This window comes from Schistocerca nitens, chromosome 1 (assembly GCF_023898315.1).
Source record: "Schistocerca nitens isolate TAMUIC-IGC-003100 chromosome 1, iqSchNite1.1, whole genome shotgun sequence".
NCBI classification, from domain to species: Eukaryota; Metazoa; Arthropoda; class Insecta; order Orthoptera; family Acrididae; genus Schistocerca; species Schistocerca nitens.
Window position 1 is genome coordinate 86,191,502 of NC_064614.1, and position 144,179 is coordinate 86,335,680.

General features: G+C 42.6%; 1 protein-coding gene across 1 annotated transcript; it reads left to right on the plus strand.

Moving 5' to 3' along the window:
- Positions 1–2,482: 2,482 nt before the first annotated feature.
- On the plus strand, positions 2,483–114,642 carry LOC126239043 (protein sax-3-like). Its single transcript, XM_049947869.1, has 15 exons — positions 2,483–2,661; positions 12,278–12,408; positions 33,707–33,979; positions 36,307–36,512; positions 48,857–49,145; positions 50,292–50,542; positions 56,733–57,071; positions 71,544–71,775; positions 72,908–73,023; positions 73,679–73,908; positions 81,889–82,064; positions 89,513–89,937; positions 90,451–90,592; positions 97,204–97,328; positions 109,577–114,642. Exons 1-15 carry the CDS (start codon positions 2,483–2,485, stop codon positions 109,979–109,981), a joined length of 3,519 nt encoding a protein of 1,172 aa, XP_049803826.1. The 3' UTR covers positions 109,982–114,642.
- Positions 114,643–144,179: the final 29,537 nt, after the last annotated feature.

The window sequence follows — 144,179 nt, forward strand, 5'->3', positions numbered from 1 at the left end:
AGAAATTTTGAATATTCTACCTTAGGTACCGGTTTCTGATCGAAGTCTATATTTATTAATGGTGTCATTCTATTTACATTGTGGAACTGTATGTACTGTGTTTTGTCAAAGTTTAATGAGAGCCCATTACCAGAGAACCACTTAATGATTTTCTGAAAAACATCATTTACAATTTCACCAGTTAATTCTTGTCTGTTGGGTGTGATAGCTATACTTGTATCATCGGCAAAAAGTACCAGCTTTGCATCTTCGTGAGTATAGAACGGGAAGTCATTAATATATATTAAGAACAGCAGAGGACCCCAAGAGCGAACCTTGCGGAACCCCATTCTTGATTGCTCCCCAGTTTGAGAAGTCACCAGTTTTTTGCATATTATGTGAACTGCGTATTTCAACTTTCTGCACTATTCCAGTTAGCTATGATTTAAACCATTTGAGTGCTGTCCCATTCATATCACTGTACTTGAGCTTCTCAGGAAGCCACCCTCCAGGATCCAGGAGCTTCAGTATGGCGTCAACGTCTGTAGTATTAATGATACACGATTTAGAAGTTCATAGATCTGAGAAAACCATTGTTAAAAAATTAAATGACTTGATCAGTTAAAGAAAGGAAATAAATTATCGCTTACTACTTTTTCGGTTTTCATGCAGTAAAACTTTAGCACGAGGCACGACGTGTTAATTTATTACCTCTTTGCTACCGACTGCATTCGCAACACATTTTGCAGTCAGCATCCATATATATCCCTAAATATTCCTGCCAAATTATATCATTGCACGGAGGAGACACCATAGACATTAAGATGCGTTAAAAACTAGCATTTGTTTAAAATGGAGTGTAAATTAGCAAGTTTATACTCATCTAGTGCTTAATAGTGAGAGCACTTAGCGACTTTGAGGAAACTTTAAACTCAAACATTTCGTAAACTTTTTCTCTCTTACTTGCGTAAAGACAATTACACTACTGGCCATTAAAATTGCTAAACCACGAAGATGACGTGCTACAGACGCGAAATTTAACCGACAGGAAGAATGCTGTGATATGCAAATTATTAGCTTTTCAGAGCACTCACAAAAGGTTGGCGCCGGTGGCGGAACCTACAACGTGCTGACATGAGGAAAGTTTCCAACCGATTTCTCATACACAAACGGCAGCTGACCGGCATTGCCTGGTGAAACTTTGTTGCGATGCCTCGTGTAAGGAGGAGAAATGCGTACCATCATAATTCCGACTTTGATAAAGGTCAGATTGTAGCCTATCGCGATTGCGGTTTATCGTATCGCGACATTGCTGCGCGCGTTGGTCGAGATTCAATGACTGTTTGCAGAATATGGAATCGTTGGGTTCAGGAGGGTAACATGAAACGCCGTGCTGGATCCCAACGGCCTCGTATCACTAGCAGTCGAGATGACAGGCATCTTATCTGCATGGCTGTAACGGATCGTGCAGCCACGTCTCGATCCCTGAGTCAACAGATGGAGACGTTTGCAAGACAACAACCATCTGCACGAACAGTTCGACGACGTTTGCAGCAGCATTAAATATCATCATGATGGTCGCATCCGTGTTTGGCGACATCGCGGTGAACGCACATTGGAAGCGTGTATTCGTCATCGCCATACTGGCGTTTTACCCGGCGTGATGGTATGGGGTGCCATTGGTTACATGTCTCGGTCACTTCTTGTTCACATTGACAGCACTTTGAACAGTGAAAGATACATTTCAGATGTGTTACGACCTGTGGCTCTACCCTTCATTCGATCCCTGTGAAACCCTACATTTCAGCAGGATAATGCACGACGGCATGTTGCAGGTCCTGTATGGGCCTTTCTGGATACAGAAAATGTACGACTGCTGCCCTGGCCTGCACATTCTCCAGATCTCTCACCAATTGAAAACGTCTGGTCAATGGTGGCCGAGCAACTGGCTCGTCACAATACGCCGGTCACTAGTCTTGATGAACTGTTGTATCGTGTTGAAGCTGCATGGTCAGCTACACCTGTACATGGCATCCAAACTCTGTTTGACTCAATGCTGAGGCGTATCAAGGTTGTTATTACGGCCAGAGGTGGTTGTTCTGGGTACTGATTTCTCAGGATCTATGCACCCAAATTGCGTGAAAATGTAATTACATGTCAGTTCTAGTATAAACATTTGTCCAATGAATACCCGTTTATCATCTGCATTTCTTCTTGGTGTAGAAGTTTTAATGGCCAGTGGTGTATTTAAAAATGTAACTCATGTGTAAAAAAAATCAGACGTTTGGAGTTGTGTTATATATGGGAGTTCGATTTTTTAAAGAATCGGAGTTTGATGGTGTATAAGAACTGACGGAAGCAATGCGACCAGTGTGTTTGTGTGTGTGTGTGTGTGTGTGTGTGTGTGTGTAGTGTACAAAGGTGCAGTGTCAAGTTAATTTTCATTTTGAGGCAATAGAATTTTAGCATCAGAAATGGTACTTTGGCACGACTCTCGTCGCTGATGAGGGCGTACTTGTGTGTTGCAGTGCTGCGCGACGAATTCCGTGCGGAGCCAAAGAACACGCGCGTGGCACAGGGGGACACGGCGCTGCTGGAGTGTGGCCCCCCGAGGGGTCATCCCGAGCCCTCAGTCACGTGGCGCAAGAACGGCCACCCGCTGGACCTCGACTCCAACAAGAGGTAAGCCGCACTCACTGGCGAGGCGCTAATTGTTGGAACTGAAACCCATCCACGTCTCCTTGTGATCACTCCTTTAGCAGTGGCCCCAAGTTCTCGATGAACTGTTAGTTACTAATATAAAAAGCTCTTCCCTTATGACCTAAAAAAAATAAACTTGCACAAACTCTTAGACAGAGCAATTCCGTGGTGATGTTACAAACTTTCAGGTATGATGGGCAATGGTATTCAAACGATGGGGCCCCTCCACGCCCGCAGCAGCGTGGTGACCAAGCCAAAAGTTCTACTGTCACCTCCGTATAACATGTTAGTTTTCGAATCAGGAGTCACAGAATGCTGGCTGTGATGTTATTCATGCGTCTGGGTAAGATTACTCATTAACATGGTCCATCAGGAGATAGAAAGTGGATGAAAGCGATCGAAGGGTAGCGATTGTAAGGGCAGAGGAAAAAAAGTGCCAAGGCAAGAGCCAAGGAAAAAAAAAAACTCTGTGACAGTAGGGCGGGTAGTAAGGGCAGTAGCGGCTTGCTAGCTGCGACAGTGCATGCAATGTGTGGTTATGTTACTGCGAGGTATCGTGCATCGTTACCTTTGTCGTTGCGGAAGCTCGTTGTGGGGCTTGCTGCAGTTGCTGCGATCCTGTAACAGTTCAAGGTCGTCATACATTAGTGGGCGATTGGTCATAGATGGGCTCACAGTGTAGGGGCTGTGTGTGGCTGGTTTGCGCGCTGTGTACAGTACGGTTTCCCTGCGGTTGCCTGTTTTTCGGCGGGTCGAGCATCCGGGGTTACTAGTAGCTGTGTTGCAGGGGCTCGCCAGTGCTGTCGTGTTAGCGTGCTGCCGGCCGAAGTAGCCGTGCGGTTAAAGGCGCTGCAGTCTGGAACGGCAAGACCGCTACGGTCGCAGGTTCGACTCCTGCCTCGGGCATGGATGTTTGTGATGTCCTTAGGTTAGTTAGGTTTAACTAGTTCTAAGTTCTAGGGGACTAATGACCTCAGCAGTTGAGTCCCATAGTGCTCAGAGCCATTTGAACCATTTTTGTTAGCGTGCTATGGACCATAGATGTTTAGTTCCTTGCCAATAGGTTCTTTGGTCTATTATGTTTCCATCTGTGGTTGTGGTCGTAGTTACCCAGAGAAAGGATAAACGGGTTGCGCGAGTGGCTCAAAATGGCTCTGAGCACTATGGGACTTAACATCTGAGGTCATCAGTCCCCTATAACTTAGAACTACTTAAACCTAACTAACCTAAGGACGTCACAGACATCCATGCCCGAGGCAGGATTCGAACCTGCGACCGTAGCGGTCGCGCGGTTCCAGACTGAAGCGCCTAGAACCGCTCGGCCACACCGGCCGGCAGTTGCGCGAGTGTCTCGTGTTATTGTACAGTCGTGTGGAGAGTTTTTGGAATACCTGCAAGATGTTATCTAGCCGATATTCCCGGTGAAGGTCCGCGATGCGTGTGTAGCGCGGTGCGTTGCTAATGATTCTGAGTACTTTGTTCTGTATGAGCTGCAGACGGCGCAGGCGTGTGGGCGCAGCGTATCCCCAGACAGGGGCTGCGTACGTCATCAGGGGGAGAATAAGTGTCATGTACATGGACCTGGACACCCTCCTATTCAGTGCGCTATCCCTCTTAAGCATAGGGTAGAGTTGTTTGAGCCGCGCGTTTGCTTTGTTGGTCACGTGTTGAATGTGGTCCCCCCAGAGTAGTTTCCGGTCCAGCCGGACACCGAGGTATTTGACCTTCTCGCGGAAACGTATTGGGCGTGCATGTAGTGTTATTGGGTTGCAGTGCTGATGTTTGCGCAGTAGTTTCGGTCTTCTAGTGAACAGAACGGCTTCGCACTTGTCGACATTTACTCTACATGGGTAAACGTATTTAAGGTAAGGAACCCTGGTCCGGAAACAACAGAGTCGAACGTTGTGAGCAAACATCGTTCTGATACCTCTGACATCTACATCTACATAGTACCGGTACTATTGTTGCTGCGATTGTAGGATAGGTACTATCAGCTGTGGACCAAAACAAGAAAAAAAAGTCCGATAAAATATTAAAAGGCTGAAAATTATTATTTGTTATTATTTCGACGGACGACTGTAGGACTTTATTTAAAATTCAGAAAGCTGTCTTTTTACTTAAATGTTTATGTTATTAGTTTTGTATTATTAATGAAACCTCTTTTTTATTTTTTATGGACAGTTAATTATTCAATGATGTCCTGAGTTCGAAATATTTTTGAAGAGTTCACAAAATTCCAGAGAACTTTTAGAAGTCCCCTGGTCTCCGAAGATAACGTCGGTCCGCTGCAACTCCGATAAATAACATTCGGTGGTCTGAAAACCTTATCTTGGGTTTACTTTCACATACAGAAGCTTCGGAGACTGTACCAGTGCGACTATAATACTCACCTGACTCATGGATGTCCTTGGTCGATACGTAGATTTTCACAAAGATCATAATGGATTAATAATTCTCCCGATGAACTGACAGTGACAGCAGATTCGCCAACAAAAATTGAGGAGTCAATGACCGACAAGCCTATGGCAATGCTCAGTAGGCACAAACTCATATTGGTGACTTTTGAATAAACAAAAATGCTATATACCTTGACATTAAATTCTGTTCTCTTGGAAATAGTACGCTCAGAAGAAATCGTAATGACACTGATCAGACTCCATTTTTCCCGCACAAATGACTTTAAATTATTATAAACATTGTTGGCGACCAACAATAAAATATGTATTTAACAAAATTGATACAGATCCCTATAGGCGTCCGTACTAAATGAGCCTCCCTTGTTAACGAGATTCGGTGGGTAACGCTCGTTTTACAATTCCTGGTCCCGCACAATATCGACCACCGCATGATCGGCTATCAACATTTGTTAGCATTCGATATGGGCCTTTCACAATATTTCATGCGCGGATACCGGAGATATATAAATGAAATGAAATGAGCGTATGGCATTGTTGGCCGGCAGCGCGGTGGTCTAGCGGTTCTAGGCGCTCAGTCCGGAACCGCGCGACTGCTACGGTCGCAGGTTCGAATCCTGCCTCGGGCATGGATGTGTGTGCTGTCCTTAGGTTAGTTAGGTTTAAGTAGTTCTAAGTCTAGGGGACTGATGATCTCAGATGTTAAGTTCCATAGTGCTCAGAGCCATTTTGTTGGCCGGCAGGCCCCATTTGGAAATGTTCGGCCGCCGAGTGAAAGTCTTATTTCAGTCGACGCCACATTTTGCGACTTGCGTGTCGGTGATGAGGATGAAATGATAATGAGGACAACACAACACCCAGTCCACGAGTGGAGAAAATCTCCAACCCGACCGGGAATCGAACCTCGGCCCGCTGAATGGGAGGGTAGCACTTAACCACCCAGCTAATCAGGCGGACGGAGATATACAAAAACACATAGTTGGAACGGTTTATTATAATTATTTCTGTAATAAAGTGTCACGTAATGATTAATCGACAGTTAATGCCTTCGTGTAAGAGTGCTCTTTACGGAGTGAGTTATTATAGTTAGTAATTTACAAATTAAGAATGAAACACCCTTGTGTTATAATTTGCAGTAGGCCTGTGTCGTTTCAGGGTAACAGAGCAATGAAAGCTTGTCACAGAGACACATCACCATTGTCATTAAATGTCACTTAATAACACATCAACGATAAAAGCCTTTAAGATGAAATATGATAACCGAGAGCGGACTTACACATCGCACAGGTACGTGCTAGCGTAATGAATAACGTCGTCATTTCTAGAATCGAAAGTTGTTGGTTCGCTTCCCATTACATGCAAATTTCTTTTTTACATATTAGCGTTGTTAACGTGTCCTATTACTTTCTTATGAATGTAATATAAGCGTGTTCAGCAATACACTCAGTCCGATCTAAGAACGAAGGATGAAATAAATATATAGCGATTTCCGAGTATGTGGTTAGGCAAGGAACATAAGAGGACCGTTTAAAAATGGTTCAAATGGCTCTGAGCACTATGGGACTTAACTGCTGTGGTCATCAGTCCCCTAGAACTTAGAACTACTTAAACCTAACTAACCTAAGGACAGCACACACATCCATGCCCGAGACAGGATTCGAACCTGCGACCGTAGAGGTCACGCGGTTCCAGACTGTAGCGCCTAGAAACGCACGGCCACTCCGGCCGGCTGAGAGGACCGTTTAATTTGCTGCTGCTGAAGCAAGCAGTAATAAAATTCATATTCTTCCTTCTCATACATATTTGGCTTTTTATATCCGAACTTGTGCCCCCCCTTTCGAGTGCATAGTTAGACAGGAACCGAAGAGGACAGCTTAAATTTCTGGGAGTGAAACGAGGAGCATTAACATTCATATTCTCCTTTGTCAGAAGTATTTCGCTGTTTATTTACGAATGTGTGGAGTTTCCCGAGGATATGGTTAGGCAGGAACCTATGAGACAGCTTTGATTGCTGCGTCGGAAGCGAGCAATAATAAAACTCATATTCTGCCTTTTCACTAATACTTGGCTCTTCATTTCCGAATACGTGGCGATTTCCGATATGTGCGGATTGTTTGGAACTTAGGGAGTACAGCTTTAAATGCTGCGACTAAGACGAGCTGCAATAAAATTTGTATTTTTTTCTTCTCACAAATATTCCGACTGTGTGGTTAGACATGAACGTAAGAGGGCAGCTGAAATTGCAACGAGTGAATCAAAGAACAATTATATTCATGTTTTTTCTTGTCACAAAGTCGATAGCCGATCGTGCAATCGTCGATATTGCACGTGACGTCGAAATGATGTCACGTTTGCGGAAACTGTTGTGAAACGAGCTTTACCCAGATCCAGTCTCCAATGAGAAGCGCTAGTCACAGGCACTCTCGCAGTCAATATACAATTTTGACGGCACATTTTATACAGTCAGTAAGTGGAGGAATACGTTTGTGTGAACACTATATTCTTTAAGGTGAATAAAACGTATTCGTCTGGGACATCCTCAAGAAAGTCTGGTTTTCCTCAGTTAAAGTGGTTTGATTTCTATATCCCGCTTCCCACCAAAGTTTTTGTGAGGAGTTGTCCGTAGTTGCATGGTGTCAGCCGGAACTGGTAAACTCCGTCCCATTTATTCCGAACTGGGATCCCCCATTCGCCCCACTATCAGCTAGTCTAATAATTGGCTGAATAGAACCGGGGCTGTACAATGGGCCGTATGTGGGGAAGTCCACTCCACTCCCTCGGGTTGAGAGCGAAAAGATACAAAAAAAAAAAAAAGAATTAAAAGCGTAATTAACCCCGTTTTAATAAGCAGAAATTTTGAATCATTTTTCTGAATACAGAATTTACACAAATACACACAAAGTATGGACAGAGCATCGAGTGACATTACACTGAGTGCACTATCCGAAAATTATCTCGAGCAATTAAACAGAGAACCGACTCGTCGAAATAACATCTTGGACCTACTGAGAACAAACAGACTCGAACTTTTCGACTCTGTAAGCGCAGAACAGGGAATCAGTGATCGTAAGGCCGTTGCAGCATCCCTGAATATGGAATTAAATAGGAATATAAAAAAGGGAGGAAGTTTATCTGTTTAGCAAGAGTAATATGAGGCAGATATCAGACTGCCTAACAGATCAAAACGAAAATTTCTGTTCCGACACTGACAATGTTGAGTGTTTATGGAAAAAGTTCAAGGCAATTGTAAAATGCGTTTTAGACAGGTACGTGCCGAGTAAAACTGTGACGGACGGGAAAAACCCACCGTGGTTCAATAACAAAGTTAGGAAACTACTGCGAAAGCAAAGAGAGCTTCACTGCAAATTTAAACGCAGCCAAAACCTCTCAGACAAACAAAGCTAAACGATGTCTAAGTTAGCGTAAGGAGGGCTATGCGTGAAGCGTTCAGTGAATTCGAAAGTAAAATTCTATGTACCGACTTGACAGAAAATCCTAGGAAGTTCTGGTCTTACGTTAAATCAGTAAGTGGCTCGAAACAGCATATCCAGACACTCCAGAATGATGATGGCATTGAAACAGAGGATGACACGCGTAAAGCTGAAATACTAAACACCTTTTTCCAAAGCTGTTTTACAGAGGAAGACCGCACTGCAGTTCCTTCTCTAAGTCCTCACACGAACGGAAAAATGGCTGACATCGAAATAGGAATAGAAAAACAACTGAAATCACTCAACAGAGGAAAGTCCACTGGACCTGACGGGATACCAATTCGATTCTACACAGAGTACGCGAAAGAACTTGCCCTCCTTCTGACAGCCGTGTACCGCAAGTCTCTAGAGGAACAGAAGGTTCCAAATGATTGGAAAAGAGCACAGGTAGTTCCAGTTTTCAAGAAGGGTCGTCGATCAGATGCGCAAAACTATAGGCCTATAGCTCTGACATCGATCTATTGTAGAATTTTAGAACTTTTTTTTTTGCTCGCGTATCGTGTCATTTCTGGAAACCCAGAATCTACTCTGTAGGAACCAACATGGATTCCCGAAACAGCGATCGTGTGAGACCTAACTCGCTTTATTCGTTCATGTACCGAGAAAATATTAGATACAGGCTCCCAGGTAGATGCCATTTTCCTTGACTTCGGAAGGCATTCGATACAGTTCCGCACTTTCGCTTGATAAACAAAGTAAGAGCCTACGGAATATCAGACCAGCTGTGTGGCTGGATTGGAGAGTTATTAGCAAACAGAACACAGCATGTTGTTCTCAATGGAGAGATGTCTACAGACGTTAAAGTAACCTCTGTCGTGCCTCAGGGGAGTGTTATGGGACCATTGCTTTTCACAATATATATAAATGACCTAGTAGATAGTGTCGGAAAGTTCCATGCGACTTTTCGCGGATGATGTTGTAGTATACAGAGAAGTTGCAGCATTAGAAAATTGCAGCGAAATGCAGGAAGATTTGGAGCGGATAGGCACTTGGTGCAGGGAGTGGCAACTGACCCTTAACATAGACAAATGTAATGTATTGCGAATACATAGAAAGAAGGATCCTTTATTGTATGATTATATGATAGCGGAACAAACACTGGTAGCAGTTACTTCTATAAAATATCTGGAAGTATCCGTACAGAACGATTTGAAGTGGAATGATCATATAAAATTAATTGTTGGTAAGGCGGGTGCCAGGTTGGTTGGTTCAAATGGCTCTGAGCACTATGGGACTCAACTGCTGAGGTCATAAGTCCCCTAGAACTTAGAACTACTTAAACCTAACTAACCTAAGGACATCACACACATCCATGCCCGAGGCAGGATTCGAACCTGCGACCGTAGCGGTCGCGCGGTTCCAGACTGTAGCGCCAGAACCGCTCGGCCACCAGCGGGGTGCCAGGTTGAGATTCATTGGGAGAGTCCTTAGAAAATGTAGTACATCAACAAAGGAGGTGGCCTACAAAACACTCGTTCGACCTATACTTGAGTATTGCTCATCAGTGTGGGATCTGTACCAAGTCGGGTTGACAGAGGAGATAGAGAAGATCCAAAGAAGAGCGGCGCGTTTCGTCACAGGGTTATTTGGTAAGCGTGATAGCGTTATGGAGATGTTTAGCAAACTCAAGTGGCAAACTATGCAAGAGAAGCGCTCTGCATCGCGGAGTAGATTGCTGTCCAGGTTTCGAGAGGGTGCGTTTCTGGATGAGGTATCGAATATATTGCTTCCCCTTCTTATACCTCCCGAGGAGATCACAATTGTAAAATTGGTGAGATTCGAGCGCGCACGGAAGCTTTCCGGCAGTCGTTCCTGCCGCGAACCATAAGCGACTGGAACAGGAAAGGGAGGTAATGACAGTGACACGTAAAGTGCCCTCCGCCACACGCCGTTGGGTGGCTTGCGGAGCATAAATGTAGATGTAGTTACTATATGTATACCTTATTATTTAGACAACGGACTTCTTTCTTCAGAAACAACCTAGGGTGTTCGACGGCATGAACACTAAGAAACCTATTGCACAGCTAGGAAGCGTTGGCATACCATTTCAGCTCTTTGTAAAGACATAAAATGGAAGTATTCAGACGTCTGGAGACTGTGTTTACTGCAGTAACAACAGAACAGCGCATACAATACCTTTCGCTTCGAAGGAATCAAATAGATGCTCGATCGGTGGACAGGAATCAGGTTGCAGATTGATGCCAATTGGTGGAACGTGTGGGAGGCTCAGCTAGAAGAGCGCTAGTGCAGGTGTGTGGGTCCGCGTTCTGGTCTCGCAGGCGTTTTTACGAGGTGCATTCAAGTCCTAAGGCCTCCGATTTTTTTTCTCCGGACTGGAAAGAAATAGAAACTTGCACATTGTTTTAAAATGAGGCCGCGTTCATTGTCAATACGTCCCAGAGATGGCAGCACCGTACGGCAGATGGAATTTTACCGCCAGTGGCGAGGATGAGAACTGTTTTAAATACTTAAAATGGCGACTTTTCCTTACTTGAACAGCATGCAATCATTCGTTTTCTGAATTTGCGTGGTGTGAAACCAATTGAAATTCATCGACAGTTGAAGGAGACATGTGGTGATGGAGTTATGGATGTGTCGAAAGTGCGTTCGTGGGTGCGACAGTTTAATGAAGGCAGAACATCGTGTGACAACAAACCGAGACAACCTCGGGCTCGCACAAGCCAGTCTGACGACACGATCGGGAAAGTGGAGAGAATTATTTTGGGGGATCGCCGAATGACTGTTGAACAGATCGCCTCCAGAGTTGGCATTTCTGTGGGTTCTGTGCACACAATCCTGCAGGACGACCTGAAAATGCGAAAAGTGTCATCCAGGTGGGTGCCACGAATGCTGACGGACGACCGCACGGCTGCCGGTGTGGCACGTTGCCAAACAATGTTGACGCGCAACGACAGCACGAATGGGACTTTCTTTTCGTCGCTTGTGACAATGGATGAGACGTGGATGCCATTTTTCAATCCAGAAACAAAGCGCCAGTCAGCTCAATGGAAGCACACAGATTCACCGCCACCAAAAAAATTTCGGGTAACCGACAGTGCTGAAAAAATGATGGTGTCCATGTTCTGGGACAGCGACGGCGTAATCCTTACCCATTGCGTTCCAAAGGGCACTACGGTAACAGGTGCATCCTACGAAAATGTTTTGAAGAACAAATTCCTTCCTGCACTGCAACAAAAACGTCCGGGAAGGGCTGCGCGTGTGCTGTTTCACCGAGACAACGCACCCGCACATCGAGCTAAAGTTACGCAACAGTTTCTTCGTGGTAACAACTTTGAAGTGATTCCTCATGCTCCCTACTCACCTGGCCTGGCTCCTAGTGACTTTTGGCTTTTTCCAACAATGAAAGACACTCTCCGTGTCCGCACATTCACCAGCCGTGCTGCTATTGCCTCAGCGATTTTCCAGTGGTCAAAACAGACTCCCAAAGAAGCCTTCGCCCCTGCCATGGAATCATGGCAGCGGCGTTGTGAAAAGTGTGTACGTCTGCAGGGCGATTACGTCGAGAAGTAACACCAGTTTCATCGATTTCGGGTGAGTAGTTAATTAGAAAAAAAATCGGAGGCCTCAGAACTTGAATGCACCTCGTAACTCGCCACACAGTGATTACTCGAGGATGAATGGAAGAGCTTCTTTTCCAGTGAGGTGTAGCGAGGCGCCGGTGCCGTGTTGCAGGCTGCGGCTGGTGGACGGCGGCAACCTGGGCATCATGGACGTGCGTCAGAGCGACGACGGACGCTACCAGTGCGTCGCCAGGAACTCGGCCGGCGTCCGCGAGTCCGCCATAGCACAGCTCCGGGTGCACGGTAAGCTCTCTACTCACCTCTCCTGCTCTCCTCTGCTTTTTCCCGGATATCGTTGAAGGCAGCGGTGTCCAACTGGGGCTAATTACCCCCTGAGGGGTAAAATTAAAATTTTTTGTGGGGGTAAAAATAAAAGAGTTCCATTGTGTTTCTGTCTCAAAACTGACTGATTACATAAGTTACCAATTACTAACGCGAATTCTTTACAGACGAATGGAAAAACTGGTAGAAGCGGACCTCGGGGAAGATCAGTTTGGATTCCGTAGAAATGTTGGAACACGTGAGGCAACACTGACCCTACGACTTATCTTAGAAGAAAGATTAAGGAAAGGCAAACCTACGTTTCTAGCATTTGTAGATGGGAGCGAAAGGCTATTTACAATTTGAACAGGAACCAGATGGCAGTTGTAGGAGTCGAGGGGCATGAAATGGAAGCAGTGGTTGGGAAAGGAGTGAGACAGGGTTGTAGCCTCTCCCCGATGTTATTCAATCTGTATATTGAGCAAGTAGTAAAGGAAACAAAAGAAAAACTCGGAGTAGGTATTAAAATTCATGGAGAAAAAGTAAAAACTTTGAGGTTCGCCGATGACATTGTAATTCTGTCAGAGACAGCAAAGGACTTGGAAGAGCTGTTGAATGGAATGGACAGTGTCTTGAAAGGAGGATATAAGATGAACATCAACAAAAGCAAAACGAGGATAATGGAATGTAGTCAAATTAAATCGGGTGATGCTGAGGGAATTAGATTAGGAAATGAGGCACTTAAAGTAGTAAAGGAGTTTTGCTATTTAGGGAGTAAAATAACTGATGATGGTCGAAGTAGAGAGGATATAAAATGTAGACTGGCAATGGCAAGGAAATCGTTTCTGAAGAAGAAAAATTTGTTAACATCGAGTATAGATTTAAGTGTCAGGAAGTCGTTTTTGAAAGTATTTGTATGGAGTGTAGCCATGTATGGAAGTGAAACATGGACGATAAATAGTTCGGACAGGAGGAGAATAGAAGCTTTCGAAATGTGGTGCTACAGAAGAATGCTGAAGATTAGATGGTTAGATCACATAACTAATGAGGAGGTATTGAATAGAATTGGGGAGAAGAGGAGTTTGTGGCACAACTCGACAAGAAGAAGAAGGGACCGGTTGGTAGGACATGTTCTGAGGCATCAAGGGATCACAAATTTAGCATTGGAGGGCAGCGTGGAGGGTAAAAATCATAGAGGGAGACCAAGAGACGAATACACTAAGCAGATTCAGAAGGATGTAGGTTGCAGTAGGTACTGCGAGATGAAGAAGCTTGCACAGGATAGAGTAGCATGGAGAGCTGCATCAAACCAGTCTCAGGACTGAAGACCACGACAACAACAACAAGTTACCAATAATTAAAATAGCATTAAACTGTGACATTTCCTCGAAGATAGAAAGAATTCTAAAAAGATATCATATCAAAAGTATTTTTCGTCCGCCAGCCAAGCGCTTGTTGGCTCTCTTAAGGATGAGTTGGGTCTGAGGAAGTCCGGTGTGTACAAGATCCCTTGCCACTGTGGGAAGGCTTATATTGGTCACACAATCCGAACCATTCAGGACCGATGTGTTGAGCACCAGCGGCACATACGATTGCTTCAGCCTGAGAAATCTGTCTCACCGAGGGACATAGAATGCTGTATGACGAGACACGATTGGCTGCCCTTGCATCTCGCTATTGGGACTGTGCTTTAAAAGAATCCATAGAGATTCGTTTATCTGAATCTTATTAATAGCGACAAGGGTTACCTTTTAAGTAAGACTTGGAACCCGGTGTTATCAGACATTAAAAAACTACGTTCTGGCCGGCCGGAGTGGCCAAACGGTTCTAGGCGCTACAGTCTGAAACCGCGCGACCGCTACGGACGCAGGTTCGAATCCTGCCTCGGGCATGGATGTGTGTGATGTCCTTAGGTTAGTTAGGTTTAAGTACTTCTAAGTTCTAGGGGACTGATGACCTTTTGATAGCGATATCTCGATTTCGCCTGTTTCCACCACTGGCGGCGCGGTATGTTTACTTGCGCTAGAGGGCAGTTACGGCACCTTCTCGCGCACGCGTGTGGGCCTTCTGCGGCCTATGTAGGGGCGCTGAGAAGTCAGTTCCGGCAAGATCGTGCACCAGCACTCTCACCTGAAGTTGGCGGCCAGTTGGACCGCTGAAATATTGTGTCAAGATGACGTTGTGATCCGGCTGCACACTCGAGAAGAATATTATCAATTATTACGTCGGGAAAGCCTTCGTAATCACAAACTGTGACACATGTAATCTTACCCTTGTATACATCACTATTAAAATTATCTGTCTCTGCACAACTTCTGAAGTCTTCGTGAAGCGTAAGATATACATAAGAAAACCATTTTACTTATCTTCACTTTCTAATCGTGTTGTTGGCTGCAGTTATTGCTTCTAGGGGTACATTCTTGCAGCTGAAATTTTAATTTATAACGTTGTGCGTTCCTGATGACTAAATAACTGATGAAGGTTTGCCTGTATTATTCTTGAATTTTATTCTTTGTCACATTTTTCAATATCACATCGTCTTTACACTTTACACTTCTATCACACCGCATATTATACGTATTATTAGTGACACAGTCAAATGCACGTCTGATTCCATCAGAGGCATGGCCACTACTACTTACATTCCGCGGTACTCACAATATTCCAGAGAGTTAACAAAGCGAAAGAATTTACGTACTTTCTTTACAAAAGAAGAATCAGCGCCAAGTTATAACATTATTTTATAAATGAATCCAGAAATAAATTTAATAATTAGCGTTAGATTGTGCAAATAATAATATGAATTTTAAATATGCCAGATATTTCCTAATTGTAAATATTTCTAAAAGAAGAAGAATTTTAACCGTACATACAGAGTGTAACAAATTAATTTCTTTTTACACAATATAGCCTGAAATATAATACATCGTGTACAAAATCAAATGAAATTCTTTTAGTGAAACAGCTGAGATAAATTTAACCTATACAAGATTCGGAAATACTTCTATGGTATCGCCTATTTCTATAAAGAAAGGTGATGCTAGAAGAGGGTGACCCATTACACACAGGATAGTGGAACGTCGTCTTTCTCTCATAGTGCCCCACTTAGACATTCTCTGTACTTTGTACCATGCATCTATGGCGCTAAAATGTAGAGATATGCATCACATAAGTTCAAACATCTCATGAAAAGCTTTTGATGCTGCTGAGCAACACTCATACAGTAATTTTTCAACGAACACACCGCCATTTGACTGTATTGTTGTCTATTTAATTACAACCTAGGTTCGGCCTTTTATGCCATTTTCAAGTGACTGAGTTAATGTCATTAACATATGTCATGCAATACTTGTTAATGACATAAACTCAATCACTTGAAAATGGCATAAAAGGCCAAAACCTCGGTCGTAATTAAATAAACAACAATACAATCAAATGGCGGTGTGTTCATTTAACAATCATGAAAATGCCTTCTCCGAGTTACTGGTAGTTCCCGCAGTAGATCAGAAATTGCTTCGTTATTCACTTTGGAAGAGACACACGAAGTAATTGGCAGCGGAACACAGCAGTAACTAACCTGTAGTTCCTAGTCATTATTGTTATTATTATTATTATTATTAGTGGTGGTATTGGTCATACACAAAGCATTGGCAGCCTGAAGTATTCCAATTTCTGCCAGTTCAGAAATAAAGATCCCAGCAATCAAGTGGTTTACGAACATTAACTATAATACATACGTTTTAATTTGGTTGATATTAAGCGGGGTTTGCAAAAGTGCCGATAAAGCACGTGTCGCTAGGGAGAGGAATGGTGCAGAAGAAGCCTGTTTTGTAACAAGTGGCTATCCTTAATGTGAGTAGGAGCTGTAGGTAGTACTCGCGGTGCACTGAGAATTGCATCTTCATTCTACAAAAATGCTGTTAGAAACGACTCATTAATTCGTTATTTAATGAAACACTAATATCACTTATCTTTCGTCATTTTAAAAATAAAAGTTTTCAAAGAGAAAATTCTGTTCCATTCCTAAGGTTCAGTTTGGCGCTAATGCTAACGATCTCGTGGGAAGGGGGGGGGGGGGGGCGGGCTACTAGCTAGTATCTAATTGTACTGATGAGAGGTAATAGTCTAAGAAAGGCTGCGAACCACTGATTTAACGCAACTGGCCAGATGGTTTCTTTGAAAGGGCATGTACGGTTTCCGCCCCAATCTCACCTTGTGCTCTGTCGACTATACGTTAAAACCACGTCTCCTTCCTTCATCCACTCGTTCCTGTGCACTGTTGTTCCGCCCATCGCAGTATACTCCGGTCATTTTCTGTAAAAGTGCTCCTCCATAGCTCAGTAAAGTAATACTATTTAATAGCCGACTATCGATTATTTAGCAACAAAACCTTTGGCCGTAACCTATATTGATAGTGCATCATTTCAACAATTTTATACAGAAGATATGCTTATAACAACAACACTAAATTGCTAATCACCTGCTGATCCCACAAATGTGTTTTCAACTTCAAGTAAGAAGTCCACATTTCGAATGTTGCTACCACTTAAATTCAGCGCCCCATATTTTGCTACCGTGAATTTAGTGTCTATAACGACTAAAGACCCCATTAAGATGATAGGATTCATGGGACACTAGTCCGTTGGCTAATCCCAAAATTGTGTCAAGTGGAAGGAGAGGCGTTATGGTGCAATATCACAATACTGTTAAACGACCCTTTTGAATACTAATGCTAGGCAACAAAAGACATGTTTTACACAAACAACTGTAAACTAAATGCATCAGGTCAGTTGTTATTAATAAATTACAGACTGGTTATATACAAACTTTCGCTGCTTGGGAGGACCCCAATGGAAAATGAATGACAATGAAACTTTGTGGAAACATTTCTAAGGACATAAACTAAACTTCTACCAAACAGGCCATGAAGGCCCAACGGTACCGACCGGTCGCCGTGTCATCCTCAGACCATAGGCGTCACTGGTTGAAGATATGGATGGGCATGTGGTGAGCACACCGCTCTCCCGGCCGTATGTTAGTTTCCGAGACCGGAGCCTCTACTTCTCAATCAAGTAGCTCCTCAGTTTGCCGCACAAGGGCTGAGTGCACCCCACTTGCCAACAGCGCTCGGCAGACCGGATGGTCACCCATCCAAGTGCTAGCCCACCCCCACAGCGCTTAACTTCGGTGATCTGAAGCGAACGGATGTTACCACTGCGGCAAGACCTTTGGCATTTCTGAGAACATGCGGAAAAGAAATAAAGATTGAAGCATTGAAAGAAACACATTTTAATTTTCACATGAGAAGGTAAGATTTGTTAATTGCAAACCATGTTCACGTTACACGTTACAAACGTTGCTCAGTGTGACAACCTGGAATCGGACCAGGGATTCCATTTCACAATTCTTCGCAGCACTTTTCGAATGGTGCATCATGGAATATTCAACTGTCGTGACAACCTGCAACACTGTCTCCTCAGAAACTGACGGTCTCCCGCTCCTTTGTTCGTCGTGAATTTTGGTCCGACCAGCTGCATACTCTCTACACCACTTACGAACATTTTTGTCATCCATGCACGACTCACCATACACTTCCGTCAATTGGCGATGGATTTCAATTCGCGCAGTGCCCTTTGCGTTCAAAAACCGAATTACTGCGCACAATTCGCACTTGGAGTTAACATCCAACGGGAGCTCCATTCTCAACGGCTGCCAAGCCAAGACCGAGCGCCTCAGCGCGTCGAGCACATGTTTACACACAGCGCGTGAAGCGCTCTTCATAACAGTGTGACCAACTGCCACACAAACAGAGTTCTGTACTTATAAAAAAAAAAGGAGACCTTACTTTTGGGATTACCTTCGTATTTACGTACCAAACAAACAAAACTTTCACACAATTGTGACACCTCTTACGATTGCAAATACACTCCTGGAAATGGAAAAAAACACATTGACACCGGTGTGTCAGACCCACCATACTTGCTCCGGACACTGCGAGAGGGCTGTACAAGCAATGATCACACGCACGGCACAGCGGACACACCAGGAACCGCGGTGTTGGCCGTCGAATGGCGCTAGCTGCGCAGCATTTGTGCACCGCCGCCGTCAGTGTCAGCCAGTTTGCCGTGGCATACGGAGCTCCATCGCAGTCTTTAACACTGGTAGCATGCCGCGACAGCGTGGACGTGAACCGTATGTGCAGTTGACGGACTTTGAGCGAGGGCGTATAGTGGGCATGCGGGAGGCCGGGTGGACGTACCGCCGAATTGGTCAACACGTGGGGCGTGAGGTCTCCACAGTACATCGATGTTGTCGCCAGTGGTCGGCGGAAGGTGCACGTGCCCGTCGACCTGGGACCGGACCGCAGCGACGCACGGATGCACGCCAAGACCGTAGGATCCTACGCAGTGCCGTAGGGGACCGCACCGCCACTTCCCAGCAAATTAGGGACACTGTTGCTCCTGGGGTATCGGCGAGGACCATTCGCAACCGTCTCCATGAAGCTGGGCTACGGTCCCGCACACCGTTAGGCCGTCTTCCCCTCACGCCCCAACATCGTGCAGCCCGCCTCCAGTGGTGTCGCGACAGGCGTGAATGGAGGGACGAATGGAGACGTGTCGTCTTCAGCGATGAGAGTCGCTTCTGCCTTGGTGCCAATGATGGTCGTATGCGTGTTTGGCGCCGTGCAGGTGAGCGCCACAATCAGGACAGCATACGACCGAGGCACACAGGGCCAACACCCGGCATCATGGTGTGGGGAGCGATCTCCTACACTGGCCGTACACCACTGGTGATCGTCGAGGGGACACTGAATAGTGCACGGTACATCCAAACCGTCATCGAACCCATCGTTCTACCATTCCTACACCGGCAAGGGAACTTGCTGTTCCAACAGGACAATGCACGTCCGCATGTATCCCGTGCCACCCAACGTGCTCTAGAAGGTGTAAGTCAACTACCCTGGCCAGCAAGATCTCCGGATCTGTCCCCCATTGAGCATGTTTGGGACTGGATGAAGCGTCGTCTCACGCGGTCTGCACGTCCAGCACGAACGCTGGTCCAACTGAGGCGCCAGGTGGAAATGGCATGGCAAGCCGTTCCACAGGACTACATCCAGCATCTCTACGATCGTCTCCATGGAAGAATAGCAGCCTGCATTGCTGCGAAAGGTGGATATACACTGTACTTGTGCCGACATTGTGCATGCTCTGTTGCCTGTGTCTATGTGCCTGTGGTTCTGTCAGTGTGATCATGTGATGTATCTGACCCCAGGAATGTGTCAATAAAGTTTCCCCTTCCTGGGACAACGAATTCACGGTGTTCTTATTTCAATTTCCAGGAGTGTAATACAATGAACAGTCACTAAGATCAGGAAAATAAAGGCTTAAATATTGCATATTTTCGTAAATAGTAACAGCTGGATGAGGTAGTAAATTAAATATCTGTATCGCATACGTTACTTAGCTTGTCTCGAGCTGATACTTTACATTATACAGCAAAAAAATGTCCTTTGAGAACTACTCCTTGTTCGGAGCATTGCTTCGACATCTTGAACCTGTTTCATGAAATGTCTGGCGTTGTTGCTTCTCTTGGGAATTACTTTACAGTGCATTTTATGTCGAAATTTCCTGGCAGATTAAAACTGTGTGCCGGGCCGAGACTCGAACTCGCGAACTTTGCCTTTCGCGGGCGATTGCTCTACCGACTTAGCTACCCTAGCATGATTCACGAGACCTCATACAACCGTAATTCTGCCAGTACCTCGTCTTCTACCTTTCGACTCTCGGTCCGTCAGAAAGTTTCGTATCAGCGCACACTCCACCGCAGAGTGAAAATTTCAAATGGCTCTGAGCACTATAGGACTCAACTGCTGATGTCATAAGTCCCCTAGAACTTAGAACTACTTAAACCTAACTAACCTAAGGACATCACACACATCCTTGCCCGAGGCAGGATTCGAACCTGCGACCGTAGCAGTCACGCGGTTCCAGACTGTAGCGCCTAGAACCGCTCGGCCACTCCGGCCGGCCTGAAAATTTCATTCTGCATTTTATTTTATTTCTGTATGTTACTTTTTTTAAGAACTGAAGTGTTGTAGCGTTAGATTATGACGTTTGTTTTGTGTAGACTGGTAGCTTAGGGACACGTAAGTCTCGTAACTGGCGTCAAATTGAAAGACTTTCACTCGGTCATTGAACCACAAGTAATAATTATTATACACTACTGGCCATTAAAATCGCTACACCACGAAGATGACGTGCTACAGACGCGAAATTTAACCGACAGGAAGAAGATGCTGTAATATGCAAATGATTAGTTTTTCAGAGCATTCACACAAGGTTGGCGCCGGTGGCGACACCTACAACGTGCTAACATGAGGAAAGTTTCCAACCGATTTCTCATACACAAACAGCAGTTGACCGCCGTTGCCTGGTGAAACGTTGTTGTGATGCCTCGTGTAAGGAGCAGAAATGCATACCATCATGTTTCCGACTTTGATAAAGGTCGGATTGTAGCCCATCGCGATTGCGGTTTTTTCGTATCGCAACATTGCTACTCGCGTTGATCGAGATCCAATGACTGTTAGCAGAATAGGGATCCAACGTCCTCGTATCACTAGCAGTCGAGATGACAGGTATCTTGTCCGCATGGCTGTAACGGATCGTGCAGCCTCGTCTCGATCACTGAGTCAACAGATGGGGACGTTTGCAGGACAACAACCATCTCGTTTGCACCAGCACGGACGATCAGCTCGGAGACCATGGCTGCGGTTACCCTTGACGCTGCATCACAGACAGGAGCGCCTGCGATGGTGTACTCAGCGACGAACCTGGGTGCACGAATGGCAAAACGTCATTTTTTCTGATGAATTCAGGTTCTGTTTACAGCATCATGATGGTCGCATCCGTGTTTGGCGACATCGCAGTGAACGCACATCGGAAGCGTGTATTCGTCATCTCCATACTGGCTTATCACCCGGCGTGACGGTATGGGGTGCCATTGGTTACACGTCTCGATCACCTGTTGTTCGCACTGACGGCACTTTGAACAGTGGACGTTACATTTCAGATGTGTTACGACCCGTGGCTCTACCCTTCATTCGATCCCTGCGAAACCCTACATTTCAGCAGGATAATACACGACCGCATGTTTGAGGTCTTGTACGGGCCTTTCTGGATACAGAAAATGTTCGAGTGCTGCCCTGGCCAGCACATTCTCCAGATCCCTCACCAACTGAAAACGTGTGGTGAATGGCGGCCGAGCAACTGTCTCGTCACAATACGCCAGTCACTACTCTTAATGAACTGTGGAATCGTGTTGAGGCTGCATGGGCAGCTGTACCTGTACACGCCATCCAAGCTCTGTTTGACTCAATGCCCAGGCGTATCAAGGTTGTTATTACGGCCAGAGGTGGTTGTTCTGGGTACTGATTTCTCAGGATCTATGCACCCAAATTGCGTGAAAATGTAACCACATGTCAGTTCTAGTATAATATATTTGTCCAATGAATACCCGTTTATCATCTGAATTTCTTCTTGGTGTAGCAATTTTAATGGCCAGTAGTGTACGTAGAACGGAAGCTAATACACGCCTGCAGTGTAGTCCCGTAGCGTCAGAAGCCTGGTTTAGGAGGGAGGGTGAACGAGCCTCGCGCGGACTGGGAACGTCCGCATCTGGACGTGCCAATGCAAAAGCCCTGCCGTCATACGTCGTGGCTCCAGCAAGCCGCAAATTCAGTGGAGCCGTCACCACAGGCTGTCTGTCCAGCCGGGCCGTCGAGGACCACGAGTGGAGGGGAGCGCGTGTAAATGACGGCTCTGCAGGTAATTAGAGGAGCGGCGGCGCTTTTAAAAGCCTGCCGCGTGACGCGATTATGCCGGCCCATCGGCCGACAAGCTTTGTCCCTCAGAGGGCGCGGATTAGCAGGGACGAGGGCTGCAGCCGGTACCGCTGTGTGCGGGCCGACGGCACGCCACGTCGCTTCGTCCCTCACAAGTGACCGCATTGCGAGGATGTAACAGATACATCTACGTCTACCATCGTACAGTGAGAGTGTGTGTATGTGTGTGACCACAGTCTGATACATACAGCCGCGACACTCTTCGGTGCAAAAGCTGCTACCATTTGACAGATAGAGCGACACTAGCGCATCTGGCGGTGAGAAAGAAGACATTAAAATCTTTTGTAAGGATAATGCTTGTTTTTAACTACTTAACTCCAATCCCAAAGACAGCAGGTGTTGACAGGTGTGAAAATCACCGAACCATTGTATGATTGTATCATAGCGGAACAAACACTGGTAGCAGTTACTTCTGTAAAATATCTGGGAGTATGCGTACGGAGCGATTTGAAGTGGAATGATCATCTAAAATTAATTGTTGGTAAGGCGGGTGCCAGGTTGAGATTCATTGGGAGAGTCCTTAGAAAATGTAGTCCATCAACAAAGGAGGTGGCTTACAAGACACTCGTTCGACCTATACTTGAGTATTGCTCGTCAGTGTGGTATCTGTACCAGGTCGGGTTAACAGAGGAGATAGAGAAGATCCAAAGAAGAGCGGTGCGTTTCGTCACAGGATTATTTAGTAATCGTGATAGCGTTACGGAGATGTTTAGCAAACTCAAGTGGCAGACTCTGCAAGAGAGGTGCTCTGCATCGCGGTGTAGCTTGCTGTCCAGGTTTCGAGAGGGTGCGTTTCTGGATGAGGTATCGAATATATTGCTTCCCCCTACTTATACCTCCCGAGGAGATCACGAATGTAAAATTAGAGAGATTCGAGCGCGCACGGAGGCTTTCCGGCAGTCGTTCCTGCCGCGAACCATACGCGACTGGAACAGGAAAGGGAGGTAATGACAGTGGCACCAGTGGCACGTAAAGTGCCCTACGCCACACACCGTTGGATAGCTTGCGGAGTGTAAATGTAGATGTATATGTAGGTGAACTATCAGTTTAATAAGTCACAGCTGCAAAATACTAACGCGAATTCTTTACAGAGGAATGGAAAAACTGGTAGAAGCCGACCTCGGTGAAGATCAGTTTGGATTCCGTAGAAATATTGGAACACGTGAGGCAATTCTGACCCCACGACTTATCTTAGAAAATAGATTAAGGAAAGGCAAGCCTACGTTTCTAGCATTTGTAAACTTAGAGAAAGCTTTTGACAATGTTGACTGGAATACTCTTTCAAATTCTGAAGGTGGCAGGGGTAAAATTTATCGTATAGGCCTACCCAAAATTTATCGGATTTCTTTTAGTACCCATGTGGATAACTTTGCACTTTTCTTTATTTAGTGCCAATTGCCACTTTTCACACCATACAGAAGTTCTCTGGAATTGATCATCTGATGATTTTACTAGACGGTGAATTATGACGTCATCTGCAAACAATCTAAGGAGGCCACTCAGATTATCACCTACATCATTTACGTAAATCAGGAACAGCAGAGGGCCTATGACACTACCCTGCTGAACGGCAGATATCACTTCTGTTCTTCTCGATGATTTACCGTCTATCATTACGAGCTGTGACCTCTCTGAGAGGATATTACGAATCCAGTCACACAACTGAGACGCTACTCCATATGCACGCAATTTGATTAATAGTAGCTTGTGAGGAACGATATCAAAAGCTTTCTGGAAATCTAGGAATATGGAATCGATCTGAGATACCTTGTCGAGAGCATTCATCACTTCATGGGAATAAACAGCTAGCTGTGTTGCGTCAATCAATAATCATTTTGTGATTCTTGAGTTTCTCCCGGCGTATTTGATAATCAAAATATCCACGGGTGTACTGCCGGTCTACAGTGTCCAACGGGCACAATATTTCGGCGATCATACATGTCGCCATCATCAGGTGAACTGACGGACTGAGCTCCTGTGAACGTGCCGGCACGGAGATCCGTACACTATGGCTGCTCAGGTGGAGCTGGGTTCGGTCGCGGCGGCGGCGGATTTAAATACCCTCCGCCCGCGGCGCGCTCACTCCGCCATCCGCGCCCCGCGCCGCGGTCGCGCGGTGGAACAGATTGCGACGGCGTCTGAGATGACGTCGGTGTGATGGCTCCGTCCGCCGTGGTCGTCACAACTATACATTTGCTCGATTTACTCTTGATTAACCCAATCGCTGATCTGTATTTGCACCCAGACAGCTGCCACCACCCTTCACAGAGGAATGGGGTACCTAAAACTCTAGTACATAGGGCGCGCACTATCTCTGACGCAGAGAGTCTACCCCAGGAATTGGAACATCTGAGAACTGTATTTCAAAAAAATGGGTACTCAGAGTGGCAGATTCAACGTGCTCTCCGCCCAACCACTACAGCACAACCTGTGGATATGGATGAAATCACGAGGGAGGAGGTAGGCACTGCGTTTATCCCATATACAGGCGCACTCTCTGGAAAGATCGCCCGCATTTTGAAGAAACACCGGGTCGGAACGGTGTTTTGTCCTCCGAATAAAACTCGTGCACTGGTGGGGAGCGCCAAAGATGACCTCGGTTTGAGGAAGGCCGGCGTGTACCAGATTCCGTGTCAATGTGGCAAGTCGTATATTGGTCAGACGATGCGTACCGTCGAGGATCGATGCCGTGAACACCAGAGGCACACTCGACTGATGTATCCGAGCAAGTCGGCGGTCGCTGAACATTGTTTGTCGGAAAATCACGCTATGGAGTATGAACGCACGAGGATTCTGGTACAGACGTCGAGATACTGGGACAGCGTTGTTAGAGAGGCCATCGAAATTCGCACCAATGACGACCTCATAAATCGTGACTGTGGCTATAATCTTAGCAAGGCTTGGGAACCAGCGATTGGGTTAATCAAGAGTAAATCGAGCAAATGTATAGTTGTGACGACCACGGCGGACGGAGCCATCACACCGACTTCATCTCAGACGCCGTCGTAATCTGTTCCACCGCGCGACCGTGGCGCGGGGCGCGGACGGCGGAGTGAGCGCGCCGCGGGCGGAGGGTATTTAAATCCGCCGCCGCCGCGACCGAACCCAGTTCCACCTGAGCAGCCATAGTGTACGGATCTCCGTGCCGGCACGTTCACAGGAGCTCAGTCCGTCAGTTCACCTGATGATGGCGACATGTATGATCGCCGAAATATTGTGCCCGTTGGACACTGTAGACCGGCAGCACACCCGTGGATATTTTGATTAATAATCATTTTCTTCAAGGTGATTCATAATGTTCGAGTACAGTATATGGTCCAAACTCCTACTGCAAATTGAGGTCAGTGATATGGGTCTGTAATTCAATGCGTTACTCCTATTTCCTTTCTTGAATATTGGTGTGACCTGTGCTACTTTCCAGTTTTTAGGAACAGACCTTTCGTCAAGTGAGCGGTTGTATATGATTGCTAAGAAAGGCGCTATTGTGTCTGCATACTCTGAAAGGAACCTGATTGGTATACCATATGGAGCGGAAGATTTGCCTTTCTTAAGTGATATGAGTTGTTTCGCAACACCTAAGATATCTACTTTTATGTCACTCATGCTAACAGCTGTTCTGGTTTCGAATTCTGGAATATTTACTTCGTCTTCTTTCGTGAAGGAATTACAGAAAACTGTATTTAGTAACTCCGCTTTAGTGGCACCATCATGGTAACACTTCCATCGCTATCGTGTAGTGAAGGTATTGACTGTTTTTTGCCACTGGTGTACTTTACATACTACCAGAATCTCTTTGGGTTTTCTATGTCGCGCAGTGTCTCTAGAATACCCTTCTATCGCGTCACGTCCCACTTTTCTCTACTGGGTGCAAAGTGTGCACGTAAGCATACCTAGAAAATAGCGTATTCCGCCAAGTGTGAAGTCCTGTTGAGATATTTCGTCTTATTTCATGCGATCTACTTCACGTAACTGTCATGTGTGTCCTCCTTCACGACAGTACGGGGGAAACGAAGACGCTCCTTCGACGTTTTCGATGGGAAGTTTTTCGTCAGCCACCATATAGCCCGGACTTGGCTCCCTCTGATTTTTATCTCTTCGCTCACATGAACCGCTTGCTACAAGGACAGCATTTCGGCACAGACAGATAGTTGCAGACCAAAGTAGAAAACTGGCAGAACACACAGTCAGCTGCCTACTATGACGTCGGTATTGGAAAACTGGCACCGGTTGGTTATAATTAAAGTGCAACTGCTCACAGAGGTCCAGTGTAATTATAGTGTGGCAGCGACTAGGTAGCTATTCTAATGCGTTAATGCGGAACCGATTTACGATGAAATAAACAGGTTCCACTTTCGGCCAGCAGGCGCAAACCCGGAGCTATGAATGCAAGGAAGAAATACAGATATGTTTTCCAGAAGTAAAGGATTGGAAACGGGACGTGGGCAGAGAAGGTGAAACAACTTAGAATGGCATAATATTAACCGCCGCTTTCACAATGTGTTCAAAGGGTCAAAGGCTCTGAGCACTATGGGACTTAACATCTATGGTCATGAGTCCCCTAGAACTTAGAACTACTTAAACCTAACTAACCTAAGGACATCACACAACACCCAGCCATCACGAGGCAGAGAAAATCCCTGACCCCGCCGGGAATCGAACCCGGGAACCCGGGAACCCCCCTTCCCAGTTCCATTCACGAATTGTGCGTGGGAAGAACGACTGCTTGTAAGTTTCCGTATTTGCTCTAATTTCTCGGATCTTTTCGTTGTGATCATTACGCGAGATATATGTGGGTGGTAGTAATATGTTGCCCATCTCTTCCCGGAATGTGCTCTCTCGTAATTTCGATAATAAACCTCTCCGTATTGCGTAACGCCTTTCTTGAAGTGTCCGCCACTGGAGCTTGTTCAGCATCTCCGTAACGCTCTCGCGCTGACTAAATGTCCCCATGACGAATCGCGCTGCTTTTCGCTGGATCATGTCTATCTCTTCTATTAATCCAACCTGGTAAGGGTCCCATACTGATGAGCAATACTCAAGAATCGGACGAACAAGCGTTTTGTAAGCTACTTCTTTCGTCGATGAGTCACATTTTCTTAGAATTCTTCCTATGAATCTCAACCTGGCGCCTGCTTTTCCCACTATTTGTTTTATGTGATCATTCCACTTCAGATCGCTCCGGATAGTAACTCCTAAGTATTTTACGGTCGTTACCGCTTCCAATGATTTACCACCTATGGCATAATCGTACTGGAATGGATTTCTGCCCCTATGTATGCGCATTATATTACATTTATCTACGTTTAGGGAAAGCTGCCAGCTGTCGCACCATTCATTAATCCTCTGCAGGTCTTCCTGGAGTACGTACGAGTCTTCTGATGTTGCTACTTTCTTGTAGACAACCGTGTCATCTGCAAATAGCCTCACGGAGCTACCGATGTTGTCAACTAAGTCATTTATGTATATTGTAAACAATAAAGGTCCTATCACGCTTCCTTGCGGTACTCCCGAAATTACCTCTACATCTGCAGATTTTGAACCGTTAAGAATGACATGTTGTGTTCTTTCTTCTAGGAAATCCTGAATCCAATCACAAACCTGGTCCGATATTCCGTAAGCTCGTATTTTTTTCACTAAACGTAAGTGCGGAACCGTATCAAATGCCTTCCTGAAGTCCAGGAATACGGCATCAATCTGCTCGCCAGTGTCTACGGCACTGTGAATTTCTTGGACAAATAGGGCCAGCTGAGTTTCACATGATCTCTGTTTGCGGAATCCATGTTGGTTATGATGAAGGAGATTTGTATTATCTAAGAACGTCATAATACGAGAACATAAAACATGTTCCATTATTCTACAACAGATTGACGTAAGCGAAATAGGCCTATAATTATTCGCATCTGATTTATGACCCTTCTTGAAAATGGGAACGACCTGCGCTTTCTTCCAGTCGCTAGGTACTTTACGTTCTTCCAGAGATCTGCGATAAATTGCTGATAGAAAGGGGGCAAGTTCTTTAGCATAATCACTGTAGAATCTTACGGGTATCTCGTCTGGTCCGGATGCTACTAAGTGATAGCAGTTGTTTTTCAATTCCGATATCGTTTATTTCAATATTTTCCATTTTGGCGTCCGTACGACGGCTGAAGTCAGGGACCGTGTTACGATTTTCCGCAGTGAAACAGTTTCGGAACACTGAATTCAGTATTTCTGCCTTTCTTCGGTCGTCCTCTGTTTCGGTGCCATCGTGGTCAACGAGTGACTGAATAGGGGATTTAGATCCGCTTACCGATTTTACATATGACCAAAACTTTTTAGGGTTCTTGTTTAGATTGTTTGCCAATGTTTTATGTTCGAATTCGTTGAATGCTTCTCTCATTGCTCTCTTTACGCTCTTTTTCGCTTCGTTCAGCTTTTCCTTATCAGCTATGATTCGACTACTCTTAAACCTATGATGAAGCTTTCTTTGTTTCCGTAGTACCTTTCGTACATGATTGTTATACCATGGTGGATCTTTCCCCTCGCTTTGGACCTTAGTCGGTACGAACTTATCTAAGGCGTACTGGACGATGTTTCTGAATTTTTTTCCATTTTTGTTCCACATCCTCTTCCTCAGAAATGAACGTTTGATGGTGGTCACTCAGATATTCTGCGATTTGTGCCCTATCACTCTTGTTAAGCAAATATATTTTCCTTCCTTTCTTGGCATTTCTTATTACACTTGTAGTCATTGATGCAACCACTGACTTATGATCACTGATACCCTCTTCTACATTCACGGAGTCGAAAAGTTCCGGTCTATTTGTTGCTATGAGGTCTAAAACGTTAGCTTCACGAGTTGGTTCTCTAACTATCTGCTCGAAGTAATTCTCGGACAAGGCAGTCAGGATAATGTCACAAGAGTCTCTGTCCCTGGCTCCAGTTCTGATTGTGTGACTATCCCATTCTATACCTGGTAGATTGAAGTCTCCCCCTATTACAATAGTATGATCACGAAACTTCTTCACGACGTTCTGCAGGTTCTCTCTGAGGCGCTCAACTACTACGGTTGCTTATGCAGGTGGTCTATAGAAGCATCCGACTATCATATCTGACCCACCTTTGATACTTAACCCAGATTATTTCACATTCGCATTCGCTAATAACTTCACTGGATATTATTGAATTCTTTACTGCTATAAATACTCCTCCACCATTGGCGTTTATCCTATCCTTGCGGTATATATTCCATTCTGTGTCTAGGATTTCGTTACTGTTCACTTCCGGTTTTAACCAACTTTCCGTTCCTAATACTATATGCGCACTATTTCCTTCAATAAGCGATACTAATTCAGGAACCTTGCCCTGGATACTCCTGCAGTTTACCAATATTACGTTAACTTTTCCTGTTTTTGGTCTCTGAGGACGGACGTTCTTTATCAACGATGCTGATGTTCTCTCTGGTAAGCCGTCAGGTATTTTATCGTTTCGCCCAAGGGGGGGTCCCTCTAACCTAAAAAACCCCCGTGTGCACGCCACACGTACTCTGCTACCCTAGTAGCTGCTTCCGGTGTGTAGTGCACGCCTGACCTGTCTAGGGGGGCCCTACAGTTCTCCACCCAATAACGGAGGTCGATGAATTTGCAACCATTATAGTCGCAGAGTCGTCTGAGCCTCTGGTTTAGACCCTCCACACGGCTCCAAACCAGAGGACCGCGATCGACTCTGGGCACTATGCTGCAGATATTAAGCTCAGCTTGCACTCCGCGTGCGATGCTGGTTGTCTTCACCAAATCAGCCAGCCGCCGGAAGGAACCAAGGATGGCCTCAGAACCCAAGCGGCAGGCGTCATTCGTTCCGACATGTGCTACTATCTGCAGCCGGTCACACCCAGTGCGTTCAATAGCTGCCGGAAGGGCCTCCTCCACATTACGGACGAGACCCCCCGGCAAGCACACCGAGTGCACACTGGCATTCTTCCCCGACATACCCGCTATTTTCCTGAGGGGCTCCATAACCCGCCTAACGTTGGAGCTCCCTATAACTAATAGGCCCGCCCTCTGTGACTGTCGGGACCTTGCCGGAGAATCGGCCACTGGCCCAACAGGCGAGGCATCCTGTGGTGGCTCGGAAACGATGTCATCACCACTAGGAAGCACCCCGTACCTGTTGGAAAGGGGTAAGGCAGCTGCCACGCGGCCAGATCCCACCTTCGCCTTTCGGCCAGGCACGCGCGAGCCCACCACTGTCCGCCATTCACCCTGGAGTGATGGCTGACCGGTAAGATGCTCACTGCCGGAAGACGCAGCGACATCAGGGGTTCCATGTGATTCCAAGGCCACCGAAGTAGGCATAGGTCTCACCACAGTTGCCCCAACGCCACTACGAGCCGACGCCTGCGCCTCGAGCTCGATGAGCCTAACAGACAAAGCCTCCACCTGCCCCCGAAGAGTGGCCAATTCTCCTTGCGTCCGCTCACAACAACCACAGTCCCTACACATGACTATGTTTACCCTACTCTATACGGTGACAAATTCCCAAGATAATCTTCTGATGAGCTACTCTGATAATCAAGAAACACTCACTGAAATACGAGACGCGAAAACTACGCTAGGTTTTCCCAGAAAAACTATTTAAAAGCTAAGCGCAGCAAATAAGTACAAAATAAATTTCTCTCCTAACGATCAAGAACTGTTAGTTTCTATGCAGAGCAGATAAACACAAATAGAATCCCTTCCTTAGTGGAAGGTCGTAAACAAAATGCAAAATAAACGCTTTATACAAACAGTACTCGCTGCTGCTGGTGCTCTCGCTCTGGCTGTCACAAGACAACTGCTGATTCAAGTGACTAGTGGCTAACGGCCGCGAAACAAACAAAAGACGGTTTTAGGGCGCTTTCTGTTCTAAACGATCAAGAAAACACTAAGAAATCTAACACGAAAACTACGTAAAGTTTTATCAAGAACTGTTAGTTACTATGCAGAGCAGATAAACACTAATAGAATCCCTTCCTTAGTGGAAGGTCGTAAACAAAATGCAAAATAAACGCTTTATACAAACAGTACTCGCTGCTGCTGGTGCTCTCGCTCTGGCTGTCACAAGACAACGAGGGTCACTCCAAAAGAAATGCACACTATTCTTTTAAATCCATCTTTTATTCTACATGTTTGAAAGTTTTACAGTGTGGAGATACATCCTTTAGGAAGAATTTTTCATTTCTGTACATAATTTCTATCCCTCTCAACTGCCTTACGCCATCTTGGAACCAGCGCCTGAATACCCCCACGGTAAAATTCTGGACTAATCTATTGGAGCCACTGTTTGGCAGCGTGCACAAGGGAGTCATCATCTTCAAACCTTGTTCCAAAAATTTTCAAATGTGTGTGAAATCTTCTGGGACTTAACTGCTAAGTTTCATCAGACCCTAAGCTTAGACACTACTTAATCTAAATTACCCTAAGAACAAACACACACACCCATGTCCGAGGGAGGACTCGTAATTCCGCCCGGACCAGCCACATAGTAAACCTTGTTCCACGAAGGGAGTCTTTCAGTTTCCCAAAGAGATGATAGTCACATGGAGCCAGGTCAGGACTCTCTGGCTCTGAGCACTATGGGACTTAACATCTGTGGTCATCAGTCCCCTAGAACTTAGAACTACTTAAACCTAACTAACCTAAGGACAACACACACATCCATGCCCGAGGCAGGATTCGAACCTGCGACCGTAGCAGTCGCGCGGTTCCGGACTGAGCGCCTAGAACCGCTAGATTACCGCGGCCGGCCCAGGTCAGGACTGTAAGGCGGGTGTTTCAGTGTTGTCCATCCGAGTCTTGTGATCGCTTCCATGGTTTTTTGACTGACATTTGGCCGTGCATTGTCGTGCAACAGCAAAACATCCTGCTTTTGCCGATTTGGTCGATCACGACTCAGTCGAGCTTGAAGTTTCTTCAGTGTCGTCACATATGCCTCAGAATTTATGGTGGTTCCACTTGGCACGATGTCCACAAGCAAGACTCCTCCAGAATCGAAAAACACTGTAGCCATAACTTTTCCAGCAGAAGGTGTGGTCTTGAATTTTTTTTTTTTCTTGGGTGAATTTGCATGATGCCACTCCATTGATTGCCACTTCGTCTCTGGTGAAAAATGATGGAGCCATGTTTAATGACCTGTCACAATTCTTCCAAGAAATTCATCTCCTCCATTCTCGTACTGTTCCAAAAGTTCGCTGCATACTGTTCGTCTTGTTTCTTTGCGAGCCACTGTCAACATCCTGGGAACCAACCTGGCACAAACCTTTCTTAACGCCAACACTTTCAGTATTCTGCAAACACTTCCTTCCCCTATCCCAACGTAGCGTGACAGTTCTTTCAATGTGATGCGTCTGTCAGCAGTCACCAGTTCATTAACCCTCTGCACATTGTCTCGAGTGTGCACAGTACGAGGCCTGCCGCTGCGAGGACAATCCTCAATACTGCCGTGCCCGCTTTTATCACGTAACCTGCTTGCCCACCGACTAACTGCACTGCGATCGACAGCAGCATCTCCATACACCTTTTTCAACCTCTTGTGGATGTTTCCCGCTGTCTCGTTTTCACAGCACAGGAATTCTGTGACAGCACGTTGCTTCTGACGAACGTCAAGTGTAGCAGCCATCTTGAAGACATGCTGTGACGGCGCCACTGACGGGAACAGGTTGAACTAAGTTTTAAAACAAGCGGAAAGGGTTATCTGCACACTGTAAAACTTTCACGCATGCAGAATGAAAACTGTATTTTTACAAAAATAGTGTGCACTTCTTTTGGATTGACCCTCGTAGTTCTCGTGATAAGAGCATCATAACCAGGGTTCCGCGTTTGCGACAGCACAGGAATTCTGTGACAGCACGTTGCTTCTGACGAACGTCAAATGTAGCAGCCATCTTGAAGACATGCTGTGACAGCGCCACTGACGGGAACAGGTTGAACTAAGTTTGAAAACAAGCGGAAAGGGTTATCTACACACGGTAAAACTTTCACGCATGCAGAATGAAAACTGTATTTTTACAAAAATAGTGTGCACTTCTTTTGGATTGACCCTCGTAGTTCTCGTGATAAGAGCATCGTAACCAGGGTTCCGCGTTTGCGACAGCACAGGAATTCTGTGACAGCACGTTGCTTCTGACGAACGTCAAGTGTAGCAGCCATCTTGAAGACATGCTGTGACGGCGCCACTGACGGGAACAGGTTGAACTAAGTTTGAAAACAAGCGGAAAGGGTTATTTACACACTGTAAAACTTTCACGCATGCAGAATGAAAACTGTATTTTTACAAAAATAGTGTGCACTTCTTTTGGATTGACCCTCGTAGTTCTCGTGATAAGGGCATCATAACCAGGGTTCCGCGTTTGCGCGTGCGCAGTGCGGCCGTTCCTGGTGCGCGGCCCGGAGGACGCGGTGTCGCTGGCGGGCGGCGCGGTGCAGTTCACGTGCCGCGTGGGCGGAGACCCGCCCCCGGAGGTGCTGTGGCGGCGCACGGCGGGCGGCGGCTCCATGCCGCTGGGCCGCGTGCACATCCTGGAGGACCGCAGCCTGCGCGTGCAGGACATCACGCCCGAGGACGAGGGCGAGTACAGCTGCGAGGCCGACAACGCCGTCGGCTCAGTCACCGCCTCCGCCACCCTCACCGTGCACTGTGAGTAGCCGACACACTACCTGTCTAGCCCACCCTGTGCTACATCGAAAGTGCAGGGCAAAAGTAGCTAAACAGTTCCAATAAACTTCTTCTTCTTTCTTCTTTCACTTGCGCCTGTGTCCCGCAATGTGCGCAGGGTCGTTGTGGTTACAACTGATTTGGCAAGGTTAATTTAAAGGGGTGGCCGGATGCGCTTCCCGCCGCCACCCCCCAGGGCGGAATCAGTGTTCCCCAACTGCCTGCGTCTAGTGTAAACCGTGAAATAGTGCGGAAGTGTTAAAAATATCTGCGTGTCGTGTAACTGAGGCGGAATGTGGGGACCAGCCCGGTATTCACCTAGTGGGATGTGGAAAACCGCCTAAAAACCACATCCAGGCTGGCCGACACTCCGGCCCACGCCGTTAATCCGCCGGGCGGATTCGATCCGGGGCCGGAGCGCCTACCCGAGTCCAGGAAGCAGCGCATTAGCGCTCTCGGCTAACCTGGGAGGTCTAAAAAGCTCCAATAAACGTGGATCCACAAATTAACCACTGTCGAGATACAACACATTTTCTGTTGCGGTTCATCAGTGTCAAAGTTGAAGCAGGTGTTCGAAAGTTGTGCAAGGGTCTGAATGCGACATTGAACTCGTCTCTGAAATGAGTTGCGAATCCTCTCAGGCAATCCTGGGGAATTCTGTAAATGCTGGAAGGCTGCTTGAATCCGCAAGCGTAATTTGTCATGAGCGTTGACCTCAGCATCGTAGACCAGGCTTTTGACATGACCCTACACACAGAAATTCATGGGATTGAAATACGGAGACCTTGGAGGCCATGGCACAGGCCCTCCCCTACCTATCCAATGTTGACCATAGTTCGAGTTAGTAGCCGGCGCACTCGTAAATGAAAATGTGCTGGAGCACCGTCAAGTATGAACAACATGTTCAAGCGTTGGTTCAGTGGGACATCATCGTGTACATCTGGAAGTACAGTCCACAAAATCGCACGTACTGCTGACGTAGGAAATGTGGTCCAGTTATGCGGTCTCTGAGCAGTCCTGCCCAGACGTTCAACGAATAACGCTGCTGTCGTGATACGTTTGTTGCATTAGAACTGACATCGGCCCAATGTGTCATTGTATGGTAGTTAAAAATACCGTCACGGGTAAATCCAGCCTCAAACGTGAACAGAATACTGCTTACAAACAGAGGATTCAGGGTACACTATTGTTGCACCCATTGGCAGAAATTCTCTCTAGGAGGGAAGTCTGCATTGTTGGAGATGGTATGGATTGAGTACTTGCCGATGTAAAATCCGTCACACACTGCCATGACTCAGGACACGCTCTTGGACCCACGTTTATTGGAGCTTTTCAGCTACTTTTGGCCTGTACTTTCCACGTGTGAATTATTGACAACCACTTCTGAAACACTATATATATGACGGTATTGTATATTGCTTTATTTGTGCTCCTGCGACGAAAAAACATCAGAACCGCAGATTTTGAAATTTGGTACGGTAGAACTTCATTTTTTACCAGTACAAATACTGTATTTGCACTTTTAAAATGCACAGAAAGGCGTTAAAATAATGTTTTAAGAAGTCTCAGTTTCAGAAACAATTCCCCCCTCCCCTAACAGACAAGGTCGCAGTAGCGGAACATCTTATTTTACAAACCAAGCATTATATATGTATGTATGTGTTTTAACAATTTTACCTTTCTTGTAATGGAAAACTGTGTCAGTTTCCAGTGGCTTCTATTTCAAAATGTATTTAACTCGTAATTTGTTTTTGTTAGCAGTTAATGCTAATACTAATAAAATACTTTTAGATAATGCTTAACTTGATTTCACTCACTGATTGTTGGTGTGTAGCAGAGTTAAACCGCAATAGACAGACTACGAAATAGAATACTGCCAAAATTTTCCAGATTGTAACGCTTTTAAACGTGAATGGAATATTTCTTCCTGGGTACATGACCATGTTGGACCTTGGAAGATGTTATTCACGTTCGGAAAAGCCTTAATTTTCCGCAATATTTTTTATAAGTTCAGAAGAAGACTGCAACAGATAAAAAGTCAATGCGAACGTTTAAAAATGGAATACTAGTGGCGGAAGTCTGAAAAGATACAACAGTATCCCCTAACTACCTGTGATGTGGACTTCGTCCAGCTCTCTTGGTCGTGGAGAAGGACACCATTCTTGATCTTTCTTCCATGTTAGGAAGGGGAACCAGTCGGTTCTCCTCCCTGCCCCAGATTTCTTGCCATTCTCCATCAACGCGTGCCTTTACTTGCTTTTTCGATGTGGCTTCCCGAGCACTGAAGGCGTGTGTTATTGTGCCCCCAGCGCCGCCGTCTCTGACGCTGCGGCCCGCTGAGCTGACGGTGGAGCAGCGCCGCGACGCCGTGTTCGAGTGCTCGGCGTCGGGGAATCCCCGGCCGTCCGTCTTCTGGTCCGTGTCCGGAGCCAAGGCGCTGCTCTTCTCCGGAGCGTCCAACGGCCGCTGGGCCGCCTCCACCTCTCCTGAGGGCAGCGCGGTCCTCACCCTCCAGGTGAGTCCACCATTACACTACGAAACTTCACCGCTACTGTGCATGCTACGCTTGCAACTGCCCCCTGCTGCAGCTTGGACCGAAGGGAAGTCAGCAGTGATAACTGGGGGCAGCTAGTATCGCCTCTTGCGGTTTATGTACGAACTAGTGTCTTTCAAATTCTGAAGGTGGGGCAGGAGTAAAACATAGGGAGCGAAAGGCTATTTACAATTTGTACAGAAACCAGATGGCAGTTATAAGAGTCGAGGGGCATGAAAGGGAAGCAGTGGTTGGGAAGGGAGTGCGACAGGGTTGTAGCCTCTCCCCGATGTTGTTCAATCTGTATACTGAGCAAGCAGTAAAGGAAACAAAAGAAAAATTCGGAGTAGGTATTAAAATCCATTGAGAACAAATAAAAACTTTAAGGTTCGCCGATGACATTGTAATTCTGTCAGAGACAGCAAAGGACTTGGAAGAGCAGTTGAACGGAATGGACAGTGTCTTGAAGGGAGGATATAAGATGAACATCAACAAAAGCAAAACGAGAATAATCGAATGTAGTCGAATTAAGTCGGGTGATGCTGAGGGAATTAGGTCGGGAAATGAGACACTTAAAGTAGTAAAGGAGTTTTGCTATTTGGGGAGCAAAATAATTGATGATGGTCGAAATAGAGAGGATATAAAATGTAGACTAGCAATGGCAAGGAAAGCATTTCTGAAGAAGAAAAATTTGTTAACATCGAGTATAGATTTAAATATCAGGAAGTCGTTTCTGAAAGTATTTGTATGGAGTGTGGCCATGTATGGAAGTGAAACGTGGACGATAAATAGTTTAGACAAGAAGAGAATAGAAGCTTTCGAAATGTGGTGCTACAGAAGAATGCTAAACATTAGATGGGTACATCACATAACTAATGAGGAGGTATTGAATAGAATTGTGGAGAAGAGGAGTTTGTGGCACAACTTGACTAGAAGAAAGGATCGGTTGGTAGGACATTTTCTGAGGCATCGAGGGATCACCAATTTAGTATTGGAGGGCAGCGTGAGACCAAGAGATGAATACACTATGCAGATTCAGAAGGATGTAGGCTGCAGTACGTACTGGGAGATGAAGAAGTTTGCACAGGATAGAGTAGCATGGAGAGCTGCATCAAACTAGTCTCAGGACTGAAGACCACAAAACAACAACAGTGCCACAAACCTAAAGAAATGGCGCCTCTTTCGAAAAATGTGTGAAGTAGAAAGCATTGATCTATATACGACAACAAAAGTAGATGTGGGGTGGATTGCCCTGTAGAGATGCTCGAGATCTAGGTTAGGTAGAAGTGTTACAGTCTAGTTGTGAGCTAGCGAAGCCAACGAATGTGAACGGAAGAAAACTCGCTGCGGTGACGGTCTGACAATTACACGGAAGCCGCCGCTATTTAGGCTGACCCCCTGGACGTTCCAAAAGGAGGAACATGTTTCTTAATAGGGTGTGTGATCACCACGAACGGCCGTACTTGCACTCCAACGTGCTCCCCCTACCAAATAGGTAAGGGGTTCTTGTGGTAAGGCGAGCTACTCCACCATCAGCGCGGTTGACAACTGCTGGATGGAAATTGGTCCTTGCCGATATACTACGAAGGTAATCCCAAAAGTGAGGTCTCCTATTTTTGTATAAGTACATAGATCTGTTTATTTCTGCAATGGTTTACATCAGTTTACAACGTGAACATTTAGCTATTTTTCGACATAATGACCATTTCTATCGATGCATTTTTGTAGACGCTGTGGCAGTTTTTGTATGCCCATGTCATACCAGCTCGCCGCCATGCTGTTCAGAAAGTCGTGACATCTTTCACCTCGTCGTCGGAGCTGAATCGCTTTCCTGCCAAGTTTTCTTTTAACTTAGGGAACAGGTGATAGTCACTGGGCACCAAGTCAGGACTATAGAGTGGGTGGGTGACTATGTTCCACTGAAACTGTTGCAGAAGAGCAACGGTTTGCCGAGCGATGTGTGGGCGAGTGTTGTCATGGAGAATGTGTACGCCCTTGCTCAACATTCCTCTTCTCCGGTTCTGAATTGCCCGTTTGAGTTTTTTCAGAGCCTCACAGTACCTGTCAGCGTTAATTGTGCTCCCAGTGGGCTTAAAGTCGATCAACAATACCCCTTTCCGATCCCAAAAAACGGTTGTCATGACTTCACCGGCAGACTGTGTTTGTGTTTCCGCGGCTTTGGCTAAGAAGGATGCCGTCACTGGCGTGATTGTGGCTTGGTCTCAGGTGTAAAGTGGTATGCCCAGGTTTCGTCACCCGTGACAACTGAGTCAAAAATGGTTCAAATGGCTCTGAGCACTATGGGACTTAACATCTATGGTCATCAGTCCCCTAGAACTTAGAACTACTTAAACCTAACTAACCTAAGGACATCACACAACTGAGTCCAGAAAGTTGTCCTGTTCGGCTGCAAGACGGTGAAGAAATGCGCGGGAATCATCAACTCGTTGCCCCATGTAGTCCTCAGTCAGCATCCGTGGCACCCATCTTGCGCACACCTTCCGGTAGTTCAATGTTTCCGTTAAAATTCTGTGAGCGGTGCTTCCTCAGGAACCGACGTGCAGAGATCATCCAGGGTGATCCGCCGATCTTCACGCATGCTTTGCTCACCCTTCAACACTGTCTCCTCAGAAACTGACGGTCTCCCGCTCCTTTGTTCGTCGTTCCAACCAGCTCCAAACTCTCTACAACACTTACGAACATTTGTGACATCCATGCACGACTCACCATACACTTCCGTCAATTGGCGATGGATTTCAATTGGCGCAGTGCCCTTTGCGTTCAAAAACCGAACAAATGCGCGCAATTCGCACTTGGAGGTAACATCTAACTGGAGCTCCATTCTCAACGGCTGCCAAGCCAAGACTGAGCGCCTCAGCGCGGCGTGCGCATGTTTACACACAGCGCGTGAAGCACTCTTCATAACAGTGTGACCAACTGCCACACAAATAGAGTTCTGTACTTATAAAAAAAATAGGAGACCTTGCTTTTGGGATTACCCTCGTACAATGTGTCTCCCCAGGGCTTCCCAAACCTACTCGAGGGGATTTTTTTCGGGAGGAAGAAGAGGCCAGTCCATTCGTCGAAAATCCTCTCGTTCAAGAGCTCCTCCACTTGTACTGTTCAAAGCGGACGCGCGTTGTCATCCATACGAATTAAATCACGGCCCTCGTTCCCCCGAAAAGACTGAAATGGGGAAGAGCACTGTGTCACAATAATGTTGACCTGGTTCCAAGACTTGGAACGCCTGGACCACCAAATCGATCACATTCGGCAATGTGCCAATGGTGCATCACGTTTTCTAGCCTCTCGCCACAAGGGTAATAGATCGAGAATCACTACTCACACTGAACCTGCTCTCTCGAGAAGAGCCCGCGACTCCGTTGGTCCAGCCCCTAAGCTCTGGCCACCTTCGCAGACGGTGTCGCCGATGTGCGGTGCCAACAGAACACTATGTACTGCTCGTCGGGCAGAGAGAGACCTCCACAGTGCAGTCACCACCCCACTGTGGAGCGTCAGATTGTCTGCCTTACACTCTTGTTAAATGCGATTGTAATTCTGACGCAGGTCCCTTCTTGTCTGTTGCACAATATAGCAGTCATTGCTGCTGTAGTTGACCCTGATCGACCACAACCGCTCTTTCGGGCACACTTTGGCTTTCTATCAGCTTCCCGATGATTCATCCCGATGTGAAGCCATCCTGATATTGCCTTTTGGCCATATATTACTGAGAACACGATTTTTTTTCCTTTGTTGTAATTTCATGCCTCAGCAGAAGCGGGCCGGCAGCGGCCTACATACGCCGCTCTTCGGCCAAAAGACACAACATAAATACACGGAAGGCATAGAAAACATAAAAAAAACATGGTAAACACAAGATGGACACAGCACAAGATATCAGAAGTCGTTTGACGGAAGACACTGTAATGAAGGGTGGCACCAGTTGAAAACAGATTAAGACGTCCAGGTGGAGACACGAACGTAGGAGAAAAAACTAATGAAGACACTGTACACAAAAGGAGAGACACTGACGCACGGAAAACCCTGGCGACGATCATCGGCGAAGCATTCACACTGATGAAGGTGGGGGCCTGCCTCCAGGTCAAAGGGAGAGATAGGAGGGTGGGAAGGGGGGGTGTAGCCAGTGGGAGAAAGAAGGGAGAGTGGGGGGCGGAGAGAGGGGGGGGTTGGAAGCCCAAGGAGATGGGTGGAAACGGGAGACGTGCGAGAGAGGAGGGGGGGGGGAAGGAAGGTGAGGAGGGAGAGAGGGAGCCCTGGGGGAAAGGGGGAATGGGAGGGGAGAGTGAGAGCTGGTAGGAGGGGTAGATGGATGGGATAAGGACATCATCTGGGAGGGTGAGTTGGCGGAAGCCATCTTGGGAAAGGGTATGGAGGGTGTGAGATGGAGAGCAGGTGGGATGCAAGAATATAGGCGCGGCAGCAGGTGGGGATGGGCGAAGATGGGAGAGACAAGCAGGTGTGGGGGATCGAGCTTGCGGGAGGTGTAAAGGATCCGTATCCATTCGAGGCAAAGGAGAAGGTGCGGGAAGGGAATCAAGTCATATAGGATCCGTGTGGGGGATGGGAGATGGATGTGATAGGCAAGGCAGAGCGTGTGGTGTTCAAGGATTTGGAGGGACTTATAGTAGGTGGGAGGGGCGGAGATCCAGGCGGGATGGGCATAGCAGAGGACGCGGCAAATGAGGGATTTATAAGTGTGGAGGATGGTGGAGGGGTCCAGACCCCATGTGCGGCCAGAAAGGAGTATGAGGAGGTGGATCCGGAACGTGCCTTGGCTTGGATCGTCCGGAGATGGGGGTTCCAGGAAAGGCGACGGTCAAGAGTAACACCAAGGTACTTGAGGGTTGGGATGAGGTGAATGGGACGGCCATAGATGGTGATATAAAAATCAAGGAGGCGGAAATAAGGGATGGTTTTGCCTACAATGATTGCCTGGGTTTTGGAAGGATTAACCTTCAGCAGCCACTGGTTACACCAGGTGGTGAACATGTCAACATGGGATTGGAGAAGGTGCTGGGAGCATTGCAGGGTGGGGGCGAGGGCAAGGAAGGCAGTGTCATGAGAACACGACCACAGTGCACCGTTATGTGCTGTCTGATTGACACACACACTTTTCATTCCTTCAAGGGCCTCGTGTTGCGTAGCCAGCCCCATGTGGCGCTATAATTAAGCTGACCTCAAGGCATGCGACGTCCATTTTTATATGGACGACAGGGAGACATCTAGTGACAAGTCCCCGCCCTTCCCTTCGTTTCCACCTAGTTGTTAACATGTTTGTTACTGTATCTGTCTCGTCCGTTAAGTTTTGCAGAACAACGTAGTACATCAGACGTCACTAGATCGCGGGGCCAGCGAAATCTCGGAATATTTGACAAAAGCACGATTGCAGTGTTTCATGTGACCTACACCCTTGTAGATATCATAGTCCATATGTCACAGATATTTTCATAATTGAAATCCGTAGTGAATCAACAACGTTGAGACTGGTCGTGGAGATAGTACCATGAAAAGTCGCTAGATCGCTGTGTAATCGCAAGATCGAGCAGAACCCGAAGTTTCTCGACTTGTGACGTGAACAGTTCAAGTAGTTCGAGTCATCTCGAAGTGGGCTACACAGTTAGTTTACGATATCAATTCTCGCGGATAAGTTATTTTCGGTAACAGTCACTTATAACGTTTATAAACAACTGCTCAAAGTAATTATTCGTACTGTCAAATGTACCAACTGTATCCCCACGCATCTGGTGTAAGTTACTGCGGATGCAGTTATTAATCAGTGTAGCAGTCACAGTTACTGCTGTTATTAGTAACTGGCAACAATACCTGCTGAAATATGCCAGAATTTCAACATAATAGACACATTTTAAAATACAACAGAAATCTGTGATGTATGTAATGTTAACATGATATTAAAATTGAACGTGTGCTCTATGTATGTGCAACTACGTGTGTGTAGCGAAGTATATTTTGTTGTAAATGATCAGTGGCGGAAATCAGACTCTTGATTATTGTACATCTGAAAGTTTTGGGGCAGAAAACCGATGAAAATATGCGAGAACCAACTTTCTCGAGTCGTATATCAGGGTAGAATACTCTCATCTCTTATTTTTTTCTCGAAACGAAAAATAATTACACTTGCCTTGAACCAAGTAGGCAACGGCCTTGCCGCAGTGGATACAACGGTTCCCGTGAGATCACCGAAGTTAAGCGCTGTTGGGCATGGCCGGCACTTGGATGGGTGACCATCCAGCCGCCATGCGCTGTTGCCATTTTTCGGGGTGCACTCAGCCTCGTGATGCCAATTGAGGAGCTACTCGACCGAATAGTAGCGGCTTCGGTCAAGAATACCATCATAACGACCGGGAGAGCGGTGTGCTGACCCCACGCCCCTCCTATCCGCATCCTCCTTGGAGGACGACACGGCGGTCGGATGGTCCCAGTAGGCCATTCGTGGCCTGACGACGGAGTGAGAGTGCTTGAACCAAGTCCGTCTTTATACCTATGATTTTTTTCATTACTTTCTTAAATCTGGAGTGCACAGTTCTTGGAGCCGATAAATTCATTGTTACATCCGTATTTTTGAAGCTTTTTTTTAGGTCGTCATGCAGGACTTGTACGATAATTTCTTAGGTGCAAATCACACTTCACAAACTCGTTATCTAAAATAGTAAAGTAGGTCCTTGATTTTATGTCGGTGCACCGTCGGTAGCGAAAGCGAACGGGAAGTATCCTTGTAGCGTCTTCGACAAACGAAACAAAAATGGACTCCAGTTTTCCAGTGTTCCAGTTAGCAGTAATCTCTAGTATTTTTATATCTTCGGAAATAATGGGTTATTCCATTTCCTTGAAAGTACGAATATGATAAGGTCATTGTGATTTATCCATGGTCAGATAGAGCGTGACAGAATTATAGAACCACATTCATCGGTAAAAAGGCATGCAATATTAACAGTTACTCATCAGTTATTTCCATGGTAGTACGAACATCACATGGTCAGTGTATTCATTGTTAGTAGTGAGAGAGAGTGAGACCGAAGGGCCAGTAGTGAAGGGAAACTCGCCATCGCACTCCTGTTATATTCAGTTGTAAGATGTCCCAGTGGACAGCCCATCAAGAACTGAACATGTATCAAGCATTAAAACAGGAAGAATGTGTACTGAACCGTAAAAAAAGAAGCAAAATAGAAACAATGAAAGGTCCAAGCTCAAGATGTACAACAGAGAGGAAAAATGAACAGCAATGGCTTCGTGGTTATGTGATCACGGTGTTGAACTATGAAGGGGAAGATCCGGGTTCAAGTCTGCCTCGAACCCTTTTTTTCACAAATTTATGTCTGTGTTGTGGTGTAACATCTGTTCGCAACAGCGAGATGTAAGGAAAGGACATCCAGACATAAGCATCTCCTATTTTTTCTACACAAGTTCATTTGTTGTTCTCATTTCTGTGAGAGGTCTATGCGGTATCACGCCTGCTCTCACAATTCATCACATTCACTTGCGACGGTAATATATTCTGTAAGGTGGCATGGATTCCTGACCTTCATTTCTTACATACTCCGTAGTCACAATCGTATTCTGCACTTCGAGACGCTTCATTCGAACCCAAACTCGATAAGGTAGAGTCAATTTTGTATGAATTCATGTAAGCAATATGCAAATCTAATAAGTAAATCACAAGTGCGCACCGAGGTGGAAAAAGTCGAGGCTGGTGTACACAACATGACGGCCACAGGAATTTTCGTTCTAGGAAAGCTGCCGGCCCACTGGGTAGCCTGCCCCTTCAGAGGGGTGGGTCGGCGCACACCTACTTTGGTTGGAATGACCGCCCAGGGAGAGGACAGCTTTTGCAGAGCGAAAGGATAACAACCCCCACGTTCGACTTAAAAGTAAATTCCACTACATTGTGTGGGAGCACCGAGAAGACGCATTTTTTGACGGACCAACTGCGTAGTTACAGAGTTCTCACAGGAGGATGGTATATGCCTAACGGAGATGCTACATCTTTATGCACTGGTCGACTTAAATGAAACGTCATTCTCCTATTTAAAAGAGCAACACTGATTGGCGGGATATTTCTGACACAAAGAACCAGAGGAGTGAGGGAAGACAGCAAATGATATACCCTTGCAACTTTTCCAGAAATGGCGCCGTTCCGTTGTCACTCTTGGAGCAGGAACACATAACGAGAGCGATTGCACTCATACGTGTACGCAAAGAGCGAGGAACAAAGTCTCTCCTCAGTACTTCACTGGGAGAGCACCTCTGTTGTTATCGAATCAGGGTGATACTCCATATTGAGTCACTCGCGATTTAACATTGTTCACTGTGTTGGCCACCACACTTATTGTGCAGTAAGAACACAGACAGAGTACTAGTGAAACATCTGCGAGCGAATATTGAGTGGCATTGTGGTGTACTGGTTATCTCACCGGTGTACCACAATAGTTAGCCTAGGGGTGGATAGGAGTCCTTGATTTCATCGAGGCGTAGATTCACAGATAGAAAGAGATAGTTGTGTTATTCGTCAGCAGCGAGCGACGCAGGTAGAAAGAGTACTTGTTGCATCAATTCATTGCGCAACTTGACAAACTAAAACCCGCACACTCACAATTCTTACCATATGACTCATATTCTATAACCAATGTATGTTGTAACACCCAACCAGTCACCTATCTGGTTTTGGTGTGTGTTCACCCCAGGTAATTGACTAACAGATCAACACAGAGTGCAAAACTGCCGCAATGTCCAATAACGCAAAGAAAGTAATAAGGCCCTGTGACTCCTGATTGAACTGCGGTGGCAGTGTTGACATTAATTGATTCAAAATTGATCCCTTTTAATTAAAAAGGGGTGCACATTGATGTTATATTCAGCTATTGAACACCAGATGCAAATGTTGAACATAAAATTAATTAAGAAAGTGACTTGGGATTTCAACTTCTTGATTGAAAACAGGAACAGTCGATTAGCACATATTTATTTTAACTCATGACCTTCACTCATCACATTACATGACTCTCCTAACAGGCAGTGGTAGTAAATTGCATTTGTCTGGAGTAAAGCACGATAAATCAAAAGTAATTCCTATCGACTGACCCAGGCGTAATGCAAAGTGTGAGAAGAATTCTACAATACACGGCCCATGAAACCATCGTGGAAACTTTGCTGACGTGATCCAACAAATTAATCAGTGGCCGGAGCGGGCGCAATATCACCGAATACAGCGTGGCGGAGCGGCGTCATTATGCGAACGTTGGCAGACCTCTTGGTGCTGCAAGGCTGCGCTCGTCTATTCACTTCTAGCTATCTTGCTCAGTACATACCTGAACCAAAACTTTCTATCTCCAAACTCAATCGTTCCGTTTACTAAGTCCTAAAATGCAGAGATGCTCACTCTCTCTCAGGCAAGCTGAGTAAAGAAAGCCACATCCGCACTCTAGGCAAGCTGGGAATGGAAGACTTCTACGGGGACTTCTCCCAGTCCGCTCTTCGCCTTGGTTTCCCCTCCAGCAAAATCTTTTACGCCAAATGCAGCGCAAGCCGCGTTAATTATGCGTCGCTTCCCAGTGCCGACCAATGCCTGCTCTGGGAAGGGAACAAATTCCCACAAAATTTCCCTTCCTCTCAAATTCTGCTATTTAGCTCCTCCCAGGCCACCCACCAAGGTTAGCGTCTGCACAAACACAAATTTTTCCGGAATTCTGACTCCCAGGAGAGTACTTCAAATTCCTCAGTCCTACATTCTCATCGGGGGCCGGCGTATTTCATTCTGTCGCTCTTCACCTGATTTACTTCATACTCTGCATACCGTGAATTCAGAGTGAAGTTGCTATAGTCACGAACACGCATATTTTGACGTCTGTTGACTGCTCCACCGTAGCTTTGCGTTGCTTTCCCGCATGTTTCACTGAAAACGGGATGACAGACATTTATCAACAGGTGTACGAGTTCTCTGTCTGCTTCCCGGTACACCAGCATGGGGTCAACCACCCACTCACCGTCACTCATCTTAAGGCAGCTGGAGGCCGCGCCCCTTTACCACTTTCTCAGAGCTCGAGCCACCCTAAGCCGCCTATTGTCGCTTCCCTTCGCCGCTCCCCCGCCAGCCACGGTCACTCGAATACTTCCCTGGGATAAACTAGCCTCCAGTAAATCGACGCGTTTCCACAAAGTTTTCATGTCATGTGAATTACTTTAAAACCATCACCCGACATTAATTATTCCAATACATCCATACTATACCCTCTACAAGATGCATTGTGCCTTGTCAGTCATTTTTGTTCAGCCCTACTGTTCGCTCAACGTGAGTTAGGTGATTTATAATGACTTCATGTAAGGGGCATAGTTCTTGCCATCTTACAATGTGATATGACAATTGCCAAGACTACAGAAGGAGAGCAGAAAAGTCAATGACTGGATGGACAGTTCATAATTTTATGGGGGAAAAAAATTTGGAACGAGAGTGATTTGAACACAGACCTCCTTCTTTCCGGTCCGACGCTGTGACCACAAAACCGCGAGGCCGCAGTTTCGCCACGTTGCTCGATGTTGCCTATCTTGAGTTTGGATGACTCACCGTTTGTATGGTGCTTCTTTTCTCACAGTTCGGCACACCTTCTTCCTATTTTCATGCTTGATCTTGAAAAGGAACTAAAAAATGTTGTAATTTAATCTCAAAGATACAAGAAGAAAACTTGTTCGACTGTCATACCAGAGGAATACTCTAAAAAACTTTTTTATCATTGAGAGGCAAAGGACTAATTTCGAGATTCTTTTATTACTTCTAGTATTAACTACCTTTTTTGTTCTGATGTGCTGGCGTAAAGACGTACTGTATAGTTTCATATCTGTGTGTGTGTTAAATGAAGGTGTTAAATGATGATGGCCGGCCGCGGTGGTCTCGCGGTTCTAGGCGCGCAGTCCGGAACCGTGCGACTGCTACGGTCGCAGGTTCGAATCCTGCCTCGGGCATGGATGTGTGTGATGTCCTTAGGTTAGTTAGGTTTAAGTAGTTCTAAGTTCTAGGGGACTGATGACCACAGCAGTTGAGTCCCATAGTGCTCAGAGCCATTTGAACCATTTTTTGTTAAATGATGAAAAATGTGTTTTATAATTTCTGTCAAGATGAAGCCTAAATCCCATACCAATGGAGTACAAATTATTCTGTTAATTCGAGAAGGCGAATTTTAGATGGAGGCGACGATCTTTACGACGGCGCTGCTCAACAATAGAGGTACGTGATTGTGCTCACTACTTTCCTTTGGTGGCCGCTAAGATTAATTTCGATGTGTTTTTGCCGAGACATTCAGTACCTGCAATCTTCCTTTTCGTATAAAAATAGGAGTCCGACTGAAAAAGAAATATTCTTAAATTTAAATAATTGCAGTTCTTTTACCCAGGCCACGGGGAATGATAGAAAGTACGTGCCTCTACCCTGATTGTACGTTCGCAATCTCCGAGTGTGTTACGACGTAATTATTTTACACAAAAAAATTAAGATCGCAACCACTCGTACGCGAATGTACGTACCCTCTGAATGTGTCTAGTCAGTCGTGTGCATTGTTCTAAAGCTTTTCTGTTAATATTCTGTGGATTGCATCTCCGCAATTAATTTTTGTTTATGCCGCAAATCGCACTTCACGCGAAGTATTTATTACACAAGTTTCAGGCTCCATTTAATGTCAAAAAATTCCGAAGTACGGCAGACTTAGCAAACCGCTACAATAATTTCATATCTCTACAACTACAATAACAAACAAAAAAACCATAACAAAATACAAAAAACAATAAGAAGAGAGGGTACGTTACAGTGGCGACCGAGTGCCATGACGATTATTTCAGTAAAAATCAGTAGAAATTTTAGTTGAAATATTTAAGCCATTTTTGCCATCCATTATTGCTATTACAACTCATTGTTTCTGTTGCATGTTACGCGAGCTGCGTACCAAAAAGAGAAAAAAAAAAACCATAGAAATTACCAATTTTTGAGAGAAAAGTGTTGGACCTTTTAATGTCAAAAAATTCCGAAGTACAGCTGACTAAGCCAACCGCTACAATATTTTCATATCTCTACAACTACAATAACAAAAAACAATAACAAAAAATAAAAACAATAACAGAAAGGGTACGTTACAATCTGTGTTCAGTTTTCAACGGGTTATCCACTGGGCCGTTTTACCACTAAATCTGAGGCGGGCGCGATGGGTAGTTTCCTTCGCCAGTAGCCGGTAATTTGTCGCAGCTAAGTTACCGTTTGCCAGCTGTACTGCAGCGCTGAGTGGTCTGGTCTGGTGCGCTGCCGGCAGGGCGCGACTCGCAACGACTCCCGCAGCTGGGTGACGTGCTCGGCGGTGAACGCGGCCGGGTCGGCGGTGGCGCGCGCGCGGCTGCGCGTCGTGGCGCCGGAGGACCTGCCGCCGCCGGTGATCGCGCTCGGCCCCGCCAACCAGACGCTGCCCGTGCAGTCGGTGGCGCTGCTGCCGTGCCGCGCCGCGGGCAGCCCGCCGCCCGTCATCACGTGGTACCGCGACGGCGCGCCCGTGCTGCCCGGCCCGCGCGTCAACGTCTCCGCCTCCGGCACGCTCCAGATCAACGGTGCGTAAGCCTCGCCACTGCGCAGACGTATCCCTCCGCGTTTGTTGTCACCTCGCTGCACATTCCTTCACTCCCTAACTTGTCAACTTTTTACTTGCAACTTCTTCCTCTTCTTCTCCTTCTACCTTTACAGATCAGGCCTATCAACCTGTTCCATCTTTTGACTGGCTGTCCTTTGTCGCTCTTTCTACATCTGCATCTACATCTACATCCATACTCCGCAAGCCACCTGACGGTATGTGGCGGAGGGTACCTTGAGTACCTCTATCGGTTCTCCCTTCTACTCCAGTCTCGTATTGTTCGTGAAAAGAAGGATTGTCGGTATCCCTCTGTGTGGGCTCTAATCTCTCTGATTTTATCCTCGTGGTCTCTTCGCGAGATATACGTAGGAGGGAGCAATATACTGCTTGATTCCTCGGTAAAGGTATGTTCTCGAAACTTCAACAAAAGCCCGTACCGAGCTACTGAGCGTCTCTCGTGCAGAGTCTTCCACTGGAGTTTATCTATCATCTCCGTAACGCTTTCGCGATTACTAAATGATCCTGTAACGAAGCGCGCTGTTCTCCGTTGGATCTTCTCTATCTCTTCTGCCAACCCTATCTGGTACGGATCCCACACTGCTGACTAGCATTCAAGCAGTGGGCGAATAAGCGTACTGTAACCTACTTCCTTTGTTTTCGGATTGCATTTCCTTAGGATTCTTCCAATGAATCTCAGTCTGGCATCTGCTTTACCGACGATCAACCTTATATGATCATTCCATTTTAGATCACTCCTAATGCCTACTCCCAGATACTTTATGGAATTATCTGCTTCCAGTTGCTGACCTGCTATATTGTAGCTAAATGATAAGGGATCTTTCTTTCTATGTATTCGCAGCACATTACACTTGTCTACATTGAGATTCAGTTGCCATTCCCTGCACCATGCGTCAATTCGCTGCAGATCCTCCTGCATTTCCCTTGAAAACCACACCGCACCTGTGTTAAACCATTTTGAGACGACGGGAAGCTGTTTTGAATGCCAGATGGTTTTCTACACCGTACTGGGCGTGGTAACGTACAGTGTTTTCTGATTGTTTCCACGTTTTTTACCATCGCCTGTACATCCCTCCTGAAGCAGCTTGAGTGACTGTTTCCCCTGCAGACCTGGAGAAGCGAGACAGCGGCCTGTACACGTGCGTGGCGTCTTCGCGCAGCGGGAAGGCCACGTGGAGCGCCAGCCTGCGCCTCGAGCTGCCCACCAACCCCAACATCCACTTCTTCCGCGCGCCGGAGCCGTCCACGTTCCCCGGTCCGCCGAGCCGGCCGCACATCGTCAACGTCACCGCCTCCAGCGTCACCATCCAGTGGACGCGCAACAACAAGATCGGCTCCTCGTCCCTGCTCGGCTACCAGGTATGTCTTACACTGACATCATTACCAGCGTCCATCACTGTAGCACTTGATTGCGTTCCTATTGCAAAATTCAATAGAAATTCTCTGACCCATTTTATACAAGATAAATTAGACTAGATTCCTTTCGGAATATGCTGATGCATTAGTTCCATACTAAACAATCATATGCAACCGTTCGCTCGACGAAAGATCCATACCCAAAGACTGGAAAGTTGCGCAGGTCACACCAATATTCAAGAAAGGTACTAGGAGTAATCCACTGAATTACAGGCCCATATCGTTAACGTCGATATGCAGCAGGATTTTAGAACATATATTGTGTTCGAACATTATGAATTACCTCGAAGAAAACGGTCTATTGACAGTCAACATGGGTTTAGAAAAGATCGTTCCTGTGAAACACAACTAGCTCTTTATTCACATGAAGTGTTGAGTGCTATTGACAACGCATTTCAGATCGATTCCGTATGTCTGGATTTCCGGAAGGCTTTCGACACTGTACCACACAAGCGGCTCGTAGTGAAATTGCGTTCTTATGGAATATCGTCTCAGTTATGCGACTGGATTTGTGATTTTCTGTAAGATAGGTCACAGTTCGTAATAATTGACGGAAAGTCATCGAGTAAAACAGAAGTGATTTCTGGCGTTCCCCAAGGTAGTGTTATACGCCCTTTCCAGTTCCTTATCTATATAAACGTTGTTTCCAGATGACGCTGTCGTTTATCGACTAATAAAGTCATAGGTAATTTCGTTCTTCTTGTATATCTTCTCCTTCTGTATGGCATGGCTGTCTGTACTGTGCGGCTGCCTCGAGTCGCCTGACGTGCAGCTGCCTCATAAGCAGTCACTTTGCTACTGATAAGATGGGCGCGGCAGGAAGTAAGCGCACTGATAAGAGCAATGGCGTCAGCGGAAGTACCCTTTAGCAGCGGATTGCGCTTAGTTAGAACTTAGCGCGATCCTCCAACTCTGGCGGCAGCCAGGCGAAGCTCGTTCAAGGTCACCCGCCTTGCGTCGCTGATGCGTGTAAATGAAGACAGCCATGCATTTACACGCATCAGCGACGCAAGGCGGGTGACCTTGAACGAGCTTCGCCTGGCTGCCGCCAGAGTTGGAGGATCGCGCTAAGTTCTAACTAAGCGCGATCCGCTGCTAAAGGGTACTTCCGCTGACGCCATTGCTCTTATCAGTGCGCTTACTTCCTGCCGCGCCCATCTTATCAGTAGCAAAGTGACTGCTTATGAGGCAGCTGCACGTCAGGCGACTCGAGGCAGCCACACAGTACAGACAGCCATGCCATACAGAAGGAGAAGATATACAAGAAGAACGAGATTACCTGTGTACAAGAATGTAGATACACTCGAAATGAAGCCGAAGCAGACTGCACAACAGCAGTTACTTGGAGGACTTATAACCTATAACCTTAAGACCTAAACAAACTGCAAAACGACTTAGAAAAGATATCCGAATGGTGCGAAAATTGGCAGTTGACCTTAAATAACGAAATGTGTGAGGTCATCCACAAGAGTCCTAAAAGGAACTCGTTAACTTCGGTTACACGATAAATCAGTCTAATCTAAAAGCCGTAAATTCAACTAAATACCTAGGTATTACAGTTACGAACAACTTAAATTGGAAGGAACACATAGAAAATGTTGTGGGGAAGGCTAACCAAAGACTGCGTTTTATTGGCAGGACACATAGAAAATGTAACAGACCTACTGCCTACACTACACTTGTCCGTCCTCTTTTAGAATACTGCTGCGCGGTGTGGGTTCCTTACCAGTTAGGACTGACGGAGAACATCGAAAAAGTTCAAAGAAAGGCAGCACGTTTTGTATTATCGCGAAATATGGGAGACAGTGTCACAGAAATGATACAGGATTTGGGCTGGAAATCATTAAAAGAAAGGTGTTTTTCGTTGCGACGGAATCTTCTCACCAAATCCCAATCACCAACTTTCTCCTCCGAATGCGAAAATATTTTGTTGACACCGACCTACATAGCGCGGAACGATCACCACGCTAAAATAAGGGAAATCAGAGCTCGCACGGAAAGAAATAGGTGTTCATTCTTTCCGCGCGCTATACGAGATTGGAATAATAGAGAATTGTGAAGGTGGTTCGATGAACCCTCTGCCAGGCACTTAAATGATATTTGCAGAGTATCCATGTAGATGTAGATGTAGAGGACACTGTCCGTCGTTTTCTCAGAAACGATGTAGTGTCTGCGGGTAAGCCCAGAGAGACTTTCTCTTATTTTTGCCTCCTCTTCCCCTGAGTGAAATTTCTGGGAAATCGGGTTACGACACTTGCTGTGTTCTCCTCGCCAGTATAGGAACAAAACGACAGGGAGGCTGTAATAGACTCATTTGTCTGGAGTAGTCAATTGACATAAGAGTGTCGAACGTGCAGCAGGGCTCAAGTTAGTTGAATAACTGAGAGGTGTGTTTTGTTCTGCCTTATGGAGCGGCCCCATCTCGGAGCCTTCGCCCACAAGTCACACCTCGCCCTGACATTGCTGTCGAGTGGTTGATATGAGGGAGGGGACCTAACAGCTACAGTCTGGAACCGCGAGACAGCTACGGTCGCAGGTTCGAATCCTGCCTCGGGCATGGATGTATGTGATGTCCTTAGGTCAGTTAGGTTTAAGTAGTTCTAAGTTCTAGGGGACTGATGACCTCAGAAGTTAAGTCCCATAGTGCTCAGAGCCATTTGAACCATTTTGAATCAAACAGCGAAGTCATTGCTCCCATCGGTTTATGGAAGGATGGGGAAGGAAATCGGCCGTGCCATCTTGTAAGGTGCCAGGACATGGGCACTTAGACGTTAGCTTACCAACATTAGTATTAATAATAAAGGGACTGGCAAGGGCATCAGATCATGACTGTATTGCAAAGCGTTGGTGAAAAGTATTGGAAGTTGAGGATTGTGCAATGTAAAGTCTGCAGATGGCCGTAGCTCGCCGGGCCGCCGTGGGCGGCAGGCAGCGGCCACCGGAAACGCGGGACAATACGGCGCTTTTGGGGATAGCCCGGCATTCGGAGCCACCTGTGCTGGGCAACACGTGGCGAAGACGGGAATTTCGTTTGCCTAGGGGCGTTATGACCTACTCGATCATTGGGTAGATCTCAGTGGAGGGATTTCGGCGATGATAGAGCGTTCCACATTGGCCGAAACTGAGTATTCTTCCGCCGCGTTTTCGTACGCGTGGGAGACGAGAGAATTGTCGAAGGACTTCGCCTTCAGCCATCGAGCGGTACGGACTTGGAAACGGCGTCTCGGCCATCGTCTTCGAAGGGAGATATACGGTCTGTATCGCAGCACTGCATCAACGCGTGTTCCGTGCAGAGTTCTGCGGTTAGAGCTCTTTGTGTGCTCAGAAGCGAGATTTTCACCAACGCCTAACCACTTCCAACAACGTACCTAATATTCTCGATCTAGGAGTTATCCTTGCGAGGTGCCGAGTATTTATCAACGCAGCTGCCGGTAATAGGGGCGCGTAATTGCAAATTGTTAATGTGCCATTCTCAGAAGTGTGTGGGTGGACAAAGAGATTCACATTTTTTTTTTTTTGTAAATTTTGTCAGTTGTGGTGGGGAATATCAAATTAAAATGCCAATATTACGATCGAATTATCGACTTCATTGTAGCTAGCATTTACCCTGTCCCAGTAAACTTTACATGTACTCTAGTCACTGCACAGCTTGCCCAGATGGGAAGGAAAGGTTTGCGGTCTTCTATGTCAGCGACGGACAGATAAGCTTACAATCTGAAAGAAATCATCCTGGCATTTGGCTGAAGCGATTCAGGGAAATCACGCAAAACCTAAAGCAGGATGGCCCGACGCGGGTTCGAACCGCCGTCCTCACGAATGCGGGTCCAGTGCGCTAACCACTGCGCCACCTCGCTGGGTGACATTGCTGCGTGTTTTTCTGCGTCCCGGTGAAGATTGCAGGTTCGCGTCCTGTCGCGGTCGCCAGTTGTAGTTGTTAACAAAAAACAAAAAAGAAAAGAAAAGAAGAGGTTGAAAATGTGGGAAGAAATGGTGAATGAAAAGGGGGTTTTAAAATCGTTAATAACTGTGAAAAGAGGAAAGAATGTAATTGAAATCGGACTTCGTATTAGAGAAAAGCTATCGGATTTCGTAATTCGGAAAAGCTATTGTTGGGGCGGTCCTTCTGGCGTTTCTGAGCAAAAGTCAAACCAATTTCCACTAAAAAAATTATTTGAAAGAGAACAGAGAATAACAAAATGTGATTAACAGGGGGAAATGGCGTAGATAAGAGTTCATTCTTTAGCATGTTAACATGTCTTCTCTTGTGTGGCGTCCAGGTCTTGTTCTTCAAAAATCTCCTGCTTCATTTCCGCACGAAAAGTCGTAGCTGCTCCGAAATCTTGCAATAAATTTGATTGTCAAGGAATTACTAATGTATACAAATTAAATGCATCTTGATATTGAATGCAATGTATTTTACGTTGCTGCTTCCATCCTCCAAATTTCATACGAACTTCCACAATACGTCTGCACATTAATAAGTTTTTTTTCGTATTAATCCGACCAAGACTAGCTAATAAGTAAGTTAATCTTCCGCTCTCAAGAGACAAGAGCGGGTAGAAAACAAAAAGTGTTACAATTTTTGTACCTTCATTTTCTTATACGAGGGCTATCCACAAAGTACATTACGTTTTCGTTTGTGTCCGTTAGGGGCGGGGCTAGCGCGGCCATCTTGGTGACATGGCATTCCGCCGCTCAGTCGGCATCCTGCCGTGCTAGTGAGAGGTTCCGGCTGTACTCCGTTGAGTTACTGTGACAGTTGAAATGTCAGCGTTAATTGAAAATGCCGCGAAGTGTGAAGTGCGTGCTGTAATAAGGTTCCTCACTGCAAAAAACTGTACACCGATAGAAATCTATCGGCAGCTTTGTGAAGTGTATGGGGACAACATAACCACTGAAGGTGGAGTGCGTCAATGGGTCATAAAATTTTAAAATGGCCGAACTAACGTTCACGACGAAGAGCGAAGTGGAAGACCCAGCATAGTGACTGCCGAACTTGTCGAAAAAGTCGATGCCGCGGTCCGTGAAAACCGTAATTTCACAATAACGGAACTCTCTCTGAGTTTTCCACAAATTTCACGAAGTTTGTTGCACGAAATCAGTACCAAAAAGCTTGGTTACCACAAGTTTTGTGCATGATGGATACCAAAAATCTTGACAGAGATTCACAAAAATCAGTGAACGGCTGCAGCGTTAACGTTTTTGGACGCTTACGAGAAAGATGGCGACTCATTACTCGATCGCATCGTTACTGGTGACGAAACATGGGTTAAGCATGTGAACTGCGAGACAAAATTGCAGTCAATGCAGTGGGGGCACACAATTTCCCCCCAAAAACCCAAGAAATGCATGCAGACAATGTCGGCAAGGAAGGTGATGGCGACTGTCTTTTGGGACAGAAAAGGTGTGATTTTTGTGGATTTCCTGGAAAGAGGCACTACAATAAACTTTCAAAGGTATTGCCAAACTCTGCACAACCTCAGAAGACAAATACAAAACAAGCGCAGGGGAAAGTTGGGCTCAAAGCTCTTGCTGATTCACGACAACGCCCGGGCCCACACGGCAAATGCCCCACTCGTGAAGTTCTCGAATCTTTTAAGTGGGAGTTGTTTCCTCATCCGCCGAACAGTCCCGACCTGGCACCGAGCGACTTCCACTTATTCCCAGCAATGAAGAAGTGGTTGGCTATGCAGCGTTTTGATGACGACGCACAGCTTCAAGAAGAGGTAACCACGTGGTTGAAGGCGCAGGCGGCCGAATTTTACGACGAAGGAATTTCCAAGCTCGTCCATCGCTACGATAAGTGCCTTAATTTAAATGTAGAAAAGTAGTATTTAAGTGTGGCTTTCATCTGTATATAACAAAAAAAAATTCCCAATACTTTATTTATTTTTAATTCCAAAACGTAATGAACTTTGTGGATAGCCCTCGTATATTTTCTCTGCCGTCGAGCGCTCATACCGCTGCGACGGCATAATTTATATCTGAGGGAACGAGTGCAGCGCGGCGAAATTCAGAGTCCCGCTACGGCGGGACGCGGGTTCGAACCGCCGTCCCCACAAATGCGGGCCCAGTGCGCTAACCACCGCGCCACCTCGCCCGGTGACATCGGCGCGTGCTCTTGTGCGTCCAGGTGGAGCTGTTCGGGCGCGACGAATCTGCGGGCGGCGGCGGCGGCGGCGGCTGGGTGGTGTCGGCGCGGCGCGTGCCGGGCCCCAGCTACACGCAGCACCACCTGGCGCCCGGCGTCACCTACACCTTCCTGGTGCGCGCCGAGAACTCGCACGGCCTGTCGCCGCCCAGCCCGCTGTCCGAGCCGGTGACGGTTCCCGCGGGCGCCGCGGGCACAGCCGGCAGGGCGGACGAGGAGCGGCTGCTGGCCCGGGCGACCGCCAGCCTGCTGGCCGGCCACATCGTCGAGCTGGCCGACGCGCAGCCCGTCGCCTCCACAGCCGTCAAGCTCGTCTGGGAGGTGAGCGCGCCGCTTCTCCCACTGCCAAACACCCTCACACTTCCAGGAGACTTTTTTTTTTCCTTTATTGAATTTCGATTCCCCCCGAAGGGGGCGAGCTGGCAGCAGCTTATTACGCTGCTCTGCAGCTTACAGGCTGTTTAAAATGTAAGAAGAAGATAAGAAACAATAAACAGCAGGCGATAAAACGGTGACTTAAATTGTAAAACGGCGGAAAATTGTGGAAAGTTAAAACATAAAGCAAAGGGTTGGCAAGGCTAATGAAATACACAGGAAGCAGACAGGTAACATAGTAAACAGACAATGAAAAAAAACATGGCGACAGTCTGGTTTCTGTTCGGAAGAGATATAAAATAACACCCAGTGACAGCACGATGTCCGTTCGCAACACTTCGGAAAAGACACACAACCCTGAACAGTCACTGTAAACACTGCACTAAAATGTCGGCACAAAGATGACACACCATAGCCGAGGGCAGATGGGGGAGGGGGGGGGGACCTGGATAGATTGGGGGGGGGGAGGAAACAAGGAGGAAGGAGAGGAAAAACGAAAGGGGGGAACCAAAGGAGGGAAAAGACTCATAAGGGGGGGAGGGGCAGGGCAGACGCGAGAGGGAATGGGAAAAGGCAGAGGAGGGAAATGCAAAAAGACTCAGGGGAGAGAAGGGGGCAGAGAGAGGGTAGGTGGGGAAAAAAGAGGATGGAAGGAGGGGGGGAGAGGGAGCCCAAGAAAGGGACAGAGGAAAGGAGGGGGGTTGAGGATCAGAGTCGATAGGAGGGATAAATGGAGGGAGAGAGGGCATCATCCGGGAGGGAGAGTTGATGGAAGCCACCTTGGGAAAGGAGATGAAGGGTGTAGAGATCGAGGGTAGGGGGGAACACAACAGTGAAGACGCGGCAGGGGGCGGGGATGGGAGAGGAAAGGAGCAACCAGCAGGTGAGGGGGATCAAGACGGCGGGAGGTGTAGAGTATGTGGATATGTTCGAGGAACAGGAGCAGATGAGAGAAAGGAATGAGGTCATAGAGGATCCTCGTGGGGTACGGGAGGCGTATACAGAAGGCGAGGCACTTATAGAATTAGGGGGGGGGGCAGATATCCAGGTGGTACTGGCATAACAGAGGATGGGACGGATTAAGGATTTGTAGGTGTGGAGGATGGTAGAGGGGTGCAACCCCCATATCCGGCCAGAGAGGAGTTTGAGGAGTCAGAGGAGGTTGTGGGCTTTGGATTGGATGGAGCGGAGATGAGGGATCCAGGTGAGGTGACAGTCAATGGTGAGGCCAAGGTAGGTGATTCCAGGAGAATGTCCGAGGGGCATTCAACAAGTAATGCAAAGCACTTCTTTTCTCAGCCAAGTTCGGTTGAAAAATGGGGAATTTGTTGAGGGACAGTCCCTTTAGTTCCACGAAGTTCCGATAGGTGGCAGCGCTATACAGGGTGGTACATTGATCGTGACCAAATATCTCACGAAATAAGCGTCGAACGAAAAAACTGCAAAGAACGAAACTTGTCTAGCTTCAAGTGGGAAACCAGATGAGGCTATGGTTGGCCCGCTAGATGGCGCTGCCGTAGGTCAAACCGATATACACTGGGTTTTTTTTAAAATAGGAGCCTCCATTTTTTATTACACATTCGTGTAGTACGTAAAGAAATATGAATGTTTTAGTCGGACCACTTTTTTCGCTTTGTGATGGATGGCTCTGTAACAGTCACAAACATATGGCTCACAATTTTAGACGAACAATACGTAACAGGTAGGTTTTTTAAATTAAAATACAGAACGTAGGTACGTTTGAACATTTTATTTCGGTTGTTCCAATGTGATACATGTACCTTTGTGAACTTATCATTTCTGAGAACGCATGCTGTTACAGTGTGCACCTGTAAATAGCACATTAAAGCAATAAATGCCCAAAATGATGTCCGTCAACCTCAGTGCAGTGGCAATACGTGTAACGACATTCCTCTCAACAGTTCGCCTTCCGTAATGTTCGCACATGCATTGACAATGCGCTGGCGCATGTTGTCAGGCGTTGTCGGTGGATCACGATAGCAAATACCCTTCAACTTGCCCCACAGAAAGAAATCCAGGGACGTCAGATCCGGTGAACGTGCGGGACATGGTATGGTGCTTCGACGACCAATCCACCTGTCATGAAATATGCTATTCAGTACCGCTTCTACCGCATGCGAGCTATGTGCCGGACATCCATCATGTTGGAAGTACATCGCCATTCTGTCATGCAGTGAAACATCTTGTAGTAACATCGGTAGAACATTACGCAGGAAATCAGCACACATTGCACCATTTACATTGCCATCGATAAAATGGGGGCCAATCATCCTTCCTCCCATAACGCCGCACCATACATTAACACGCCAAGGTCGCTGATGTTCCGCTTGTCGCAGCCATCGTGGATTTTCCGTTGCCCAATAGTGCATATTATGCCGGTTTACGTTACCGCTGTTGGTGAATGACGCTTCGTCGCTAAATAGAACGCGTGCAAAAAAATCTGTCATCGTCCCGTAATTTCTCTTGTGCCCAGTGGCAGAACTGTACACGACGTACAAAGTCGTCGCCATGCAATTCCTGGTGCATAGAAATATGGTACGGGTGCAATCGATGTTGATGTAACATTCTCAACACTGACGTTTTTGAGATTCACGATTCTCGCGCTATTTGTCTGCTACCGATGTGCGGATTAGCCGCGACAGAAGCTAAAACACCTACTTGGGCGTCATCATTTGTTGCAGGTCGTGGTTGACGTTTCACATGTGGCTGAACACTTCCTGTCTCCTTAAATAACGTAACTATCCGGCGAACGGTCCGGATACTTGGATGATGTCGTCCAGTATACCGAGCAGCAGACATAGCACACGCCCGATGGGCATTTTGATCACAATAGCCATACATCAACACGATATCGACCTTTTCCGCAATTGGTAAACGGTTCATTTTAACACGGGTAATGTTTCACGAATCAAATACCGTCCGCACTGGCGGAATGTTACGTGATACCACGTACTTATACGTTTGTGACTATTACAGAGCCATCTATCACAAAGCGAAAAAAATGGTCCAATTAAAACGTTCATATTTCTTTACGTAGTACACGAATATGTAATAAAAATGGGGGTCCTATTTAAAAAAAAAACGCAGTTGATATCCGTTCGACCTACGGCAGCGCCATCTAGCGGGCCAACCATAGCGCCATCTAGTTTCCCCCATCAAGCTAGACGAGTTTCGTTCTTTGTAGTTTTTTCGTTTGATGCTTATTTCGTGAGATATTTGACCCGGTCACTATCAATGGACCACCCTGTACGTAGCCTTCAAAATGGCGTCTGTAGCGGAGATGTATTACAAGGAGAGAGCTATCATTGAATTTCTTTTGGCGGAAAACCACAGCATCCCACATGTTCGTACGCACTTGCAGAATGTCTGCGGAGACCTGTCAGTGAACGAAAGCGTGTCACCATAGCAACGAGGTCTCGCAAACCTGGCCGATCGCCCGCGGCCAGCCGCACACAGTTGTGACTCCCGCAGTGCTGGAACGTGCGGACACTCTCATTCAAGGTCATCGACGGATCACAATCAAACACTTACAAGGGGACCCTCCATACTGTAAATCACGGATTCTGATGTGCTTCAAATATGTTGTAGAGTCACTTACCCTGAGTACCTCGCTAACGGTTTTTTTTTTTTTACCGATGGGTCTTGGTTTTTGAGAAAATCGAATTTTAAGTTCATTGCGCGGTCTGTATCCGTAACATTACAAATTTTCCGAGCGTGTCAGCGTAGCGTAGGTTCACGTCTTCAGCGCCTGAGGAACCGGCACGGTAGCTCAGCGTGTTCGGTCAGAGGGTTAGCTGCCCTCTGTAATAAAAAAACTGAGTTAATGGATCAACGATGAACTGAAACGGGTGTCTTCTGACGTCCGCCCCGAGCAGATGAAAGGAACGAAAACGAACAAAATGAGATTTTTAAAAAAAAGAGGTACCGTGTTCGAATGCTGCTGTTGTACTTTTTTTTCAAATCGGATCGAATTTTTCAATTTTATTCCAAAGAATATTAACAAACAGTGTAAGGTGTGCGAAATTCTAAAGATATATTCAGTTATTAATTTTTTTCAAATTTTCATTTCCTTTGTGGTTCGCAAATGGTTCAAATCGCTCTGAGCACTATGGGACTTAACTTCTGAGGTCATCGGTCCCCTATAACTTAGAACTACTTAAACCTAACTAACCTAAGGACATCACACACATCCATACCCGAAGCAGGATTCGAACCTGCGACCGTGGCGGTCGCGCGGTTCCAGACTGAAGCGCCTAGAACCGCTCGGCCACTCCGGCCGGCCTGTGGTTCGCAGTTGGAGTTCTAAATGTTCTTACAATGGTCGCTTCTTGTATTACCTGAAATTGATCTCCGCTCATTATCGTTCCCTATCCCGTGAATACCGTTAGCCGTAACGGGAACCCCAGCTCCTAGTTGCGGCCAATGAGGATGCGAGTTGCTTTCCTTTACGTTCGCATCTAACTACAGTGTCAGTTGCTCGCAAAGCGTCTCTGGTGCCGTGTGTCTGAAACATTCTGTGAAATGGAAGAACCAAGTGTTTCTGCAGTGGTGCAGCCACAAGAAGATCCACATGTAGAGGAGTTGAACGAAGAATCAAAAGGCGATATCACAAATGCCATTAAATAGGCCGAAAATCTACTCCGCGATTTCAATGTCGTAACTAATACACCGCCTAGCGTGATCTCTGCCAATTCTATTGCAATTGGCGATGAGATATGTATCGCAATACAGGATCTCTAGGCCGAAAGACAGATCATTATTGATGATGAATTTATAGATTCCAAAGAAGAAGATGTATTCGGAGAATATGATGCGAACCACAAATGGAATGAATATTTCAAAAAAATAATAACAGAATATATCTTTATAATTTCGCACTCCTTACACTTTTTGTTGATATTCATTGAGATAAAACTGAAAAAAAAGTAGGATTCGATCACGATACCTCCAGCGCGTTGGCCGTGAACCTTTACCGCTGCGTTACGCTTACATGCTCGGAATACATGTGATGTTACAGGTATAGAGACCGCGTAACGAACCTCAAAATCGATTTTCTCAAAAACCAAGACCCGTTGCTTAAAAAAAAAAAAACAATAGGTACTCGGGGTAAGTGCCATATTTGAAACGCCTCAAAACCCGTGATTTACAGTATGGAGGGACCCCTTCTTAACTGCTCGACTGGATGCCTCTGAGATAGTGCGGACACACTCGTCCTCCAGTTGGGGTATTCAGAGGAGTGTGTGCCCGTTGGGTTCATCACTGCCTAACGAAAGACCATAAAGAGCAATGAAGAACCATTTGTGCAGAATTGCTTGTACTTCGCGAGGCCGACCGGAACATTTTTTGTGGAAGATCCTCACAGGCCATGAACCACGGATTCATGACTTTGAACTAGAAACAAAACGGCATCCACAGGGTGGCACCACACCAGCTCTTCTGAGACCCTCCTCAATCTGTAAATTCATGCCGACTGTCTTTGGGACTCTGAAGGGGTTATTCCGTTTAATATACTCCGTCATGGTCCAACTATCGACTCTGAAGTGTTTTGTGCTACCATCTGGAAGCTGAAGGAACGACTTCAGCATGTTTGTCGCCACAAAAATGCAAACAAACTTCTCCTTCTCCATGACAACACAAGGCCTCACACGAGTCTGCACACACGAGAGGAGCTCACGAAACTTCACTGGACTCATCTTCGCCATCCACCCTACGGCCTGGATCTCATACCTTCCGACTTCCATATGTTTGGCCCAATGAAGGATGCACTCCATGGCAACCAGGACGTGGATACGGGGACATTATTTATGCAGTGAGACGTTGGTTCCAACATCTACCAGTGGAGTGGTACTGTGCGGGCATACGAGCCCTCCCAGTACTGTAGCATTAGGACGCCGCTTGAACGGAGATTATGTTGAAAATAGGGTTTCGCAGCCGTAACAGTGGGGAATAATATGCTGAATTGGAATTCTGAATAAAACCAACCTGCTATCAATAAAAAATGTGTTGCTTTACTTACTGAACGCCCCTCATAATACAGTGTGCAGCAGAAATAACTACTGAATTTTAACCGCAAATAACAAAGCAATGCAAAATGAAATTCACAAATTTAATGCACAGTTTGAAAGAATAATATTTGCCATCTATGTCGTTTACACTAAGCTAGCAAAAGTGTCCTAACATGTATTAGTGGATGTCAATATGGACTGTGTCCACCCTTTGCATTTATCACAGTTTGAACTCTGCTGGGGACACTTTCACTGAGGTTTATGAATGTATGCAGAGGAATCGCAGCCCATTCTTCCTCGTGAGCCGAAACCAGAGGAGGCAGTGATGTTGGACGCTGGTGTCTGGAGCAAAGTCCTCATTCTAAGCCATTCTCAAGGTGTTTCACTTTGTTTGGATGGGAACTCTGGGCAGGCCAGTCCATTTCACGGAAGTTACCGTCCACAAGCCATTATCCTCACAGACGCAGGGTGCATTGTCATTTTGGCACATTCATCATCTCTGAACTGTGCGCAGTCCTGTAAAATGTGTTTATATTCTTCCGCATTCGCCGTCTTATTAAGCACAATAATGGGACCACACCCTAAACACCCAAACCGCCCCCATACTGTAACGCCACCTCCGCTGTAATTCACTGTTGGTACTAAAAACGATGGCAGGCAACATTTTTGAGGCATTCACCACAGCCACCATCCCATCGGATTGCCCCAGGATGTAGAGTGTTTCATCACTCCAAATCACTCGTTTCCAATCGCCCACTGTCCAGAAGCATAGCCTTTACACCACCTCAAGTGTCGCTTAGAATGTGTGAACTATGACGAGTTGCCCCGGAAGTAGACAACATTCCATTAGAACTACTGACGGCCTTGGGAAAGCCAGGCCTAACAAAACTCTACCATCTAGTGAGCAAGATGTATGAGACAGGCGAAATACCCTCGGACTTCAAGAAGAATATAACAATTCCAATCCCAAAGAAAGCAGGTGTTGACAGATGTGAAAATTACCGACCTATCAGTTTAATAAGCCACGGCTGCAAAATACTAACACGAATTCTTTACAGACGAATGGAGAAACTGGCAGAAGTCGACCTTGGGGAAGATCAGTTTGGAGTCCGTAGAAATGTTGGAACACGTGAGGCAATACTGACCCTACGACTTATCTTAGAAAATAGATTAAGGAAAGGCAGACCTACGTTTCTAGCATTTGTAGACTTAGAGGACGGTTTTGACAATGTTGACTGGAATACTCTTTCAAATTCTGAAGGTGGCAGGGGTAAAATACAGGGAGCGAAAGGCTATTTACAATTTGTACAGAAACCAGATGGCAGTTATAAGAGTCGAGGGACATGAAAGGAAAGTAGTGGTTGCGAAGGGAGTGAGACAGGGTTGTAGCCTCTCCCCGATATTATTCAATCTGTATATTGAGCAAGCAGTAAAGGAAACAAAAGAAAAATTCGGAGTAGGCATTAAAATCCGTGGAGAAGAAATAAAAACTTTAAGGTTCGCCGATGACATTGTAATTCTGTCAGAGACAGCAAAGGACCTGGAAGAGCCCCGGAACGGAATGGACAGTGTCTTGAAAGGAGGATGTAAGATGAACATCAACGAAAGCAAAACGAACATAATGGAATGTAGTCGAATTAAATCGGGTGATGCTGAGGGAATTAGATTAGGAAATGAGATGCTTAAAATAGTAAATGAGTTTTGCTATTTCGAGAGCAAAATAACTGATGATTGTCGAAGTAGAGAGGATATAAAATGGAGACTGGCAATGACAAGGAAAGCGTTTCTGAAGAAGAAAAATTTGTTAACGTCGAGTATAGATTTAAGTGTCAGGAAGTCGTTTCTGAAAGTGTTTGTATGGAATGTAGCCATGTATGGAAGTGAAACGTGGACGATAAATAGTTTAGACAAGAAGAGAATAGAAGCTTTCGAAATGTGATGCTACAGAATAATGCTGAAGATTAGATGGGTAGATCACATAACTAATGAGGAGGTATTGAATAGAATTGGAGCGAAGAGAAATTTGTGGCCCAACTTGACTAGAAGAAGAGATCGGTTGGTAGGGCATATTCTAAGGCATCAAGGGATCACCAATTTTGTATTGGAGGGCAGCGTTGAGGGTAAAAATGGTAGAGGGAGACCAAGAGTCCATAGGCACACAACAGCTGTAGGAGACCCAGATTGCACCGTAAAGAGAATCTTACACACAGAGATCAAGTTCCACCCGTACTGAATAGTGAGTGTACAGGAAATCAGTGAATGCTATTGGGTGAATTACAGAGCCTGTTGTAAGGTCATCATGGAAGATGTTGTAGCTAACACTGGACAACTTGCTAGTGGTGAAGTACACTTTCGTCTGTCAGACTACTTCAGTAACAAAAATTTTCAGTAGTGGTCCACGAACATTTCTCGACAGATCCTTGAGCGCCCTCTTCACAGTGATCATTTTACTGTCTGATCTGCTGTCACTGATTTCAAAACTGTAGCCCCTTACTTTTTTGAAGAAAAGGACACAGTTGTGACAGTAATAACTGATCTTTCTGTTTAGCTGCTACGCATCTTCTTGCAGTCAGTAATGACCCAGCGAATCATGCTGTGTGTTTGCAATAAGATGATGCCACTGCCTACACAGCCAGAGCATCAATGGACTTCTTCAACAAAATGTTTCCAATGTCTTAGTGTCCAGCCCTTTCCCCCCATCACATCTCTTGCAGTTTCTTTCATTGGGGATACCACAAGCTGCATGTCTTCCTTTGTAAGCTGTGAAAACTAAATGACCTGAAAGCTGCCATCCATCACAAACTTGAGGCAATACCACGAGGAAGACATGACCAGTAGAGTCATGTGGAACTTCGGGGGCAGACTTTGGATCTGCCATTCATTTCAGGCAGATGCCAGGGTGGTTCCTTTGAAAGGACATGGCCAACTTCTTCCCTCATCCTTCCCTAATCTGATGGGACCAATGACTTCGCTGTTTGGTCCCCTGCCCCGAATCAGCCAACCGACCTTCAGATCTGAATAGAGAACGGTCATCATTTGGATGATATCATTTCAAAACCTAATGTGAATATGTAAGTAATGTAAATAGCAAAAACTACCCTTTTGAACTATAAATTAAAATGGTGAATATCTTCTGTAATCTTGTATTATTTATGTTTAAAGTTTGAGAGCTATTTCTACCACATCATGTATTTTTTTTGTCAAGCATATGAAACACCATGGTCCAAATTCATCAACTGCAACGCTACTTGGAATGAAATGACAGCACCAGTTGCCCTTTTATTTCTGGTTACAACAATCAGTTTCAGCCACCATGGTCATTTTCCAGTGATTATGTGAACAGTACTGAAGACGAAGTTACAGTGTCAGTACAGAAACTCATCCACATTTTAAGAAAGCGAAATCCATGACATGAGTTTATGTGTCTATCCTTATTTCACTTTTAAAGCATTGTATTCATGTCACTGTTATTCGCTTCCCCCAGTTCGCCTTCCCTGCCCTCTACTGAGCCTCCCTGTAATCTACCCCTAACCCCCCCCCCCCCCCCCCATTTAAGCAGTGCCTCTTCACATGTCTTACCAGTCTGTCTGTGAACACCCACAAAGGTAGACTCTCTGATCAAAAGTGTCCAGACATCCCCATGTAATGTGGAATTGACCACTAGATGTCATGCGAGATACATGAGCAATACTGTGTTGTCAGTAGAGAGCAGTAACAGCAGAATGGGTTGATCAATACAGTTCAGTCACTTCAAATGTGTACTAGTCATTGGACGTCACCTGAGTAATATTTCAGCCCTTCCAAAGCTTCCCAAATTGATTGTTGGTGATGGAAACATGAAGGAACACTCATAGCTAAACCAAGACCAGGCATTCCTCAAGTACTGATGAAAAGAGAGCATCAAGCATTGTAGAGGGTGGTCATAAAACATCACATAAAATCAAGGGAAGGAATTGGCCATGAGTTTAAAAGTGCTACCAGCAGTCAGGTAATACAATGAATGTGGTGCAGTGGTTGAGCAGCTCCTCATAAGCGACACATTTCTGCAGTCAACGCTAAGCAGTGCTCGAGTTGGTGTAAAGAACGATGCTACTGGACAGTGAATGAATGGAAACGAGTGATTTATAACCAGAGTGCGATTTGCCGGAGGGGGGGGGGGGAGGGGGAGGGGGGGGATTTCCCCCCCTCTGCATCAGACCATCCCCTCCTCTGGTTTTAGTATATGCATCCCAACCTGGGATGTTTATTCCCAAACACTGGAGTAAAACTTTACAAATAATTTAAATTTGTGGAGCCGAACACTGAAAGTTGTTATACAGTCTTACTATTAATATGTTTGCTTATTAATTTGGAAAAAGTGTTATGTCGTAGGTAAGCATTTCAAAACATTTAGAACTAAATGACAAGATGACGCACACCACATTTCCGTAGCCTGCCACAATGTTGCAAGACGTCCCCCCCCCCCAGCATAAACGAGGCTTTAGAGCCAGGTTGCAATCAGATCCAAACGTCGTGGAAAACTGTGAAGAGATGTCATCCTGCAGCAAGATGACGCTCGCCCACATTCTGCCAAACGGACAGCCGACGCAATAAAAGAGTTGAGATTCGAGGTGCTGGAACATACACCATACAGTCCAGACCTGGCTCCAAGCGATTTTCACATGTTTGGACCCTTAACGGAAGCAGTACGGGGAAGAAGATTTGAAAGTGATGATGACGTCATTGCTGCAGTGCAAAATTGGTTACAGATGCAACCAATAAACATATTTTCTGATGAAATAAAAAAACTCGTAAAACGCTGGGAAAACTGCATTGAAGTCCAGGGAGGTTATGCAGAAAAATAACACGTTTCAGTTTTCTATCATCGAAGCTTTTCACAAATGTGCCTTTACTTTTTGAATTCCCCTCGTATACATGTATGTAGATGATTTTGTAAATAAGCTTTACCTACACTCCTGGAAATTGAAATAAGAACACCGTGAATTCATTGTCCCAGGAAGGGGAAACTTTATTGACACATTCCTGGGGTCAGATACATCACATGATCACACTGACAGAACCACAGGCACATAGACACAGGCAACAGAGCATGCACAATGTCGGCACTAGTACAGTGTATATCCACCTTTCGCAGCAATGCAGGCTGCTATTCTCCCATGGAGACGATCGTAGAGATGCTGGATGTAGTCCTGTGGAACGGCTTGCCATGCCATTTCCACCTGGCGCCTCAGTTGGACCAGCGTTCGTGCTGGACGTGCAGACCGCATGAGACGACGCTTCATCCAGTCCCAAACATGCTCAATGGGGGACAGATCCGGAGATCTTGCTGGCCAGGGTAGTTGACTTACACCTTCTAGAGCACGTTGGGTGGCACGGGATACATGCGGACGTGCATTGTCCTGTTGGAACAGCAAGTTCCCTTGCCGGTCTAGGAATGGTAGAACGATGGGTTCGATGACAGTTTGGATGTACCGTGCACTATTCAGTGTCCCCTCGACGATCACCAGTGGTGTACGGCCAGTGTAGGAGATCGCTCCCCACACCATGATGCCGGGTGTTGGCCCTGTGTGCCTCGGTCGTATGCAGTCCTGATTGTGGCGCTCACCTGCACGGCGCCAAACACGCATGCGACCATCATTGGCACCAAGGCAGAAGCGACTCTCATCGCTGACGACGACACGTCTCCATTCGTCCCTCCATTCACGCCTGTCGCGACACCACTGGAGGCGGGCTGCACGATGTTGGGGCGTGAGCGGAAGACGGCCTAACGGTGTGCGGGACCGTAGCCCAGCTTCATGGAGACAGTTGCGAATGGTCCTCGCCGATACCCCAGGAGCAACAGTGTCCCTAATTTGCTGGGAAGTGGCGGTGCGGTCCCCTACGGCACTGCGTAGGATCCTACGGTCTTGGCGTGCATCCGTGCGTCGCTGCGGTCCGGTCCCAGGTCGACGGGCACGTGCACCTTCCGCCGACCACTGGCGACAACATCGATGTACTGTGGAGACCTCACGCCCCACGTGTTGAGCAGTTCGGCGGTACGTCCACCCGGCCTCCCGCATGCCCACTATACGCCCTCGCTCAAAGTCCGTCAACTGCACATACAGTTCACGTCCACGCTGTCGCGGCATGCTACCAGTGTTAAAGACTGCGATGGAGCTCCGTATGCCACGGCAAACTGGCTGACACTGACGGCGGCGGTGCACAAATGCTGCGCAGCTAGCGCCATTCGACGGCCAACACCGCGGTTCCTGGTGTGTCCGCTGTGCCGTGCGTGTGATCATTGCTTGTACAGCCCTCTCGCAGTGTCCGGAGCAAGTATGGTGGGTCTGACACACCGGTGTCAATGTGTTCTTTTTTCCATTTCCAGGAGTGTATAATGTACTTTTAAAGATATAACAAGGGATGGCTTTTCTGATGGTGCTTACGCGTGAATAGTGAGTTTCGGCATTAACATCTATTTGTAAATAACTGTTTAACCATGGGTAACGCCACGGTCCAAGGTAGTAACATATATAATTATACTAACCCCCTAAGACATCCCCCCCCACTGGTAAAAGCACAAATCGAACAATGTTTATAGCGATGAATCATGCAATAGCATGTGGCAATCTGATGGAAGGACTGAAAGGGATTGAAGGGCTAAAAACATACAAAAACAAAAATCGCCAGAAAAATGCCAAAATAAAGATCAAAAACAATATTGTCATGATGCACACCAAACAATTCCAGTCAATCAGAGGATTACAAAACTTCAATTGGATTTCATGTAGGCTAAATATTGTGAAAGTTCCTTATATGCCTTTATCAATGTTACAATTAATTAACTGTAATTAAAATATTTCCTTTCAAATGATGTAGTTGTTAGAAGCAAGGTATTTTGACCTCCTGTTTCAATTGAAAGATATAAATTGATTCAATAGGCATTCCAAAAAAGTGTCATATCAGGCTTTGGATGTTTAGTTGATGGAAGCTACTGCAAATAAGATGTGAGTGTGACTTCCAGTAAGTTTGGGTAAAACTGGGGATAATTTCTAAAAACCAAACCAAAACAAAACTGTGGAACACAAAGAGAGCAGATAAATTAAAAGATTGATAAGGAAATGGATAGGTAATTTCTAGTAATTTTATGTAGTGACCAACTTTTAATACAAAGAATTTAGGTTACAATGAGGCAGTCAATTTGGAATAGATCAATTGGCTGCAACCAATCTCAGATTTGTGACATGTGCAGCAAGGTGCATAGAATTACATCACACCTACATGTGTTGTGGGAAATGATTCCATGGTTCAGTGACTCACAGGTTTACTGCCATACTACCAATCCAAGGGTGTAGTGTATGATAGTCATTCAGTCTGAGAATTTTTATTTGTTTCTTATAGCTTATTTTGCCCTGCCAGTGTTTGTTACTGTGAAAAATGCTGAGTACCACCATGATTCAGATTCCACTTTAAACAGTAGGTTACCCTGTAACAGGCTGTATGGAATGTACTGACTGTCAGTGGCATACTTTTCCAGTCTCATTGTTAAATCTCAAAATCATTTTGAATGCAGAACAAACGGCTACAGATTGACACTCATTGGCTCTCGGGCACTGACAAGTTGAACTCAGTTTCTCGGGTCAAATCGAGGTTTGCAGTCCACATTTATTAACAACAGTGGTGCAGCAAGTCAACCCTCACCCACCAAGGAATGTCAGACAATTAATATTTGGTGAAATGAATAGCATAATGTGTTCCTTGAGCAAATAGTGCATGGGTTCTGGGTGCAGGCATGACTGAGACTTTGCGTGGCAGCATGGCATTTTCAAGGACAAGATAAAGCAACATTTCACTCTGATATGCTGTTCATTGTTTGGTTCAGATTACAAATATTGCCACCCAGTTTGCAATATCCCAGAAAATTAACAGCTTCCTATTTCAGCTGAGTGGCATGTTCATTCTACAAGATTACATCATCAGTTAGTATGTAGCTCCTTCATGTTTGCCAAAGTGTGTGTGTCTAGTATGATAAAAACTTACTGGCTAAAGCTGCTGGTTTGTGAGTCCTTTGTGTAGTAATCCATTTATAGGGGCTCTGAATCACAAAAATAAATGAAATGAAATGCCAGTATCAGAAAATGTGCAACTCCTGGTAGAATATGTGCAATTTCAGCATAGAGATAGTGTGTTGCTACTGTAGAATGATACAAAAGAAGCACTTCAGCATTCAGTTATGATTGTGGCTCTCTTTTCCAACAGACAGATTTTTAGTATCTAAGCCAGATAATATTGTTCATTCTGATTATTTGTGTAGTTTTATCGCTAATCCATGTTTTTCCTTTTTAATCATCCTATTGTGTAATCAAACCATTATATGCATTTAATGCATATTGCTTAAATTCTTTCCCCACAGATCTTGAGTGCAGAGTTTGTTGAGGGCTTCTACATATACTCAAGACCACTGGATGGAGTTCGCATGCCAGGAGCCTACAATGTGCTGACAGTGCTGCATGCTGGAGAAGCATCAGGTTTCCAAGTGTCCGGCCTAGCAAAGTACACACGCTACGAGTTCTTCCTGGTGCCCTTCTACAAGACTGTTGATGGCCGTCCTTCTAACTCAAGAACTGTACGCACTCTGGAAGATGGTAAGATAATTGTTTTAGATATGTTAGACTACCATGTATGCATACATACATTCCAATATTTTCATTTGCTTTGTTATAAGAGATAACCTAATGAATTTTGGTTAGTATTAAGCAATTTCCAGGATATTTTATCCAAGATTCCATTTTGCTCAACCAGAATTGTGCATTATAAAGGAAAACCAGCCTTATTCAAATGTAAAATTTGTGTTTTCAGTCACATAAAACTTATCCATTATCAATCAGATGTTTGGCAGAAATATATATAAATACTAACAAAGTGATAGAGGGGCTGGCCAGTACTTACCTCAGCTCAGTACAGCCGATAGATACACAAAACAGAACAGAAAATTTTTATCCTAGTTTTCGGTACTTTGTTACTTTGTCAGGGAGGAGAGAGGGGAAAAAAGAGGAAGAAGGGAAAGTGGATTTAGTTACTAACAACCCAGGTTATGAAGCAACAGGGGAAAGGTAAACAGGGAGGGTAGCAAAGATGGAGGCATGGGTCCTGGCGCAAAATTACGAATGTACTGGAATTTTTTGAACAGACCTCATCTATGGCTTCTAACTACAAAGGAAATATCACAACTGAACAATCGTAGAAATAGACAGGATGACTTTGATTTTTATACTACTAGGAACACATGTATAAACATGCAGGAAGGAGAAAGAATGCTATAAAATCAGATTATCTTTACCTATAAAAAGAGCCACATACTTGAGTCTGGTGTAATGTGCTGCAGTGTTTTGGGTTCTTATCAAATAAGCTGGAAGGAATATCAAAGAATTCAGAGATTCACTGCTGTGATCATAATGGGAGGGTATGAACAGAAACAAAGGTGTAATAGAGATGCTTAGGAAACTTGAATTGCTGGAATTAAAGAGTCATTCTCACATAACTCTATTGGTCATCAGTGTTATGTGTAAAGTCAGGTAGAAAAAAAATAAATATCAGAAGAATTTGGAGTGTAATCCCTAACAAGTACAAGTAAAGTATCAACTTGCTGCTTAACTAGGTATCCTGGCAAACCCAGTAGTACAAGTTTTCCTTGTAATTATTGCAAAGATTATGATGTTATTTATTGCTGGCCTGTTAATCAAATTCACTATGCTAAACGAAAAAATCTCTTTACAGTTCCATCTGAACCACCAACACAAATAGAAGCTACTCTGCTAAATGCCACTGCAGTATACCTGAAGTGGAAACCACCACCTGCAAGCTCACACAATGGTGTTCTGAGAAGCTATCAGGTACTTCACATATATTGTGTTAAAGGATCAGCTTTACACATTGAATGAAATTACATTAGTTCAGTACATAATGTAAAATAATTTTACAGATAGTATTCCAGGCAAATGAATGCTAATTAAAATTTACAGATAAGTAATTCACTTAAAAACATAACTCTCTGGAAATAATAATGTAGATCACACATGCAAATAAATTGATAAATTGTCTCAAATGAAAAACAGCACACAGTTGCACTAAATTATGTTTATTTTAAACCTTGACCATGGTTTCAGCTGAAACCATGGTCAAGGTTTAAAGTAAACATAATAATTTAGTGCAACTGTGAGCTGTATTTCATTCAGGACAATTTCATAGCGGTTGCTGTTGTTGCTGCCATGATAAAAATAATGAAATTGACAAATCTCTTGGTTTTCTTTTTTTTTAAGCCCTCAGCTTTTTTGCACTGCATTTGTGGTGACACATTTCTTGATAATGTTCAGGCTATCTCATGGAAGTTGATAATGAGCAAAAAAATATGTTTCTTAGTATGATGAAGACAGTCTTGCGTATTTTTTGATTCTATTTATGTGTGTTGTTACTTCAGAACTAAAAAGACAATTTGGTGCAAATGAATTTTCCTTTATATTACTAGTAATCACTTAAAATTGCTTCCAGGTTGTGGTACGCACAGGAGGAACTGCTGAAAGCAATACTTCAAGGGTACTCAGCAATGTAACAGTGAGTGCAACGAGCCCCACCCTGCTGCTGACCAACCTAACTGCCGGTGTGACGTACATTGTCCAGGCATCCGCTGTCACCCGAGCTGGTCCAGGGCCTGCCAGTGCTCCAGCCACTCTCAGACTTGATCCTGCCTCACGGTTACTGCTCAGAGACCACCATAACAGGTTACTTTCTATATCATGTCTTTCTTTTATACAATTTCTTTTTTCCAACATAAAGTGGAGGTAGTCATACTTCACTCACATTTACGAGGGCCGTTCAGAAAGTAACCTCCGGTTGATTTAAAAAAATACACCAAGTTAAATAAAAATATTTTAATATATACATCTTACAACTACATCTTTGCACTATTTTTCTACATAGTCTCCATAGCGATTGAGGCACATATCGTATCTCTTCACAAGCTTTGAAATTCCTTCTGCATAAAAATCACCCGCTTGTGCCTGGAGCCAGCCTGTGACCACATCTTTGAGCTCTTCGTCGTCATCAAACCGCTGTGACCCAAGCCATTTCTTCAAATGCATGAAGAGGTGATAATCACTTGGCGCCAGGTCTTGGCTGTAAGGTGGATGGTTGATAACGTCCCACTGGAAGGACTCAAGAAGGGCCGTTGTTCTGCGAGCAGAGTGAGGACGGGCGTTATCGTGCAAAAAAACGATACCGGAAGTCAGCATACCACGGCGTTTGTTCTGTATAGCCCATCGTAACTTTTTTATTGTTTCACAGTACACGTCTTGATTAATGGTCGTACCACATTCCATGAATTCAACCAACGACACCCCTTTGGCATCCCAAAACACCGTTGCCATCAGTTTTCTGGCAGAAAAATCTTGCGAGGCTTTTCTTGGTTTGGTAGGCGAATTTGAATGTGCCCACATCTTTGATTGTTCTTTTGTCTCAGGGTTCACGTACTTAATCCAGGTTTCGTCACCGGTCACGATTCTGTTTAACAATGGTTCTCCTTCGTCCTCATAACGTGACAGAAAGTCTAATGCAGAGGCCATTCTTTGAGTTTTGTGGTGGTCGGTAAGAATTTTGGGCACTCATCGTGCACAGAACTTACGGTAACCCAATCTTGCTGTCACTATCTCGTACAAGAGAGTCTTAGAAATCTGTGGAAAACCAGTAGACAACTCCGACATTGAGAAACGTCGATTTTTCACGAACTTTTGCATCAACTGTCTGAACGAGTTCGTCAGTCACCAATGATGGTCTACCACTCCTCTCTTCATCATGAACGTTTTCTCGTCCACTTTTAAATAAACGTACCCATTCACGGACAACTCCTTCACTCATAACTCTTGGTCCGTACACGGCACAAAGCTCACGATGAATAGCTGCTGCAGAATATCCTTTGGCTGTAAAAAACCTTATGACAGCACGCACTTCACATTTGGCGGGGTTTTCTATTGCAGCACACATTTCAAACTGCCACAAAAACTAAACTAGCGCAGGTACGACGTTCACTCGACCACGGCTTGATGCCGACTGACCTGTTGAGTGCGTGAACGCACAGATGGCGTCGCTACTCCCCCCACAACCCGCACTGTGACCAATCGGAGGTTACTTTCTGAACCGCCCTCGTACATTCCATGTTAATAGTTATTGTATTCAGTACTGCAATGACAAAATCTTATGTTTTTGAATTTGATTTTTTAATAATAATGCAATTAGGGTAAGCAGAGTAAATTTTGTTGTTGTCTTGCTGGTGAAGAGGCTGCAAGTTGCGGCTGAGTTAGCCCCTTCTCTAACTGTAATGTATCATAGATTCCCCAAACAAAAACCCATGCCTAGTTCAGGGAAAAACACACAGGTCATACCCATCTGCAGGAAGGGTAGAAGAAGTGATCCAAAAAAGTCCGTCCAATATCCTTGACACTGATTTGTTGTACAATCTTAGAACATATTCCAGGCTCAAACATAATGAGGTACCGGTATCTTGAATAGAATGACCACCTCAGTGCCAACCAGGATGGGTTCCAAAAACATCAAAGCTTTGGAACAGGGCAGTCATACAGATGTAATATTTATTGATTTCCAAAAAGCTTTTATTTATTTATTTTTTATTTATTTAGTGTCCATGTTATCACATTGATGATATTGGACTTGTCAAAGTATGGAACAGTATAAAATATTACATATTTACAGCATGGAAAAATCTTATCATTGCTATCAACATTTCTTTATGACAAAAACATTATTTTGCTTATGTACATACAGATAGAAGAAAAGCTTGTGAACCCCTTGGTTGATTTTACTAAAACTATTAAATACCAGTACTTTAGTTAACTAGGCATAGTAACATACAGCACAAAAGCTAGGTGCATAATTATGTACATACATGGATGAAAGAAGTTCAGTTTTAACTAGGAATGGTTGATAATTATGAATTTTTGTTTAGAGAGGTATGAAGTAGACCTACAGGTTTGAGAAAAATTCCATGTATTCGTTAATGCTGTAGAAGCTGTTGTTTATTAGTAGATTGCTTAGTTACTTTTTTAAATGTATTACAGTTTGGTATTTTTTTGATGCTATGTGGCAATACACTGTACAGAATTTTTGGTTTGTAAACAGCACTGCCCTGATATATTGATTTTCTGTGCACATACCTATGATAATCATCCCTGTTCCTTGTTTGATAATGGTGGATTTCATTATTCAAAGCTGAAATGTGATGGTTTTTAATTAAGCATATGCTTTAAAATATAAATATAGATGGTAAAGTCATGATTTTTAATTCCTTAAAGATACCTCTACATTGTGTTCCATAAGCAACATCACTTATTAATCTTAAAGCTTTCTTTTGGAGCTTAAAAGACTGCTTTGCAAAAGAGGTATTTCCCCAGAACACTATTCCATACTTCAGTAGCCTTTGCATGTATGCGTAATAAGCACTTAACACTGTTTCAGTATTGCAGCAATCTTTAAGCACTCTTAATATGTAACAGTACTTGCTTAATTTTTTAAGCATTTCTACATGTTTTTCCCATCTTAGATGCTCATCCACCCATAAACCTAAAAATTTTATGTGAGTCTTTTGCTGAATTTGGCTATTTGATAATGTGAATTTTACATTGGTCCTGTTTTTGTTCCTTATATGGTTGAAGTTCATCCATACAGTTTTCTTGTTATTGACCACTAGACAGTTACCTTTAAACCATTTTTCTGCCACTTCTGCTGTTTTGTTGATTTTTTGCTGCATCTCATAATCATTCTTCCCTTTTATAATGAAGCTGGTATCATCAGCAAGTAATATGGTATCAGCTGTTGAAAACTGTTGAGGTAAGTCAAGAATAACAATGGTCCCATTACTGAGCCCTGGGGCACCCCATAGTTAACTTTTTTATATTCAGAATGGTACACATTTCCATCCTGAGAAATTTGTACTCTTTGTTTCCTGTCAGTTAAATATGACTTGAACCAATCATAGGAAATACCACAGACACCATGATTATACAGTTTTAACAACAGTAGATTATGATTTATAAGATCAAACGCTTGGGAAAGGTCCAAAAACAACCCACAGATCAGTTCTTTGTCCTCAATAGCTTTTTAAACAACTTTTAGGAAACTGAAGAGAGCTTTTTGTGTAGATTTTCCTTTTTCTAAAACCATTCTGTGCATTTACAAGAATTTTATTTTTGTTTAGGAAGTCTAGCAATCTGTCATACATTATTCTTTCAATTATTTTTGAAAATACAGATAATAATGATAGAGGTCTGAAATTTTTAATGTCAAACTTGTCACCACTCTAATAAACTGGTATTACTGTTGACTGCTTAAGTTTACTTGGAAACACACCAGTTTCAAAGGAGTCATTGATCATATCCACAAGTTGAGAGACAACATTATCGGTACCATATTTAATAGTTTTGTCAGGGATACCATCAAATCTGCAGGTCATTTTACTCTTTAGTTGGCTGATAGCCGTTTGTACTTCTTTAGGTGTTATGGAATACAGGTACATTGTCCTTTCAATTATTGGAGTTGTTACCTCTGTCTTTGGATTATACACTCCTGGAAACTGAAATAAGAACACCGTGAATTCATTGTCCCAGGAAGGGGAAACTTTATTGACACATTCCTGGGGTCAGATACATCACATGATCACACTGACAGAACCACAGGCACATAGACACAGGCAACAGAGCATGCACAATGTCGGCACTAGTACAGTGTATATCCACCTTTCGCAGCAATGCAGGCTGCTATTCTCCCATGGAGACGATCGTAGAGATGCTGGATGTAGTCCTGTGGAACGGCTTGCCATGCCATTTCCACCTGGCACCTCAGTTGGACCAGCGTTTGTGCTGGACGTGCAGACCGCGTGAGACGATGCTTCATCCAGTCCCAAACATGCTCAGTGGGGGACAGATCCGGAGATCTTGCTGGCCAGGGTAGTTGACTTACACCTTCTAGAGCACGTTGGGTGGCACGGGATACATGCGGACGTGCATTGTCCTGTTGGAACAGCAAGTTCCCTTGCCGGTCTAGGAATGGTAGAACGATGGGTTCGATGACGGTTTGGATGTACCGTGCACTATTCAGTGTCCCCTCGACGATCACCAGTGGTGTACGGCCAGTGTAGGAGATCGCTCCCCACACCATGATGCCGGGTGTTGGCCCTGTGTGCCTCGGTCGTATGCAGTCCTGATTGTGGCGCTCACCTGCACGGCGCCAAACATGCATACGACCATCATTGGCACCAAGGCAGAAGCGACTCTCATCGCTGAAGACGACACGTCTCCATTCGTCCCTCCATTCACGCCTGTCACGACACCACTGGAGGCGGGCTGCACGATGTTGGGGCGTGAGCGGAAGACGGCCTAACGGTGTGCGGGACCGTAGCCCAGCTTCATGGAGACGGTTGCGAATGGTCCTCGCCGATACCCCAGGAGCAACAGTGTCCCTAATTTGCTGGGAAGTGGCGGTGCGGTCCCCTACGGCACTGCATAGGATCCTACGGTCTTGGCGTGCATCCGTGCATCGCTGCGGTCCGGTCCCAGGTCGACGGGCACGTGCACCTTCCGCCGACCACTGGCGACAACATCGATGTACTGTGGAGACCTCACGCCCCATGTGTTGAGCAATTCGGCGGTACGTCCACCCGGCCTCCCGCATGCCCACTATACGCCCTCGCTCAAAGTCCGTCAACTGCACATACAGTTCACGTCCACGCTGTCGCGGCATGCTACCAGTGTTAAAGACTGCGATGGAGCTCCGTATGCCACGGCAAACTGGCTGACACTGACGGCGGCGGTGCACAAATGCTGCGCAGCTAGCGCCATTCGACGGCCAACACCGCAGTTCCTGGTGTGTCCGCTGTGCCGTGCGTGTGATCATTGCTTGTACAGCCCTCTCGCAGTGTCCGGAGCAAGTATGGTGGGTCTGACACACCGGTGTCAATGTGTTCTTTTTTCCATTTCCAGGAGTGTATTTAGTGGTGATCAGGTTTTGGGCTACATTAATATAATGATCATTAAATATACCAGCTATTAGAAGTGGATCATCAATAATTTCATTTTTGTGTTTTATAGTGATTTTATTACTTGCACTGTCATGTTTGCCTCTACTATTATTAATAATTATCTACATAGATTTCATTTTGTTGTTATCCTTTCTGATATATGAATCATTGTGCTTCCTTCTTGCAGCAACTATAGCTTCCCTGTGCTTTTTCCTATAACACTTGACATATGGTTTCAAGATAGTATTTTGCTTTGAACACTTATATAGCATTTGGAGACATTCTGATGACTCTTAGAGTTCACTTGTTATCCATGAATTTGATTTTTTGTTTATCTTCAGAGGGAACGAAAAATCATAGCAGTATTTATAATTTGGCAAGAGCTTGTTGAATTTTACATCTACAGAACTATTGCTTTCCACGTCCCAGTTATCATTTTTTAACATTAGCTTAAAGATCCTAATGCTGTCATTATTAATTAATCATCTCTCAATATGTCTCCTGTTGCCACTTTTCTCATGAGATTTGTCTAAAGTCAATTTAACTGATTGATGGTCAGAGAAACTTGTATCCAATACCTCAGATTTGGAGCCACATTTTGATTTGTCAATGAATATTTGGTCTATAATACTTTCACTTTTGCTGCTGTATCTGGTGGTATCTTCTACACACATGTCCATATTGTATGTTTTTAGTAGATTAACATGCTTTAGCCTTTTTTACAGTTGTCCTTGAAATTAATTTTGAAATCCCTAAGCACTATTATGTATTTTGACTGACTGTTTTCATAGTTCAGAAGATTTTCCAAATTTTCAGAGAATAATTCAAAATTGCTAGATGGGGACATGCGATTATAATTTTACTACCTGTTAGTTCACATAAGCAATATTCAAATTCTTTTTCAATACAGCAGACATTTTTAAACCTAATTTCCTTTGATTTAATACCTATTCTTACATATACACATGTTCCACCCCCTCTGCATGTTTCCCTGCAAAAGCTACTGACCACCTGGAAGTCTGAAATCCCAACTGCACATTTTTGTATTCCTTGTAGCCAGTGTTCAGTTATATGTAAGATAGAAATTTCCTTCAATGAACCATTTGAAACAACCTCTAGCTCATGTAGCTTACTGGTTAAGCCCTGTACATTATGATATAGGAAAGATAAAGAATTATTCAGTTCTATGAGAGGTATGTTTCTTGCTTGGTTAGTTCTTTGAAGAGTAGGCTGTAGTCTTTTCATTTCTGACCTGATTTTCACCTCCTGGGGGTCCTGGACTACTACTTGGTTGTTTTCTTCTGCAGTGGTTTGGGTCATAAAAAATGTTCATATGTTGTTTGGACACTAACTTCTGCCTGGGGCTTTGTCATGATCTGTTGTTTTTAACTTTTGTCCACTCTGGTACAGCTTCCTCCTCAGTCTTTTTACATGGTGATATTGTCTTCTGTGCTGGTTCGCTGTTATTTGTGCCGGCCGCGGTGGTCGTGCGGTTCTAGGTGCTCCAGTCCGGAGCTGCGCTGCTGCTACGGTCGCAGGTTCGAATCCTGCCTCGGGCATGGGTGTGTGTGATGTCCTTAGGTTAGTTAGTTTTAAGTAGTTCTAAGTTCTAGGGGACTGATGACCACAGCAGTTGAGTCCCATAGTGCTCAGAGCCATTTGAACCATTTTTTTGTTATTTGTTCATCCTCTGAAGGCATATTTACTATTAACTTTTTGGTTTCTTCTTCTGTTATTTTCATATACTGTGGTGATACTGTCTTCTGCGTTGCTTCCTTGTCACTTGTTCATTCCATAGTATGCATATTTACTGTTAATTTTTTTGGTTTTGTCTTCTGTTATTTCCCCATATTGTAAGCATAAAGTTTTGTTGAGTGACTGATCTACCTGTTGCACGCAGTTAACAGAGATCAGTGATGGTGTTGTGGACTGAATCATGACTGAATAATGAAGGTTCCTGCATAGTTTTTCCTCCCATCATCCATGGCCAGCAAAATTAAAGAGGCCTTTGAAGAAGAGAGAAGCAGCTATATGAATATCAACAGCTCAGATGGGAAACCAGTCCTACGCAAGCTAAAAGGTGGAAGGAGTATATACACGGTTTATAATGAGAGAGATAAACTTGACAGCAATATTACAGAAATCGAAGAGGGTGTAGATGAAGAAGATTGATTATTTTCATTCATCAATATAGTGCAAGCTCAGTGAGGAAAAAAATATCCTCTTAGTTTCTCCTTTTATAGCTGTAATAATTTAACATTGAATGTAATATTTCTTTTTTTGTTGTGACTTTTCATTTATATGTCTGACTCACAAACATTTTCCCTAGCTAAATTATAGAAATCTCAAGACACTAGCACTAATTCCCATATTTCTGTACACAGTTATTTGTATCTCATTGTAAGTCTTTTGTGTCCATTGCCGGCCGGAGTTGCCGTGCGGTTCTAGGCGCTACAGTCTGGAGCCGAGCGACTGCTACGGTCACAGGTTCGAATCCTGCCTCGGGCATGGATGTGTGTGATGTCCTTAGGTTAGTTAGGTTTTATTAATTGTAAGTTCTAGTCGACTGATGACCTCAGAAGCTAAGTCGCATAGTGCTCAGAGCCTTTTTTTTTTTTTTTTTTTTTTTTTTTTTTGTGTACATTTGTGATTCACGTACCATCATTTTATTTTTCAGGCAACCTGTAGGAAATGATCCAAGCCTAAGCCCTGGAATTAGTGGAAATGACTTCCTCACAGAGACCTGGTTCATTGCTTTGCTGGGAAGCATGGTTGCAGTAATGGCATTGCTTTTTGCTTCCATGTTCCTTGTGAGACGCAGACAACTCATGGCAAAGAAATCCACTTTGCATGGTAACACCCATTTGTGAATGAAATATTTCATAACTTTATGTGTATAATCTCTGCAGGTGCTTAAATATCATTGCTAAAGTAACAGACAGTTAACTGTAATGGATATCAAACAGCTTAATTATTGTTTGAACAAGCTATGCCTTTACTATACACCTTCTATTAGGCACTGAATGAAAATGTAATTTTCAAACAGTGGAAAATCCAGAATGGAATATAACAATATTAAGAAAAGGAAAGTTGCTACCCACCATATAGCGGAGATGCTGAGTCGCAGATAGACACAGCAAAAAGACTGTCACAATATAAACTTTCAGCCAATTGTCAAAAATAGACAATAGACAAAACACACACACACACACACACACACACACACACACACACACACAAATGCAAGTCACTGCAGTTCATGTATGAGCGTGTTGCATTTTGTGTGTGTGTGTGTGTGTGTGTGTGTGTGTGTGTGTGTGTGTGTGTGGTTTTTTTTTTTTTTTTTTTAAATTTTTCAACAAAGACCTTGTTGGCCGAAAGTTTATATTGTGACAGTCTTTTTGTTGCACCTATCTGCGTCTCCGCTGTAAGGTGAGTAGCAACTTTCCTTTTCATAATAAAATGTCAATTTTTGTAGTTTTCAATATGCAGATGTCCATGTAGTGTTTTTTTCAGCATTTTTTATTAACCCGTATTCTTCCTTTTTTTACAATAATTCAACAGTTGGAACAATCTGATGATTATCTGAATATGACATTCAGTTGAACTCTTGGCAGTTTTTATTTACAACCATTGCCCCTTATTTCTACAACAAAATATACTCATATTAGGTATATGTACAATATGGAAATGGTAGTTTGCTACTCACCACATAAAGGAGGCATTGAGTCACAGATTGGTACAATGAAAAATATTATTAGATGTATTCAGCTACTTGAGTAAGACCTTCATCAGATGTAGGAAACTAGCATGCATTCACATAAATGCAACTTACACACATATGGCCATTGTCATCTTTGGATGCTCAGAAATGCAGAGGCAATATGAAAACTCCTGAAATGTAGAAGGCAGATCTTTTGACATTTTAAAGTGCACAAGATGACGACAGCATACACTCACCATCAGATCTTTGATTCTTTTTATGTGTGAGGCAATGGGTGAATCAGATGAGTGAGAGTGTATGCGTAACTCAGTAAATGAAAATGTTCACAATTAACAGGGTCTGAATCAGAGGCTCAGGCAGTTCTGTGAGCGTGTAGCCTGCAGATTCTGTCACTTGCGCCATCGGGTTGTGGGTTTCCAGGTTCCGCTTAATAGGTCAGGAGTCCATTACACACAGGAAGCAGCTACATGGGTGGTGGGGGCTGTGTGGAAGAGACTGGGCAGTTTTTTTAGGTTAGAGGGTCTCAGGAAAACACAGAAAGGGTGTCCGTCTAAAAGGGGGCAGGTAAAACACAGTAAGGTAGTTGTAGAAATGATTGTTATTGTACTTGTAAATTGTCGTAGCTGTGTTCGGAAAGAACCAGAGCTCCAAGCCCTAATAGAAAGCACTGAAGCTCAAATAGTTATAGGTATGGAAAGCTGGCTTAAGCCAGGAATAAGTTCATCCAAAATTTTTTCAAATGACGTAAAAGTGTTCAGAAAGGATCGATTAAATGCAGTTGGTGGTGGAGAATTTGTTGCTGTCAGAAGTACTTTACCCTGTAGTAAAATTGAATTAGATAGTTCCTGCAAAATAGTATGGGTAGAGGTTATACTTGACAATCGGACTAAACTATTAGTTGGATCATTTTACCGGCCCCCTGACTCAGAAGATATAGTAGCTCAACAGTTCAAAGAAAACTTAAGTCTCATTTCAAATAGGTACTCCACTCAGATTTATAGTCAGAGGCAACTTCAATCTACCATCGAAATGCTGGAAAAATTATACATTTAAAGCTGGCAGCAGGCATAAAACATCATCCAAAATTGTACTGAATGCTTTCTCGGGAAATTATTTTGAACAATTAGTTCATGAACCCACTCAAAGCATAAATGATTGCGAAAGCATACTTGACCTCCTAGCAACAAATAATCCTGAACAGATAGGGAGTATCAAGATTAATACAGGGATTAGTGAGCACAAGGCAGTTGCTGCTACACTGAATATCGTTAACACCCACAACCATCAAAAAGAAACGCAAAGTACACCTATCTAAAAAGAGCTGATAAAAATGCTCGCAATGCCTTTTTAAGAGACAGACTCCACTCCTTCTGATCTGATCATGTAAGCGTAGAAAAGATGTGGAATGATTTCAAAGAGATAGTATCGATGGCAATTGAGAGATATATACCACATAAATTAATAAGTGATGGTACTAACCCCCCACGGTACACAAAATGGGTCAGATTGCTGTTGCAGAAGCAACAAAAAAAGCATGCCAAATTTAAAAGAATGCAAAGTCTCCAAGATTGGCAAAGTTCTGCAGAAGTTTGAAATATAGCGCGCACTTCAATGTGAGATGCTTTTAATAATTTCCACAACAAAACTCTGTCTCAGAATCTGGCAGAAAACCCAAAGAGATTCTGGCCATGCATAAAGCACACCAGTGGCAAGACACAATCAATACCTTCACTGCGCCATAACAACGGTGAAGTCACTGTGACAGTGCCACTAAAGCAGATTTACTAAGCACAGTTTTCCAAAACTCCTTCACCAAAGAAGATAAAGTAAATATGTCTGAATTCCAATCATGAACAACTGACAAGATGAGAAACATAGAATTAGATATCCTCAATGTAATAAAGCAGATTAAATCACTTAATAAAGGCAAGGCCTCTGGTCCAGATTGTATAACAGTCAGGTTCCTTAAGTACGCTGATGCAGTAACTTCACATTTAGTAATTATATACAACCTCTCGCTCACAGAAAGTTCCATATCTAAATACTGGAAAATTGCTCAAGTCACACCAATACCCAAAAAGGGAAATAGGAGTAATCTGCTGAATTACATGCCCATATCACTAGCATTGATTTGCAGTAGGGTTTTGGAATGTATACTGTATTCAAAATTATGTATTACCTCGAAGAAAACGATTTATTGACACATAGTCAGCACGGATCCAGGAAACATCATTCTTGTGAAACACCACTAGCTCTTTATACTCACAAAGTAATGAGTGCTATCAACAGGGGATGTCAAACTGATTCCATATTTTTAGATTTCCAGGTTTTCAACACTGTTCCTCTACTCAAACTGCGTACCTATGGAATATTGCCTCAATTGTGCTACTTAATTCATGATTTCCTGTCAGAAAGGTCACAGTTCATAGTAATAGATGGAAAGTCATCAAGTAAAACAGAAGTAATAGCCGGCATTCCTCATGGAAGCTTTAGGCCCTCTATTGTTCCTGATCTATGTTAACAACATAGGAGACAATCTGAGGAGCCCTCTTAGATTATTTGTAGATGATGCTGTCATTTACCATCTTGCAAAGTCATCAGATGACCAAAATGAAATGCAAAATAATTTAGATAAGATATCTGTGTGATGCGAAAATTGGCAGTTGACCCTGAATAAAGAAAAGTGTGAAGTTATTCACATGAGTACTAAAAGAAATCTGCAAAATTTTGATTATGTGATAAGTCACACAAATCTGAAGGCTGTAAATTCAACTAAATACTTAGGGATTACAATTAAAAGTAACCCACATTGGAATGATCACATAGATAATGTTGTGGGTAGAGCAAATCAAAGACTGTGATTCATTGGCAGAACACTAAGAAGGTGCAACAGATCTACTAAAGAGACTGCTTACACCACACTTGTCCGCCCTATTCTGGAGTATTGCTGTGTGATGTGGGATCCGCATCAGGTGAGATTGATGGAAGAAGAACGACTCGTTTTGTATTATCGTGAAATAGGGGAGACAGCGTCACAGACATGATAGGTGAAATGGAGTGGCAATCATTAAAACAAAGGTGTTTTTCATTGCGACAGGATCTTCTCATGAAATTTCAATTAACAGTTTTCTCCTCCGATTGCAAAAACATTCTGTTGGCACCCACCCACACAGGGAGAAATGATCATCATGATAAAATAAAAGAAATCAGGGCTCGCACAGAAAAATTTAAGTGCTCGTTTTTCCCACTCGCTGTTTGAGAGTGGAATGGTAGAGACCGCTTGAAGGTGGTTCATTGAATCCTCTGCCAGACACTTAATTGTGAATAGCAGATTAATCACATAGACATGGATGTAGATAGATGTAGATGTGATACCAATGCAAAGACCACTATGATAAATGGAAGAATTAGTAGAAGTATTTGATACAGCTGTTACGGAGAACAAACATTTCATAATGATGACAAGTTTCCATGTTGGTCATAAAAATGAAATAAACTGATGTAGACATATTTGATACAGCTGTTACAGAGAACAGACATGTTGGTCATAAAAATGAAATACACTGTCACTACGTTGATAACAGTGAGTGTACCAGTAACATATGTGAGGTGTTATAGCTAAATATACTTTATAAAATCATGATAGACAGAGACATATCTTAAACCAAACATATCTCAGAACACACTGCAGTCTTTGATAAAGTCACAGATATTCCAGATATAGTATATCAGTGATGTGTATCACAGCGGATGTCCCCACAGAGTCATCAACTGTCTTTCATCACAGATGGCACATTTTTACAATTAGGATAAACAAAAGCTGGTCCCACGCTATGATAAATGTCTCATAAATGGAGACAAATCTTGATATTTTTACATTTCATTACAACTTACTTTCCATACAACATCTTTATTTTTTTCTAGCTTAGCAATAAATCTTGAGTGCTTGTTGACCATTAGATTACCTGCTCTCCTACAAATACAGAGTGATTTTTCCACTATATACAAACTCTAGGGATCAATCAATGAGGGGATATGGAACAAGAAAGGTATAATGAACTTATGCCCAGAAGTGCATGGTTTCCATGCTAGAGAACATTTATTCAATCATTCTTTGTTACAGAGACTGCGGTCTAACATGCCCAGTCCAAGCAGCCCCAGTTACAGTATGTATGATTTCCTTATAGAGGGTGGTACTGTTCCTCATATGTCATGCCCTAGCACCCTCTCCTGCCATAGTAATTGGTAATGTTGTGTCCGATTCACTTCTCTTGCTGACTTTCCTTGCAGTGAATGGGATACAGCATTATACACAATGGCTCCTTATTCAAATCGAGAGATTCCCGAGATGGTGGTGTTTACCTACAGAAAGACAAATGGCGACAGGCAGCGGGAGACCTATCCCCACCAACAACAACCACCAAAACATTCAAGGTTTGCAAATGTGTTTCACCATTTGTATGAGAAATGGTCATTTCAGGATGCAGGAAATCATGAAGGATGTACCCGAAATGTTCGGACAACAGACTTGCAGGAAACTGTGATTAATACTGTGGAAGGTGACTGCTGTGTCAGTACCAAGTAGTTGGCCTGCCAGTACAGGCTAAGCCAGACAACCATGTAGAACATTCTCCATGACATTTGTTACTTCCCTTATCACTTACAGCATGTGAAGGGCTTACTAGAGACAGACTTTCCATATCAGTAGCAGTTTTGTCACTGGTTTCTTTGCCAAGTAACCATGATTCTGGAATTTGTATCATTCACCCTATTCACAAATGAGGTCACCTTTATGTGGAGTGGTATCTTCAACTTTCATAACAGTCATCTTTGGGATAGTTAGCAGAACTCCTATGGTGTGGTGACCGCGAATCATCAGCATCAGTGCAGTTGGAATGTGTGGGCCAGGATAATTGGTGACCGTATTTTGGGGCATATCTTCCTTCCACGTCAACTAACAGGATGGAATTATTGGCATTTCTTGTAGTTGACTTTGCCTCCCCTGCTGGAAGAAGTGCCGTTGACGATTCAATGAGTTATGTAGCTGCTACAAGATGGTGATCCAGCCCACTTTGCCATTAAAATCTGGACACATCTCAATTGCGTCTTACTGATTGATGGATCACACGAGGGGGTCCAGTTGCATGGCCTGCTTGTTCACCGGATCCTAACACATGAAATTTATGGTAATGGGGCCATCGCAAAATTATCATGTATGCAGAGTCCATTCCAGATGTGGAGACACTGGAGGAGCATACTCATGCTGTCTTTGAGACTGAATGGATTCAGCCTGGCCGATGTGAACATATGAGACAGAACATGCTATGGCACATACACACATGCATTGAGGCACATGGAAACCATTTTCAGCACATACTGTAACTGTGGCTGCATGCTACAGCATGTATTAGATCACACTTTCTGTGACAATGTATGATTCAATAAATGGTCTCCTGCATGAAAACTGTACATTTCTGGACATAAGTTCATTAGACCTTGTTTGTTCTGTATCGTCTCATCGATCAATCCCTAGACTTTGTATGTGGTGGAAAAAATCATTCTGTATTGAAGGTATAATGAAAATAAGACGCAAGAAAAATAAGGAATAGGAAATATCTGAAGGTTGGAATAATTTTGGAATAAAAACGAAAATAAAAATGTAGCTGATCATCTTGTAACCACACCCTGAGTTTACTTCTTCTGCTTTTCATCATGTCATTGCAAATTTTACTTTTTTTCTAAGTCCCACAAATGAAATTAGTGCCTATTATTTTTTGCAGTGCTGTTTTGATCATTTTCATTGTACAGTCTATTATTTGTAGATGGTATATTTCAGTCCAAAAACATAAAATGCTTCAGAACAAAAAGCTTGCAATGACAAAAAGCAAACACTGCAGCTAGACTGACAAGTACCAAAACTAAAATACTCAACACAAACTTCTCAGCAGATTTTTGGAACCAAATGTCCCAACTATAGAATGAAAGTAATAAACATAAATATATTTGTACCAGAGTAGACTGTAGATCAATTAGAAGCTCTGCTGGAAATTCAAACAAAAATTTGTTTTCTCTCTTTCTCCTGACACAGAATTTATTTTTATCATTGTTAATTTTGATGCTCGCCTAATGCTTAGCAAATGTATCTATTGACGTGGGTTTAAAAGTCATCTCTAAATCCTACTTCCAATGAATTCTTATTTTTCCTGCTACATCTCATACTTGAGAAAGAAATTCATAGCCACAAAAGTCTGAGCTATTATTTGTTGTCAACTATTTAATGTATCTATAGCACCTGTGCCAGTCCTTTTGCTTGAGGCAGGTGGTAAATATTTGTGCTTCATCTTCCTGTAAATAAGAACTTTATTACGTGTTGCTTTTGTATTATAAAGTCATCCACACATAGCATCTGCTGTTTAATCAGTGAGTAATATAATTATTAGAAAATAATCTTAGCTTGCAATATTATATTAATGTACAAACTGAGTTTTCATCTAAGTTGGCAGGTCGTTTCCACTATCTTAATTTTGTTTTGGATTGAAGTGTATTACATAATTTGTCTTGTTTCAATATGTTTCAGATTCACGGCCAAATACCAGTGTGCTTCCTGCTCCTTTAAATCTAAAAGCAGCAGTTGGTTTGACACCCAGTTCCCATGACTCTTCGCTCTGGATAGAAAATCGCCCAACCCCTAGCTGTTGGAGATCATCAGAAACACGCACCGTAACTACTGGTGGCTCTGTAACACCAACAATGAAAGAATGTATAGATAATAGAATGCTTGAACCCACTCCAGCATATGCAGAAACTGGGATTCGGTCAACACCGTCTTATGAAGCAGGAGACACACAAGCTGAAAATGAGCACATGCCAGCTTATGCTGAGGTAGATGCTGCACATACCACATTAAGCACTTTCCAAGGTTACAGAAGTGGTGATGAAAGTCCAGCTCCTTATGCAACAACCACCTTGGTTGGCAGCTCACGGCACAATATTGGAAATGTGGTAAGCCTTCTTTGTTTCCCATATCAGTTGTCATGACATTTCGAAAGAAAGATGTAATCTGAACTAAAATTTGTTAAAAGATCCATAAGACAGAATGGCCTGCTAGCATGTACATTCTGGAGTTGAAAATGTCAGAACGACCAATAGACACATTTAAAAGTGAAAAAATTATTCCAAGCTCATGGCCAGCTAGCTGGTTTTGTTTGATCAGTTGGCTAGAGATGCTATGTTTTGCTTTCTGGCAGTACTTTCACTGGGTACAGACATAATGACATTTGTCAATAGTTCTAGGTCGTCCTTTGAAAAAGCCCAGCAAGACTACAAGAGAAACTGTAAACAATGTTGAGTAATAGCAACTAATCACCTTTAGCTGACTGAAGTCTAGTGCTTAAGCCTAAGACACTAATTTTTTAACACAGTAATGAATACTAACAAATTATACACATCTTTATACACTTTTAACATAGTATGTTTCCTTTCTATGCTTCAAATTTTTTTTCTATGTAATTTCAGGGCTGGCATCCAACTTGTCACCCAGTAGATACGGATGAAACGGCCTACCCTCAGAATTCCAATGGCTTCTTTGGAAGAAATGTATATTCTGATTCATATTTTTTTAGTGCACAGTGTGCAAATGGATATGCACTTCAAACAGGTGAAAAATTAATGTTAAATCAACTTTACTTCTTTCTGTAGTGAAAATAAAAAGTTTTATACTTAATGTTCAAATGAAATGTGGATGCACCAAAAAGAGATGATAATGAAATATTTGAAAATAAAATTTAATTTTTTATTTTCTGCATTAGCCTCAAAATTTGCCTCAATTTTTTTATGTGCTTGCTAATAGACTATTTCACTTCAGAATTTATAGTGTAATGTAATATTTTTATTAATTACACAATAAAATATTAAAAGCAAGAATATAAGAAGTGCACACACATATAAGACAAATTATATACTACACAGCTAAGCAGAAGTGGAAACACTGATTGTGATCATAGATCAATGGAAGACTAATGTACTGTAGAAAATGGACTGTGTACGAAGTGTATCAAAACAGTGAAAACAGGTGTTACTTTTAACCAATGCAATAAAAAGTTTCTTTTTCAATGCGGCAAAGTAGATCCTTTGGGGAGGGATGACAAAAAAACTGGCTCTGGACTGGAAATTTAGTGAGTGCAAACCTAAATTTTTGCCATCTCTGATTAGTAGCAGTGGAGAAACAGCTAATAAGTGCCACAGATTGCCTGCAGAGAGAGCTGGGTCACTTTCAGACAGCAAGAAGGATAACAGCAGACGAGCAAGAAATTTATTCATCAGTTATTCTCAAGACAGTATAGCCAAAGGTGTTCACTCATCGCAGCAGAAATGCAGTTTGCCAAAGAAAATGCACAAGCTAGCAGAACAAGTAAATCTTGCTCCTTAACCAGTGTTACCCAATTCTTCACTCCAAGATTTAGGTGGTGAAAAATCTGCCAGAACAGACAAAATAGTACATAATGAGGCATCCAATAAAGTTCCAAACTGAAATGTGAAAATGTTGAGAAAAACATAAAACCTCACAATTTATGCTGATACCCATGGAAAAGGATAAACTTTGATTATTCTGTGTTTGCGATTTCAAACCTGGTGCTCTATTTAAGTCTGTTGTAGAAAACTTAATCATTGAAACAAAGAAAAAACTTAACCATTGAAATAAAGAAATTAAACAAAGATGACTGTATTGTGATCCATTGGGGCACCAACGACGTATACAAAAATGAAAGCAAATCCACATTGCAAAATTACAGGAAGTTATTGCCACAATTGCACCACTCCAATGTTTTGATAACTAACCTACCGGTACAGTACAATCTTCCAGAGTTGTCTTGTGTAAATGGGGCAATAGAGGCTCACAATACAGTGTTACAGACATTATGTAAAAAATTCAGCTATGTACACTTGTTAGATGTCAGCAAACTGAACGGGGATGAACACTCACACCATGGATTTCACATGAACATGAAAGGTAAATTAAGATTAGTGAACGAAATAAAAAGTCTCTGTACCCTGATTTGCAAGAAGAAAGAACCAATCACCCTACATTACAGTCATGATGCTTTTTTAGAGAAGAGAAATACTACAGCAGTGTTTCGGAAACAAAAACTACAATAAAAAATAGGGTGACATCTACAAATAGGTATCTGTCTGTGTTAAAAGAAAATAATGTAGAATAACTAGAACTAACAAGTATAGTAAGTGCACTGGATAATTCTGGAGTAGACTTATTAACAGCTTGCAATGAAAGAAGCCTAATGTTCTTTCATGTAAATGTACAGTCCCTAAAAAATAAACTTCTGGAACACCAATATTGGTTGAAAAAGTTAATCTGTAGCATGTTCATGATAAATGAACACTGGTTATCATGTAGAGAACTAGTGTTAAGTGTATCAATTGGCTATGAATTGGTTACAGGCTACAGCAGGACAAATATGAAACATTGTGGTGTGTATATTTATATTAATAAAACTCTAAAACAACACTATGAAATTATAGATGTACATGTACATTGTGTAGAATCTAACTTTGGAGTTGCAGCAGTACTATTGCCAAAATTGGAAACTACAGCAATGTCTGTGTATCACCCTCTCAATCACAATGATGATTTGTTTCTAGAAAGTCTTCAGAAACTTATAGTCATGTTTCTTAAGAATAAAATTTGCAGAGTTTTAATATTTGGTGACATTTACATAGACATTAGGATTAGGAGTAGAACTGTAAGCAATTACTCAACATACTAAGGTCACTAAATTTTTGCTGTATAAATGACAAGCCCACTAGACTGGATGCATGTTTGGATAACATTATCTGTAATTTTCACACAAGCGAATGTCAACTCAGTACAATCAAATTAGGTATTTCTGACAATGAAGGATTGTGGCTAAGATTTCCCCTAGATCATGAAAAAGATAGGTGCCAGGAAATAATAATCAGACCTATTAATGAACAGAAGCTAAACACTCTAAAATATAGATTAACATTAATATACTGGAATGAAATACTTACTCATGATATGGATGTTACTGAGTCAGCCAAAAATTTAGAAGTGGTAACTGATATCTCTGAAGAAGGTATGCCCTAGATGTTATAAGAAAGATTATAAGCATAACATGCATTCTAAGCCAGGAAGTTTAAAACACTGGTATACACCACAATTAAATAACTTAAAGATCTCGATGTTCCTGTATTACGATAGATCACAACACAATAAAGCAGATAGAGATAAATTCAAGATTATAAAAAAGCACTACAGAACTGCAATCAAAACAGCAAAATGCAAGGCCAATGATGGATATATTCTTGACTCTTCAAATAAATGTAAAGCAGCAAGGGAAGTTATCAAAATTGAAACAAATTGTCAAAAGAAAGATTGCAGCATTCCAATTCTTCCTGATACACTAAATAAATACTTTGCCGATCCTATAACAGAAAATATGATACACAAAAATAAATAATGGAAGCAGTAGAGGTAACAACTCACTGAATATTAGAGATGCTGAATTGTTGATAGGCACATAAACAAAACTGAGGATATTGCAAGCTTTTGGACAATCTTATTACAGAGCTATAGAGTGCAAATATACACAGACATTACCTTCAATTATATGAAGTACCAGCTGACTATATTGTTCTGGTACTTGTGAAAAAAATGATTTTCAAGGGGTGTACATCATGAAATTATAGACCACATATTTATGCAAGCTTTTGTTAGAAATAACCTAACATACAAGGGATCACAAATTTAGCATTGGAGGGCAGTGTGGAGGGTAAAAATCATAGAGGGAGACCAAGAGATGGATACACTAAGCAGACTCCAATCGATGTAGGTTGCAGTAAGTACTGGGAGATGAAGCAGCTTGCATAGGATAGAGTAGCATGGAGAGCTGCATCAAACCAGTCTCAGGACTGAAGACCACAACAACAACAACAACAACAACAACAACAACCTAACATGGTTGATGTCTGCTTATTTTGTCCCAGAAAAAGGAATGCTAGAGTTTACTCCTCCTGTTGTCAAGATAATTAAAAACAGATCACAGGCTCAGATTGCTCTAGGATTGGACAGTTAATTTTGAAAGGAACCACTCCAGAGCTTGCCATAATTGATTTAGTGCAACCATAAAAATTCAGTCTGTCTGGGATTTTGAAATCCCTCCTCCTGAATGCAGTTGCTTGGTGGAAATGACCAAAACTTTTTCTCTTTGTCTACAGTTCCCTTAGAGACATATTAGCTAATGACAATACAACTGAAATAACAGTAACAATGTCTGCAAACTTTTGCAGTGAGAAATTATTCATTCAATAACTGAGAGAAGAGACAGAAGAAAACTAAATCTACATTTCCAATGTTAGTGCTAAACCATGGATATGCAGACAGAAAAACTTAGAAAGAAATAGATTCATTTGCCACAACCTTCCCACAGCAACAAAAATTACATAAAAGCATTTCAGTTTAAAAGAATTGTGATTTATGACAGAATGTTAAGGCATACAAGAGAGAACAAACATTGGTTGTACTTTGAGCCTTCCAGAGATGCAATGGAGTTGAGAAAATGAGAAAGAAAAGCAGTAAGATGAAGTAACAAAGAAACTACATAATAGAGTTTAACAGCCATCAACACTGAGGTCCTTAGAAATGAAGTACAGTGCCAGGAAACAAAATGATAGTTGTATGTGCATTCTTATAAGATAAGCTGTTCTCAAACAGTGCACAGAGTTAGAAGATGTTAAGATGGAGAGAAAAAGTAGCATATGGGCAGGTATATTTTGAAAAAGCTGTCATAATAAAACTTACACAAATTATATAGCAGGAAATGAGATTTAGTGTCACGTTTATAATACCTAGTTCACTCTGTATTATGAAATACGGTGTCTGATAACATATATGAAATTTGTAGTAAAAATTCTGACTGAATGCAAACAATAACCGAGAGGACCTAACATACCATATTTACTCAAGTACAAGATGATCCTGAATGTAAGATTACCCTCTCCTTTTAAAAGGCTTCTTGAGAAAAATTTGTTTTACATGTGTTCTGACTAATCATAATTACAAACAGTTGTATTGGCATAAATTATCTGCCTAAGAAGTTAGCATTATAACTACCCAGAGCTTATGCTATTTACTGATTGTATGCATCAATTTTTATCTTCACAACAATTTTTGTTTAGGCTTACTACAACTGTCACCTGTGGTATCACTATTTTTAATCATTATCACTATAATCATCATTGTCGTCATCATTCTAACAGCACAGCTGTGAACTTTATATCTCCATTGTCACAAATATTTGGTTTTTTCTTCCAAATATGTTCTAATTTCTAAAGTGGTTGTTGTGGTGCGACTGAGAAAACAGGTGTTTTTTCCAAATACACAGCGGATTTTGCTTCTATACTGATGGGAGAATGTTGCAATCTGTCTTGCTGTCAAACATATCATCTGCCCACCAGTCTCTCATTGGTCGCATTGAACTGGCAGCTGACACACCCTTTTTTATTCTCAGCATACCTCACAGTGAGCATCAACAACATCGCTGCAAGTAATGTCTAAGTACACTACTGGCACCTATCTAGACTTTTACCATCTCCTGCAGAACTGATTATTAGCCAAGTTTTAAAGTCAATTTGATTCCAACTACAAACTGCAGTTTAAATGTTCATAAAAATTCAAAGTATGCTCTGTATATTCCCATTGCTGGCAGCATGACAAAATATGCTGTCCACTCAATACTCCATTCCCTACATTAATCTTAGTTTTCAGCCAAGCCGGTGTCACTGTTCCCCCTCCAACCGTTCCAAGGTGCTGTGCTCGAATACATGTGAAACACGGACTGCAATATCTTCTATAGTGCAGGTTGTATGTAAAAAAAGCAATTAATACATAAATAAAAGATTGCAATCACAATTCAGTCCTATTCTAGTACTTTCACTTGTTCCACGATCTAGTGACGTCTGTTGGTATTATCTCCACAATGGGTCTTGCTGCTGTAATTTAATCTCCTGATACCAATTATAGCCAGTAAATATGGTTTATTTCATTTTTTAGATCATTTTTTAGACATTTAACTCTGAATTAATTCTCTTTCATGTTTCATCTGAATGTCACCATCTTTTTCTAAAGCTGATTAAAAGCTGGTAAAGCTTTTACCCGGTACTCTAGGAAACAGCAACCAAATTTGTCATTTGCAGCCCATCTGGTAAAGCATTATAGTCTCTCATAACCAAATAAAATATTGACTTGGGCCCAGAATCAAGTCTTTTTTGAAGGATGACATTATTACATTTGAATGTTACCTTTATTTAAAAAGTAGCATAAATTTTTATACATGGTATCCATACATTATGACAACATTTATTCCAAACCTGTTCAAATACAACAAGAGTTTGTAATATGATAGAATTTAAAGTTACTTCCTCCTGTGTTTCCCAAATTTTCAAATTTTAAACAGAGCAAATGACTATTGTAGTGGCTTGTTCATAGTTTTTCACTTATCCCTTGCACTAGTGCCTCACAAGTCAAATGTTATGCGATTGATTGGGCAAAGCTGATATTGTATCAAATGCTTTGGTGTATTGTGAAATCTTGAGCCTGACATCTTCAAAATAGATTTGCAAGTGATGTCAATAGCCAAAGTTTCATCTGTAAATGGAAGGTGACCCCTATATTAATCAATTAAAGAATGTAAAAATATTGACCTCTAAGCAATAGTTTAATCTGGAAATATAAAACGACCCTGAATAATTTTTTGAATGATGAATTTGCAGGGGGAGGGGACAAGAGAGAGAGAGAGAGAGAGAGAGAGAGAGAGAGAGAGAGAGAGAGAGGTGCTTATAATCAAGTAAAAACAGTCTTATAATCAAGTAAAACATTAACTCATGAGAGAGAAGTGCTTATAATCAAGTAAAAACAGTAACTCATATTGATGTGGTGACCAATGAAGAGCAAAAAAGAAGCAATTAATGTTGAGTAACTAAACATTTGTTCTTCTGAGCAGAAAGGAAACTGTAAAATTCACATTTCTTTTTTATGTACCTGTCCACCAATCATAATTTCATATTTAAAGTGGGTAGAGGTCTGTCCTCTCAATCATTATTTTAAAAATTCTATTATTTCACGCTTATTAAAAAATGTGGTACCTGTTCTTGCACTGGAAAGAACTTCAGGTCATGTACTTGCTCTTTGGAATTTTCATCTTTTTTCAAATTAGTGCTCTTTTATTGATGCAGGACTGCCAAGCACACACAACAACATTACAGGAAGAAAGGCAATGTCAGAAATGGGTCCAAGTAATGGTCCCACTCCATCACCTACGCCAACAAGTACACTTCGAAGGATACATCGGAGATCACAGGTAAGCATGGGTCATTGAAAGTAGTTAATTTCATTAATAGCCAAATTTTTATGAGATAATACCATCACAGTTCTTGAGTGTGCTGCCACATTCTGTTTCATGCTTACCACATTTTGGAAGCATGGATACATACTTTTTCTGCATCATCAGAGGTCACCTGTGATTGGATAAAATTGCTGATAGCATTTTTATTTGTTATTTACAATTAAAGTGCAATAATACTTATTGCAAAATATATTTGAAACAAACACACACACACACACACACACACACACACACACACACACACACACACACACACAGAAAGCTGTCCACAAGTATCTCAAATATGCCATGAAAGAAAAATAAATGTAAATATTTAATAGTATCAGAAAGGAAAAATATTTGAGGAAACTGGAATTATGAGGCAGAATTGCTTGCCATTACTTATTTGGAGAAGGCAAAATCTTTTGTGCTGTTGATAGACTTCCTGGCCAGTTATTTGTCACAAAACTCTGCAAAGACTCATGAAGTTCAGAGCTTGAAGAGGTTTTGACTCAGCATATCTCTAAAAGATGATGATAGGCAGGTAGAAAAGGTTGACTTGGTAAAATTCTGGGACTAAAACTTGAAAATAAATTCAGTGTGTGTGTGTGGGGGGGGGGGGGCAGCATAACACAAAACTTTCAAGAAAAATCCAAACAAATCTTTATTTGTAATTAATTACCAGACAGCTTCCTCTTCCATTCCCTTTTCACAGTCCATGTTCTCCTACTATTTTTTCCTTTTCTTTCTTTTCCTACTATCAAATTCCAGTTACCCATCATAATTAATTTTTTGTCTCCTTTAACTGTCTGAATACTCTCCATTATCTCACCACAAATTCTTTCAATAGGGATCTAGCATTCCAAATTCTGATCCATAAAATGCCAATCTCGTTTTTTTTTTCTGAAGACACATCCTCCTGAGTAGTCCCTACCCAGATATCCAAATGGGGGAATATTTTACCATTGAAATATTTTACCCAAGAGGATCCTATCATCATTAAGACATACAGTCTATCTGCATGCACTTCGCGAAAAAATAACAGCTGTAGAATTCCTGTTCTTTCAGCTGTTTGCAAACACACACACACACACACACACACACACACACACACACACACACCAATATCATGTTGGCAAACGTTATGAGATCAGATTAGTCAATCATCCATGCTCCTGGAACTACTGAAATGGCTGCTGTGCCCCTCTTCATGAAACATGGATTAGTCTGGCCTCACCACAGATGCCCCTCCATTGTGGCTGCACCTACGGTAAATCTACCTGTATCATTGAGAACCACAAGCCACTCCAACTTGGTAAGGTCCACGGTTCAGGGGAAGGACATAAAAATTAAAGAACTTTGGTTTTCTTTCTTTCTGATTTTTCCACAATCCATGATTCTCTTCCTTACAATTCTGTGTTCATACGTACATTATAAGAAATTTCTGCTTCAGTTTACAGCCTATGTTAGGGTTACTAGCAGACTTCTTTTAGTAAAGAATGCCCTCTTTTATTGTGTTATTCTGCCTCTTATATTATCATCGCTTCATCTCCCATGTGTTATTTTGCTTCCAATATAGCAGAATTCCTTAACTTGAACTGCTACATTGTCCCCAATTTTGATTTTAAATTCATTGTTACTCTCATTTCTGTTCTTCCTCATTACTGTACATTTGTCTCCCTTTGGTTTACTATCAAGCCATGTTCAGTGCTCATAAGATTGTTCATGTCATTCAACAGGCCCTGTACAATTCTTCCTTACTTTTACTGATGATGGCAGTGTATGGCAGTGTCATCAATGCATAGGAAGTCAGAATGTTTACCCACATCATCAAGCATTTTCTAACTGCCAGCGTGCTGGCTTATACTTCTTGTTGTCATGCTACATCAGTTACTTTAACATAGTCATTATTGTTAAAATTACAGCTGTTATTATCATAAACTGTAGTTTGTTATGCAGAGTAGCAGCATATAATATTCATTACTAACTCCATTCACAATGTAAATGTTATTGTATCACAGTTCAAAGAAAAACGATTGGATCTGCTGGAGTGGCATGATGAAAGATTGAATTTGAACTGTCTCAGAAAGAATGCAACCAAATTTCACCTTTAGTATAACAGAATCTAGTTAAAAGCTTTCTAGCAAGACTAAAGTAGTAGCAAAAGGTGCTCCCAGACATTATTATTTACATGGCTTGTATAAAGATCTAGTTCAAAATAAATAATAAGCTGTAACTTGACACATTGTAAGGCAATAGTTCCAGCTGTAAAGACAGTATGACAAATAACTCCTTAGTAATCTGAATATCTTCTTCTGGCAGACATTGTACTTCCACCCCACAAATAATAATAATAATAATAATAATAATAATAATAATAAACCTTTTACATTCAGTTTAATGTGAATAAAAGACTTGTCAGAGATAATGAAAGGAATTCCTGAGTTATCTCAACTATGAACGAACAACTCTGTCATTGAGCGTAGCAAATAATTTATTAAGCATCAAAACACTTGTGAGGAGCACAGATACATAGAAACTGAACACACGTTGAAGAAGCCATCAATACATCTCGAAAAAGTTCATACTCAGTCATTTCACCGGAGTTAATTGATTAGTCAATATTGTGGTCACCAAAGGAGCTCCCCTCACTTGAAAAGCTTTAGAGACTACACAGCTTGAATTGATGGCATATTGTGGCTCATCTGACTTAAATCCTCCCCAGGGAATTTGGGGGAGGTGACCTACCCATGCCTGTGGCCGGGCCGTTTCTCCACAGAGGTGGAAACAGCAGGAGCTATAGTGAACACCTGGGCATAAGTTGGCACACCAGGAGGCAGTGTGTTGGAGTTTCAGAGAGTTAAGCCACTCGCCCCCTCCTTTACTGTGTACATGATAGCCTGGTGCACCAGGAATCTCTGGGAATTTGCATTTTATTTGTCTGCCAGTGCAAGTGAATAGTGGTGTAGCAGGTGGTGGGACAGGGGTGTCTGCGTCCCCCGATAAGGGGCGTTGCAACAGAGGTTAGTGGCACAGTTTGGTTGCACAGTAGTTCATTTTGGGGAGGAATAATGAAGGCAGGTTTGAGACTTTCTATTGATACTGTCTCAGTGGCTCTTCCCTTGTGGATAATGAGTGTTAGGCCCCTCGAGAGCACTCTGTATGGACCAGGGTATGGGGAAGTGAGAGGTGGCTGATCATCATGCAGCCATACATGTGGTGATGTGAGTAATTCTTTGAAGATTAACTGATCACATTACCATAGCATTGTTGGTTGCACGGGTGTAGACAACTGATGCATTGTTCCAATTTTTTAAGGAAGTTCAGCTGGTCCCCAGGTGTCTGTGCTAGTGAAGGCATGATGAGGTCACCCGGTACCCGCAGTTGTTTACTGAAGACTGGCTGTGCTGGAGAGCAGAACAAATCCTATTTTAGTGCTGTCTAGGGGCCAAACAGCACCCAGAGCAGCATATCAGTCCATGACTCTTTGTGGCACATGATGATAGATTTGAGTGACTGGTACATGCATTCTACCACGCCATTGCTACCAAGGTGATAGCTCATGGTATGAAGGTGATGGATACGACACAAATTGAGTAGGTAGTTGAATAGTGATGGATCAAACTGATGGCTGCAGTCAGTTGTGATGGTGAGAGGAATGCCATGGTGAGAAAAGTGGCAACAGATTTAACAGTGATGATAGTGAGAGGTGTAGCCTCAGGCCACCTGGTGTAACAAACAACAATTGTTAGGAGCTACAGTTGTCCGTCAGTGCATGGTAGTGGGCCAACCAGATTGAAATGGATGTGGACAAAGCATGCCATTGGTAGAGGGAAGTCCTGAGTAGTGGCATGCACATCCATGAGATTTTCTTTCGCCTGACATGCAAGACAGAAACGGGTCAATGTACGACTGTTCTTTTTGACCCCAGACCAGATGACCTTGCTCATCACCAATTTGACCATTGCCTCAATACTGGGATGTGACATGTTGTGCATTGTGTTGAGTTTTTGTGGGATGAGCAAATGTAATCAGTTTCCACCACTCTCACACCATATCTCATATGAGGAACCATCAACCAGTACACACACCAGGCAAACTGAAGCAGAGTTTGCACGGTGGACATACTGTTGAATGAAGGTGTCTGTGCACTGGCTATCTGCAATCTTTGTCCAGCACACCATAGTAACACTTGCCACCAATCATGAGAGGCAATCAGCAACACTGTCATCTTTGCCTTTGATATGGTGAATGATGGTTGTAAATTGAGCCCCGAAGTCTGCATGTCTGGCTTGACGTGGTGAGGCATGTTCCATTAGCCACTTGAGAATGGATGTGAGAGGCATTTAATCAGTAAACACTGCAAAGTTTTATCTTCTAGTATAGGCTGGAAATGTTTGATGGCAAGGTACATGGCCAGCAGTTCTCATTTGATGTCACCCAATTTTGTTTGTGCTTCTTTCAGATGCCTGGAGAAGAATGCTCCAGGTTGCCATGAACCATGTACTTGTTGTTGTAAGGCTGCACCATCTCTACCTGAATAGTTTCAATAAATAGCCCAATTGGTGCCTCAGGCTTTGGATGTGCGAGCATTGTAGCCTCAGATAGTGCTGTTTTTGGATTTTTGAATGCTGTGGCTGCTTCTGCATTTCATGGGACCTTCCTGTTGCTGGAGATATTTTTGCCCAAGATGAGTCAATCAAGAGGCTGTTGTGTCACTGTTACATTCTGTAGATAACATTGATGATAATTTATCATTCCAATGAATCGTCAGAGTTCATTGTATGTTGTGTGGTGTGGCATATCTTGAATGACAGAAACCTTTTCCTGCAGTGGAGCTAAGCCAGGATGGGAAACTTCGTAGCCCAAAAAGGAAACTTAAGGTTTGGTGAAAACACTTCTCAGGATTGATGACAATACCACAATCCTCAAGACACTGAAAGAGCTGACAAAGATGATGAAAATAATCTTTCAGGGATTTGGAGAAGATCAAAATGTCATCAACATAGCAGAAGACAAATGAGGTATCATGCAAAATACCATGTATAAATCACTGCATGTTTTTGTGGTGTTACATAATCTATAGGGCATAAAGCTGTACTGGTATAGTCCAAACAGTGTTATGATGGCCATTTTTTGATAGTGGCTGAGCGGTTCTAGGCGCTTCAGTCCGAAACCGCGCTGCTGCTATGGTCGCAGGTTCGAATCCTGCCTCGGGCATGGATGCGTGTGCTGTCCTTAGGTTAGTAAGGTTTAAGTCTAGGGGGCTGATGACCTCAGATGTTAAGTCCCATGGTGCTTGAGCCATTTGAGCCATTTTTTATATCCTCTTTGGCCATAGTAATTTAGGACAATGCCTTAACAGAATCAATGACATGCATCACAAAGTGTGCAGCTGAAGTCTGCAGTATTGGGGACTGGGTAATAGTCCAGTAAGGTATGAGTTATTAGAATGTGGTAGTAGCCACATAGCCTCCAAGCACCATCTTTCTTTTTTGTCATCTGGAGTGGTGACAGCCAGTCACTGTCTGACCCAGTCAAAATGCCCTCTGTTAACATTTTGTTCATTAACAGTTGTGCTGCTTTGAATTTATCTGGAGGTAGGTGACATGCATGGGAGAAGATAGGCTCTCCAGGAGTTGTTTTGAAGTGATGCTGTGTGGTGTGTAAACGTTTTTTACATGTTGTGGTGGGGTCTGTCAGAGTGGGAAATTCATGCAATAATTGAGCACCAATAGTTTCACTGCAGGTGGCTTAGAGTTAATTGCCCGTCATCAATACAGTACAGGAAGGAACAGGTTGCTTCTCATGTTCCGCACATGTGTGCAATCCGCATTTAGTGCAGTATGGTGTGGAGATCTTCATGCGAACTAAAGTGAGCTCAGCACACTCATCATGAAGTGGTGTCAGCAATGTGAGAGGTGGGAGATTATCAGTGTGCACTCTCACTAAACACCTACTGACTAAGTCCAGCATCACCTTGAAAAAATAGGAAATCAGTTCCAATGATCGGACCACTAACCTTAGCAATAATGAACTCCCACAATGGGCAGAAGGAAGGGCAGAAATTTAGTGTAATTTTGTGTTCACTATACATGTTGATGTGGATATTGTTTGCTGCAGTCAATGTATGGGGGTGTGGCTGAAGATGCTACGGCAAAACATTAATTTCCATGCTAGAGTCAGCTGGAAATTTGTAACCAGTGTTCCTGTTCTTGTTAAACAGCCTGTTGGAGTCTTGTAGTGCTGCAGTTGTCATGTAGCTGCAGTGTAGGGCACTGGTTGTGGTTGGGCATGTTTCATTTGGATGACAAGCAGGAATGCCCACTAATGCTCATCACTCACATTTGGGTATGCACAGGGTGTAGAACTTTTTTTGCATTAGCACCAAACTTTTCGTGGAACCAACATCAAGTGGAAGAGTCACTTGTGTTACTGGTGAAATTTGGCTTTTTGCATATAGAGATTTGTTGGGGGTTGTGAACTGACATTGAATTTCAGCACAGATATGACTTTCTTCTTGTATACATGTTGTGGTGCAGCATGCGTCAGAGCTAGCTTTGTCTGTTGTAGTCGTGCATGTTATAGGGCCACTGGTCATTACATTGTAGGATAAGCACAGTCGAGGGTGTCTCTCAGATGCACATGATAACTGACCACAACAAAAACAGTCTTCAAAATAAGTAGCCATAGTGTCCACCTTATCAGCTAAATTTGTGAGTGGCAGATTAGTTTGAGCACCTAACACAGATTGTAACTTTGCTGGAAGCTTATTGAGCCATATAAGGTGTAAAGCTGTTTCAATTAACAGGTCTTTATATGCAAATGAACGTAATTTACACAGCAGTTCTGAAGGCTTCAAATGCACACAGGTTTGGGATGAGCACAAGTTTTTGAAACTTTCACATAGTGTTAGAGAATAATGTTCAATTAGAGCCTGTGGCAGGTTGGCATATGATTGTTCATGTAGCACATGCTCCACATTTTTGATGTGATCAGAGTCTACACTAATTCATGTTTGTCAAAGTCATGGTGCACTCCGTGTTTGTAAAATATTTCTTCCACTTGAATAAATCACAATTCACTGCTTGTTGATCGATTGAGGTGGTGCAGTGGTTAGCACACTGGACTCACATTCGGGAGGATGACAGTTCAAACCTGCCATCCTGATTAAGGTTTCCCATGATTTCCCTAAATCACTTCAGGAAAATGCTGGGATAATTCCTTTGAAAGGGCACAGCTGGTTTCCTTCCCCATCCTTTCCTAATCCGATGGGACCAATGACTTGCTGTTTGGTCCCCTCCATCAAATCAACCAACCAATCAACAACTGTTTGTTGACTAAAATGGCGGCAGTTTTGCATTACCAATGTTTGGTGGAGATGAAGCATATGCAGGTCCAGATTGGCATAATGACTTCTTTGCTCAGCTGTGGCCAAAGTAGATGCCGTTGGTGTAGAAACTGGTGTCTGTTCCTGCTTGATTAATGTTGGAAATGGCTCTGAAGTAAGATGCAACAGTGATGGATCTGACTCAGTTGACATCAGTCTATCGATGTTCAAGTCAGGGTCACCAATATTGGAGATAATGAAAGTAATTTTTGAGTTATCTCAACTATGAATGAACAAATCTGTCATAGAGCACAGCAAATAATTTATTAAGCATCAAAACACTTATGAGGAGCACAGATACCTACATACACAACTCACACTGAAGAAGTTTGTACGCAGCCATTTCACTGGTCACCACAGACTATATTTGCTAAATAATTAAATGTATTTTAATGTGGCCCTTCCACAGCCAACTGCAGGAATGGTTTTTATGAAAAATCTATTAATTTCTTCCCTGCCTCTCATTCACATATTTAGCATCTGTGATCCTTTTCCCTTATGCAAAATAAATAAATTTTACTGGATAAAATATGCAAATGCCAATAACACACTCCATGAGCAGCTGAATTGTCATGGACAGAAAATGCTCGTATTGCCACAACAAATGGAATAGTTCAGTGTACTCCATGACTGGGATATCACCAGACCTTACACTGGCGGTCAGACTGACTGGAAGTACAGATTGGAAAAGGTGTACCTTGTAAGTGCATTTCATTGTTACAAGAACTTGGCTGCCCAACATATGGGAGATTGTATCTTTGTGACCATGCAAACACTGGGTTCCACATATGCTACCTCACAACGTGTGTATGGCTGACACCTCCAGAGTCAGCTGCGAGGGATAACAACATGATGAGGCCTGAGGTCACCACTGACTGTTATGAGTTGTAGCAGCAGATATGCAGCACAAAATGGAGACCACCCCACAGATGCTCAAAATCTGAAAAAAAGACCATCATGATGTGTGAATAAATGAACTGCACTTATTAGTGATGTTACATGTTGTTACTAGTTGATGACAGAATTAAAGTACAGTATACTGAAAAACTCATGAGGCAGTGTGAGCCACTGACCAGCTAGGCACTGCTTGCACAGGTGGCGGAGGTATTAAAATGTGGGGGATGTTTACAGTGGATGAAATGGAGTACATGATACATCTGTCACTATCTATCATCAGTGAATGATGCAGAAACCTACTGCCAAATCACCTGCATTTAGTAGTAGTAGTAGCAGTAGTAGTAGCAGTTTTATTCCTCTGTCAATCTCTTTTACAAAGATATTAGTCATGTCTTGGTATTACAATCTAAGAACAACAAAATTAAAGTATTTCACATATATGGACATTTACAGAGTTACAGATCTAGTACGACAAGGAAAGGCTTCGTAGTTGGGTGTGGCCTTATAGTAAGAATCATCCCGTAATTTACCTGAAATAATGCAGACCTAAATCAGGACAATTGGAGGAAAACTGGAGCCTCCACCCTCCTGAATAAAAGGCAATTCTGTTTAAAACAGTGCTACTTCATTCAGTTTACCTCTAGTGTATGATACTGTTTTGCAAATAAGTTATTTAACAATGAAAACAGCTAATGCTACATTGTTCATTCATTTCTCACTCCCAGTCACTGGACACACTACACAGATTATACACAAACATATATTGTTTCTTAAGAATACACACACTATCAGCTGATGTCAGGACCATTTTGTGCACTGCAACTTCCCATTTGCTAATCTGGAAAACTGAGTCGTCATGTCTATACAACAAGAGAGATGTTGAGCTCAGAAAGAGGATATGGAGGGCATTGCATAGCTTTGGGAGTAAGTTGGAGAAAAGGAGAAAAAAATATAGTGTGGAAGTTTTATGTGGAATGTTAAGTGTTTCGTTATCATTATTATTATTTATTTGTGTCACATTTTTTACCAAACCCCTACTCTGTGGTATCTAATCCTTCAATATATGGACTGTATTGTTTAACAGGTACATTTTAACTGCCTTTCTAAATAAATTTGTTTTAACAGTTTCTTCAATCTCTTTTGATAATGTGTTGTACTGTTTTATTTCTTGGTAGAAAATGCTGTTTTTAGTTTTATGTTTATTCTTTCTTGGTAAATGTAAGGTCATTCTAGATTTTGTTCCATGGTCATGGTCAGAGTTCTTTGTGCAGTAATTATCAATGTTATTTTTTGTGATCAACTGATTGGTAAATGTATTTACATGGTGCTATCAGAATCCCCAGTGTTTTGAACAGATCTTTATAGTGAGCTTGGCCATTATTTTTGGTTATTGTTCTAATGGCCCTTTTCTGCAGTTTGAAAATTGTGTTCATATTTTGTGCATTTGTTTCCCAAAGATAATGCCATAGTTAAAAATTGAGTGCACGTATGACTATTTTGTAACAAAAAGACATTGGCTATTATACAATGATGGTGAGACTCTAAGGACATAATATGCTGATGATGTTTTGTTTGCAAGTACCACATCTCTGCGTGTTCACATCACTCAGATGAGAATCAAAATTCATGCCTAGAAATTTTGCATTTGTTACACAATCTATTGAGGTGGCATATACATTTAATTTAACAGTTTGCTATGTGCTGTTCATATGTACACTCTGTTTTTAACTATGACATTATTTCTGGGGAACAAATGCACAAAATGTGAACACAGTTTTCAAACTGCAGAAAAGGACCATAAGAATTATAACCAAAAATAGTAGCTGAGCTCACTATGTAGATCTGTTCGAAATGCTGAGGATTCCTACCTGGAGTTTCCATTGTTTAATTTAACAGTGTCATTTTCCCTCTTCAAACTTAAATTCATGGCATGTGTTTTCTTTATGTTCAATGACACTTTATTGCTTATTGACTGATTGCAAACGTCATTGAGAGTTTCACCTGTTTTCTCTGCAATGAGTTCTCTTATTTATTTATATAACTGATGATGGTCAAAGTACAGAGGATATAAAATGTAGACTGGCAATGGCAAGGAAAGCGTTTCTGAAGAACAGAAATTTGTTAACATCAAGTATAGATTTAAGTGTCAGGAAGTCATTTCGGAAAGTATTTGTATGCAGTGTAGCGATGTATGGAAGTGAAACATGGACGATAAATAGTTTGGACAAGAAGAGAATAGAAGCTTTCGAAATGTGGTGCTACAGAAGAATGCTGACGATTAGATGGGTAGATCACAGAACTAATGAGGAGGTATTGAATAGAATTGGGGAGAAGAGGAGTGTGTGGCACAACTTGACAAGAAGAAGGGATCAGTTGGTAGGACATGTTCTGAGGCATCAAGAGATCACACATTTAGCATTAGAGGGCAGCGTGGAGGGTAAAAATCGTAGAGGGAGACCAAGAGATGAATACACTAAACAGATTCAGAAGGATGTAGGTTGTAGCAGTTACTCAGAGATAAAGAAGCTTGCACAGGATAGAGCAGCATGGAGAGCTGCATCAAACCACTCTCAGGACTGAAGACTACAAAAACAACAACAACAACATTTTCTCAATGACTAACATCAGCAGAAAGAATTTTACCCCATTATGAACTATATTCGGAAATTCACTTATGTTCATCACTAACACTATTGGTCCTAAAATGCTACTTGAAAATCTCCTACATTAATGTATTTTGGTTCTGATAAGTGGTTTACTAAAAGTTTAGACTTATTTGAGGTATGTGTTATTTCTACTCTTTGTACCCTATCTGCTAGGTATTACCGGAACTGGTCATTAGGTACCCCTCTTGTTCCTACTGCTTCTAGCTTATTTAATATAATCTTAGAAAGATCTAGAGATATGCCTCTAAAACACTCATCTTTATCAAGAACATTAAGTACCACTTTTGTGAATTCTACTATGACTGATTCCATATTTCTGCTACTTTGGAAACCAAACTGCAACTTCACTTAAAAGGTTGTATTTATTTAAATAATTCAATAAGCTGTCTTTCACAATTTATTCTACTATTTTTGAAGATAGTGACAGCAGAGGTACAAATTCTCTAGAAATTTTCTGATGTGGAGGATTCATTTATTATAAGCATTATTATATACTCATTCATATAGTTTGCTAGGTGCTGTGGGTCATTTATTACTTCATCCCCCTCCTTGATCAGTATGTTATTATGCCTTTGTTTGTCTCTCTCACCATTTCCTTTTTGGTGACACCCAGACTGTTTTGCTTTTATTCTCTACATTGTATATTATTTTGTCATTAAATTACTTTTTTGCAGCAGTCAGCACCTTCCTATAAATCTTTTTGCAGCTATGAATTTAAAAACTCTGGCTCATTATGACTCTTTTTCATTAAACTGAGATACTTAAGGGTTTGGAAGGACTTTTTAATACCAAGTGTTATGCATTTGTTTTTGTGAGACATTGAGTGCATCATGGACACTACTGACTGAAATATATGCAGCTTGGTCGCAGTTCCAACCAGTCTCTGTGAGTTGTGGCTGGTATTTGAGCAGTCACGAATCTGGATGGCTCTCCACTTCATACAGTGTCTTATGAAGTCCTTTGCATTTGTTTTATTTTGCCCTTAAAATTTCTATGTTTGTTTTAATATGGTACTATGTGGTCATTATTAGTGTTGTTATTGTTACTGATGATGATAATGATGATTTTGTATATATGTATCATACTATTGCACTCTTAATAACATTTAATTTTTCTTAATTTGTATGCATAACTACTTCTAATGTATTTGACAGAGTATGAATATGTAATTCAGTGATATTACCAGCATAGTTTCAAATACTCAGGAAAATTCAGTTTTTTGTATCACCAGTTATTCATATATTCAGTAAATTTATTTCTTTAAATTTTAGAAGTCCATTCCAAGACCTGAGCATCAAGAATATGCTAATCAAGCTCAGAGCAATGGTCTAAGGGAAAGTCAGTGCTTTTCTGAACCACCTCCAGATGTCATCACACCTCCTTCACAACAAACAAACAATAGCAACCAGATGCAGCCATCATGGAAAGGACACACAACGTGTGGGGTGAAGCCAATGTTGTTATTAACTTCAGTGCCCAACACAGACCCATACAAAGGGTCACAAATAATTAAAGACTTGCCACATGCAACAAATAATTATAATGCTCACAGTCTGTCCAGCTTTGCGGTGCCTTATCCTGCCTATGCACCAGTCACTAGGCATGGACAGTATCAATCAGTGTATCACCAGTCATCTCAAAGTGAACCAGGAAATCACAACAGTCATGGCACATAAACTACTATGTCATACTGTATCTGTTTTGTAAAGCATGTTCAAACTATGTCAGCTCAGTGACTGATAACCATTTAAAAGGACAATGTATAGTTTTCCATTTAAATGAGGTGTACATCATTTGATAAGAAGAAACCTGACTTTTTATGAGATCTGTACATACTCCCAGTTAATAAATTTATTTTTACCATTGAATCCTTACCATTGTATAATTCAAAATACTATGATGATGCTGAGAGAGAACAAGCTGTATCTGGTATTGAAAGTATTAAGACAACTATATGTACTGTAAATGTCATGATCTGTTGAACTTTTAGAGAACTGAACTAAGCAAGAAAATATTAATACTGCTCTCTTTATGAACTGACTCAACCTAATGTCTGTTCCTCTCCATTATGTTTCAAGTCAAATATCATGACAACATCAAATTCTTTCAGCCATAGCACTTCTACAATTGTCTAACTGTGATAAATGTGTTATTATTGATGTTGTTACCCTTTTTATACTCATGGACTATATGTATGCTACAAGAGATTTATTTCCTTCATTGCTTCTTATTCCAGCTTACATGTTGTGAATTGGTAACAGTAATAAATAAATGGACAATGTCACTATCAGGATCAAAAATTTTTGAATGTAGATAAGTGTATACATCATAAATGAATGCATTTTCAGCTTGAAGGTCACACTAACATTTTTTTACCTTGTATGTAAAAATGTGAAGACAGAATTCATGACTTTAGTGAGGTCTTATGTGTTATAAAAGTTATTGTGAAGACTGGCAGGCAGGCAGCATAAATAAAGGACAAATGAGAATATATCTAATAACTGCATTTCTTTACTGAATACTGAGATGTTTCTTGACAGAGTTGCATGCTAATCAGTAACTCAGTGTTAGTACAATTTTCAAGCAGACCTATTTGTGGCAAATAATATTTAGTTAGAAAATTTCATTTGAAATGACGTCCCTAGCATACATTATCCTTCAGATCACAAATCCCTGTAGAAAAAATAAAAAAGAATACTACACACACACACACACACACACACACACACACACACACACACAGACACACACACACAAAACATTAAAAAAAGATGCATATTTAGTTGTTGAGAAATGAAGAGTTTACAATTGTGATATTCAAGGATTAGGCTTGAGAGACTTATACGGAATTACCCAGCAGGTTAAGAAAAATGGACTGTCAGTTGTACATTACCAATGTCTGATCAGAAAAAGTTTTGAAAACCGAAAGATTTAATTAAACTGTGACCACTTACTTCCAGCTGCTTGTGAAAATCTTCATCTTCTGCCATAACTAGTGTCGAGTAAATCTCCAAATTATCTTCTGGGGCAAGCTATTTATTCAACTGTCATGTCCCATAGATTGCATCACGAAGGAGAACATTAAGGAATGTGGAACATATCAGGTACACAGCAACATAGTTAAAACAGATATTAGAAACAGCATCTATAATTAATTATCATTAATATGTGATAGAGCGATACAGCGTAGTAAAAGGTGTACACATTGGTCTAACAACTTGAAAGATAAAACATAAATGATAGAAATAAGTTTCTTTGATGTTGCCTCTACCCATCGGTTGTTTTCATGAAGGAAAGGATCCTCAAATGAAACTTTAATGAACTAAGATAAAGGTATTTTTAGCACACTGTGTGCAGCTAACAGAGACAAAAAATTATTCAAATGCTAGAATTTGAAACCAAAAGTTCCTTCGTTCGGGTACTAGCCCTTATTTCCTACAAACCTTTCCTCTTCATCTAGGTAAAGAAACCTCTGATTCTGAGCTTTTTGGTCAGACTAAAGCAGCAAAACAAATCACGTAACCTACCATTAGGAAAGTGAGTGCAACCAGTGACAGTGATATGATTTATAAATTATAGAATGCAGCAATCAGTCGCCCCCTTTTCTCTCTCTCTCTCTCTCTCTCTCTCTCTCTCTCTCTCTCTCCAGGTTATATTTGGCAAATCAAGATTTTGGCTAGTGTCTAGCCATTATCAATGCACTATTTTCTATTCTTGATGCAAGGCAGTTCCCTGTTGTTCAGGCGTCAGTCACATTTCTGTGAATACTCAGTACTGACGCCCAAACAACAGGGAACTGACATGCATCAAGACTAGAAAATAGTTCATTGTTAATGGGTAGGCACTAGCTGAAATCTGGATTTTCCAAATAAAACCTGCAAAAAAAGGGACAAATGATTGCTGCACTCTATAATTTACAAAGCAAAACTTATGCTGAAATCAAATAGGTGCCTAAGCTCTTAGTTATTTGCAGTATAACAGGAGAAGCATACGAATAGCTCTGAACAATAATGCAACATGACACAACATCTAAACATCCAGATTACATAATGCTTTGTGTACACTATTTCAGGTAAAACTGTTATTGCATATAATACAAATAGCATTTTTCGTTTTTCTGAAACAACATCCATCACAACATAACAATGGATTTAGATGAATATTTCACACATCGCATTTTTTGGCAAATAGATTCATTGCTCTGTTGTCTCTTTTGAACTGTCTCTGCATTCTCATAACTTTCCTGATACAATATTACTAGAACACTAGTTGTTCATTTCCATAATTCATTGTAATATTTTGTACAGCTTCATCCATTCAGAGCTACTTAAATACTTGAAGTTAAACTGCAACTCTTCGACAATTCACATTACACCTATACATGCAACAGACTGTCATATCTGTAATGGTTCAGTGACCACCACTGCTCTGTGGTTACCAATCTTTGACTTTTTACTTTTGGTGTCAGTGCAGCTATCATAAGAATCGCATATCATTATTTTACAAAGAGCTTTGTATTTAGTATTTGCCATACATGTACAGTTGTGTAAGTCAGTGGTCAGCAAGTTAAAGTCAGAATTGGACAAATACTGTATCTGATTAGTTGTGCAAGTACAGTAACAACATACAGCTGTTAACACAATCAATGTCGCCACTTTCACATCCTTTCTCGCCATTTAACACTGTACACTACAATAAGTACTCTTAATTTTGCTGTCACAACAGTAGTGTATATATGCTTATAACCATCTAGCAGTGTGCCAAACATAAGTGAACCAAAATTTTATGAAAGATTTTAATTTATTCCATTTTTTTAATTTGATTTTTTTTTTATCCTCAAAATCCTGTTGTGTGCTGTTACAGAGCCATAAACAAGGTTGCAGTTAACTTACTAGCATGCTCTTCCATTATTATTAATGTTTTTTTCTTTCATTTTTTTATTGTTTGCCACCAATAGAAGTCACAACAGAAAGCATATGTACTTAGTGCAGACCCCCAGAGCTGTAATTAAGAATATAACATAGTTACTGATTACATTTGTTGTCTAAAAATAAAATGCTGTCCTACAGAAATAGGAATTTTATTGTGTTTTGAGTCTGTGTCATGAGTATTCTTGAAAGGAATATTTTACAGGATCAAACCCCTGCTATTTAGCTCATGAGAATATAAGAGGAATTTCTTCAAGTTCAAGATCATAAAAATTAAAGAATGATGCAAGCAAACAACGAAGGCTGTCACAGAATCAATAAATCTGTCAGAATCTGTTCTTTCCTGTAGTTGCAAGAGAAACAAATTTTTGTTACTTTCTCTCATATTTAGCCTATGGTTCAACAACGTAGTATTAGTAAAAGAAATTGTCAGTTTTGTTGTCCATTTTTCTATATTACACACACTTCCCTTACAAGAACTGTCACACATCCTACTAAATGTTAAATCCATTTCACAGCTGTTGTGTTAAATGTAAGACATAAATGGGGAATTCAGAGTAGAACAATTCAGTTACTCATACACCTATTTAAACTGAAATTTTGCATTCTTATGGTCATATGATTTATCCATAAATATCAGTATATAATTTATTCCATATCCTGTTGGCCACTAATAAATGATTAGACCCATGTATGTGCCAGTTTTTGTTATGCTGCAAATTAGAAAAACAATTAGGAAAAGTAAGGTGCTCAAATCAATCAGTAATCTACATGAAAACCAATTTAAACAAAAAAAAATGGAAGATGCTGTTGACAACATAAATAATGACAATAGTAATAGTTTTTGTTAATAACATATAATTTGTATAGAATGCTTTTGCTTTGTTTCTTTTTTATTTTCCATATTTACAATAGGAAAACAGTTTATTTTGTTATCTAATACTATTACATCCTGAAATGCAAATATTCATGTTACTGGCAGTGAACACACTCTGAAAGACTGAACTACTATGTATAAATGTAGCATACTGCCTTCCTAATGAAGTATTACAGTAATTATAACAACTAAGTTGTTCGGAGAACTCATTAAATTTACATGAAAAGTAAATGGAAATAATGTGGTCATGTTTGGTTTGTTAGCAATTATTAGTGCTCATAAAAGCATATAAAGCAACATATCAAGACAAGAGAACAAAAACGTACAGTATCTGGATAAGCCATAAAAACGATTGTTCAGATTTAGAACACATGTAACTGCAACTTAGTGCCATAACACCCCAAAAAATTTGAGTATATGTGTAATAATTGTTTTTAAATTACCTTTACACAGTTACCACATTACTATGTAAAAGAAAATCTATGTTTGTGTACATAAAGATGAAATATATGTGTGAATACTGTAAACTCAACTCCATTCTTCAATACTGTGAACTGTATTTTCTTTTTATCCTTGTCCTGTGTCCCACATGTAGCAGCATTTGGATGTACTTCGCAGATGATCAAAAGAATCACATCTGGCAGCGTAACAAGTGGATAATATTTCTTTATTATTTATTGGACTAGTCTCTTTTACATATAATTTATTATAAAATGATAAAAGCATGAACAAAAGAAAAGTTAAAGGTAACACCCATCATATAGCTGTGGCATTCAGTGGTTGAAAGGCACATGAACAAGTTGCTAAATATTTGAACAATACTATTCTTCAGAGCTAAACTGTACAGAAAACACATACACATTACACATACATCTCCCTGCGACTGGATTGTACCAGCCAACTACTTTGTACCAGCATTGCAGTTCACCTGGAATGAAATGCTGACTCAGGTAGATTGTGAGAGGGGAGAAATGAGGTGGGGAGGAAGAGGAAAAGGTGGTTGATGGCTGGAATGGGCAGGCAGCAAGCACACAGGATGGGTTATGAACGTGGCAGCTCAGCTCAGTACTGGTATGGGAAATTGATAGTAGCACTCATTGATGTGGAGGGATAGACTGTAAGGGGGTGACAGAACAAAGAAAGAGAGAGATTGCAGAATGATTTAAGTACATGGGATTCATTCATTCCTTCATCCATCCATCCTGTTCCACAAATACAACTGATAAGTCTGGCAGCAGCTGCCAACTGAGCAACAGGGAAGTAAGCAATTTTGTGACATTTTATGAGTTCCTATCCAGGATCAAATTATATAGTTTAATGTGTGTGTGTTGGCAGTTTCATTTTTGAATTTTTCCATGATAATTTAATATTTACGAGGGCATTTCGAAAAGTAAATATACAATGGCTTGCAATCCTTAAATAGAACATTTATTTTGGGACCTGGATAAACTGAAAGAACCAGAGGTTGTACAATGTCTCAGGGAGAGCATAAGGGAACAATTGACAGGAATGGGGGAAAGAAATACAGTAGAAGAAGAATGGGTAGCTCTGAGGGATGAAGTAGTGAAGGCAGCAGAGGATCAAGTAGGTAAAAAGACGAAGGCTAGTAGAAATCCTTGGGTAACAGAAGAAATATTGAATTTAATTGATGAAAGGAGAAAATATAAAAACACAGTAAATGAAGCAGGCAAAAGGGAATACAAACGTCTCAAAAATGAGATCGACAGGAAGTGCAAAATGGCTAAGCAGGGATGGCTAGAGGACAAATGTAAGGATGTAGAGGATTATCTCATGAGGGGTAACATAGATACTGCCTACAGGAAAATTAAAGAGACCTTTGGAGAAAAGAGAGCCACTTGTATGAATATCAAGAGCTCAGGTAGAAACCCAGTTCTAAGCAAAGAAGGGAAAGCAGAAAGGTGGAAGGAGTATATAGAGGGTCTATACAAGGGCGATGTACTTGAGGACAATATTATGGAAATGGAAGAGGATGTAGATGAAGATGAAATGGGAGATATAATACTGCGTGAAGAGTTTGACATAGCACTGAAAGACCTGAGTCGAAACAAGGCCCCGGGAGTAGACAACATTCCATTGGAATTACTGACGAACTTGGGAGAGCCAGTCCTGACAAAACTCTACCATCTGGTGAGCAAGATGTATGAGACAGGCGAAATACCCTCAGACTTCAAGAAGAATATAATAATTCCAACCCCAAAGCAAGCAGGTGTTGACAGATGCAAAAATTATCGAAATATTATTTTAATAAGTCACAGCTGCAAAATACTAATGCGAATTCTTTACACACGAATGGAAAAACTGTTAGAAGCCGACCTTGGGGAAGATCAGTTTGGATTCCGCAGAAATGTTGGAACACGTGAGGCAATACGGACCCTACGACTTATCTTAGAAAATAGATTAAGGAAAGGCAAACCTATATTTCTAGCATTTGTAGACTTAGAGAAAGCTTTTGACAATGTTGACTGGAATACTCTCTTTCAAATTCTGAAGGTGGCAGGGGTAAAATACAGGGAGCAAAAGGCTATTTACAATTTGTACAGAAACCAGATGGCAGTTATAAGAGTCGAGGGGCATGAAAGGGAAGCAGTGGTTGGGAAAGGAGTGAGACAGGGTTGTAGCCTCTCCCTGATGTTATTAAATCTGTATATTGAGCAAGCAGTAAAGGAAACAAAAGAAAAATTTGGAGTAGGTATTAAAATTCATGGAGAAGAAATAAAAACTTTGAGGTTCGCCGATGACATTCTAATTCTGTCAGAGACAGCAAAGGACTTGGAAGAGCAGTTGAACGGAATGGATGGAGTCTTGAAGGAAGGATATAAGATGAGCATGAACAAAAGCAAAACGAGGATAATGGAATGTAGTTGAATTAAGTCGGGTGATGCTGAGGGAATTAGATTAGGAAATGAGACACTTAAAGTAGTAAAGGAGTTTTGCTGTTTGGGGAGCAAAATAACTGATGGTGGTCGAAGTAGAGAGGATATAAAATGTAGACTGGCAGTGGCAAGGAAATCGTTTCTGAAGAAGAGAAATTTGTTAACATTGAGTATAGATTTAAGTGTCAGGAAGTCGTTTCTGAAAGTATTTGTATGGAGTGTAGCCATGTATGGAAGTGAAACATGGACGATAAATAGTTTGGACAAGAAGAGAATAGAAGCTTTCGAAATGTGGTGCTACAGAAGAATGCTGAAGATTTGATGGGTAGATCACATAACTAATGAGGAGGTATTGAATAGAATTGGAGAGAAGAGGAGTTTGTGGCACAACTTGACAAGAAGAAGGGACCGGTTGGTAGGACATGTTCTGAGGCATCAAGGGGTCCCAAATTTAGCATTGGAAGGCAGCGTGGAGGGTAAAAATCGTAGAGGGAGACCAAGAGATGAATACACTAAGCAGATTCAGAAGGACGTAGGTTGCAGTTAAGTACTGGGAGATGAAGAAGCTTTCACAGGATAGAGTAGCATGGAGAGCTGCGTCAAACCAGTCTCAGGACTGAAGACAACAACAACAATTTTGAAAACGTCAGTTACATCTTATTAACTGGATTATTTGTTATTTTTCGACATAATCACCCCCGTTATCCAAACATTTGTTGAGTCTGGTTTTGAGCAGCTATCTGAAATGCCATGCTTGCTAGATGAAATCAGAGCTCACCCTTTGCAGCATAGTTGACAGGAAGAGGTCTGATTGCAGACCTCTGGTTCACAGCCGAGTGCATGATCTGAATCAGAATTTCAGACAGTTCTGCAACCATGTAGGCTGCAGATTCCTTGACTGGACCGTAGGGTGGTGGGGTTTTGAGTTCTGCTAAATAGGTCAGGAGCCCATGATAAGTAGGAGACAGCTACAAGAATAGCAGGGGCTATGTGGCATGGACTGGGTTGTTTTTGCATTATAGGGTCTCGGGGAGGAAAAAAAGAGCTTCAGTCGCAAAGGGTGCAGGTCAAACACAGGAAGAATGGAGATCTAGGAACCATTGGTCTAGTAGTTGTGAACTGTCGCAGCTATGTTGGGAAAGTACTAGAGGTCCAAGCGCTGATAGAAAGAACTGATGCTCAAATCATTATAGGCACTAAAGCCTGGCTAAAGCCAGAGATAGGTTCAACCTAACTGCGTTCAGAAAGGACACACTAAATAAGTTGGCACTGGCGTGTTTTTTGATGTTAGAAATAGTCAGGCCCTGTTCTAGGGGGTGACAAACTGAGGAATCTGCCCAGTCAGTGAGTGCCAAATTCACATTCTTGAAGAAAAAAAATCTTGTTTCACAAAGTGCCTAGCATTCAGCACACGTTGGTCTATCAATTATTCATATGATTTTGAAATGCATCTATGTTGGCCTCTTGAACATTTTAAACATATTCTAAGTTTATTTCTGAACAACTCCTAAGCTTATTTTTGAATGCGTACATAGTGCACATGATGTCACTGCTAGAAGACTCTCTTTATTACTGTCTCTTATGAAATTTTCTGGTTTGTCAGACAAGCACAATAAGCTGAGCTATCCCTGTAAATGGGTAAAAAATCTTTTCATATTAGTTCCACATTAACGAAATAGTCTTCCTCTTGCTGTAGATTTATGCTTACCAGTTAATAATACTATGTCTGATCACCATATCCACCAACAAAATCTTAACCATGTCCTTCATATTGTTGTAATCGGATCTTCGTGATAACTCTGAAGTACACAGGTGGGTTTCTTGATCTTCTATATATTGTAGTACTACTTGGAATAATGACTAACACAACATTCCACGGGTAAAATAATACTATATTCTCCCTTCGATGCACATCAAAAATGCAGACTTTTTACTTATTCTCACAACGAAAATAGCTACAGCCTATTACACTCTAAAATAATGTGCGTCTACCTACAGGAAAAACATTGTCTGTTTTTTTTTAACATTTGAAAATAAAAAATACATGACAGTAGGTGCAAGCTGTATACTGGGCTACCACTTCGCATTTTCACTTTGCCTTTGAAGAAAACGAAAACATAAAAGTATAAATGCAAAAAGTACATCACACAAGTCGAATAAACCCAAATGGGTGAACGCCAATTGCTGTTTATTTATATGGTTAATTTATAATTATTAGCAAAATCCATAGATTAAGACTACCAGAGCAGAAATAAACAACAAACAGGAATAACAGGTAAGAGCGATTACATATTAATCTTCTCACTGTATCCAAGAAAATTAAATTTAATGCCTATCCAGAGAATAAATGTGGGATAACTGAACCAGTTATTCTGGCAGGGTTAGTGAAGTTCACCAGAGAATAAGTTTTGACAATGGCAGGAATAGCTACAGAATTAGTGATTGATGGAGTAGAATCATGCCATGGGCAATACCATCAGGAATGAGGTTTTTGGTAATGCAAAGGGCTACCATGGAGAAGTTATTAAAAATTATAGCAGCCAAAGTAGGTAAGATGTAAGTGGACAAAGCTGTCTAAGAGACTGGACGTACTTCATGCTAGAGAGAAGAAAACAGCTTTACACAACCCTGCAAAATATGTGGAGGAGAGACAGAGAAGGCTGGGTGACTGGTGGACTGGAAACAGGGTTTGGGAGGTGAGAAGTAGGAAGATTTTGGAGAGGATGGAAAGAAGGAAAATGGAGTTATCAGAGAAAGAGAAAGCCGAAAGGGAAAGTAACAGGCTTCTGTCAAGTTTAGCTATTCCTGCAGTATGTTCAGCTGCCACTGATGTAGTTACGCCTGTCAAGCCTGTGAAGAGTAGACTAGACTCTGACATCTGGTGGGACGCTATGAATGGGAAATTTAAGATAACTGGTGAAGAGGGCAATAACACCGTGCAGAGTTGGCTAAATGCACCAGAGTACTAATGTTGTTGATGTTAGAAGGACTAACACAAAAGTATCAGCTCCAATATCATGTGGAATTGTGCAGGCTGAGGTAGCCGTAGTGCCAGATGGAATAAGTGTGGGCTGTAACAAAGTGAATAAGAGTGTGGACAGCAACATTGGAGATTCAAGTGCGGTCATTTTTAACCCACTGGATGATAATTGGTGTCGTTTACAGGCCTCGGAGCCTTTGCCGGGTGTTCCGAGAAGTACAGTGTGCAACTGACTGTTGTGTCATCGAGAGTGTGATGTTGTTGCACGAGGTAGTGCTGAGTAGTAATGCCTCTGAATTTTTTATTCTGTTCTCCTTGTTGGTTGAGGTATTTACTTGGGTGACTTACCCACTATGCTGAGGCAGGTTGCCACTAGAGTGCTCCAAACTGTAGTGCGTAACACGGTGGTGTGTAACATAACTATTTTATTGAATAAAAAGTTTTGAATATACAAAACCACAATTGATCTAGGCAGTAAAAGTTTTATTCACTAAATTAATTCAAGTTCACTGTCTCCTTCCTGACAATGCCAGGCTTCGCTAATGTAACTATGTCAGCACATCAAAAACAGTGATGTATAATCGAGTTTCTAACTGAAGAAAAAGCATGAATTTGAAGAGTTTGTCCACATGTGGAGCACTCCCTCCTCCACATGCCAATGCCAGACCACAATCAAGTGCTGCAACATCTTCAGCAATCCAGTGCCTCGGGTTCACTGTCATCGATCATCCTCCATACAGTATCAACTTGGCTCAGTCCAATTTTCATCTGTTCCCAGAACATAAAGAACACTTTTGAGGACACCACTTTGATAGCGGTGAAACGGTGCAAGCAGAGGTGAGGTTGTGGCTCCGTCATAAGAGTCAAACATTCTCCAGTGATAGTATCAACGAACTGGTCTCTCATTGGGAGAAATGTGTTCACTGCCACAGTGACTATGTTGAGAAATAAATATATAGACAGCAAGAAAAAATATATTGAATGATAATACAGTTTGTTTTATTTAAAAAACTTTAATAGTTTACCCATAAAAAATTGGAGGTGTTACTTTTCAGCACTTCTTGTAGATGCTACCCATAATACACAGCAAGCTGTTGATGATGTGTTGCATATGTTGCAGATGTAGTGGTACAGATGCATGTATTTACACAGAAGAAGGAAAAGAAAGGAGGCGGGAAAGGTAGAGGAGACGTACACATAAAGTTAGTGATCAGGCCGACATCGCTGAATCTTTTGAAGACTGCGTGCCTGAGGTTTAGAATGCAATAGTAGCATGTGGCTATTATGTGTCATATGGCAGTAATAACCCACTTCAGACGTTGAATCTACATTTATTTAGCATGGAAGAAAGCGAATATTACGCGGTACAAACGTAGCGTGCCAAGAAAGCATAGACAAAGATAATTCACAGATGATCGACTCCAAAGATCTACATCTACATCTATACTCCGCGAGCCACCTTACGGTGTGTGGCGGAGGGTACTTATTGTACCACTATCTGATCCCCCCTTCCCTGTTCCATTCACGAATTGTGCGTGGGAAGAACGACTGCTTGTAAGTCTCCGTATTTGCTCTAATTTCTCGGATCTTTTCGTTGTGATCATTACGCGAGATATATGTGGGCGGTAGTAATATGTTGCCCATCTCTTCCCGGAATGTGCTCTCTCGTAATTTCGATAATAAACCTCTCCGTATTGCGTAACGCCTTTCTTGAAGTGTCCGCCACTGGAGCTTGTTCAGCATCTCCGTAACGCTCTCGCGCTGACTAAATGTCCCCATGACGAATCGCGCTGCTTTTCGCTGGATCATGTCTATCTCTTCTATTAATCCAACCTGGTAAGGGTCCCATACTGATGAGCAATACTCAAGAATCGGACGAACAAGCGTTTTGTAAGCTACTTCTTTCGTCGATGAGTCACATTTTCTTAGAATTCTTCCTATGAATCTCAACCTGGCGCCTGCTTTTCCCACTATTTGTTTTATGTGATCATTCCACTTCAGATCGCTCCGGATAGTAACTCCTAAGTATTTTACGGTCGTTACCGCTTCCAATGATTTACCACCTATGGCATAATCGTACTGGAATGGATTTCTGCCCCTATGTATGCGCATTATATTACATTTATCTACGTTTAGGGAAAGCTGCCAGCTGTCGCACCATTCATTAATCCTCTGCAGGTCTTCCTGGAGTACGTACGAGTCTTCTGATGTTGCTACTTTCTTGTAGACAACCGTGTCATCTGCAAATAGCCTCACGGAGCTACCGATGTTGTCAACTAAGTCATTTATGTATATTGTAAACAATAAAGGTCCTATCACGCTTCCTTGTGGTACTCCCGAAATTACCTCTACATCTGCAGATTTTGAACCGTTAAGAATGACATGTTGTGTTCTTTCTTCTAGGAAATCCTGAATCCAATCACAAACCTGGTCCGATATTCCGTAAGCTCGTATTTTTTTCACTAAACATAAGTGCGGAACCGTATCAAATGCCTTCCTGAAGTCCAGGAATACGGCATCAATCTGCTCGCCAGTGTCTACGGCACTGTGAATTTCTTGGACAAATAGGGCGAGCTGAGTTTCACATGATCTCTGTTTGCGGAATCCATGTTGGTTATGATGAAGGAGATTTGTATTATATAAGAACGTCATAATACGAGAACATAAAACATGTTCCATTATTCTACAACAGATTGACGTAAGCGAAATAGGCCTATAATTATTCGCATCTGATTTATGACCCTTCTTGAAAATGGGAACGACCTGCGCTTTCTTCCAGTCGCTAGGTACTTTACGTTCTTCCAGAGATCTACGATAAATTGCTGATAGAAAGGGGGCAAGTTCTTTAGCATAATCACTGTAGAATCTTACGGGTATCTCGTCTGGTCCGGATGCTTTTCCGCTACTAAGTGATAGCAGTTGTTTTTCAATTCCGATATCGTTTATTTCAATATTTTCCATTTTGGCGTCCGTGCGACGGCTGAAGTCAGGGACCGTGTTACGATTTTCCGCAGTGAAACAGTTTCGGAACACTGAATTCAGTATTTCTGCCTTTCTTCGGTCGTCCTCTGTTTCGGTGCCATCGTGGTCAACGAGTGACTGAATAGGGGATTTAGATCCGCTTACCGATTTTACATATGACCAAAACTTTTTAGGGTTCTTGTTTAGATTGTTTGCCAATGTTTTATGTTCGAATTCGTTGAATGCTTCTCTCATTGCTCTCTTTATGCTCTTTTTCGCTTCGTTCAGCTTTTCCTTATCAGCTATGATTCGACTACTCTTAAACCTATGATGAAGCTTTCTTTGTTTCCGTAGTACCTTTCGTACATGATTGTTATACCACGGTGGATCTTTCCCCTCGCTTTGGACCTTAGTCGGTACGAACTTATCTAAGGCGTACTGGACGATGTTTCTGAATTTTTTCCATTTTTGTTCCACATCCTCTTCCTCAGAAATGAACGTTTGATGGTGGTCACTCAGATATTCTGCGATTTGTGCCCTATCACTCTTGTTAAGCAAATATATTTTCCTTCCTTTCTTGGCATTTCTTATTACACTTGTAGTCATTGATGCAACCACTGACTTATGATCACTGATACCCTCTTCTACATTCACGGAGTCGAAAAGTTCCGGTCTATTTGTTGCTATGAGGTCTAAAACGTTAGCTTCACGAGTTGGTTCTCTAACTATCTGCTCGAAGTAATTCTCGGACAAGGCAGTCAGGATAATGTCACAAGAGTCTCTGTCCCTGGCTCCAGTTCTGATTGTGTGACTATCCCATTCTATACCTGGTAGATTGAAGTCTCCCCCTATTACAATAGTATGATCACGAAACTTCTTCACGACGTTCTGCAGGTTCTCTCTGAGGCGCTCAACTACTACGGTTGCTGATGCAGGTGGTCTATAGAAGCATCCGACTATCATATCTGACCCACCTTTGATACTTAACTTAACCCAGATTATTTCACATTCGCATTCGCTAATAACTTCACTGGATATTATTGAATTCTTTACTGCTATAAATACTCCTCCACCATTGGCGTTTATCCTATCCTTGCGGTATATATTCCATTCTGTGTCTAGGATTTCGTTACTGTTCACTTCCGGTTTTAACCAACTTTCCGTTCCTAATACTATATGCGCACTATTTCCTTCAATAAGCGATACTAATTCAGGAACCTTGCCCTGGATACTCCTGCAGTTTACCAATATTACGTTAACTTTTCCTGATTTTGGTCTCTGAGGACGGACGTTCTTTATCAACGATGCTGATGTTCTCTCTGGTAAGCCGTCAGGTATTTTATCGTTTCGCCCAAGGGGGGGTCCCTCTAACCTAAAAAACCCCCGTGTGCACGCCACACGTACTCTGCTACCCTAGTAGCTGCTTCCGGTGTGTAGTGCACGCCTGACCTGTCTAGGGGGGCCCTACAGTTCTCCACCCAATAACGGAGGTCGATGAATTTGCAACCATTATAGTCGCAGAGTCGTCTGAGCCTCTGGTTTAGACCCTCCACACGGCTCCAAACCAGAGGACCGCAATCGACTCTGGGCACTATGCTGCAGATATTAAGCTCAGCTTGCACTCCGCGTGCGATGCTGGTTGTCTTCACCAAATCAGCCAGCCGCCGGAAGGAACCAAGGATGGCCTCAGAACCCAAGCGGCAGGCGTCATTCGTTCCGACATGTGCTACTATCTGCAGCCGGTCACACCCAGTGCGTTCAATAGCTGCCGGAAGGGCCTCCTCCACATTACGGACGAGACCCCCCGGCAAGCACACCGAGTGCACACTGGCATTCTTCCCCGACCTACCCGCTATTTTCCTGAGGGGCTGGGCTCCATAACCCGCCTAACGTTGGAGCTCCCTATAACTAATAGGCCCGCCCTCTGTGACTGTCGGGACCTTGCCGGAGAATCGGCCACTGGCCCAACAGGCGAGGCATCCTGTGGTGGCTCGGAAACGATGTCATCACCACTAGGAAGCACCCCGTACCTGCTGGAAAGGGGTAAGGCAGCTGCCACGCGGCCAGATCCCACCTTCGCCTTTCGGCCAGGCACACGCGAGCCCACCACTGTCCGCCATTCACCCTGGAGTGATGGCTGACCGGTAAGATGCTCACTGCCGGAAGACGCAGCGACATCAGAGGTTCCATGTGATTCCAAGGCCACCGAAGTAGGCATAGGTCTCACCACAGTTGCCCCAACGCCACTACGAGCCGACGCCTGCGCCTCGAGCTCGATGAGCCTAACAGACAAAGCCTCCAACTGCCCCCGAAGAGTGGCCAATTCTCCTTGCGTCCGCTCACAACAACCACAGTCCCTACACATGACTATGTTTACCCTACTCTATACGGTGACAAATTCCCAAGATAATTTTCTGATGAGCTACTCTGATAATCAAGAAACACTCACTGAAATACGAGACGCGAAAACTACGCTAGGTTTTCCCAGAAAAACTATTTAAAAGCTAAGCGCAGCAAATAAGTACAAAATAAATTTCTCTCCTAACGATCAAGAACTGTTAGTTTCTATGCAGAGCAGATAAACACAAATAGAATCCCTTCCTTAGTGGAAGGTCGTAAACAAAATGCAAAATAAACGCTTTATACAAACAGTACTCGCTGCTGCTGGTGCTCTCGCTCTGGCTGTCACAAGACAACTGGTGATAGGTGAAGCGACATCTTGATGGTGCCAAGGACCATGATAGGAGAGTGATTTGCAATGATCAAAGCAAGGTCAGCAGGAGAAAGCACGTTGCCTGCATGCTTGGCCTGGATAATGCTGATGACAGCACTGGTGTCAAGGAGAAAGTTAGTGCCCAATGACAAGTCCATGATGTAGAGGCATCGTGCCATTGGAACAAGTGGTGCAATGTCGGATGGTAGAAGCTGTGAAGGATCATGTCGGGGCGTGGCACCTAAACATGCCCGTCGGAATTGTTTGGGTATGCGCAAGACACATGGCAGTTGCGAGCAGTGTCCCCATAATTGGCATGGTACCAGTATAGTGGGTACGCTTGGAGGCGAGGCGATGTGGAGTGGGAGGGGGATGCAGCTAACTGCATCATTGCTTGAGACCGCTCGGGCTGCTGCTCGGGCGGGGTCAGCTGCTGTCAGGAGGCTGCAGGCAGTACCTCCAGTAGGCTGCTAGGTGGCAGCTCCTGGCAGGTCGCTGAGGTGCTGAGGCGAGCAAGCAGGCCTGTGCAGGCAGAGTGTAAAACCAAAGGTGCAGGCGTGCCAACTAATGGCGACGGGGATGTTGCCCGTGACATGCGGTTTCAGTGACAAACGATAGCATAGGCGTGGTCAGCCACGCATAGGCAATCCTCGAGAGGTCAGCAACTTGAGATGACAGGTGAAGTTGTAGGTCTGACAGCAGCTGGACCATCCATGAAGTCCAAAGTGGGGTGTCCAGTAGTGCTTGATCATCAATTAATGCATGCAGGTGCTGCCAAAGCTGGGAAGGTGTGCAGTCGCTGAGGTATTTGCCATGAATAATGTGGTGGATAGCCTCCAATGGTGGGCAAGAAAGGCGTTCGATGAGCAAAGTTTTCGCCGTTAAATATTTGGTGAGGCAATCGGTGAGATGAGCAGATCACTGATGAGGTCCGGATGAGCTTGGAGGTGGCTCATCAGGCAGACAAAACATGCGTCATCGTCCGAAATCCCATGGATATATGGTACGTGATCCACCAATGCGAACCAAGTCTCAGGGTTGTCCTTTTGCAAAGCAGGCAGCTTAGGAAACATGCTGGGTAACACATGTTGATGCAGCACTGGCAGGCGAAGATCTGTATGAGTGGGGACGTAGCGGTGGATGGTGAATTGCCTGAAGTCTGCATGGGGGGGGGGGGGGGGGGGGATGGCCACAAGCAGCACACGATGTGGAGTGAGCAGGTGCAACCGATGGCACGATGTGACCCGACTGCAGGGCCGATGGCAAGCACGGCACGGGTGTAATGCCCAGTGCTGTTGCAACAGCGGGCGGAACACGGTTGAAGCGCAGCCACAGGGGGGGCTGATCCAGTGCTGGCATGGGCAGAATGGCCGGTGCTGTTATGAAAGCAGGTGGAAGGCGATAATGGTGTGACCATGGAGCAATGGTCGCGGAAACCAACACAGTCGAGGTGACCAGCCTCGCTGAGATGGCGTGCGAGGGAGGGGGGGAGGGGGGGGGGGTTGCGATGTTACATGTATAAGAATGTGTGACCCTGTGCATTGGAATCTTCAAATTACAATTCTTGAACAATTTCATCAGCACATCAAACCAAACCGAAGGAGGCTGCATAGCTGAGGGGTGAACCACAATGTCCTTCACTGAATTATCATTTGCAATGTCACTAAGCAACTTGCACTGTCCATGTAGCAGCCATTGTTGCACACCTACACTTGACAGTGGCCATGTTGAGCTGGTTAAGGTAATTGTTCACTTTTAACCAAACTTACAGAAGTAAGTGAATACAGCATGGCAGTACAAACGTAGCACGTTGAGATATGGTGCTCTAGGCCAGAGGCGCCACAAGCATGAGCACCTTGCACAACAAGCTGCTGTTTGCTATGACCTATTTAAAACATAGGTGCAGTCTGAGGTGAACAACAAGTATAATGTAGGTAAGGGTAAGAGTGAAATCTGAGAGTAAGCTTTGTGCCCAAACATCATTCCAAAATTGACCTTCAGTGACACACAGTAAATCTTAGAGGGGCTCAAGGTGCACACATGTCAGTTGTTAGTCTGAACCTGAACCTGGAAGAGATTTAGGTCTCCACAATACAGGTTACATGGAGTAGGTAACAATGATGTGAAGGAACTAGGAAAAACACTACTCGACTTTAGCATTGGAGCCAAGAATTTTCAAGAGTACGTGGAAGTGTTCTGTGATTCTCAAACCAGACTTCCTTGATAAACACCATGCAAAAATTCATCTTTCGTGGTATACAACTGAACTCAGTGGAACTGCATTCCTGGTGGGAACAACTCCAAGTGAGACAATGTCGCAAGATGCACTAGTTATGAAAGTGCTGTCAACTGAAATGGGAACACAATTGCCAAAGATTGTTTCCCAAGGTAACATATTATTAGGTGCAGGAAAACTGGTTAGGATCCCAGTAGATGCCTGTGTACCACATGATACATTCAAAGGTCGTCCAAAAAGTAAGTTCCGTTTCTATTTCTACCCACAGCAGCACTATGATCGCAGTTCCGAGCATGCGCGGCAGTTACTCTGACTCAAGGAGAAGACATGTACGCTATTTTCAGATCACTGCTGCTGACATGTGCTTTTAGTGCTTCTTTATAATGCCAGCCATAAATGAAAATGCCACCACATGTAAAATCAGATCTGTGATTCATTTTCTGAATGCAGAGAAAGTTAAACCAAAGGAAATTCATCAGAAAACCTGCGAGGTTTATGGGAAAATGCTATGAGTGATTCAATGGTTAGAAGATGGGTCAGACTGTTCAATGAAGGACGTGATCAAGTGCATGATGAAGAATGAAGTGGACACCCATCTGTGGTTACTGATGAACTGGTTCACACAATTGAAGAAAAGATTAAGTACAACAGTAAGTTTACACTTAGTGCCCTTGCTATGGAAGTTGTACAAATCTCACGATCACTAATTCATGAAATAGTTACTGGAAAACTGAAATTTTGAAAACTTTGCTCACATTGGGTACCCAAAACTCTTACTGAACAGCAAAAAAAAAAAAAAAAAAAGCAAATGGGCATTGCACTTCAGTTTTTGACATGCTACAATGAAGAAGGCAATGGTTTTCTTTCTCAGATAGTCACGGGGGATGAACCTTGGGTATTGTACGACACCCCTGAAACAAAACAGCAATCAATGGAATGGAGGCACACTTCATCCCCAACTAAGGTTAAGCCTAAGCAAATCTTGACACCTCAAAAAGTCACGTGCACCATTTTTTGCGACAGAAAATGCATTTTGCTGATTGATTTCTTACCACAAGGCCAAACAATCAGTGCACATGGTTACTGCGAGACCAGTAAGAAATTGCGTCATGCAGTACAGAACAAGTACAGAGGCTTAGTGTCAAAAGGTGTTTTTTTCCACGATAATGCCCAACCTCATAAGAAAGTTAATCACTAGCAAAGATGTAATTGGCAAGTGGTGGAGCTTCGTTACTACAACTTTTACATTTGTTTCACACAAAAGGTCCATTACCAGTGACATCTGTTGCACAGCATTACATATTTACTGGCAACAATGCTCCAGTCTATAGGAGACCACACCATGTACCAAAGCATCTACAATTATTGATGGAAGAATTTACTGACCGGCCTTGCTGCCTCCATATCTGTTCTTAATTGCGAAAGTGTTGCTGGTGCAGGATTTTGTGCACGAGCTGACCACTCGATTATGTCCCATAGAAGTTCAATGGGATTCACGTTAGGCAATCTGGGTGGCCAAGTCATTTGCTTGAATTGTACAGAACATTCATCAAACCAATTGCAAACAATTTCGGGCCGGTGACATGTCATATTCGTATCTATAGAAATTTCACCATTGTTTGGGAACAAATGGCTGCAAATGGTCTCCAAGCAGCCACATATAACTATTTCCAGTCAATGATTGGTTCAGCTGGAGCAGAGGATCCAGTCCATTCTATGTAAACACAGTCTACACCAGTACAGATGGTCCACCAGCTTGCACCATGCCTTGTCGACAACTCGGGTCCACGGCTTTGTGCGGTCTGTGCCACACTCAAACCCTACCATCAGCTCTTACGAACTGAAACTGGGACTCATCTGATCATGACGTGGATTTCCAGTTGTCTAAGGTCACCAATATCGTCACGAGCCCAGGAGCGGTGCCGACAGTAACATCACGCTTGTAGTAAAGGCACTTGTGTCAGTTGTCTGCTGCCGTATTCCATTAACGTGGGATTTCGCCACACTGTCCTAATGGATACATTTGTCAATGTAGCACATTGATTTCTGCAGTTACCTGATACAGTGTTGTTTGTACGTCACCAATGACAACTCTTCGCAAACATCATTGCTCTCAGTTGTTAAGTGAAGGTCGTTGGTCACTGTGGGCTCCGTGGTGAGAGGTAATCCCTGAAATTTGATATTCTCAACATATCCGTGACACCAGGCATCTCAGAATTTTTGATTCCCTAACAATTTCCAAAATGGAATGTCCCATGCATCTAGCTCCAGCTGTCATTCAGTTTTCAATGTCTTAATTCCTGTATGTAGCCATAATCATGTTGGAAACCTTTTTACGTGAATCACCCGAGTACAAATGACAGCTGTACTAATGCACTGCCCTTTTGTACCTTGTGTACGTAATACTCCCCTTTTGTCACTTCAGTGTATATTTATTCTTCTCATCTTTTACATATGAATGAGAATCACTTGCAGGGGGGGGGGGGGGGGGACAGGAACAGGTTTGAAACGATTGTCTGATACACGCTAGAGTATTCAGTTCAAGTGATAAGAGAAAACATGGAAACAGTTTTGAGCACTTTCGAGGATACACAAGATCCATCAAAGCAAACTCTGAAGTATCTGTACAAGCTTGCTCCTTCCAGCTATATGTAATTTTACTTTTTTGACCTACATCAACTTTTGACTCACAATACTGGAGGAAGTAAAGTTTGTCACACAATATCTGCTGTCTCCAAAAATGACTTTTGATAATGGACTCGCCAAATTAAAAACCCTGAATGTGTTTTTAGTAATGAAATAAACTACAGTTACGGACAATACTTTACTTTGGCATTAAAAATGCTATGTTGTGGCCAGTAGCATCGATCAACGAGGAAGAAGGAGCTTAAATAAAAGAACATAAGGTGTAGTAGCTCAGGATACTGGATTACTGATTCATGATCAAGTTTGTCGATCAGTGTTTGAATGCGTAGACCAATTTATACAAGAATTCTCATAATGATGCATGGCCACAAATGAAATCAACTCAATTTTCCAAATTGTTGAAACAAAATTTATACTTGAAGCTTCCAATGACACTCTGGCTGTGGTATTGGAAACTCTGGTAGAAATTAACAATGAGCTTCATTAGGAGCAGATGCTGTAAGAAATAAAAAGGTATTTTAGGCATCCACATAATTAAATGGGACTTCAGCAAGTCATTACCCCATACATCACTTATAATCCAATATTTCTTGACTACTTGTGTCTCAGCCCCATCATGCAAGAGAAGTTTTTCCAAACAGAAAATAATAGAAAATTATCTTCCCTCTATGATGAATCAAAAAAGACTATCTAAATTGTCCATTTTATTGACTGAATGAAAAGATTCAAATGAAATAGGTTTCAATGATTTTATTGGGAATTTCATGAAAATAAAGGTACAAAAACATGTACTCTAACAATCTCAATAATAACTACTACAATCTCTTACTAAGAATATGAAACTAACATACACTGATCAGCCACATTATGACCAGCTACCTGTCAGCTGGTCTATCCACCTTTGGCACAGACAACAGCAGTGACACATAATGACATTGAGGTCTGGAGGGAGCTGGCACCATATCTGCCACCTGCCCTACACACACACACACACACACACACACACACACACACACACACACACACACACACACACACACACACACACCACCTAAGACCCGTAAATTCCGGTGGGGGAGGAGGGGAGGTGGGGTGGAGGTGCAATGGCTCTGATGCCACGTTCAGATCTTGTGAGTTGGGTGGTCCAGTACATCAGATAGAACTGGCCACTGTGTTCCTTGAACCACTCCATCACACTACTGGTCTTGTGATATGGACCATTATCTGGTTAAAAAATGCCACTGCCATCAGAAAACTTAACTGTCATGAAGGGGTGTATGTGGCCTGCAACCAGCATATGACACTCCTTGGCCATCATGGTGCCTTGCACAAGCTCCGACGGGCCCATGCCTCATGTGAATATTCCCCAGAGCATAATGGAGCTGCCACCAGCTTGTCTCCATCCCACAGTACAGGTGTCAAGAAGCTGTTCCTAGATGACAATGGATTCACACCCTCCCACTGGCATGGTGAAGAAGGTGTCAGGATTCCTCAGACTATGCAATGCAATGCTCTGCCACTGTGCTAACGTTTAGTGTCGATGGTCACTTGCCCATTTCTGTTACAGCTGTCGATGTGATGTTAACATTTGCACATGCAGGAGTCGTCGGTTGCAGACGCCCATCATTAGGAGTGTTCAGTGCACTGTGTCTTTAGGCACACTTGCACTCTTCCCAGCCTTAAAGTCTGATGTTAGTTCCGCCACAGTTCAGCTTTTGCCCTGTTTTACCAGTCTGCCCAGCCTACAACATCAAACATCTGTAATGAGGGGTGGCTACCCAACCCCATTACATCTGGATGTGGTTTCACCATCTGCTGAAGACACTCGCCATAGCACTCCTCGAACTCAGACAAGCTGTGCAGTTTCTGAAATGCTCATGCCCAGCCTCCGGGCCATCACAACCTGCCCTCAATCAAACCCAGATTCTACACATGAACAACATCACAGCGTCACGTATTTGTCTGACCAGCACTCATTCTTCGTGAGGTGATGCTGCTGTTGCTTGGACAGTTTATTTCAATAGTAGGTCAGTGGTAATTTTCTTGTTCCTATCTTTATTATTTCTTTGCATTCTGGCTGATGGTTGCTGTGCTAAATACTGTTCTGTATTCTAAGTTTCTCACCTGTATCTGTGTATTTGAATTACTAGAGCATAGAGGACGGTGCACACACTACAAATACTTGATTTTTTTTGTCAGCCACTACATCTATATTATTCATTTTTTACATTATGTGCACTACAAACACATCAACTTCCAAGCAGACTGCGGGCCCCATTTAGTTTCGCCACTCTGGGCCTCCGACAAGCTTAGTCAACCACTGGTCCTCACAATTCCAATGGAATGACATAGCATTTTAGTATGTTCCTAGGGACATCATTTAAGATGGTTCTTGAAACTTTGTTAGTAGACTTTCTCACAACACTTTCTGTTTATTTTCGAAAGTCTGCCAGTTCAGTTCATTCAACATCTCTGTTGACACACTTCCACAAGTCAAATAAACGTTTGACCACTCGTGCTGTTCTCCTCTGTATACGTTTTGATATGGGTGTCCCACACGTAAGCAACATTCTAGGATGCACTGCATGAGTAATTTCTAAGTAATCTCCTTTTTAGGCAGACCGCGTTTCCCTAGTATTCTACCAGTAAACCCAAGTCTGCTACTTGCTTTATCCACAACTGAGCCTATGTGATCATTCCATTTCATATCAACACAAAGTGTTACATCCAGGAATTTGTATGAGTTGGCCGATTCCAGCAGTGACTCACTGATATTATTGTCATAGGATACTAGGTTTTTTTCATTTTGTGAGGTGCACAATTTTACATTTTTGAACATTTGTTGCTGTAACTGGCTCATTGTCACTGATAAAATGTGTGGAAAGCAAATATTTCTATTAATATGCAACTCATTTTAATTTCTAGTTTTAGCAAGAAACAGCGTACCACAACACTGTCATTTTTGGATGTTGAATTGCCAAAATATACTACATACTGCGAACATACTCGCTCCAGAGTCAGGTATCTATAGTTTGTCCCCATCAAGTTTAATGTTCGCTCTTTAACACAGTGCAGCTCAACTTGACAGTACTTTTCACATAAAGAAGGATCTCTGTACGGCACTTCCTTGTAGCTACAAGGTGTATAACTTTGCCTCCGCCATTTTTTCCCCAACATTTGAGGCTTTAATGAAACAAATTGGTTACACATGTATCATTCAAAGTATTTTCCACCGCTGGCCACTACTTTCTCCCATCTTTTGGGCAGTGTATGAATCCCGCGTCGAAAAAATTGTTCATCTTTTAAAGTGATCCACGAATCAATCCAATTTGTGACTTCGGAAGTGTTGATCAGCCAGGCCATGCGCCATTGATCTAACCAGGTGATTGTCAGAGGGAGTAAGGTCTGGAGAATATGGCGGGTGGGGTAGGACTTCCCATTTTAACGTTTCCAAGTGCGTTTTTACCTCTTTTGCAACTTGGGATCGAGTGTTGTCGTGCTGCAAGATCACTTTATTGTGCCTCTCACTGTATTGCAGCCATTTGTCTTTTAACGCTCTGTTCAAAACACATTAATTGTGTTCAATAACGAACACCTGTGATTGTTTCACTAGGTTTTAACACCTCATAGTACATGATGCCGAGTTGATCCCACCAAATGCAAAGCATGATCTTGGAGCCATGAATATTCAGTTTGGCCGTCGACATAAAAGCATGGCCAGGATATCCCCATGATTTTTTGCGTTTATGGTCATCGTAATGAACCCATTTTTCATTCCTGGTCACAATGCGATGCAGAAATCCCTTTCGTTTTTGCCTGTGAAGCAACTGTTCACAAACACACAAACACCATTCAACGTGTCTTGGTTTCAGCTCACACGGGACCCAAGTTCCTTCTGTCTGAATCATGTCCTTAGCCTTGAGACGTTTTGAAGTAGCTTGCTGTGTCACTCCCACTAATCGTGCCAATTCTTCTTGAGTTTGATGCAAGTTTTCGCTCAGCAATGTCTCCAATTCTGCATCTTCGAAAACATTCTCTCTTCCACCACTATGCCAGTCTATGACGTTAAAATCACCATTCTTGAAACACTGAAACCACTCACGACGCATTCTTTCACTAATAGCGTCCTTACCATATGTACTTGAGAGCATTCAATGAGACTCAGCCACTGTTTTCTTCATATTGAAACAAAACAATAACACCTCCCGCAAATGACAAGAATAAGGCTTGTAAACTGACATTTTCAATCAAGAACAACTTTATGATGCAGACATAAATTGACTAATGTTTGAATGAGGTTTTGTTGACTGAAGTCGAAGCTAACTGCCTGATGTCTACGATATGTTTCTTTCGACCGCTAATTACCATTGTCGCCACCTATCGGCAAATGACAGAAGAAAAATTGTACACCTTATATTTTACGATAATAAGGTCATTTTCATAAAGCTGACAGATTCTCACTTTTAAAGAAAGAGAAGACAGCAATAGCTGCCTTCCACCTCTCAACATATGAGTGTGTGTAACGCACCCAAGAACATCGTCGAACATGATTGTTTTGGTGGTCTAGTTGTTACAGTGTGCAGAGTCTTTATGTTACATGGGTTTACTGACTAACAAATCTTTAAACACAGTACATTCACTGATCAATGTTATTGTGAAACTTTACTCCTTCCCCAAATATATCTTTTCAGTGGTGCATTTGGTCCTAACTTCATTTTTAAGGATGACAATGAACTGTGCACATGGGTGAGCTCTTGGAATGAGAGGATATTCTTCAAACGGACTGGTCTGCCCATTTTCCTGACTTATATCTCATTAAGGATTTGTTGGATGATTTGGGAAGGTTTACTGTAACATGTCCACACGCACCAATAACCATTCAACATCTGTTGTCACCATGCTGGCAGGGCAATGCAAACACTACCACAAAAATCCCTTACCAACCTTCTGGTCAACAAGGGAACACAAGACAGCATCCCCTGCCATCCTATGTGATCACACAATTTATTAAGAATGATGATCTGTCTTTAACATCCAGAGGATCATAGTAAATCACTGTGACTTAAGAATCTAATTAATGATTTTGAGTACAAATGTCATTTCTGTTTGCCTAATTGCATATTTCTTTCACTTACCTTCCGTACTATATTGTAGCGGTTGTTTCTCGAGTATGGACCAAGTTTCATCAAGCTATATTGCTTGGCAGTGACACATCAATTCACATGCCATTGTACTATGGTATTGCAAAACAGATAGGAAATGTTTCCCCCTGAGAACACAGCTGTACCATTTTGTATTCCATGACTAGGAGGTTTAATAACACATTCTGCATATATCACAGTACCTCACTGTATTGAACAAAGATGTCGAAGGAAGTTTTATTGGCCATGGAATAATCTGGTAACTGTCACAAACTCTGGAAAGGGAAAATCTATTCTTCTCAAACATGTTTCACAACACTTCAATAACACACAGCTTCCAAACACACCGCAAACCATCTATCTTGCATCCTCAGACATGGTATGGCAGAACAAACATTCATTTGGCTTACTGACTGACTGCGTCCATCCTCTTCAGTTAACCATCCACAAAATACTCTTACTGCACACATTCCGTCACTTCCTATGTGAATGTAACACACAACATTACTCACTTGGGATGAACACTAACAAAGCTAATTCAGTTATTTTGACAGAAAGTCACTTTCACTCATCTGTCAAAATCGAACATTCTGCCGTGCCTTAATGGCCATGTGTCCCTCTCCCCACCTCTGTGCACTGAGTGTTACATCAGCCACCATCATTTACTGGATATGAAGTATACTTGCAGCTCCAACCTTCTCCATTATAAAAGTACACAGAGCAGAACATAAAACTGAATTTTAATAAAGGTGGCCTATCACCCACTGTCTGACACAACAAACCTTTTAAGGGACTACTTTTCCCTCAAAATGCGACACCTCATTTACTCGTCCGTCCATAGCCAAGTTAAGGGTTGTTCTCCCTCTGAAACTAAATTGTAACTTGCTTCTTTAGGCCTCCTTAGGTATCCCTGTGTGCCCGTTTTCCAGCTATGGGCCCTGCACTCACCACCTGCCATGCAACGCTGAGAGCTGCTTCCCGCACTGGGCTATATGCATGCCACCAGCTGCCCCCTTGCACCTGATATCGCTGCCCTAATTCTGACACACACACACACACACACACACACACACACACACACACACAGAGAGAGAGAGAGAGAGAGAGAGAGAGAGAGAGAGAGAGATTTACAAGCTGTTTTCACTGTTTGACTTATCATATTTACTACTTTACCAAAGCGCATTTTTAACTAGCTAACTTAAATGATTCAACGCATAAAATCGTACGATGTCTGTTAGAAAATTATCCAACCCTCCCTTTTTCTTTTTTGTGAATGCCAGATGGATTTGAATCTAGCACACTTGCACAAGCTGACCTTGAACCTTCATAGGCATGTGCAGTTTTTTTCCTGACAGTTGATAACATCAGTTTCTGGCAAGCAGCAGTTAAGTGAGGTAGTGTGTAATGCTCATGTTGGTTTTTCATTGCAAGTGGCACGACAGAATGACTGGAGCAGCGCTACTGCATGAAATATTTCCATAAACTGGGTGACAGCCAGGTGAAAACCATTTGAAAGATTCAGATGGCTTTTTAATGATGCTGCTATGGGTGTCGCACAGATTAAGGACTGGTACAACCAGTTTAGACAGCTGCACATCGGTGACGAGTGAGCCATCCTCAGTTCGGCCATCAACGTGCCAAAATGACCAGGTCATTGCCAATGGGAACGTGTTGTGATAGGGGATCGTCACGTGACTACCATCAACCATCAGAGAAATTGCAAAAGACGCGGGCATCAGTACTTTTTTGGCACATTCCATTGTAACCAAACATTTGGCCACAAAGAAAGTGTCGGCGAAATTCGTGCCAAAGCTGCAGACAACAGAACATAAGCAACTTCGTGATGAAGTCTCACAGGACTTGCTGGACTCCACAAACACTGACCTTGACTTTGTGAATGCCATAATCACTGGTGATAAGTCCTGGGTGCACGGGTACAAACCAGGAACCAAATCCCAGTCATCATCGCAGTCGAAACATTGCTTGTCATCCATACTGAAGGTGGTCTGCCAAATGCGCACCAACGTCCGCCGATGGCTTTCTTTGACTCCTGCAGTGTGGTACACCACAACTACGCACCACAGAGTCAATCACCAAAGAATACTAGAGGAATGTCCTCAGTCACCTGTGTGATGCTGTGCAGCACAAGAGAATGGATATGTGGTCAACAGGAAATTGATGCCTCCATCATAACAATGCTCCAGCATATTACTCAATTTTTTCTTTTATTATTATTATTATTATTATTAATATTTTTTGTTATGCTGAGCTAAACTCCATTCCAGAAGAGATTTTTTTTTGGCATGCTTCCAACAATGGTTGCACTGCTCTGAGAAGGGTGTGGAGTCCGGAGGTTAATACTTTGAGGGTGATTACATGACCAACACTTCAGGTAGGCTAGTTTTTTCCCTATTCACAGGTCGTATACTTGTCTAACAGACCTTGTATATTTCTTTTATCGAGACAGTGTGCGTAATGCTTTGCCACGTCTCAGCTCCGTTCAATGTACTTCCCTGTGCATCAGCTCAAACCAAACCAGATGTCAAGCCTTTGTAGGAAGTGTATTTAATTTTAGTGTTAGTAATAATGATACTTTTAGTACTGGTAACGGTTGATTGACAACTGCTATTTTAAGAATAGGTAGTACAGCTTCCACTTATGCTGATTTTGAAAGTTTTGATCTTGATAATGTGATTGCTTACCACTCATCATATTGGGCTGCTCTGGATAGTCACAGAATGTCCGTGGGCTGCTCAGTGGCACCGTGCACGTGCACCCACACCCCTGACTTGTAACACTGGGAACTGCCCCCGCACTGGGCCTCTGACAAACCACCAGCCACCACTCACACCTGATACACCCACAAAATTAAACTGAGACTCTCTCTTATAACCACAGTCAAATCTACACCTGCACCCGCACACATGCAGAAACACTGTCTCTGGTCATTACAGCTGTGTACAGAAGCTGCATCTGATGAGAAAGCAATCAGTGGGAGGTGGAGGTAAGGAGAAGAGTGGAGTGGTGCGAGATGGGGAGAAAGGGCGATAGCAGGGAGGGGTGGCGGAGGTGGTTGTTGTGCTTGTGGCAGCATGCAGGAACATTGTGGGGACAGGACAGGGCTGCTAGCTGCAGTCGGGAATGGTGGGAGGGGGAGGGACGAGGAGAGACGTAGATGAGGGGGGAAAAGATTAGTGAGTGCACTGGTGGAACAAAATGATGTGTAGTGCTGGAGAAGGAGCATGGAAGGAGATAGACAGGTGAAGGAGAGGGACTAGCAAAGGTTTAGGTGCAAACTCTCCCTGCAACATATCCAATGTTTCTGTACCCTTCCTGGTCTCCGCCTTCAGTGGTCTCTGTCCTTTAACTACCTATCTCTGCCCTACTCCAACTCGATTTCTCTGATTTGCGATTTTTTTTTTGATGCCTGTAATCTCTTTTCAACAATTCAATTGCTGCATTTTTGCATTTTCTTCTTTCATCATTTAAATTCACAAAATGAAACAGGGAACAGGGAAGAGGAAATATGTTACCCTCCATCACACACTGTAAGGTGCCGTATCTGCACTTCGAAAACACTCACGCTAAATGTACTCTCCCCTCAGACTCTAGGAAATATGGTAAACAACATTTATGGTCCTAAGCGTAATACGAACTTCTTTTCATTACATTCTATAACATTTTGCTATGTATATTGATATCTATATGGATGTGACAGAAAATTACATTACTGATAAATCATTTTAATCTGACCAATGAAATTATTTTCAGACAATGAAGTAGTACCACACATCCTTCCTCCAGTGTCTAACTCACTAGCTCCATATTAAGGAGTAGAGTGGTTAATATATTTCATAGAAATAAGAAAATGTACAAAGTAAAAAAAATTTATTTCATATTTATATAAAAATAATAATTTCAAATAAATAACAGGTCTATACTTTCCATTTATATAGGAACACAAAATATAAAGTCTAGTGCAGCAAGATCATCATATGTACACACACATACATTTTTGTACAAACACTGGAAAGTGTCCTTTCACCTGCACAATCACATAGCAATGCAATACTTATTGACATCTGGTCTCTCACATATTGTCTCCCATTTAATTCTGGAAGGATCAATGATAAATCTAGTTTCAGCATTTGGCACCATTGAAATATTGTCTACTTATCTCACATACAGTACGTGTGAGACCTTGTGAACAATAAAAAATAAATTTATCATAATGTCCCTTCTTGCTACAATTAGGAATAACAACTCACCACTGAATTAATAATACTGTAATGTCACAAAGTGAGTTCTCAGTGGATACAAATGGACATTAAACATAGAAGGCACTAATTTAACTGACTTTTCTTCATTTTTGTACTATGCAGTATCAATCCATTCTCTAAAGGTAACTAAAATGATATACATTACACACAAATACATAAAAGAAGAATATTGAGAGTAGAGCTAAAATAAATATTCATTTGAAAATCACCCAGGCAACTAACGAAGAACAATACACAAACAAAAAGATGGTCTTGGGGATATATTGAAGCATTACACTCATCGCCTTTGCTATAGGAATGAATACTGGGAACAGGGAAACACCAAACTGCTATTTCTAAATACAGGCCAATGGCACAACAAATGCTGTCTATGAAGTAGATGGTGCAGAGACTTCAAGAAGTCAGGGGAATAAAGATTAACATACAGAAAAGAGTGATTTCAGAGTTAACTATAGTCAAAACCTCGTATCGATAGATGTGAAGAAGAGAAGCTTGAGGCAGTATGACACCCACAGACACTAATGATGTAATGAAAAACAATTTTATGGTAAATACAATTAAACAGTGGAAAAGGTGTGTGTGTGTGTGTGTGTGTGTGTGTGTGTGTGTGTGTGTGTGTGTGTGTGTGTGTGTGTGTGTCCATCCATAAGCCATGTCCAATGCAAATTCAACAGCTGAACTTTTATCGTTGGACTTTCATATGCCTGACCGCTTCACAACATTCACTCTCTATCAGCAATGAGTGACTCACTCATGCTTCCTTTAACCTTCTGTTACAATTTACTGTTAATGAGTTATGTAACAGGAAAGTGACAGTAGATCTGTGCCTTAGGCATAGAAAGCAGTAACTGCTAAACTACACAAGCCTAGAAGGTGCACTAGTTTTATGAAGTTAAGAGAAGTAATTTCTGCCAACAACTGAATTATGCATAGCACAGAATGAGAAGACTATAGGCATTTGACTGACAAAGGTAACAATGAAAGGTAAATTAGTAAGTTGTCATATTAAATGTACGTGAAACACAAATACTTATTCCTGAAACCAGTAAATGTGATGAAGATGTCCTACATACATCAGCTCCCACCTTTATTACAACCTAACATCCCAACAACAAAGGGAACAGAAATTACATCACTGAAGGCCTTTTATATCTACATGTGGAAAATATTAAGTACAAAATTGGGATAGTTACTTCCTAAAAAATTAAAAATACAGAGCTATCAATTTCAAGTATCACTAATAACATAGTGTGTTATTAAAGCATTTTGAAATGACGACAAATAATCTATGCAATTTGCAAATATAACACTGCAGATATATGAAACTGCACAAAAATAAATGTATTCGTCTGCATTTTATCCAAGCAACTACTTGGGCAAGGAAAACTGTTTTTGCTCAACACAGAATGAAAACAGTTGCTTTAAATAAAAAAGTAAAACACTGAACAATTTTGTACAAGTAGTTAAAGCAATTTGAAAAATGTAAGCTTAATAACATATTAAAAATTAGCAGAAACAAATGGAAGGGTAACAAAGAGATTACTTCCCACACCCTCTGTATTTAATAACATACATCAGCTTAAATTTTTTTTAATTTTAAGAAAGGTGAGGAATAAAACTTTGTCGAATAACACAATCTGTTTTTGCTCTGTAATGACAGTATCAATAATCTCTACTAAATATATAAACAAACTCTAAATTAGTTCTAAAAAAATGGGAGAGGGATACTAAAGCAACTTCACATTTCTGGTAGGTGTACATAACATTTTAATACCTTTTTATTGCCTAAGATTCAGAAAATTGTATTCAAAAGTAAATCAGAGTGTTTGCACCAATGTCCACAAAATCATTTAACTATATTTACACCAGTTTCATCTTTACATTTAAGTGTATATCTTATCCAACTACTCTCAATATTGAGCAACAGATACGAAACACACACACACACACACACACACACACACACACACACACACACACACACACAGCAAACATTTAAAATAATTCAGTCTTGTAATAAATGTGCAAAAGATAGAACAAAACAACATAGTTATTAAAAAAAAAAAAAAAAAAAAAAAAAAAAAAAAAAAAAAAAACAGCATTTGAAGCTCCTGCGACATTAACAAGTAAAATAAACACTATAATATGAGCAAAACATGAGTATATAAATTTTAAACACAGAAGCAGCAGAAAATTTCAATGAAGGAAGCCAGAAACTGATATTCTTTGGGCTGTTATTATTTCTTCAAAGGTAAACAGTAGAAAACTAATTTTCAGTACTGGAGAAGGGGGATGGGAGGGATGTTCACACACCGAACCCAAATTTTACACACCACATGGAGTTAGCTACAAACAATTGCAAACAGCAGAACATCAAAGGTGATGAGTTAAGTTAAGCCTCGAACTTGTCTTGTTCAATCACCACTATTCAATATCACAAAAGTAGATAGAAATATGACATTTCATTCTGTTTCTGCCCTGATTAACAAATCACGTACTATTTTGACAAAATACTACTCAAACTTACTTACTGATTAAAAACTGTGTGCCAGTGTTTGGCACAGGTTGTAACTACAAAACTGCTATATAGTATCTGAACTGTTCCAAAATGTAAGATTTGTTCTGTACCACGCTTACAATTTTTATTCATCCGGGATCACTAAAAACTAAGTGATAACTGAAAAACAAAGACTCCACACATGACACTCCCTCCCCCCTTTTCCCTTTCTCCAGTTCCCATACCCCCTCCTCCATCAGACACATAACCACAAACAACATGTTGAGCACTAGTGGTACCATAAAAACAAATACTGAAAGACTTCTGTACTTTAATCTTTGGCAATTACTAACAATTTTACAATACTTACAAAAACACAGTATAATGTTAGTAAAATAAAAATTTTGTACATTAAATATCTTCAACACCTGAATACGGTGTGTCATTTTCTCTCTCTTGCATATGAAACAGCAGGACACTCTTTCACATATTAGTTCTCTAGAAAATCATTTTATGGGAGTCAGATATTTTCCCAGATACAATACCATAACACATATTAATGGCCTTTAAAAGAATCCTTTTTTTATGCTACAGGCCTTAACTGCCAACACAGTCAATCATTTCCAACATCTGTATGAAATAATCCTAAATCAGTACAATAAAAAATGTTTTCATTTCTCAGACTTTGGCAGTGTAAGTTATGAAGTGCAATGAGAGATCACTGCTGTCATAGTATAATTTAGTACACAAAATTATTTTCCTCACTCTGCATCAATGAGCTTGATTGTTTCCAACTGCATTTTGTTGTTTGCATTCTTCATAATGGACTTCCCGCCAGTGCCTTGCCTGTTCAAATAAAAAACAAAAAAATCATCAAAGTTTATTTATATTAAGAAATAAGAGATCATTGCTTTATGATGATCAACCAATGACAAATAAGGCATTTTCAAACAATACATTGTATTTTATGTGACACTTAGACAATGCAGTAAGTCTATAAAACATTTCTGAGACACACCCTACAATACTGATCATGTGTATGGGATCCATTGCAAAAGAGTAAACATCACTGTGCACTTTCCAACTGCAGCAGTTAAGAACAGTTTCATGCAATCCATTTTTGTGGTCTGAATATGTACTGGGAGCACAAATCCATAGAAGACATTCAGCACAACACAGGAGCAGTGTTTTACCACGGCTGAGAGGTTACCAGTGATTTGGACAATTGACCGCTCGAACAAGGGTGAAGGATGAAGAAAGATGAGTACATCTCATCCCACTCACTACAGATGCTAACACTGAGTAAGCCTGAGACCCAATTTGAATAACCAACAAATTACTCTTGATGAAGTGGCAAACCACACGAACGTTGGTCATAGTTCTGCATTTCATCCACAACAGGTTCAACTTTTATTAAGTCTGTGCAAGACGGGTCCCAAAACAACTTGATAGAGAGCACGAGTGAAATCATGAAAAATTGTCAGCTGCTTTTGAACCATCATGCTAATGATCACGCAGATAATGTTATACACAATGCCACAGGGAAAGCAGAGCACTTAAGATGGTACAAAGGTATATCAAAGAGACTGCTTACACTGCACTTGTCTGTCCACTTCTGGAGCATTGCTACACGGTCTGGTATAGGATTGATGGAGGACATCAAAAAAGTTCGACAGTCATGGCGTGAAGTGGTAGGCAGTGCTACAAATATGATAAACAAG

What these genes read in the sequence shown, in the direction of transcription:
- LOC126239043 (XM_049947869.1), top strand. Translation starts at nt 2,483, where the DNA reads ATGAGGGCGTACTTGTGTGTTGCAGTGCTGCGCGACGAATTCCGTGCG. An exon ending in CCGTCAAGCTCGTCTGGGAG is followed by an intron (nt 57,072 to 71,543) that starts GTGAGCGCGCCG and finishes CTTTCCCCACAG; the next exon opens with ATCTTGAGTGCAGAGTTTGT. An exon ending in CTCAGAGACCACCATAACAG is followed by an intron (nt 73,909 to 81,888) that starts GTTACTTTCTAT and finishes TTTATTTTTCAG; the next exon opens with GCAACCTGTAGGAAATGATC.